Here is a 144,179-nt window from a genome sequence, read left to right on the forward strand (position 1 = left end):
AGGTGTTTTGGGTTGTCACAGCTGGGTGGGGGTAGGGGAAGGTTGCTGTTGGCATCTAGTGGGTAGAGAGACCGAGGGTGCTCTAAACATCTCACAGTGTAGAGTATAGGCCCCACAACGAAGAGTTTTCCAGCCCAAAATGTCAGTAGTGCCGAGATAGGCTACTCCTGGTCTAGAAGGGCAAAGTAAGTTTTATGAGGATTGTTAAGAGCTAAAGGATACAAAACTTAAATTTAGCGATTTTTGTCCCAGTCATCTTTGAAGTTAATACAGTTCTTATGGAGTATGAGATGTGTTTGTTCAGAATTAAATTTCTATCTGTATTCACTTTTATGCCATCTTTTCAAAGGTACAAAATGTGATTATTAAAAATCATAGATGTATTAAGCAACAAGACAGTTTTAAGTCTGTTCATATAACCTTTGAACTAAACAATTGTGTCTATAATAAGGTCTCTCTGAAATTAAAATGTGATCGTAGTTTGTAATTTGTGTAAATATTTAATCTGGCCAAAAGGTGGCACCAGTGTACCTTTTAAAAGTCTATTTTACATTATGCTCAAATTTGGCATCACTGTTTGCTTAATTCACATATATTTAATACTTAGCTATTCCTGAATCTTGCTTCACTTTATAGAGTCATGACTAATGAGAATCTTCCTTGAATCCCATAATATATTAGGTACTGAAATATACTGACATCCCTCTTTGATCAAGATGCTTCCAATTTACCTGTACAGCAGCAGATAACTTTTTAAAATATCACATTTAGTGTGCTTGTTATATCAAGCATTTCTGAGGATTCTTGTAAGTCTTTAACATTAAGTCTTCAGAATTTTAGTCTCAATCACATTTGTTCTTCTAATCAGACATCAGACTCAGTTTTTGGTGTTCTACCTGGTCAAGAGATAAATCCAGGGACATTTGAGTAAATACTCCCTAGTTTCTTACCTCTTGCTTCTTTTCTTCATAGCCACAACCTCGGAGTTTGGCCTGTATATTATTTTCTGAAATTTACTTTCTCTTTCAACTGTGATTCAACAACTGGCTTTCTAAGCTGCTGTTCTTTATCCTTTTCTTCCCTCACTTCCTTCCACCAGTTTCATTCTCCGAGACGGCTGAGACATTCTCTAATAGAGTTCTTGTACCTTCCAATACTGAGTGAATACAGGCTACCCTTTCCTCCCCATAATTTCTGCTTACAATTTACTATTAATATTATCCTAGGACTTTGTACCTCATCACCAAATGCTTCTCTTAAATTTATTTTACAACTGATTAGCCAACTTGGGCTTGGGCAACTTGGGAGAATGAACCTGCTTCCTCCCAGATAAATTCTCTTCCAGTATTTATATAATGTTGAAACTTTTTTCATTGAAACAACTTGGTGATATTGTATCAAAATAATGGAAATAAAGGATCTTCCCTTAAGCTGTTAGAAAACCTTGGTGTCCTTTTATGTCAGAAATCTGAAGGAATAGCAGTGCTCTGGGAGAGCTTCTCTGCACAACTGAACTGGTCCTTGCTCTCTTGGGAGCTGGGGGAGAGGCTTGTGCAGGAAGGAGGCCTGGGAAGGAGGCCTTCATCAGCTGCAGTTGTTATCCATTGTCTGATCTATGCTATTACTGAATTTCAGGAAGGTTCATGTTAGATTTTTGTGGACCAAACAGGCCTTTGAGGAATGAGATCTTGTGAATTTAGCTCTGCCGCATTTTTCTGTAGTGGAAGCCATATGGTACTTAGTCCAAACCATATGTAGGAAAATACCTAATTGAAAAAAAAATTTTTTTTTTGGTTTCTGGCATTTGTACTAAGTGCCTTGTAGGGAGGAAAATCTAAAGAACCTATGGTGGTTCTATAGGAAAAGGATACATTTGCAAAGATAAGGGAAAAGGTTTTAAAATGCAGACCAAAGATTCCAGTGGAGTGAGTCTCAAAAGATTTTTTTACTGGACCAGTTCTCATTTCCCAACATTGCCCTTCTTTCACATATGTGCATAGTCTGCTGTGAGCTCGGTGGTACCTGTCCTCTCTTTCTATCACAACATTTTAAAGTGTGGGAGGAAAGGCATATAAATGGAAGGCTCCTTTTTAAAATTTAAAACATTTCCTGTTTCACTGTTAACATCACCAGTTTTGCAGATCTCTCAAACTGGTGGTTATGTTCAGACCCACCACATAGAGCCATGCAAATTATGCACAATAAACTCTAGGGGGCGTCACTCACCAAATGCGTGCTTCTGGAGTTGGGCTGTATAGTTTGAACAGCTGTGCAAGGCAGCCGTGCCTTTCCTTATCCTGGGTTAAATGTTGAGTCTAAGAAGCCCTTATTTTGAATTTCTGCAGCAAGTAGCAGTTTTCACTGATGCAGCCAGGAAATTATATTAAACTAAAATACACAGGTGGTATAAAGAACAATGAAATCAGAATAAGAAAAAATGAATACTCCTTCGGTGACACAACTATGTGTTTGTCAAAATGTGTAGAACTGTGCACTAAAAAGGGCGTATTTTACTGTATGTAAATTGTACCTTAATGAAAAAAGGTTAAGACCACCCAGATAAATATAGAAAGTCTTGGAGCTTAATGAGCCATGATGATTATCATTCACTTTTAATCCTTCCATAGGTCAGAAAAAAACACCAGCCAGATATTGAGTATAGAGAAGAAAACCCATGAAACTAAAAAGGTAATTCTGAAATTCACTCTGAAATAAGCCAAATTACTGATAAGGCTGTTTGTGGCACATGTGAAAGGTTGACTTTTTTTCACCTGAATTGAATAGTGAGCGACCAATTATTTTGGCATTCCGTGCATGTTAGCCTTCACAGAGTACAAGAAGAGTTCTAACCAGTTATTTTGATCAGGGGGATAGAAATACTCTAGTTAAGTTTTGGGTTTTTTAAAGTAAATTAATTTTATTTATTTTTGGCAGTGTTGGGTCTTCGTTGCTGCATGGGGGCTTTCTCTAGTTGCAGCGAGCGAGGGCTACTCGTTGCAGTGCGCGTGCTTCTCATTGCGGTGGCTTCTCTTGTTGTGGAGCACCGGCTAGGTGTGCGGGCTTCAGTAGTTGTGGCACGAGGGCTCAGTAGTTGTGGCTCGCGGGTTCTAGAGCGCAGGTTTAGCAGTTGTGGCACACGGGCTTAGTTGCTCTGTGGCATGTGGGATCTTCCCGGACCAGGGATTGAACCTGTGTCCCCTGCATTGGCAGGCGGATTCTTAACCACTGCGCCACCAGGGAAGTCCTCTAGTTAAGTTTTTATACCACAAATGGCTATTCCACACGGAACCTCTGCATTGTAATTTATATATGAGGATATTTGATTGGTTTGAGCATGCATGCCTGTAGCTGCATTACTTTTACCTGTGACTGATCACAGATATGGTCCAGAGACCCACTTGTAGCTATACTGACTGGACCTTCCTGTGTTCTGAAGGTACAGATGTCAAAGTAGGGATTTGGGAATAAAAGGTTTGAGTACAAGTGTACAAATGACTGCATCTGCTTTTGTGTCACCCTGTGCTCCCTATCTCCCAGGAATATGGAATTGGAAGGCCTGTTTTTTATGGCAACAAGTATAGCTGTGAAAAGTGTAGGAAAGGCTTAATCTCTGCTCTATAATTGCACTGTCATAAATATCAAGATAAGGCCAAAAGTCCTATTTGAGTCTAGCCACGAAACAAATTGTGAGGAAAGTGCGTCTCGTCTTGCTAACATGCAGAAACTGCTGGACACCACTACCATTGCTATTATGATAGTTTGGAATTTACAGAGACAGTTTTTTTTTTTTTTTTTTTTTTTTTTTTACAGAGACAGTTTTAAGTTTGGGAGTTTCCCAACCTAGGAGCCACCATCCTCCCCTCACGTAGGTTTTCCTTAATTGTTCGTAGTGTCTGTGCCCAGCTTTGCTGAGGATTTTCTGTGAATGTATAGTGTGCTCATGTACATATATACATATACTTGCTTTTTTCCCTAAGTTCAGGAACTTAGCCTCCAGTGATCTCAAGCTTCAGGGAAAAAAAGAAAGGTATGTACTTCTCCAAGGGATTGGGAACTCCAGAATTCAGCGTTAAGGGCAGAATTGCCTGAGAGGACAAGTGTTGCAAAAGGTTATGTACTTTTCTCTTAAATTAGAAAGATGTGATTTAATAAAATTTTTTAAATTCTGCAAAGTGTGAAATATTAAATACCCTATGTACAGTGTACCTTAACAAGACATTTTATTTTGGAACAAAGTTTAGTTTTAGGACTTTTAAGACGCTATCAAGTTTAAATTGGTCCCAAGATTTGGAAAGCACATTCTTTCATAGTGCCTATTTACTGTCAATGGGCTGTGCTTAAGAAAAAAACAGGGTTGCTGATGTTAAGGGAAGAAAATCAGTGTCTTAATAAACACAGAACTTTTGAAACACCCAGCTTTAGCAGGCACCATCTGAATAAGCATTTCCACATAAAGATCGCTTAGTAATTTGGAAAACCATACAGATTATTACCAATTTATAGGTTAATACAGAAAAGACAACTAGTGACAATGGCAAGAGACAATGAAAACAAGTACACTTCTGTCAACTTCATAGATGGCATCAAAGTCAGAATTGCCCTTTAGATGGAATTATTTCAGTGAAATTGAATTCAAGTTCGAGGTGTTTGTGTTTCTCTTTGCTGGAGGTGGGCTCTTTTAGGCATGTCTTGTAAAGTTTGGCCAACACTCAGGAGAATAGAACTTTTGGTGGTACGAACTCAGTAGTTTCAGTGTGATCTTTATGGTTTTAGGAAATTAATGTACTATACCACGTTTCTCTTAAAAGATTTGGATAAATAAAATAAACATGAGCCAATATAACATTTATTTTGTATTAACAGTACATATATTAATTCAGGTTTGAAACCTTTTTTCTACAGAGTATGATTTCTTTAATATTCGCATCTGATCCACAATAATATAGTACTAATTTTAATGAGAAATACAAATTGGAACTTCTGCTTTCATAATAGCTCATCCACTTAACATTTTTACAAAGAACTACTATAAATATGTAACATTATGCAGGCTTTTTTCTGCACCTGTTCACAAATCAGAAGGAATATACTTTTAAGCTATTTAGCAACCGAATGCTATCAAACTGCCCCTGTATTTATATGACCATCTCCTCATACCAGACAAAATGAATCTCTTTCTCTTTAGTCTCCATGCACTCACGATGCTGCATTACTGTGGTTCTTTGCCTTAACCCCTGTCCAAGTTTCAGCTGTTGCGGCTCCCTAGGTTGAGCTCTTCGAGGGCAGGGAGACTGTCCCCTTTATCAGTGTTTGGCATGTGTCATACCCAACACATGTTGAATAAATTGAATTTAATCTAAATTTAAGTAGTTTCTTTCTGTTAAATTTTTGTAACTAAGTAAGGATTACAAAAAAACTTCAAAAATGTGCCATAAAATGTACTACATATTGAAATTTTGAATTCTGTATAATGAGAAACTTCATGTTTGTGAAGCAATAAAACATCACAGGAATTTGAAACTAAGGAACGCTAAACCTTAAATGAGGATGTTTAAAAATGCAGAAAGGGCAGGCAGAAAAGTCCACCCCTAATGTATTGAGTATCAGGTGAAATTAGAAAGCAGACTTCACACATTTGAATAAAGTTGACATTAAAGGGGTGTTTTCAAACAATGGATTCTAAAGCTTAATAATTATGTTAATTCTGCTGTAAATCCCCCCAAATTAATTATTAACTATAAAAAATAAGGCAACTTGAAGTTAGAAACTTATGGATGAAGTTAACTCTGGATTTTTTGCAGAAGCCAGATTCGACTGGTGCCCTCTCATGATCCATTATTTCTAAAAGCCTTTAGCTGGAAGGCTATTCACACATATTGGTGAAATAACGTAATCGCTCAGAAATAAATCAGAGTTTTTAAGACTTCATTAAATAGTAGACCAATTAAAATCACAAACTTCGTGCTGTCAAATGGATTATCTTCAAAGAAAATTATGCTGACAGCTTTTCTGAAGAACTCCATTTGTACCAAATGCTTATTGTTCCTTGAGGTGGAGGAGGTGGCAGGGAACATGATTCCTCTTTGAATGTTCTTCTGTTTTCTGCTACCTTTACTTAAATGTGACCAGGGACTATTTTTATATCCTATAAAGTACTTTGAGAAAATGTTAAGTGAATAGTGCTACACAAAATAGAGGAGGATTTTTGTATTCGCTTGTTGTAAAGCAAACTGAATAATACTTGAATCTTAAAAGGGGGAAGATAATGTGCTGAAGAAGTTACCTGATAAACCAACCAGCCTTGTAAAATCGAGTTCAAAGAGAAACTGAATCCCAGCTACTTAATAAATGTTCACTAAAAGCAGCATTTATACCACAGCAAATTTAAAGGAAAATTAATGTGGTGTTATTAAATTGCCTTTTAAGTGATATTTTAATATTGTCAAATGGATGTGAATTGAATAAGAACCTATTTATATTCATTTAATGTCTTGCATATAAGGTCAAATTGCTTAAAATAAATACCATTAAAATAAAATAAATATGAGAAACTTCTAAGTCATCTGATTCCTAATTATTTCTATAACAACAAAACAATTTAGATCACCTTACAATTCATAGTAGTGGGATTTGGCCATGTAGCAGATATAATCAGATTGAGACCAATTAATTTCTGGAATCCTTTTTCAAACTGGATCCTACTTATTTAATTCACCAGATATTCTCAATAGAAAAGACTGAGGAGAAACCACTTAAGAATGAATGCAAATAGAGTACACATGTCATCACAAAAACTATCAATTATAATACATTCTAACCAAATATGTACCACACCACAGTGGAAAAAAAATAGAAACCTAGGACTACTTAGATAAAATGTTACTTTCTTAGAAGAATTTCATTACACATATTTACCTCACGTTTTTAAAACTCCCAAATAAATATACCTGCACATTTCAAAATATTTTCAATAACTGGTAAATGCTATACTTTTTGCTTATTCATGAGAAATTACTAAAAATTTACAATGAAAGTATATGGCTTGAGCCATCCTTGCAGTAAATGAAGGCAGGATTCTTCGAAACACTGTTAAATGCACCAACTTTAATCAGTCTTTTTAAATTGCTCACTTTTAAATATGTAGTTGCTGGTAGCTGTCCAAGTCCATTAGCACCACATATAGTGAATTAAAAAGAGTTTTTAGGGAGGATGACTTAGCAGTCTTTTTTTAAAAAATGTTTAAAAATTATACAATTAAATGAAATTGATTTCTTGGGTCATGTTTTGAAAGATCCACTTTTCATCTTGTGAAACTGAAGGATTTTGGTAGCTTCCCTCTTCCTCCCACCCCACCCCCCAAGGTTATAAGCATGAAGGTAGGAAAATCTGGGGGAATACGGGGAATACATTTACACTTCAGCAAAGAATCTTGCTAATAATATCCATTATCTGGTTCAGTTCCAAAGTCAGATTAGGTTCTTCTGCCAGAGGTCTCAATATGTACTTACAGGAAGAAACAAAGATTCTATGGGACAAATTAGCACATACTTTCTGTATGCAATCCATAAATAATGCAGGAAGTCACCAGATCATTTGAAATCATCTAATGTACATTCTTTTCTCCAAGAATGTACAAATACCTTACAACTCAAGCAAAAGCTCTTCATTACTTCATCTACTTTCAGAGTGACACTGTCACTCAGTTTAGACAGTGGAGGACTGTACAATAGGAACCCTGACCTGTGAGGTACGGAAGTGGGTTGCAGTATTAGGGTCATTTCACACAAGGAAAGGTTGAAACAATTACTTATTTTTTCAAAAAATATGACAATCATTGAGATCGATGATTTAAATAACTGAATAAAATGCAAACAAGCCCTTCTCATTGTTATATTAAGTTCATTTTTTTTTTTTGTAAGGGACTAGCTGGACTAAAATTACTGATGAAAAAGTTTATTTTCAATATCCGTGTAAAATTTTTACTGGTGTCTCTCAACACATAGGCACAATGAAAGATGTATTTGGCTCATTCTTAGCCAAGCATGAATATTTTCACTAAATTATTATGATTTCCTATGACTTTTACTGCCAGGTTTGCTTTGAGTCCACTCTCCCCTCTTTGAGGAGAGATTGATGAAGACAGTCTCCAGAGATTTAATCTTGCAAGACGAATCGTGTGTTATATGTGGTAATCTGTTACTTGGGAAGTTTGTCTTCTCCTGGATGGAAAATAATCCACTTTTTGTTGTTTTAATTTAAAAAAATTATTTATTTTTTGGCTGAGTTGGGTCTTTGTTGCTGCGTGTGGGCTTTCTCTAGTTGCAGTGAGCGAGTGCTACTCTTTGTTGCGGTGCACGGGCTTCTCATTGCGGTGGCTTCTCTTGTTGCGGAACACAGGCTCTAGCTGCGTAGGCTTCAGTAGTTGTGGCACGCAGGCTCAGTAGTTGTGGCTCACGGGCTCTAGAGCACAGGCTCAGCAGTTGTGCACTGGCTTAGTTGCTCTGCGGCATGTGGGATCTTCCCTGGACCAGAGTTCAAACCCGACGTGTCCCCTGCATTGGCAGGCGGATTCTTAACTACTGCGCCACCAGGGAAACCCTGTTTTTTGTTTTTAGCTTTTCAGCAGATGATCCCATGCGCAAGTGGATTTTTTTTTTTTTTTTTTTTGCAGTGCGCGGGCCTCTCACTGTTGTGGCCTCTCCCGTTGCGGAGCACAGGCTCCGGACGCGCAGGCTCAGCGGCCATGGCTCACGGGCCCAGCCACTCCGCAGTGGCTCTTCCCAGACCGGGGCATGAACCCGTGTCCCCTGCATCGGCAGGCGGACTCTCAACCACTGCGCCACCAGGGAAGCCCGCGTGCGCAAGTGGATTTTTATACAGGTCTGCTTGTGGCAGAAGAAAGATGGAGATGGAAAATGCACTCCCTGTTTCCACACCTTTGCACTTGGTAATTATTTGCCTGTTTGAAGTAATTTGTGAATGGCTTTTGTAAGGAACTTGAGCAAGACTAGAAAACCACTCATGTTTAATCAAACTATTATTTTTTTGGTTTGCAGTATTTTTTTTTTTTTTTTTGCGGTATGCGGGCCTCTCACTGTTGTGGCCTCTTCCGTTGCGGAGCACAGGCTCCGGACGCGCAGGCTCAGCGGCCATGGCTCAAAGGCCCAGCGCTCCGCGGCACGTGGGACCCTCCCGGACCGGGGCACGAACCCGCGTCCCCTGCATCGGCAGGCGGACCCTCAACCACTGTGCCACCAGGGAAGCCCTGCAGTATTTTTTTGAGGTAAGACTACTACCTAGGAGTATAACAGCTATAAGTCACACATTCACAAAAATAGCTCACCTTATCACCATTTTATACAACATAAAAGTGCACTGTAAAAAAAAAGTTGTTGAAAACAGAATGCGATGTTAACCTATACACAGTGTTGAACTTTTAAAAGGAAACCAGGCTTTGTGACATCAGAGGACATTAAAGAGCTTATGGCATACGGCAAGTGCTCAATAAATACATCTTGCTTCTCCCAGGCAGTCTAATCTCCACAAACCATTTTAGCAATTTCCTAGATATTACTTTTCATTGCAATCTGTACTGACTTCCTTCAATCCAGAAGTGGCTACATTTCAGTGGTAAGGGAGGATTTTACAACTTAATTCTTTAGCACTTCTGGGTTTGAACTGTACCTTTAAATTCTACAGATGTTAAATCTCTCATTTGTTACTGAATAAGAAATACCACAAATATGTAAAATAATTTACCATTAAGCATTTTTTCCCTCCCATGATGTGGAAATTAAGTCACTGTAGAAGATTGCTTTTTGCATTATCATCAGAGGCCATTTCATTAACCAGCTGTTCTATAGATAACTGGATAGCATTCTTGACAAGAGAAGAAGCTGTTTCTATTAAGAGTGTTTCATATTGTTCTGAAGTTCTACTCTCAAAACCACTATCATTAGCAAAAACCCCCACTTGCTCATTTTCGATTGAAATTAAGAATTGCTTAGGGACATTTTTAGATTTCTTAACATCAAATTCACTGATTTCAGTGTCTGTGATAATAATAGCAATTGGCTCCATTCTTTTGCTTTCTTCTGGTTTGGGTTTTTCTGCAGTGATTTCATTTACTTGAAAATCTGATTCCTGGCTCAGTTCAGTATCTTTCGGCTTGCTCTCCTCAGCAACAGTCTCTTTACTTTCACGGTCTTTCCAGTCTGGTCCACTTTCTAGGATACTGTTTCTGGCTTCTTCCAGAATTTGTTGATCTGGGACTGCAGGTGAGGGAGGAACATCAGAAACCACTGGGAGCTGGTGTTCTGTGTCTGAAGTTTCCAGTGGGCTTGCTTGCTGAGGTTGAATGCTTTGTTTTTCCTCAAGCGTTTCAATATCTTTTTCAAGGATTAGAGTTCCTGTTTGAATAGCAGAATGCCCTGTATCTAACTCAAGTTCTACTGAAATCACTTTCTCTCCAGGAGAAGTTATGCTGTTGTTCACATTTGGTTCACAGACCTCATCACTCCCTTTCTGTGAGACATCTTCCCTTACATCCTGCTTCGACTTGGTCTTTGCTGCCTGGTCATCTGATTGGGTCAGAGTTTTTGTATCCAAACTTCCAGCCTGTCGTTGGACTTTGATACTGCAGTCTGAGTCTTCTATAATTTTGGAATGATTACTTCTTTTCTCCCCTTTTGAGAATTTTATACAGGGAATCTTGAGTCTGGATTTTGCCTTTTTTTTAGAATTATCATCCTCAGCATTGATTTCAGGTTGCACTTTGGCCTCAAAGGGCTTTGGCTGCTTTGAAGAATCTGACCTTTTGCTGCGTGTTACAAGGCGTTTGATGGAAGCCCAGGCCCCCCCGGGGGGCTCTGGCTGATAAGAAGCTCCTGCTTCTGGGGGACGCTTCCTTGCTGCATCAGCAGCTTCAGAGCCAGCTTTGGGCTTCATTGCTTTGGCTGCTTTCTTTCTTCTCTTGAAGCAAAGCGTCGATGCTTTTTCCTCCTGCCTCTCATTCTGAGGACTAACCTCTGCTGATCTCTTCTCATCCTTGCTTTCTACTTGTATTTCAGGAACTGTGATCTCCATTTTTATATTACACTCTTTCTTTCTCTAGAAATCTGTATCCTCTCTTCCTTAGCAGCCTTTTATGACAAAAAAGTAGGCAAAAATATCACACTAAGTAAAATTTCTTCCCGATGTAATCACTCCTTTCGTCTTACTCCATACAGTTGTTTTAGGTGGTTTTTCCAGTTATAAAAATGCCTTGTTTCACTATTACTTGTAATTTATCTCTTTAATTTCTTCATGAAAGCCCTTTTACTGGATAGATTTTTGTTTTATTTAAGGGTCAACCTGATAAGAGAAAAGAGAGTGGTATTTTATTTCACCATCAGCCTACTGTTTTCTATAGAGACTATTTCAGTTGAATGCATATGGTTCTACTGGGCATGTTTCCCATATAATAACTTACTAAAATGACTGGAGAATAAAAATTGGGGTTTACTTTTGCCCTATCCAAAAGATTTCAGTGTGAATTTCTTTTGCTGTCTGTTTGTTAAAACTTCATTTTGGATTACTCTGCAAATCTGATATTATTTTATCAGTTCTGGAGTTGTGTTGTCTTTACGAATCGTTTATGACTCTGAATTGCAAGTTAACAAACAAAAACCACCACACCACCATGAACAACAAAAAACAATGAAGGGCAGGGTGTAATTTTTATTAATGCAGTAAAGAGCTCTGAAGTTGCAAAGGATCTTAGAGATTATTTGAGATTATTCAAGTCGAGCCAGATGAAGAAACTGAGCTCCAGAGTGGGCAGCTGGCCTGCTAAAAGCCACACAGTTAGATGAGGTCATAGCCAGAGTTAGAACTGAAGACTTTGACTCTCTAATGTTCTTTCCATTATACCATAAGGTTTCTGTTCTAAAAATGTATGTTCCATGAAGGAGGTGCTACTTTTCATACATGCCTTGGGAAATTTTTAACATTACTGTCATTCTCCACTCTTAAATCTGTTTGTGTAATTTTGACTTTTTTTTCTAAGTATCTGCAGTTCAGACATTTTCCATAACGAGCACATAGTTGAAGGTCAGAGTGAATGGTAATAATAGTTGACATTTATTGAGCAACTCCTGTCTATCAGGAAGTGCTAATAAGCACTTTTACATCTCTAATCTTCCCACAACATTACAGAGTAGGTGGTGGTATCACCATCTACAGATGAAGAAATTGAGGCCTAGAGAGGTTAAGTAACTTGCTCTAGATTATACAGCTAATCGATAACAGAGCTCAGATTCAACCCAAGATTGCCTGTTTCTAAAGCCCGTCCTCTGGAACTGGGTTTTAAGAGTTTCATCAGAAAAATGAATTGTTTGGAGATGCTAATCTGCACTAGACTCGCTAGTGAAAAAAATTTAAAAATTGCTTAAATGGTTGTGTTACCATAATGTAGCCCATCAACTGATAACTGAACCAAGACTAGACTGAGTTCTTGCTATTTTAAAATTTAAGCTTTTGCAGTTCTTTATATTTTATTTTTGTGGTTCTGGAACTAATTTGAAAGCCAGAAATAAGTTGATAAGATATGCAATTGGCAAACTGATTAGTTACATATAAATATAAAGGTATATTTTAAATCAATCCACAGAACGGTATGAGGGTACCAATGAATAGAGACGTGAGGTGATCACCTAACAAAAATCCTATGAATTTTAGTTGATGGATGTCCTAAAATAAGCAAAGGGACTCTTTCTTTGTATTTTTTTTTTTTTTTTTTGGTAAATCCTTCACTGTTGAAGGTTTATTTGGGTAGCTCTTGATTCTGTGAACCACAGAAGGAATTGGAACTCTGAAAATCAGTTCATGATCTAAGTAAATATTCTCTTAGGTTGAGTGTTACATACTCCATGCCCCTGACAGAAAGGCAAAGTCATCCTAGAACAATGATGGAACTAAAATATGAACATTTTACAGTGTCCCTCCTCATACGATGTTTCCATAAGCACAAGAACCACAGCTGATTATAGCTCCTTAAGTCTCGTCACCTCTTGTGAGTTCTCAGTGCCTGAGAGTTTTTATTAACCAGAGGCTGTATAGCTAATAGAAATACTGAAATCGGATCATGTTTAGGAATGTATCATTTGAAACTAATCTGGATTGCCCAAAGACAACTGCTTGAGAAGCTCACTTAAATGTATATCATGATGCAGAAATAAATACCCAAACAAAACCTAACTGAAATGGGGAAAATGCAGCCTGTAGATACTAAAACTTTGCAGGACATTAGACTGCAAATGATTCTCCCTTAACCTGCACAAATAGTTTTATCGCCTGGGCAATCTTAAAGTCCCTGTTGTAATTTCCTGATAGAATCGCAAGTCTACTGCCACAAAAAATACCCCTTCCCCTTTTCCCGTGAGCAGAGAAGCACGGAGGCAAAGAGCAGCCACTTCCTGGGGAAAGCAGTGAATCTCTCCCAGCGCCAGGTGTGGACCACGAAGCTTTCTCCTGGAGGAGGGCGTCTCTCCTTCGGCTTGAATCGCCTTATGGCAGGAGCTAGAGCGTAGCAGAAAGTACTCAAAAAGGAAAGTGCTGGGGCGGGCGTGGAAGACATAACCCAGCTTCAAGCTATCTGCACAATTATAATGTCCAGGAACCCGGCACTCTATTTTCCCCCAAAAGGGGAAAGAAGGAAAAAAGCTACCAGCAACACGAGCTGTAACGCGCAGAGGATAGATGTGGGCAGAGCTTGCGAGGGTCGCGCTGGCTGGAGATTTCTGCAGACAAACGACCTTCCCGATTCTCACTCCGGCCACCTCGGGCGGCCCGGATTCCCGGTGTCCAGTGGGCACCTCCCGCCCACTTTGCCGCGCAGGTGCACCGGTCCGCACCCTTTACCTGCAACCTACTCGCCCTCTTCACTTACCGCGGGCGCCGGGGTCCCTGGTCGACGCTGTCGCCGAGGTCGCGGGGGCGCTCGCTGGGCTGGGCGCACGGGTAGGCGGGAAGCCACGGTCGCACCCGGAGCAAGCAGCCCTCTGCAGAGAACGCAGCCCCGCGGCGCCCCCTCCCCCAGAGGGCGGGGACAGACAGCCGGCTGCACCAATGCGCGCGGAGGGTGCGGGCGCGGGACGGGGCCGGGCTAGGGGCGGTGGGCGCGGGGGAGGGTGAGGGGGTGATCGGAAGGTCTTTCCGAGAGCAGTTCGCCCAGCCACGGGCGCTCCCAGCCTGGCGCGAATCCCTGGCGCGCGACCACATCGGGGGCCACCGAGAAAAGAGAGGGCTGGCAGATGGGGAGGGGACCAGGGTCATAAGCCTCCCATTTTCTCAGACGCAAAGTAGCAAAATCCAATTTTAAATTATGGTACTCCCATTATAAATCGCCCCACTGAATATTTAAGTCACAGCAGATACCACATTTTAAAAGTAGGATTCAAAACTGTGCAGTGAATCTCGTTTGGCGAGAAAATTACATGAACTGAGAGAGAAAAACCTCATTACACCCAAACCCACTCCTGGAAAAGTTTTGGGTATCAAAGGGTTCATTGCCAAATCCTCTCAGAGGCCCAAGACACAAACCCGTGTCTTCATAAGTATCTAGAAGGCAGGCAGAGATGATGCAACCTGTGTGCCATCGAGGTCAGAACACAGGAACCCAGCCCCATCCATCCTTTATACCTTATATATATTTCCAAGAATAAGTAGCTTACAAGTTATCCATGTTTCCCTTCAGGATATTCCTAGGTGGCTGCTTAACCTTGTTCCTCTCAAGCGGGGCATGGAGAATAGGAGACAGCTTTCCTCACGATTCCAGTCCTGATCAGAGCAAAGGGCACAGGCAATATCTACCCTCCTGCCTGACTAGGTAGGCTGTGTATTTTCACACATTTTGAGTCTTTAAACAAGTTCCTAGCCTTAGTGAAAAGCACCATAAGCATTTATTTGTACACATAATCCATTGTGTACAATGCATTTAACACTAATGAAAGGTGTTACAATGAGAGTGGGCTTAATGTTACCTACAACGGCATTCCTGGGAGCTCCAGAGGTGAGGTCCCGTGGGATGCACAATTCCTGCCTTCTCCTCTGGCCCCTCCCAGGCAGATGAAGAACCTATTATGATGAAGGGAAGAACTACTGAAAAGTAGTTGTACTTAACTCTTTTCTTCAATAGGATCATGATCTTTGAGAGTAAACCTCAGTTACCCATTTTTGGATGTTTTTCCAAGAATATATTTTACCTCTAAGTTTCTATAGCTTCCACTGAAACTTATTAAGCAAAGCACTATTAGGACACAACAGCAAAGCTGAATCTAAGCTGTCAAGATCTTAGAGACAAGAGCTGTAAAACAGGAAAATCCAGAAGCATCTAATTTATAGTAGTTATAATTAAGAATTCAATTTATCTTTGTTCATTCATTGAATACCAGGCTGTGAAGATGTTTTATATCCCCAGATGAGTTACTAACCCTGCTTACTGTCAGTTTTGAACTTTAAACAAGCCAAAAGAAATCCATGCCACTCATAACCAACTGAGATGCAATTACTTATTGAGATCCAAGTTTTCTCAAATCTAGCAGATCTGGGAGTTTGCAACAATTTCAGGCAAAAATAAGATGAGCTTATCTAGATGAAGACAGGGTAGAATAGCTGTCTTATTAGGAAGTAACTGGAAATGAAATCAGTGATAGGTTAAAAGCAATAAAGGCCATCTTAAGGACTTGTAAGATCTTATCCCAGTTGCTTTTCTTAAAAAAAAAAAACCGACTACTGAAAGGGAACTGAAGAGTGGTTTGAGGTAAGAGGTGAATTGATTTTGTATTTGAAGGGCAGATTTCTGTAAGGTGTATTACATATAACTCATCTCCAACCTCCAACACACACACTCACAGAGTACAGAACTATAAATAAAATACTGCACTGTCGTTTTTCTTTAGAATACAACTAGAACCCGATGCCATATCTGAGTTAAAAAAAAATGTATCCAGTACCTCATACAGGAAAGAAACCTGTCATCCTTGAACTCACTTAAGTGACAGTTAGTAAGTTATTACCCATATCATTGTCTGCTACTCAATTAGTAGCTTTTCATTATATAATGAGAAACAGGCTCTAAATATATCTCCAATCTGATGAGAAATTATCCTACCTACAGCTTATCTTGTTAACATCACCAGATACAGCGTGCCAATAAAATCACTTGCTTATTTATCTGATCTCTACTGATCATACCGTTTCTCCCATCCTGGTCCCTATTCACCCACAGCCTGGGCCTGTAGCTACCAAACCAGGAAACAATGGTTAAGTGTCCATCAGAAGGACTGTTTAAATACTCCACAGCCATATGAAACAAGATGAATCCCAAACTGCTGATGGAGCAAGACCTCCAAGGTATATTGCCAAGTGGAAAGAGCAAATTGTACCATTTGAAATTTTACTGAAGGCATATTTTACTTCTAGGAAAATTCTTGCATTAGTCCATTCACTCCAAGCAATACCTGGTAAAGACAATTTGGCTTATTTATTGTATTAGGGCTGTTTTTTTGCCTTATAAACCTCCACTTACCCTCTCCCACCAACTGTGTTCACTACTTCTATCAATATTAAAGATTTAAACCCACACAGCAGGGACTTCCCTGGTGGTCCAGTGGTTAAGACTCCGGGCTTCCAATGCAGCGGGTGCAGTCGGGGAGCTAGGATCCCACATGCCGTGGGGTGCGACCAGAAAAATTTTTAAATTAAATAAATAAATAAACCCACATGGCTTTTGGTGATATGAGGAAGCCTGAATTCCTTAAGGTGATCTTTAAGTCACCACGTCTGACAATAGACTGCTTTCTTCCCCTGTTTACAAATTGAATTCCCAGAAAGTCCCATCCAGATGAGGTTTTATAGGACATTTTAAAAAACACTAGAAACAATGAACTCTGTGCAGACAGGGCCCAAATGATGCTTTTGAACAGGAAATGACATCACTGAGTGTGTACAATGTGCCAGGCAGTATACAAAGCATGGTGGAGCTGGGGCTCCGTGCTCATGACCCCTTTGCCATATGCCCTCCAAAGCACTGTCATCATTTCTTTAAACTGCAAAACCGACACTATTACAATCACACCTAGGGGATTAAAAATAATAAAACCAAGGACACCAGGAAAAACACTGCTCTGCCCATGCTAGCAGTCTTTTAGCACTGGCACCGGTGGGGATGCAACATCTTCTGGAAGGATCCAATGCAGGAAGAAGAAGGGGAAAAGGGAGGAAAGATGGGAGAGGAAGAACAGAGTTAGAAGATAAAGAACAAGAAGAGAAGGGAAAACATGTGAGGGAAAAAACATCCTGTAGGGAGGGAGACAGAGCTCAGGCACAGGGTAGAAGCTCAATAAATATGTGCTGAACCAACAGAGCAGAAAGAGCTACCCTACAGTTAATGCTGTATGACCATCCTTCCTGAGGACTTATTAAAAATAAATGGTGCTGGGCTTCCCTGGTGGCACAGTGGTTAAGAATCTGTCTGCCAATGCAGGGGATACAGGTTCGAGCCCTGGCCCGGGAAGCTTCCACATGCCGTGGAGCAACTAAGCCCATGTGCCACAACTACTGAGCCTGCGCTCTAGAGCCTGTGAGCCACAACTACTGAAGCCCGCTTGCCTAGAGCCCGTGCTCTGCAACAAGAGAAGGCATCGCAGTGAGAATCCTGTGCACGGCAATGAAGAGTAGCCCCTGCTCTCCGCCACTAGAGAAAGTCCGCACGCAGCAACGGAGACCCAATGCAGCCAAAAAAATATATAAATAAAATAAATTAAAAAAAAAAATGGTGCTAAAGCTGTGACAGAAACGGGAATTCTAAGGAAATTCAGGACAAAAACCTGTGTAAGCAATACTTTCTCGGCGTAAAAAAAAAAGAACAATACAGAAAAGTATATGACAAAAAGGCATGTCCTCTGGATTCTACTTCTCTCTCAGCCCTCTCAGGAGGTCTCCTGTCCTCCCAGAAACACACAAGCCATGCACCTTTCCCCCTTTAAACACAATGTATCATATAGTACACACTACAACTTGCTTCTTCAGTCCAAGGGGTCTCCCAGATCACACAGGACAGCAGAGCTAGGGCAGCAGTCTGTTAATGCTACAATTTATATTTGAACACCGAGATTGCAAAATTATTTACTTTTATTCTACGGATGCAGTAAAGTAATTAGGCATGTGCATGAATGATTTGTGTTGATTTATACACAGTGGTGGGAATTAAGACTGAAGAAAGGCTTCTGGGAAAACTCCCACTACTTATTTTTCAGAAAATCTTCGGGGCCGGGACTGACTTCTCTCAACTTCCACACACTTCCCGATAGGAGGCCTGAATAAACACTGGCCAAACTTTCAAAGTTGCTTCTTGAAGATGGACAATCTGGAAGGAAAATGAAACAAGAAATAGTTTTCTCTAAGCGCTGAAACATCTCCTCTTCCCTTCCACACAGCACCATCACCCTCTCTCACTGTCAAAGTTGTCAACATTTACCTCCCTTCCCACTGCCAGCTCTTCTGGGGTCTGTCCATAGACTTGAAGACAATGGACAGCATTTACATTATGGCTGTGTGAATACTGTTCAAGGGCAGACCAAGCATGAGCCAGGATGACATTTCTGTGTGCTCCCCCAGCATCTAGCACATGGTCTCTCTGCTGTGTAAGCAGAGGTGCTTCTATGAGCAACCACCCTTACAGTTGCCCAGATGATGGCCACGGTTTGCTTCCACCTGGACCTTTACATTCTTAAACAATGTTAGAGCTTTTCTTTTGCATAATTACCCTTCTGACACCCTTGTCTTTCTAGCTCTCTCTACTCTTTCTCAATTCCTCCCTTCTCCTGTTCCATGTGGGATTTGTAACTCTGGGTCACCTGCAGTTGTCAGGACTCCCCTTCTTTACAGTCCAGACCAGGCTTTGGTTTCCTGAAAACCGTGTCTCCCTTTTCTTTGGTCTTCGCTGTGCTGGAGTACACTGCTAAATCCCTTCCTAGGAAGAGGCGTCGGGGTGCCAAACTGTGTGTGTCTGAAAACCTCTGGATAGATTTGGTGGGTGTAAACACAGGTGGAAAGTCATCTTTCCCCGTAGACCTGGAGGGCATTCCTCCACTGTCTAGGAGCCTTTTACTGCTGATAAGAAGACAGAGGTTCAGGCTAATTCTCAGTTTTTTTCATAGGCAAAAGCCATTTCTTCTTCTTTGGAGAGGATTTTTAGGATTTTCATCTTTGATGTTTCTGAAATTTCACCTGGATATGTCCAGGGGTGGCCCATTCATTGTGATGAGTACTTGGGGGCCCTTCATTTAAGACCCAAGAACTCCTGGACTGGTCCTGCTTCCTTCTCTTTTCTACTTTCTGGGACATTTACTCACTCTTGTGTGCCAACTGTCTATTCAGAGTATGCAGACCTTCAGCTGCTCTTGCCCTCCAATGTGCTATCAGCTCCAAGCCCGGAGCCTCCTGGGGCTCCACAGAGGGGGTCTAACCTCCACTGGGGTCCCTCCTTAGTTCACTGGATGGCGCCTTTCCACCCTACGCTGCCAAACTGTGATGAACCCTGCTCTTTTTCCAAAAATGTTGAAATGTAAGTATTTCATTCATTGGTTACACTACTGCCCCCTCTCCTCTCACTGATGTCTGGAAAGAAATCTTTTGAAAGCACTGAATTTGCGCTTTCGTAGCTTTAGCTGGAGTCCTATAATTCATAAACATGCCTCATAAGGAAAAAAGCAGAACTTTCACCAGAAACAACTTACCTGTTTAGAACAGCCCATTCACCTGCTCAGTTTCAGGGTCCAAATCAATATCATAGAAACAGGGCCGGGTAGGGAGTCCAGGCATGGTGCTCATCTAGGAGATGCAAAATAGCATTACAAACAAACTTAATATGATTTTTTTTCACCTTCCCTTCAGCTAGAAAGCTCAAGGCACAAAGACAGAATATTATTTTATAGTTAACCATAAAATGGCACTCTTCATGTTACATATTAAAAACCAAGTCACTGATCCTGTTATGATCTCAGAGAGAAACCCTCGAGTCCTCCAGCAAACCAAACACCAGATTTCCTCATAGGCTCCCACACAGCCTGGTGCAATAAGAGGCTGAGGAGGTGCCTCCACCTTCGTCCCACAATGGCAGGTGCTGGGGGGGCTGAGGAGTCAGTTATTCACCCCCTTGGTCCTCACATCACAAAACCAAAAGGAGGTGCAGGGCTTGTCTGCTGTTTAATTTTGTTTTAATGAGTCTTGTGTAGATACCCATATTATTTTTGCTTCAGCAACACAACATTAGGAATCAGTATCCTTTAACTTGGGCCAAGACATTTCTGTACCTAATCTAGATGGTTTTACAATCACTGTTCTTACTGGTCCAATTTGGCCTTCTAAACCTGAACTTGCGATGCTCATGGATTTTATTTACACTTGCTTCTTTTTCTAAAGAGTTGGCTTTGACAAACATCTACTTAGATATAAATCTGTAAGGCTTGTAAGTGGAAAACTCAGTATATTTTTAACCTGTAACAATGTCCTTTATAATGAATACATACATACAAGTTTCAAATCAGATCTAGACAGGAAAAGAGTTTAAGTGGAACTTCTACAACTTAACTATAAAAATGTCATAGAGGGCTTCCCTGGTGGCGCAGTGGTTGGGAGTCTGCCTGCCGATGCAGGGGACACGGGTTCGTGCCCCGGTCCGGGAAGATCCCACATGCCGCAGAGCGGCTAGGGCGGTGAGCCATGGTGGCTAAGCCAGCGCGTCTGGAGCCTGTGCTCCGCAATGGGAGAGGCCACAACAGTGAGAGGCCTGTGTACCGCAAAAAAAAAACCCAAAAGCTGGTTCTGACATCTGAGCGCCAATCAATACTTCCTAGAACCTACTACAGGTAGCTGTCATGGGTCTCTGTTCTCACATTCTGTAAGAGATAAGCAACTGCTGAGCGTGGGGACAAGGAGGAAAAAGGAAGGGACTGGTCCTCCGCCCTAGCCTAAGAGCCTGAAGATGACACTAAAGATGAAGGACAGGGCTTCCCTGGTGGCACAGTGGTTGAGAGTCTGCCTGCCAACGCAGGGGACACGGGTTCAAGCCCTGCTCTGGGAAGATCCCACATGCCGCGGAGCAACTAGGCCCGTGAGCCACAACTACTGAGCCTGTGCATCTGGAGCCTGTGCTCCGCAACAAGAGAGGCCGCGATAGTTAGAGGCCCGCGTACCGCGATGAAGAGTGGCCCCCACTTGCTGCCAACTAGAGAAAGCCCTCGCACAGAAACGAAGACCCAACACAGCCAAAAATAAAAATAAATTAATTAATTAAATAAAAAAGATGAAGGACAGGTGCCCACTGATGTAGACACGCATGTGCACATGGGCAGAAAATTCTGAAGATAATCCCCAAAATAGCGATTAGTAGAATTATCAGTACTACTCTTTCCCAAAGAGGACTTTTTTCCCCTTAAACATTGGTCATGTTGATAATCAGAAAATGTTTTTAAAAGAAAAGAGTATGTGTACATACATATAGGAACTTAGATATAAAACTCCAAAAAGAAGCCACCACACCTTGAATTAGTACATAAAATGCTCTCAAGGCTTCTGAACCCTGTTCAGGCCCCAACGGCAATCAGAAACCTTGAAGAACAGTAATTGTTAAGGCGTCTAGATTATGTGCGGAAACGTCTTGGTCCAGGTGGGCTTCTAAGGTGAGAGTCTGTTCTGGATGAGAAAATCCCAGCCTGACACTTTCAGCTTTGCTTTCGTCTCTACAGCCACCCCTCTGCACCCACACATCAAAGTAGCAGCGACAATACTGCTCCTTCAGCTGCTAGGTGCTGATAATTTCTCCGGAAACAACACACGTTCTGCAATATTCGAGGTGCTGGGTAAATGGTTTAACGTTCCTACTGAAAGGGAATTTCTACAAACCCCAGGCACTGATGTCTCGGAGCAGAGCGACGCACGCCTTGTGCCTCTGGAGGGAGGGGCTGAGGGGCACTGGTGCACACACCCTGTCTGACCACCACTGTGACGCGATGACGCTGCCCCACAGAGAGCTGACAAGAGCAGGGCTCACACCTTTAATAACCTGCCCAAGGCCAAAACCAGCAGGGGTGAAAGTGGATTCAGTTTTAATGTTCCGTACTTTCAACTATCATATCACCTCCTACTGCTTTCTTACTATACTGAAAGAAGCTCCAAAAGGAGGTCTATTGGTTTCCTTTACTTGTGTATTGGCTTAGTTTATTATTTCGATCCTGTACTGCAGTAAGAACAATCTGCAGATGTAGGACACTGGGCAGATCTGTGGGGGAACCTGGGCACAGGATCAATGCAGACCCTGGGACAAAGTTAGTCCAAACTGCAAGTATGTCCTTAAGCTTTCCTCTACCTCCCTATTAGCAATTTTCCTCCTTAAACATGCATGAAAACTGTAAGATGAGATTTGATAATCAAATCATCTCAAAGTGTAAATAAACCCCCTCCCCTTTCATATCTACAGGGTTCACTCACATTTTAAGGGGAAAATTCTTTACTCAAAAATGATGCATTCCCTGAATTTCAGGCATAAACTCCAGGCCTGTCGAGAAGACCTGGGAGGTGCAGAGCCTCAAAGGGGCTGGTTGGGAGGACCGAGTCAGTCTGTGAAAGGTGCCCAAAAAAGTCAGTTGTGATTATATATAAGCACCACCACAGCCTACGAATCAAGCCCATCCTGGATTCAGTCAAGGTCATACTGCCACTGGGAAACAGTATTATTATTCAGTACAAGCAGTCACAGCATCATCCTTGAACTGAGACCAAGATGGTCCATAGCAAGACGATTCATCGTAACGGGCCCGACTCCAGCTTTCTCCTCAGCAATGAACTCTGCTAATTCGGCATTTGCGTGATGGCTTCAGTAATCAATTTAAGAAGCACGGGTAAACAAGCAGCGCTCTCTGCTTGCAGCGCTCACTCACCGTTCCCACCAGGGGGTACAGAAAGCCAGCCCCAACGCTGGCGCGGATGTCGCGAATGGGGAGGACAAAGCCAGTGGGCACGCCTTTTTGCTCTGGGTTGTGAGACAAGGACAAGTGTGTCTTGGCCATGCAGATGGGCAGATTCCCAAAGCCCTGGGGAAAGACAGGAACAGAAGTGGGACAAATGAAAGGCTGGCAACGCAACGAAGAACACCCGGGCACCTTGCTGATATGGCTTCTGCAATTTATTTGAAACATCCAACTCCCTTTACATACATCTCTACGTCACTGCCCTCCTCCAGCTTAGGTATTACTGATTAGAAAAAAAAAAACCTTTGTTGGGTGAAGGAGGTAAGCACTCACGACCATATCCCACAAGTGAATATTTCACTTTCATTTATATAACCAGTTAAAAATGATAGCTTGGAGCAGACATGAAGGTACGACTAAAGGCTCTCAATAAAGACACCCCATATTTCCTCATGGCTTTCCCACACTCACATACCACCTCTAGGTAGATAAAGAACTTGGGACCAGACCACCTAATCCACGCTCAGTATTTAAGAGGGGAGAAGGCTGCCGCCCAGAGGAGGGGAGCAATGCCCGGTGGGCTGGAAGAATGCAGGGATTCTGGCCCCAAGGCCTGCTGGACAAAGAGCTGAAAGAACCAACCAAACATCTACCTGCTTTGTGTAGACTTCAGCTTTGTGCTGTGCTTCGGGGAGCAATTCAATGTCATCTGCCCCATAGATCTTCTGTGCAATGATCCTGATTTTATCCTCAACTGGGAGCTAACAGACAGGAAAGAGAGGGGAGACCATGACTAGACACCCATGAGGACACGAACCTTTACTTACAGCCATGTTCCAGGTCAGAGTCCCCAAAAGGGCCAGAGAAGTTTTTATACACATACACAAACAGGCAAATAGTTTGAGGTTTATTGGATTAGAACTTTTTTTTTACTACCAAGCCCCAGATTTTATATGTGGAAAATGTCCCACAGGTGTAAAATTACTGTGTGTGTGTGTATTTAAGACCTCACTATCATAAACAATACTGCTCACTACTCAAGAATAACTATTTCTTCATAAATAAAATGTAACGCTCCAATAACGAAGATCAGTCTCCTGTCAAAGCAGACCTGGGATACTGTTTATGAACTAAGGCAACTGATATCCATTCACAGAACCCCTGGTGTGTACAGGAGAGGCAGATGCTATCTTTAACACAACATACCGATCGTTAATTGCTGCTACTTAGAAATTGTTATAAAAACAAGATCATCTACATATATATATATTTCTTTAGATCATCTACATATTTAAACAACCTAGTGACTTACACAACCAACATGCAATGGGTGTGGTGGGAAAGGATATGCTTTCCATGGCACCTGTGCAAACAGTGCAGCAGAGGGAGGCCAGTGGTCCAACCAGTGACCTCTAGGTCTAACAAGGAAGCCCAGGGCTGCTTCCTCCAGGGCAAAGCTTTCGGAAGTGGGGCCTGGCCTCTTAAATGCTCCTGCAGCCTAGCTCAAGGCACTAGGATTCAGAGCAAACAGCACAGGGAGAAACTACCCAAAGGAAATGGGAAGGACAGCTATTCACAGGTAACCTGGGTGAGCAAATCACTGAAATCAGGCAATATCAGACTCTATGCTCCCTAGCAACTAAGGCTAAGAGAACACTGAGTTTTGTTTGGTGAAAGAAATAATTATCTTAAATAATGAAAATAAACATTTTCAACTAAACAGTGATCATTTATGAAGGGGCTTTGTATAATGGATATAAATAAATATAATTGTCTATTCAATTACAGCTTTATAAAGATCCAATAGGAACTACTTTCATATGCCTCTTATAATTGGAGCTCTATAAATGCCAAGGCATATTCAGAACTTCTGAAGCAAAAGTACTTCCGTTGAGGAGTGATTTAAGACCAACAGATGCTTAAGACAAAAAGTGGCAGCCTCCTGTTTGTCAGAACAGAGAAAAGTTCCAAGTAGAAATGGGTCATAAAGTCCTCATTACCCCACTTCTTCCAGGCTTCCTGCTCGCCTTCAAGGACTGGGTTTCCTAATTCAGGTACTGTGGATGCGGCTTAGAAAGGGTGCCTATAAATGCTTTGTATTTGTGTGCAAACTTGTGTTTAGGGCATTTCCTAAAAAGATGGTTGGTTGAACAGGTTCTCAAACCAGTCTATAAAACTAAAGCTCAACAGGAAAATGTCCATGTCAATAGGAGAATGTTAATTAATTGTAACTAAGATATAAGAGTATTATACCTGCAAGGGGCAAAGAAAACGAGATTGTTAAAATTCAAGAGCAATAGGGTTTCTTCCGTCTACCTTTTTATGGCTATTTTTGAAAGTTTATGATTATCTTCTAAAAACCAAGCCAAAAAGCAGCCTAGATAATACAAGCAGAACTAGCTTCAACATCCATCCCATGTTCCTAACAGTTTCCAGTTATTGTGGGCATACTACTTAATGTCTAATCACATCCTGAAATACACAGAGAACTGAAAACAAAATACAACCCTATAATAACAACATTTTTGTGAACTGTCTTTACTGCATCCCAGAATAAGCAGTGCTTCTGCCTGAGCCAGATGTACCATAATTTACTCAGTGATGGAAAGAATGCTGAAGCCTGCCAAGGTGCTTTGGTTTTGCACCTGGGTGCTTCTCTGAACTTGAGGCAGCGCCCGTACCAGGAAGTACACTTCGGACCACACTGCTTTCCCCTATATTGGAGAAAATGTTTCTGAGTTTGATGTAGCCCCTTGCCAATTTGCCATGACTCTTGCTTCTATATGTAACCCTCTCTCTCCTGCCAGCAAAGGGACTGTACTGTGAGTCTTTTCAAAGTTAGGATGTGAGCCAACCTCCTGGGGTGTTCTTGCCTGGACGCCCTCCTCTGCCCGTAAGCAGCAACGTGTGTTGTTAAGAAATCTGTCTGGAGTTGAGAGTCCAGGCTGTGGTCGTGTAACTCACCTACATGGGAATCAAACCCACAGGCTGAAGCTGCTAAACACAGGCTCTAAGCAGAAGCAGCCACACAGAAACTGCACTGTGCTTTTTGTTTTTTTGCATACAGCAGGTAACCCACCTTGAGGTCATAGAGGAGCTGGAAGCTGCTGGGTGCCTGAGCTGCCCTCTGGACGGCCTGAGCCAGCACCAGGGCGCCCTTGCCCCCTTCTGCCCAGTGAGTGCACTTCACAGCATCAAAAGCCCCATGTTCTTTGGCGAGGCGGGTGATGAGGTCCAGCTCGGCCTCCGTATCTGTCCTGTAAAGGCAACGCTTCATGTTAAAGCATTGACGATGGCTGGAGAGGACAGAATCGGTCATATTTTTGCCATTAAAACCCATGTGAATTACCCACTGATAAACAGACACTAATCAAGTAATACTGCCTGGGTTTGAACCCTGGCTCCACAATTTACTAGCTGGGTGACTTTCAGCCAGTTACTTAAACTTTATGTGCCTTGGTGTCCACATGGGTAAAATGGGCATAATCATAGCACTTATTTCATTGGGATGTTATGAGGCTTAGATGGTAAATACATGCAAAGTACTTATAACATTCTAGGCACATCATAAGGGATCGATAAATACTAGCTTTTCAAAAATTTTGCTTCCTATTTTGCTGTGATTAGACCATCAGAACAAAACCAAAACCAGCATTACAATAACTAAACAACCCACACAAGTTCTCTTACAGGAACACTTCCAGCTCAATACGTTTAACAAATTGTCAAGACAACATCCTACCAGGCCTGGTGAACTAATGGAACTGTGTAGGGCTATGACCTTCTCTTAGCACAAAAGGCCTTTAAAGACCAAAAGGAACAGTTAACTTCTGGCCTGTGTGTTACCCACTTCACCTGGTGGAGAAGGGCACCCACAGGAGCCAAATCTGACTCTGGACCCTCAGCAAGTGAGGTGATGAGTCCCCTGTGACATATGCGGTGCCTGTCATATGGCAGGCTCTCATCAACAGCTCCCAAAGCACAGGCTTAATAACCAATAGCAGTAACTGAAGAAGAGAACAAAGCTAAAAGCTGGGCTGCACAATCAGCACCAGGAGATGTTTGCTGGCCGTTTTCCACAGTCCCCCTCGACTCTTACACTTTATACTTACTTGAAGGCGTTCACGGCCACTACCACTGGAACTCCAAACATCCTGGCATTTTCAATTTGTTTCTTCAAGTTACTGAAGCCTTTTTCAACCAGCTCCAGGTTCTGCAGAAACAACAGTGGAAGGTCTGTGAGGTCAGAGAGCAGAACTGAAAACAGTTGCAGGTTTTTCTTAAAAGAGAAACTGTCTCCTTGACCCAGAAGCCACTCACTGTCAGGACAAGCCAATAGAGACATGCTGGAGCCTGCAGCCCTAGGGTGAGCTGTGCTCCTGTCCTGGCTGCCCTGAAAGGGTGAGATTTGCTGGTGCATCTGCCCTCATCGTGCTGTACCTTAATAGCTTATTTGCTGTTTGAACGGAATCAGCTGCCTTTAAATAAATTATATTTACGACCCCTGTTTTATAGATTGTATGTACTTATATGGTACAGCAGTACAAACCGACTCTGTTCAGCATGGCACAGACCCTGCCATCAGAAGACAGGGCCTAGCATACATAGTGTGTGGCATTTGTCAGAAAACATGGAGTCGTCAGTGATGCTTTCACGGGTTTAAATGAACTCAACCATAAACCTTTTTTTTTTTTAAATTAATTTTTATTGGTATATAGTTGCTTTACAATGTTGTGTTAGAACCATAAACCTTCTTGTGTCAGAAATGAGATAAATACCATTTTTAAGAACCAAATACTATGAAATTTAAAGGAAAGTAATTAAGGAAACACATTTTAAAATATTTTAAAATATGCTTCCTGGAGCACTGCTTGCAGCATGGGAAAACTGCAAACAACACAAAGCTCCTTCAGTAGGGGACTGAGCCAGTGAATCACGATATACACACTCGATAAATATGTATCAGGTACATGTTATGAAAAGTGCGAATATCTGTATTAGCATGGAACCTCTCAAAGATGTACTGAAATGGCAAAACTATGAAGAGATTAATTAATCCCATTTTTGGACAAATACAAAAATACACGTGCATATTCATGGAATTTTTTTAAATGTTGAGAGATACGCACCAACTGTTAACTGGGGACTCAAATCATATATATATTATATTCTTGTATTATTTAATTTTTTTTACCAAGGGTATATTATTATATAAGCTTAAAATACATTAAGTATTTTAAAAATGAAAATATCATAGTCTTATATAAAAATAAGTACACTAGATCGTGAGTAAAACCTAGCAGTAATAGCGCTTGGTTTGTGGATTTCATAAAACAGCAGAAAAAAGGTAAGATATAGAAAACAACTGAGATCATTATAAACATGATTTATGCTTTTTTCCCCCTTTAATAATTGAAAACTGAGATTAGAATTTAGTTGACATTCTAAAGAGCACAGCTAATTCCTTACCTCTAGTCACATGAAAACCAATTAATACATAAGATTGATTGAGAACAGTTTTAAATAAGTAGAATTTCTTAAACGAAGACACCAGCTGGGCCAGTGAGGGGCAGTTGCTCTAATTAGATGCAGGAAAGGCTGCGGGGTGGCAGGAGGGCCAGAACTGTGAATTCCCCTCCTACGCATGAATCAGACAAATGACCATAAAAGGCAAATCATAACTCAGAAGACAGGCAAACTGAAGGCACCAGCAATTCTTTGCTAGCTGCTTTTGAATTACTTCATTTGGGGGCTGAAAAGTGACCCTGTACTGCCTGACAATTTAAAAGCTTCCAAAAAAGGCAGAAAAACTTGAATCAACAGTGATAGCAGCCGAGCTTACCATCTCATTCGGGGGCCTAATCTCTCACATGATAACCCCAAACTGGTGCTAGAGATGTTTCTTCGATGGTTAATGATATAAATATGAAAAGGTTTGAGCTCACAATTCCTTGAGCCCCTGCTTAATGCCATAAACCAAATCAGTTTATGAAAACTGCCTAGAAAAATAACCAGGATGCTGACCCTATCTTGGCCCCTTAATATGGATTTAACTCTGCAGAGGAAAAAGCATTTCAAAAAAGGCCTCTACTTGCTTCTGATATGAACGGCATTTGAGAATCAACGAGCTAATGCAGGGAAGACAAGGAAACTTCCATGAGATTAGTGCAGGCTTTCTCAACCTCAGCACTACTGACATTTTGGGCTGAATATTTCTTTATAGTGGAGAGTGTCCTATGCACTGTAGCATCCCTGGCCTCTGCCCACTGAATGCCAGTAGCACTCCCCACCTCAAGTTGCAACAATCAAAAATGTCTCTAGACATTGCAAAATGTGCTGGGGTGAGGGTTGGGATGGGGGGTGTTGCTCCTGGTTGAGAACCAACCACTGGTCTAGGGGAGCGGTTTTACTGACATCCTATGCGGGCAATTGCTTTATGAGGCATTTCTTCCCTGTTTCATTTAGTACAGTTCTTTAGCACACTGCAGGCCTGTTAGCACACCCTGCTCCCAAGAGCAACCCTGGGTCATAGCGACAGCCCAGTCATTTCTAAATGGGCCAGGTTGGGAAATGCTGATCCAGAACGTGGTGCTTTCTAGGCCAAGTAATTAGAAGTGACTGAAGTTACCTCCTCTATGTAAGCCTTGGGCAGAGGAAGTCCAGCAGTAACCTGGAAGGAAAAGAAGCAAAGTCAGAGGCATTTTCTACTTCAATTAGAGTTCGGCTTCAAACAGTGCTTTGCCATGTGTTAAAGGCCAGAAGCTGCATGCTTGTGGGATACACAGCAGTAGAAGGTTGTTTTCTGCCCTAAGGATTTAGAGCTATGACCAAAACTATGGGACAGAACAAAAATGACTGCTTTGAGCAGAGTGGGAGACCTTCGTGGCCTGAATTGAAGAGGTGAGAAGGGATGAATCTATGAAGGCAGGTGAGGGAAGGGACGTGTCCTTGGCAGGGGCAATAACCCCAGCGAGTGAAGCACACAGCAGTGGGGGTGGAGGTAAAGCTCAGTGTAGAGAACAAGGCAGCTGTGAGCCCTGCAAAAGCCACCCTGAGACATCTGCCGTGAAGTCAGATGCCCTGCGACGGGTCCGTGAGCTGGTCCATGGAGCCAGCCCACTCCCTTGCGGGGCTGAATGGGGCACGTGAGCAACAGGAACAACAGGGAAACAACACACAAGGATTTTCTTCCTCTGTGGGTGCTCACTGTTCCAGAGGTACCTGGTGGGTCAGCCCTGCTGCATCCACAGGGAAGTGCAACAGGGGTGAAGGCGCCAGTTCCAGGGACCCCACTGGGCAATGGACAGTGATTAAGAAGCCTTCAGCTTGCTCTGCTCCCTTTCCTCAGAGACACCATGGTGCTCCAACTCCAAAGGGGCCTCAGAGAGGCGGGGCACGAAGCAGGGACCTGAGCCCACGGTCCGGGCCACACGTGGCTCCAGCAGGTAACAGGAGCAGCAGGCGAGGGTCCTGGCAGAGCTGTGCGCAAAGCTCTCCTCTCAGTGCTGCCAGCTTACGCGCCCACAGTGTTTTCCAGACATGAGATCAGGAGAGGAGGTGCAAAGGCGTGAGGGTGAGTGAGGGGGTGCAAGAGAGAGAAATGTTGGTTATGATCAGGAAGGAAAAGGGAGTCCGTCCTGCACGCCTAGCAGAAAGGGGCATCCTGGGTTAGGAGCGCCTCGGGGACGAGTACGACTGCAGAGGTGTGCTGGGGTTGTGAGAGCAGTGGCTCTCCCCTTAGTGGGGACCTAATCCTTTCATGGGGTCCAAGAGTTCAAGACTATTTCCATAATTCTAAGACATTATGGCTCTTTTCACTCTCATTATTTCCTGAGTATACAATGGACTTTTCCAAAGATTATGTAACATGTGATATCACAACAGATCAAATGCCAAAGATGAGACTCCATCAGTCTTCGATTAAGCGAGATACTGAAGAGATCTGAAAAACGTACAATGCCTAAATGTTGTTTTGGAAAATATAGTCACTTTTCACTTAAAAAAATGTTATTTATGTTAATATTTATGTCAATATTTAATTTCTAATATAGTAAATATCACCAGACATAACTCACCTGAACAAAGAGCTCTTTTAGGCCCTTAATAATTTTTAAGAGCGTAAGGAAGTTCTGAGACCAACATTCTTGAGAACTGCTATAACAGGAAAACCCCTGATCACTACACTAAGAAACAGTGAGTTTCTTTTGTAGGTGAGGGAGGTCTTATTTATCAAGTTACTAGACCAGCTCCCAGAGGACAGGAATTTAATACTTCAACTAATTTCTGAAAACGAGCACCATGTCTTCACATGCAGGTGCTGAAGAAAAGGTGTTAAAATAATAGAGCAGAAAGTACAATTTCTAAGCAGTATGAACTCAGGAAAACACAAAGTTCAGGTTGGAGCTGAAGATCAACCATGCTCACCTGTTTCTCCCCATCACCTGGAGGCAGTCTGGAGCTCCTTCTCCCCCGACTCCAAGCTGTTACCGGTCCTGCCCAGCACCCACCTCCCAATAAGGGGCTGACCTCTATCTCAGCTAAATGGTTTGGTTGGCTGGCTGCCAGCATCACCGTTAGAGGGAAAAGGGACTCAGATTTAAAAAGAACAGTCTGAACATAAAGGAGTTTTTTGTAAGTATAGCCAAGCACATGTCCTTGGAGGGGTTTTGATATTATCAGGTGTTTTGCTCCGAAAGGTAGGCCATGAAGACAACCTCGGCCCTCTTAAAATGCCAAGAGCTGGTACTGCCTAGGAGTGATAAGGCGGCCAGCACGAGAGCTGTCTGAACATCCCCTGCTTCTGGCAACCCATTAGTCATGAGGACAAGAGCAGCTTAATGAAGAAACTGGCACAAGTCATCCAGTTTCCCTTTAGCCTTCAGAACATTTCTGAGAACCAGCCTCTTCCAACTCCTGATCCTCACCGTGGGGCCGCCTCCGTGCATTTTCAGAGCCCTGACAGTGGCAACAAGCACCACCACATGCGGGCGGAGACCAGAATACCGGCATTTGATGTTAAAGAACTTTTCCATTCCAATGTCTGCTCCGAATCCCGCTTCAGTCACTGTCACGAGAAAAGCAACTGTAAAAATGCCATCCCAACTCCCTTGATGTTAAAAGAAAAAACAGTCTATCACTGATTTTGCAAAAACACTTGCCTACAAACCCTTCGGGACCAACAAGCTTGAGTGCAATCCGGTCTGCAATGATGGAGGAATTCCCGTGTGCGATGTTGGCAAATGGCCCAGCGTGAACAAATACCGGAGTGCCCTGTGGAAATCAAGACATCGTGAGCGAAGCTGCGCATCCTGCTTCAAAAGGGACCACTCGGTAAGGGGACCAAAATTAGCTGGAATCCGAAAGAAAAAGACTTCCCAAGGGAAAGTATGAAGCCGCCTCTTTTAGATTTCAGTAAAGTCCCAGTCACAACTATGAGAAAGAATGGGAAGAAAGAGATGACCAGGGAGAGAAGGTCTCTGACTCCCCAGGAACAATCTGCTTTACAACCAATCCAGGAAGGCAGGAGTCACTCTGCTCACCTCTAATGTCTGCATGAGATTGGGCTTGATGGCGTCCTTCATGAGTACTGTCAATGCCCCGCTCACTCCCTGCAAAACAAAGGCATGAAGGGTTGATTCCCACCAGCAAAAAACCTACCTTTTGAAGCCAAAATTCAACATTCTTAGGTCTTCCTTTTTTAGCCATCCTGGACCAATGAGTACTTTTACCTAAACTAGACCACCCATTCATTTGTTTATTTATTTTTCAGGATATACAATAAAGTTGCCAATTATCTTAACGGAGAAGAGAGAATGAAAATGACATCCATATGTAAATTCTGGAAAAATACATAAGCCTGGAAACAAGCATCTCAGTGAAGCTCTGTTGCTGATCGATGTGGATAATCCATTTTAGACTCATTTACGGTATGGAAACGCTAGTTCCTAAGAATACTGAATTATAGGTAACTTTGGTGTCTGGGCAGAAATGGCTGTAAACCTGATTTAATATGTGTCTCCTGTACCTTAATCTGAAAATTTACAGAGGAGTTCAACACCAACTCTTACATATCAGGTCCCTCTTTTTAAGCCATCCAGCCACAGATGAACAAACTGGTATCACTGTAAGATAAAGCTATGGATCCCACTTATATTCAGTTTTAATGAGTTTCTAAGTTCCTGGCTTGGTGTAAAAATTTAAAACAATTTCTGTTCTTATACACATTAACTGTGAAAACAGGAAATTAATATCTCCCCCCTTTTCCGGATTCATCTGACAGACCGCTAATCATAGGCCAACCATTTTGGTGTATGTGAACACAAACAGGCTTTTAAAAAAGTAATCTAGGGGACTTCCCTGGTGGCGCAGTGGTTAGGAATCTGCCTGCCAATGCAGGGGATACGGGTTTGATCCCTGGCCCGGGAAGATCCCACATGTCGCAGAGCAACTAAGCTCGTGAGCCGCAACTACTGAGCCTGCACTCTAGAGCCCGTGCTCCGCAACAAGAGCAGCCACCGCAATGAGAAGCCTGCGCACTGCAATGAAGAGTAGCCCCCGCGCGCCACAACTAGAGAAAGCCCACGCACAGCTACGAAGACCCAACGCAGCTAAAAAAAAAAAAAAGTAATCTATAAGATTATCTCATTTCAAACTCCATAATACCATGTAGATAGTTCAGAAATAATCCTGATGTGGACAATGAATATAGCAGGACCATTAGAAGAACCGGCTGAGCTGTTCCCAATGTGGTCATCAGCGTGGATGTGGTGCCGAGCCTCGTGATGAGAGGCCTCTGTGCAGGGAGGCCTGTCATGGGGAGAGGCCGGGGGGTGACTCAAAGCTCAGCTCTAAGGGCCGCACATGGACTCCTGATGCTCTCTGAAACCGAAGTCAGACACCCTCTCTTGGAAATACTCACAGGCTGAAGATATTGCTCAAACCACCTGTGGTCTATTATTGGAGCATACCATCTATCACTCACTATGAAGTACTTTTATAAACTTCATAATTATATAGTGAGTAACAAGATCATATGAATTAGTTAATTGCAGCATCTTAAGTATGCCACAGTTTTTGTCAGTGGTAACTGCTGAGAAATGCTGGGACAACAGACGCAGACGGATTGCCAAGTCTGGAGTGCCCGGCTACCCACCAGATCTTCGGTACTAATGGGCTCCCCTTTCTTGCTGGATGCCACCACCATTTTGCTCAGTCTCTCTCTCATGTCTTCTAGAGAACTGGTGAGAGCCAGGACAGCCATGATTTCACTGGCCACGGAGATATCAAACTGGGCCTGTTGGCAGGGAAAAGACGCATCAGGGAAAACTGTGTTAAACAGAAGCGTGGATTGCAAAAATAATCCTTGTTTGCATCCCAGGCTTAAACAAATAGCTTAAAAGGACAGAATAAAAGAACAGTACAAAAAGAACTTAATGAAAATAACCTTCCAACAGCAAAAATTTGTAATTAATTATTCTAAGACCTTGAGTAGTCGATTTTTACGCATAAATGTTCTAGTAGGACCAACGATCCCTGTGAAGGCAGCTTGTAATCATGTGATCATGGTTTCCCTAACATACAAGGGACTAACTCAAAAGCTCTTACACCGAAGAGACATACTGCAAAATGGCCACAAAAAAGAAGCAATCTTAATCAATTCATGTACAAGGATATTCACTTGGGGCACTCCACCTCCAGGAAAAAATACTGGGGGAAAAATACACAGGTGACACATGGGATTTACTGCAAAAACTGTCAGGAGTGCTCAATACCACACACCTACTCGCTCTCATTTTACAAAGGAGAAGGCAGAACAACAGCTGGCAGTATCAGCTGATCAGGAGGGGATGGAGGAGGATAGAAGCAGCAAGGATCTAGTGCCCATAAACTAATTTACTTAGAAAGGAACAGGCAGTTACCGTCCGTGTGTGCCCCTTCTCCGTGGGAGCCTGTCCAATTGTGATCTTCCTCAGGAATCTGTCATTGGTATCCAGCACTATGGTAGAAAAGGAAGATACAGTAGAGAGGGAAAATAGAGCAGATATAGTAGAGAGGGAAAAGGACCATAAAGTCAAAGGAACCAGCAGAATTTTAAGCAACAAATCTAACTTAATGACTATAATATTTGATTTCAAAATTTATGGTAAAGCTAGAATATGGGTCCAAGTTTAGAAATGATGTTTTCATACCATTAATGTGCAGGAATTAAAGACAAGACGGTAGAGTAGCTTGGTTTATTCTTCCTAGAGAATTCAAACAATTAACTAGAAATCTGGAATCCGTTTCAAAGCATATTCCACACTCCACAAAAAAACAGAGCAGGCCAGTTTTTCAAAAGGCCAAGGTTTATGTTGTTCTGTGGGATGACTCACTGATCTTACATAACCCTGAGACACACAAGGCCCATAAACACAGGGCAAAGGCAATGCCTTTTGAAGCAGGCTGGGTAACAGACCTGCTCTTTCCTTTAGCACACTTAGAAGAAGTAATTTCCATTCTGATGACAGAACATCTTTCCAATTGCATACTCTTGAAAACATGGCAAAGATCAACCTACTAACTAATCTTAATCCCCCCACCTCCTAGGTCTAACTACGGTGAACATTTTAGTGTATTCCCAATTTTGTTTTTTGTATGACATACCAAAAATAACAACAAAACACAAAATGAAAAACAGCAGCAAACCAGTTCACACTCTTTTAGGGTGGGTCAAAGAGGAGAGGCACTTTCAAGGTACTTGATAACATGCCAAAGTACTTTCCTTAAAGACTGTAATAATTTAAACACTAAAAGCAGTGTCTTGTGCAGCACTTGGGGAAACACACACACCACCCCATTTGATAAGTGAAGGATGTAATGAGTTGTTGGAGTGTATCCTTATTTTTTTTTAAAAAAATAGGGTCTAGTTCCTTGCATCTAATTTCTGTGTATAGAACAGCCAGTCAATGGGTATGATCCATGTTTTCCCTTGTCTGCTTCTACTTTCTTAGAAAGCATGAATTACATATAAAGCAAAGGAAAAATGATTGTGATAATAAATTTTCAAAATGGATCTTTAGCTTATTCCTCATAAAATATGATACCATATGTCTAAAGCTATTGAAGCAAAGGAAGAGAAAGATCAGTGTGGTTTTAGATATTAGGAGAGTTGCCTTAAAAATGCCATTAGCTAGCACAGTTACTGAGCCAACGACAGTCACAAAAACAGTCAATAAATTGCCTGTCAGCTGCATTCTGTGCATCTAGATGAAAATTTCTTCTCAGCAGTGACAGAGTTTAGACGCATACACTGTTGGTACAAAATAAAACTCTAAGCCATGCTAGTTGACACAGAGAAAAGCAACATCTGGCAGTGAAACCAGGCAACTCACTCACCAGTCTGCTGGATGTTTAAACCTTGAAGGCTACCTACTTTGTTACAAGAGAGTTTAAGAAAATGAGGTAAAAGTGAGCAGGCAAGCTCCAGACCTACAAGAAAAATCAAGTCACTTATGCCAGACAAGAGTTCTAAGAATAAAGGGCAACATGATTTAAGAAGTGATTAAACATCACTTCTCTACTTAATGACACCAAAACTTCCTGCATAAAATGAAAGTTGCAAAATGTTATTTTTGGTTTATGTATGAACTTCCTTAAAACCCTCCTCACGCCAATGAACACTGAAGAGCCAGCAAAATGTCCAACTAACCGAACAGAAGGAGGTTTGATTACAGCTAATAAGGAGGGAGACTGATGGAGGTGGCCAGGAAAACGAGTGAGTCGCCATCTTAGTCAGGCCTTAACCATGAAAATACCCACACACAAGCTATGGACCTCCCATTTTATCACCTCTAAGGGAGGTCATGGGGCGTGCAGTATAACCAAACCAATGGGGTGTACACCCTGCTCTGGTACCTCTTTGCCAAGTTATAGTTTCTGGATCAATGTCCAATCTTGCAAATCTGTGTATCTCTTCATCTGTCAGTGTGGTAGGGTCAGTCTTTTCAATGCCTAGTCTCTGAAGAGGTAGGAAAATTAAAAAATAAGACAAACCAAACAAAAGCAGATATGATTTAATAAAAATTTTTTTATCCCTATCTCCAGATAGGGGAAATATAAACCATGTTAAATTCAGAAGGGAAAACTACGATCCCTTTGGCTAAATCTTTATTTCCCATTCACACATGTACAAAGGTATTATTAACATGTTTGTCCCTATCACTGAGCACCAGAGGCATTTCCCTAAACCGAAGCCCTACGTAAACATAGTGACCAAAAAGTGTTGTACCTAACTCACCATATGCAAACATATTGAAAGGAAAAGCTTTTTCAATCAAACAGTTGAGAAGCCCAAGTCACATGCAAAATTAGAAGGGCAAAACCAAATATCGATCAATAAAAATCAATGTAAATCACTTTAAATGCTTTTTTAAAAACTAATATGCTGACCTTTTGAGTATATTTAAAGGGATAAATAGTCCTTTCGATGCAGAAGAAAAGAAGAGACATTGCTCTAGCACAGTACATGCTTTTTAAGTAGTACTATCCTTTCACTGCCTTCTTACTATTCCAAAAGGCACAAGGAGGGTTTGTTTCTTCCTCCTCACGGAACTTGGAAATTTATTTATTTACAATGTGTACCACGGTCAAATACTGAAATGGAAAATGCCTTTAAAATGTACTCTCTTTTTCTCTTAACTCCTGGTAGATCTGAGTGGCCCCAGCAAACCCTGCTCTTCCCATAGTTCCCTTCCTGGGTTATGAGGACTTTTTTTAAAAACCTCAGGTGTGTTTTCAGAGCTGGTGCTCACTGGCTTGTCAAATAGCATCACAAGCCTGGAACATGACATTGTTTACAGAAGTCGGCAAAACCCTCAGTCACTAAGCTGAGAATTTGCTGTTGACAACCCTTCTTGACTGAGTACCTGGTGGGTAGACTGTGATAATACAGCACAAGAGAGGATGCCTGGGGACCAGGAAACAGAAGATGGACGTTCTAGTTCCAACCTGGTGAGGGGTGCTGTGGCCATTGACAAGTCCCTTGATCTCAAATCCCAGAGCTTTTTAAAGGATCATTTAAACGTTGAGTCCAGCCCCTCCCCACACCTGACAGAAAGTTCCATGAGCAAAGGTAAGATTAGAAGTTGCCTGCTCTTCTACAGTACTTGCTGCCTTGCAGAACACAATTCTTTTACATAACAAGGTAATAGCTGACTTACCTTATGCAAGGATGTTTTGTGGGGTGTGAGAACAAGAGAAGCTAAAAAATATCAAACTGTGTAAAAGTCACTTTTTCTCAAGTCCAGAGAAAAATGCATATATATAAATAGTGACAGAACTGTAAAGCAAGTAGGGCAAAATGTAAATCATTACTGCATCTGGAGCTTGTGTACTATTCTTACAGCATTAAAATATAAAGTTGCAAAAAATTAAAAATAAGGTGAGTGTAACTACTATTGATAACTAGGTAGCACATACCATTTATTGAATGCTTATATGTGTCAGGCAGTCTAAAGAATATTTACAGATATATAACATTTCTTTCATATGTAAAAGTAACACAAGAATATATTTTGGATTTTATTTTGAAAATTTCCTTGTGCTACCCCTTTATAGCCACACCTTTCCCCGACCAACTCCTGGCACCCACTGATCTATTTTCCATCACTATAGCTCTGTCTTTTGAGAATGTCATATAAATGGAAGCATACAGTTTGCAACCATTTGCGGCTAGCTTCTTTCAAGCAACATAATGCCTCTGAGATTCATTCAAGTTGTTGTGTGTATCAACAGTTCATTCCTTTTTACTGCATAGATGTACCAGTTTGTTTATCCATTTATTACAGAAAGATATTTAGGTTGTTTGTAGATTTTGTTTCTATATGAATACAAGTTTGCATTTCTTTTGAATAAATACCTAGGAGTAGAATTTATGGGTCATATGGTACAGTGTACGTTTAATAACTATATATTTGTAATAGAAGTTCAAATAAAATACAGAAGTAACCACTCTTGCTTAAGGCCCTGATGCTGCAAAGAGCAGGTATTCAAACTCTAGAAGCTGCTGTGTTGCCACGCTGGCATCCTGACTCCTATATCCATGCTATAAAGAAGTGTCATTCTTCTTAGCTGAGAGCAGGTCCTCAGTGCTCTATTGATCCTGGGACTAACCACTAAAAATTCAAAGATAAGTGAGAAACAACCTCTGCCACCCATCTTTATGTATATCATAACCTTATGACTATGGTTATGGACGAACTTGTCCAAAACAGGCTACTCTAAGGAGATTATAACCTCCTTATCAATCACCTAATTTCACACAGTATCAATAATGAACAAGGGAAAAGCTTACCCGTAACCTCCGGATTTGGATATCAGAGAACTTCCTCACTCCATTTACTGATGGTACCAAACGATTAAAGAGGGCCTTAGAGAAAAGGAGGAAGAGGGCTTTTAAGAGAGAGGAATGCCACTGTCTTGCTACCTGCATTATTGGTACCCAAGGGTCCAACATTAATTCGAGTGCTTCAAACCTTCTGAAAGTGCCCGTGGGGGTCTCAGCAGCCTACCTTGTCTGTCTGGGTCTGTTCGTGGAACATCCGGGCATCGATGGCCGCAGCCACGAGGTTATTAGCCGCAGTGATGGCATGGATGTCACCAGTGAGGTGGAGATTAAACTACAAAAGGGTAGAAGCCACATCAGTCTTCCAACTTCTCTGCATCTTTTCACATTCATTCTATTGCAGCCAAACCAATCCCTATGTTAAAGCCAACGGAAAACTGATGGCAGCATAGCTAGTGGACAAACACCAACACAGCTATCTCTTGAAAACAAATTACTATCTGTCCTCAGAAGGAACACTGATTTTCCCTAAGAGACATGGCCAATAACCATAAACGCCACACCCCTGGGATCAGCAGCAACGCTGGATTAGTAAGAACACACGTCCTTTGAACAGTGAGCAAGAAGTACACTGGAGCGACCCAACTCCATGCATATACGCTGCTCCCACTTCTGTGGTTATTACTTTGAATTCACTTCATGTTTGTTCTTCCCTATCTTATGCTTCATTTAATCACTTGCTTATTATTTTCACTGCAAGCCAGGCTTTGAAGTCCTTGTCATGTCAAAAAAGTAAACTGTTGGGCTTCCCTGGTGGCGCAGTGGTTGAGAGTCTGCCTGCCGATGTAGGGGACACGGGTTCGTGCTCCGGTCTGGGAGGATCCCACATGCTGCGGAGCGGCTGGGCCCGTGGGCCATGGCCGCTGAGCCTGCGCGTCCGGAGCCTGTACTCCGCAACGGGAGAGGCCACAACAGTGAGAGGCCTACGTACCACAGAAAAAAAAAAAAAAAAGTAAACTGTTTAAAAGTTGGCAAATTAAGATGTTTTTCTCTGAAGTACTGCTTCTGTTGAGCAAACAAGTCATTTGCCTACTAAGATCTCTACAATAAACTTTAATCCCAGGAAGGAAAAACTATAAAAAAAGGTCTGATCCAACCAAATCCCAGACCACATTACCTCTTCCATAGGAATGACCTGTGAGTAGCCACCGCCTGCAGCACCACCTGGAGGACAGGTCAAGGTTGAAGACTCATGTTAAGCACGTTTCACCATGACTTGCAAATCAAATGAAAGCAAATTGGTTTTTGTAACTGCTCCGCATATTATTTATTTTTTACAACCATTTGGACAGATTTGATCAAGTGCTTTCTAATTTTCTTGACCAAACTAAACCGCTTGATCTTGTTCACTCTGAATAGTCTCTCAACTGAAATCTGAATCTAACTGACAAAACCATAAACACATAACATACCTACTCATTATCTTTAGAAACAGGTTCCCCTTGATTCCTAACATTTGTTAAGAAAAACCCAGCCTACAGTTACATAAAGGCAAACCTGTTCAATTTCCTACCCTCATAAATGCTATTCTGGCATTTTAAAAAAGGAATATTTAAAATAAACACAGCAACACAAACACAGAGACTGCAATTCTTCCTAAATAGGACACATATGGTAGAAAACAGCTTAACTGCTAGATTTTTGCTGGCCCATTTGGATTACTAACCAAAATCCAGTTAAAAATGTCCAGGTTAACAGTGAGATAAATGTCAATCTGAGGTAGAGGTTTTGTGTGGGTTTTTTTTGTGGGGCAGAGATCATGCAATGAAAATGGGGCAATTTGTGATAAGAGGAAAAGGAGCATATTGGGTTCAATGAGGGGGAAAAGGCTCATTCTGAAATAAAAGGGGGTTATTAAGCTCAAAGGCAGAACTAAGTTAACGGACTTATATCAAAACAATAGGCTGAAGAAGGACAAAGGCGTACCCCGTGTCAACATTTGTAGTAATTGTTAGAACAAGCAGGATATGTGATACCCTATCGCCAAGCAAATGATGAAGCTGACTCTGAGAACCTATTTTAATTAATAAAAATAATTTTAATTAAATGAACATGTTTGCAGTACTGCAGCTATCAAAAACTGAAGGTGAAGTACAGTTATTGATGTTGTGTTTTCATCTAATCAGAAGAAACACTGGGTTGATGGTATTATCTTAGAGCTTGAAGTAGACGTGGGGACTCACCCTGGTACTTGATGATACTGCCTTGAATTCAAGCTACCTCTGAATCCCAGTTGCTGCTATTGTAAGTGGAGATAAAACTAACCATCTTAGAAGATAAAGTAATAGGCATAAACTGCTTAGCACAAAACCTGGCACGAAGCCTATACTCAAAAAGCATATGCTTTTCTTCTTCCCTCAGTGTGAAACATCTGTAGGGTTTGTCTTTGTCTCTAGAAAGTCAGCATGGTGATCAGCGGCTGTGATTACCTTTATTGTTACTATGAGAGTCGACTATCGGTCATATAAAAGCACCCCTGGCTACATATTACCCATCCCAGGGAATCCCTGTGCAGTGTCAGACAGTGACAGCAGGAGTTGGGGTGATCCAATGAAAGCCTTCACCAAAAGCACCACGATGCTCTTCTGGGATGTGATGAAGCTGTTTCTAGTGTCTAAATGAGCTGAAGACCCCGCACACATTCATGGGCCAAGTGGGCCAGGAGGACTGAAGGAGGTGCAGGCGCCCTCTGGCCACCCAGGTCTGGTCTCACTAATACCTTTTATTCCGAAGGTGGGGCCCTGAGAAGGCTGTCGCACACACGCGAAGACATTCTGATGGAGATGGGCACTGAGGCCCTGCACCAGCCCAATCGTGGTTGTGCTTTTCCCCTCTCCCAGGGGTGTTGGAGTTATTCTTTAAGATGAAAGCAAAACAGGAAAATTACATTTATGTAAATTAAATTCATGTGTATCACTAAGTCAGCTCTGATCCTAGAGTGACTCTTAATCTGAATAACCAGAAAGATGAAACACATGAAAGGGATCTTTTCCAAGGGTCTTAGTTGTAACTTCCCCCCAGTTTGAAACTAAAAAAGACTTCTGCATTTTAGTTCTTCTGACAGTTAGGGGCAAATATACTCTACTTTGTAAGGGACACTGCTATACTTTTAATTTCTCAATTTAGTCTCAAAAACTAGCTTTTAACTTAGCCAAACAAAAAAATAGATGAATCCTCAACAGATCTACAGAATTAATGATCTGGGGTTTAAAAAAGGCAATTCCATCTGAAGATCAGGTTTTAAGATTCAAACTCTTCCACCTACTAGATGAATAACCTTGACAAATTTTCTCATCTCTATAGAGTTGTCTACTCTTCTTCACAGGCTCGCTCTAAGGATCAAATTAGATAAAATACATATGAAAATGCTAAAACCTGGGCTTCCCTGGTGGCGCAGTGGTTGAGAGTCTGCCTGCCGATGCAGAGGACACAGGTTCGTGCCCCAGTCCGGGAAGATCCCACATGCCGCGGAGCGGCTGGGCCCGTGAGCCATGGCCGCTGAGCCTGCGCGTCCGGAGCCTGTGCTCCGCAGCGGGAGGGGCCACGGCAGTGAGAGGCCCGCGTACCGCAAAAAAAAATTAAAAAAAATAAAAAATAAATAAAAAGCTAAAACCAAATTAAAGGAACCTCCACATATACGTGGCTAAGCGCAAATGCAACCCCTGGTAATAATAATCAGGACTAATATTAAGATTCAACTGGCAAATGGACAAAAACCATACCCGGTCACCACCACGTATTTCCCGTCGGGCTGGTGCTTCAGGCGTTCCAGTACTGACAGCAGGACTTTGGCCTTGGTTTCACCATACAATTCTATCTCTTCAGAGCTCAGACCAATTTCTCGAGCCAGGTTACCAATGGGCTTTGGCTTGCAAGACCGTGATATATCAATGTCACTTAGGAGAAATATAGAAAGTATGTATCAACCTTTATTCACGGGACTCAATCAATGCCATCCTAGTAATGACCCACCTCAACCACGTTCGGAGGGGGCATACACATAACCATGGTATCCATCAGCTAAAACCCCACCATCCACAGTGTGAAAACAGCAAAAGCTTCTTTTACCTTGGCACGGGTGTCTTCAGGTTAAGTTTGTTATACTGAATGATCCACTTCCCTGGCTTAAATTTCTCCAGGAAACGCTTTGCACTCTCTACCGTGCTCTAAACAAAATGACACAAATGGAACTGAGAAGAGGTGATGATTTTAACCTCCACCTCAGTTCCTAGTCCTGGTCACTCAAGTTCAATCACAAAATGAACAGCTTCAGGATCCGCCTGTTAACATGCTTCAATTCGAGGCCGGAGTCTATAGGCAGTAGGATGCCCTGGGCTGCGTGCCTCACCCCCACCAGCTGGTGTGTGTTACAAAGGGCAAGAAGCCAAAACATACTGAGTGAAGCTTGTACTTTTTTCCCCTTAAGTTATCACATTCCAGAGTAAATCAGAATCATGCTACCCCTACTTCCCTCTATTAATACGACTGATTCTACTTCTCTCTACTTCCATTTCCTTTTTTTCTTCAACAGATTCACATCCTTACTTAGATTCTGAGTAGGTTCTATGACATTTCTACTTGGGGAGAAATGCAGTACCTGGAATTCTATCAGTTTCGTAGAACTATTACAGAAACGTCCATTCACACTTACCTGCATTAGCATCACCACCGTCATTGGCCCGACGCCACCAGGAACAGGAGTAATGAAGCTTGCCCTCTCCTTGGCCTCCTTGTATGCCACATCACCCACAATTTTCCTCCCACTTGATTTTGTATCATCTGGTCAAAGAGGTAAAAAAATCAAAGCACAGTCTCAGAATCACAATCTTCATGTTTATTTCTAAGTTATGTGATCAATTACAACAGCTTATTCCAAAAACTAAGTCGAGTTTAGGGTGTGTAGTCCCATCTGGTTCAAGTGCCTACTTTACTTAAAAGCTGTGGGATGTGATAAAAGCTCCCCATTTATGATAAAAACTCTCCAGAAAGTAGGCATAGAGGGAAGTTACCTCAACATAATAAAGGCCAAATGTGACAAACCCACAACCAACATTGTTCTCAATGGTGAAAAACTGAAACCATTCCCACTAAGATCAGGAACAAGACAAGGTTGCCCACTCTCACCACTATTATTCAACAGAGTTTTGGAAGTTTTAGCCACAGCAATCAGAGAAGAAGAAGAAATAAAAGGAATCCAAATTGGAAAAGAAGAAGTAAAACTGTCACTGTTTGCAGATGACATATTATACACAGAGAATCCTAAAGATGCTACCAGAAAACTACTAGAGCTAATCAATGAATTTGGTAAAGTAGCACGATACAAAATTAATGCACAGAAATCTCTGGCATTCCTATACGCTAATGATGAAAAATCTGAAAGAGAAATTAAGGAAACACTCCCATTTACCACTGAAACAAAAAGAATAACATACCTAGGAATAAACCTACCTAAGGAGACAAAAGACCTGTATGCAGAAAACTATAAGACACTGATGAAAGAAATTAAAGATGATACAAACAGATGGAGAGATATAACATGTCCTTGGATTATAAGAATCAACATTGTGAAAACGACTATACTACCCAAAGCAATCTACAGATTCAATGCAAGCCCTATCAAACTACCAATGGCATTTTTCACAGAACTAGAACAAAAAAATTGCACAATTTGGGCTTCCCTGGTGGCGCAGTGGTTGAGAGTCTGCCTGCCGATGCAGAGGACACGGGTTCGTGCCCCGGTCTGGGAAGATCCCACATGCCACGGAGCGGCTGGGCCCGTGAGCCATGGCCACTGAGCCTGCGCGTCCGGAGCCTGTGCTCCTCAACGGGAGAGGCCACAACAGTGAGAGGCCCGTGTACTGGAAAAAAAAAAAAAAAAAAAATTGCACAATTTGTATGGAAACACAGAAGACCCCGAATAGCCAAAGCAATCTTGAGAAAGAAAAATGGATCTGGAGGAATCAGTTTCCCTGACTTCAGACTATACTACAAAGCTACAGTAATCAAGACAGTGTGGTACTAAAAAAAAAACAAAAAACACAACAAGAACAACAAAAAAACCAGTATGGTACTGGCACAAAAACAGAAATATAGATTAATGGAACAGGATAGAAAGCCCAGAGATAAACCCACACACATATGATCACTTTATTTTTGATAAAGGAGGCAAGAATATACAATGGAGAAAAGACAGCCTCTTCAATAAGTGGTGCTGGGAAAACTGCACAGCTACATGTAAAAAAAATGAAATTAGAACACTCCCTAACACCATACACAAAAATACACTCAAAATGGATTTAGACCTAAATGTAAGGCCAGACACCATCAAACTCTTAGAGGAAAACACAGGCAGACACTCTATGACATAAATCACAGCAAGATCCTTTTTGACCCACCTCCTAGAGAAATGGAAATAAAAACAAAAATAAACAAATGGGACCTAATGAAACTTAAAAGCTTTTGCACAGCAAAGGAAACCATAAATGAGACGAAAAGACAACCCTCAGAATGGGAGAAAATATTTGCAAATGAAGCAACTGACAAGAGGATTAATCTCCAAAATATACAAGCAGCTCATGCAGTGCAATAAAAAAAAAAAACCAACAACCCAATCCAAAAATGGGCAGAAGACCTAAATAGACATTTCTCCAAAGAAGATATACAGATTGCCAACAAACACATGAAAGGATGCTCAACATCACTAATCATTAGAGAAATGCAAATCAAAACTACAATGAGGTATCATCTCACACCGGGCAGAATGTCCATCATAAAAAATCTACAAACAATAAATGTTGGAGAGGGTGTTGAGAAAAGGGAACCCTCTTGCACTGTTGGTGGGAATGTAAATTGATACAGCCACTGTGGAGAACAGTATGGAGGTTCCTTAAAAAACTAAAAATAGAACTACCATACAACACAGCAATCCCACTACTGGACATATACCCTGAGAAAACCATAATTCAAAAAGAGTCATGTACCACAATGTTCACTGCAGCACTATTTACAATAGCCAGGACATGGAAGCAACCTAAGGGTCCGTTGATAGATGAGTGGATAAAGAAGACGTGGCACATATATACAGTGGAATATTACTCAGCCATTAAAAGAAACAAAATTGAGTTATTTGTAGTGAGGTGGATGGACCTAGAGTCTGTCACACAGAGTGAAGTAAGTTAGTAAGAGAAAAACAAATACTGAACACTAACACATATATATGGAATCTAAAAAAAAAAAATGGTTCTGATGAACCTAGGGGCAGGACAGGAATAAAGACGCAGACAGAGAGAACGGACTTGAGGACACGGGGAAGGGGGAGGGTAAGCTGGGACAAAGTGAGAGAGTGGCATTGACATATATACACTACCAAACGTAAAATAGATAGCTAGTGGGAAGCAGCCGCATAGCACAGGGAGATCAGCTCGGTGCTTTGTGACCACCTAGAGGGGTGGGAGGGAGACGCAAGAGGGACGGGATATGGGGATATATGTGTACGTATAGCTGATTCACTTTGTTATACAGCAGAAACTAACACAACAATGCAAAGCAATTATACTCCAATAAAGATGTTTAAAAAAAAAAAAAAGGCTGTGGGATGACAGGTGTTTGCTATCTCCTAGGGAGAAACTTACTTTACCTGCAAAATTCCACAAGATGCTTAAGTGGTTTTTCAGAACCAGGAGAATCCTTTTGTCTTCTGTCAGGTGGCAAATAAAATACCAACTGTGTTTTATGCTTAAAGCCAACCACCAAGTATACAATGAGCACCTTTTAAAATGTTAATTTGCCAAGGCCTTCAAAGGAATTTTTTGGGTGCACAAAGCCCCAGCTATATCGCATCTGCCAGATACGGTTTCTACAGCAACTGTCAGCATTTTGTAAGCTCCAGGCATGAGCTGGAGGAACAATTCAACATCCAATTCCAAAGACGAGCAGCTACTTAAATGTATGCAAAAAGGCAAAGAATATAATTACACTCCCGTTAAAAGGATACAAGAACTACAAATCTTAGCAGCAAAGAACAGCTATTCAAGAGAACAAAACCCCATGATGCATCACTGCTCACTCACTCTTACACTTGGCTTCAGTGCACTTCCAGGAGGGGCTGGGGACAGGGCTAGACCTTGTGGTTGGTTCTAAGGCAGGACCTGGTAAGATCTTAGCCATTTCACCTCTTTGATCAGATTGCCACAACTAAGAAAGGAAGCCTCAGGATTCAGCCAAAAAGCCAGAATTAAGCGACTTCAGCTCTAGGATCAGCTCTTTCACTAACCTCGAGTCTCCAGCCCCTGTGGGCTCCTTACTGATCAGAAGTCCAAAGGGGCAAAGAAGGATGAACACTACCTATTTCACAAGCTTGAGGAGAATCACGTAAATTGTGTGTGTTTCTTGAGATTGAAAAAACACTCTCCGGGCTTCCCTGGTGGCGCAGTTGTTAAGAATCCGCCTGCCAATGCAGGGGACATGGGTTTGAGACCTGGTCTGGGAAGATCCCACATGCCGCGGAGCAACTAAGCCCGTGCGCCACAACTACTGAGCCTGTGCTCTAGAGCCCGTGAGCCACAGCTACTGAAGCCCACACACCTAGAGCCCGTGCTCCGCAACAAGAGAAGCCACTGTAATGAGAAGCCTGCGCACCGCAACAAAGAGTAGCCCCCGCTCGCCGCAACTAGAGAAAGCCTGCGCGCAGCAACAAAGACCCAATGCAGCCAAAAATAAATAAATTTAAAAAAAAAAGAAAAAACATTCTCCAAACATAAGGGTTTCTCTTCCTACCCTAGATAACATTAGATATTTTCTATATGTACTCTCAGGAGCTGGTGAACACAACCTCTTGTGATGGTTTCAGGCTTCCAGATTATAAGGCAGCAAGCTACGGCAATGGCAGAACACTTCCTCTCATAATCACTAAGGTCGTTTCAAAATGCCAGGGAAATAACGGTTGAGGGTTGCCCTTGTATGGGTTTCAATTGTCTAACACACTGAAGTCAGCTAAAAATACCCCTGTACCTCCTTCTATTTATGAATGTTAGTCACTTTCTCTGTGTGTTTCTGCACATACAGGAGACACGTCAATTACTGCACAACCTCACGCTGCACTGGGTGAGCTCAGCTCTGCTCCTTAATCAAATGCTATCAGGGCTGGCTTCAGTGCCCTGTGATGTACGTACAGGGTTTCACGGAAGGTGTGATGTGGTCAGTGGAAAAGTGACTCTGTCTCTAAGCACGTGGCTTCAGTAACCATCAAACATTTTGCTTATCTATCCCAGCCCTAGAATTTCTCTTTCATCTGGAACTATTAGTGCAAAACTACTTAAGATCCAGCTGAGGGACTTCCCTGGCGGTCCAATGTTAGGACTCTGCGCTTCCACTCCAGGGGGCATGGGTTTATAATCCCTGGTCGGGGAACTAAGATCCCGCGAGCTGCACGGTAGAGGAAAAAAGAAAACCCAATCCACCTGAGCCTTGAGTCCTTCGCATGTAATTTGGGGGCCCCAATAACAGGCTCCAGTATAGAAGCCACTATGCTGGATAGGTTGAGACTGGATTGAGTGGTGTTAGGAATCTGTTCCCCCCTTTTATAACCCTTCCAAATAAAACACTATTAATCCAGCCCTTTTCAAATTATCTTTAGTAAACCACCAGGAAGAACACTTTTACATGCTTCTCTGGCCAATACTTTCTGCTCTGTACTTGAATCTTAAAAAAATATTCCTCAAAAAAAACCCCAACAAAACAAAAACCCATAATAAAAAAAAACAACAAAAAACTACGTACCTTAATTCATCCTTAATTTGGAAAATAAGATGTCATCCCTGAAAGGACCATGCAAACGATTTAAATCAAAATATGAACCAAGAAGTGGCCCAGTTGTGGAAAGTGGTGTTTCAAGAGTGAACATTTGAACCCTCCTGCACTGTTGGTGGGAATGTGAATTGGTACAGTCACTATAGAGAACAGTATGGAGGCTCCTTAAAAAACTACAAATAGAGCTGCCATACGATCCGGCAATCCCACTCCTGCGCATATATCCAGAGAAAACCACAATTCAAAAAGATACATGCACTCCAATGTTCACTGCAGCCCTGTTTACGATAGCCAGGACATGGAAGCAACCTAAATGCCCATCAACAGAGGAATGGATAAAGAAGATGCGGTACATATATACAATGAAATACTACTCAGCCATAAAAGAGAACGAAATAATGCCATTTGCAGCAACATGGATGGACCCAGAGATTGTCATACTGAGTGAAGTAAGTCAGAGAAAGACAAATATCATGATATCACTTCTATGTGGAATCTAAAAAAAGGGGTACAAATGAACTCACCTACAAAACAGAAATAGAGTTACAGATGTAGAAAACAAACTTTGGGTTACCAGGGGGTAAAAGGGGAAGTGATAAATTCGGAGACTGGGATTGACACATTCACACTATTATATATAAAATAGATAACTAATAAGGACCTACTGTACAGCACAGGGAACTCTACTCAATACTCTGTAATGGCCTATATGGGAAAAGAATCTAAAAAAGAGTGGATATATGTATGCCTGATTCACTTTGCTGTGCACCTGAAACTAACACAACATTGTAAATCAACTATACATCAGTAACAATTAAAAAAAAAAAAAGGAATGAACACTTGCAAAGAGCAGTCTTTAGGTCCTCCCGCTCACCCTCGGGTCTGTAACAGTGATCCTGCCTTCCTTGGGGAACAGTAACGATACTTATTCACCTATATCCCCAGGATCAGAAAAAGTACAGCTGACCAGGAGGAAAGATACTGCTCTGACCTTATTCATACTTTACCTTCTACATGAGGAATAAATGTGAATAGGAGGTTAAGTTTCATGTGTAAGCCATACGAGACTCAAGAGCCCTACCCAGGTTTTTCTTCTTTCCTCTCTCAAATCCAGTCTAAAACAAAAAAAGTCAAAAGCAGAAATATGATATAGAAGATGCAAGGTTTTAAACAGAATGAGCTTGAATGTCACGTTGCAAGTACTGAAAGTGAGGAGTTGTAGGACAGCAATTTCTTTATCACCCATCAGATAATTACACTACAAGAAAAGGAGTGATCAATTATGAGCTACTGTCTTAAAAACATGGTACGGAGAGTGGGAGGGAGGTTAAAAACGGTGAAGGCTTGACAGTGACTCATGTTCCTGGCAGCTTAGTGACTATATTTCAAACTTGAGATGGGAGGGGAGGAAAAAGAATATTCTTGCTATAACTCTTTTTAACATTCCAACAGATATGGCTGCCAGCAGTCAGAAGGCACACGCTGGACACGGCACCTAGAGGCAGACTAGTGGAGAAAAGGCACAGGACACCAAGCATGAGTGACATACAATGAGAGAAACACCAAGTTCTGCGGGAGGGGAGGGAGGGAGAGAAGGAGTTTGAAAGAAGGAGAGATCATCTCTTTTTTTTTTTTTTTTATCATCTCTTGCTGAAGGAAAATCAGACAAGGTTTGGAAGGAAGAATGGACATTTTGGACAGAGAGGAGGTGGGGAGGAAGTCATTGGAAGTGATGTCACGGTTGCGCTTTATTCAGTTGTGTAGCCCAAGGCCTGGAGTGGTGCCTGATGCACAGAAACAGTCGCTTGATTAAAAATTGTTCCTTTTTTGAACCCACGAGGTATGTATACAAGTATTCACTGAATTGTCCTTTCAGATTTTACATTTGAAAACTTCATGAGGAAAAGAACAGCCTGCCCCACTAAAGATGCAGGCAGAGGGGCAGCAAAGTACAAACAGGCATGTGCAGGAGAGCATGTGGTCCATTTTACAACAGTTTAAGACAGGTAATCAAAAAGTGTGTGTGAGAAAGAAGGCCACAGAGGTGGCTGAAACTAGTATGGGGCTAAGGAGTCTGGCAGGTAACACGGAAGAAAGAGGCTCACAGGTCCACATCAAGACCCATAAACATGGCAAGAGTGCACAGATGGATCTGAGTGGGAGTCAGCTGGCGGTAGGGAGACCAGGGAGAAATTTATAGCAGTGCATCCAGCAGAGAGGGTGACTCTCAGTGGTGACACTGAGAACAGAGAAGAAAGGGAAAAAACTCATAAAATTTAAAAACGGATCCATACATGGAACGATTGGGAGGGAAACTAAAAGGTTTCAGACTTGTGGGAAGGAAGAATGGTGATGATATCACTAACCAAAACGGCGCAGTGAGGAGTAACTTAGGGACGAGGATACAAGGACAGTTTTGGACATGACTATAATGTTGGCTTTATCCTTGACCTAGAAACAGCCCAGGCCAAACATCTTTGCAAAGCCCTAACTAGAGGACTCTTGACACAATGTGTCCCTCTCCTGGAGTCTCACAGCACTTTGCAAAGATCACACTATATTTTAACCATCCTTTGTTAAAATCCATCTCTACGTGATGATGAAGCGAGAAATCATCTTGCCTCCTCTCCCACCCTCTCCCTGGACAAGGTCATCTTGGACTGCACGGCACGGCACAGTGGCTAAAATCACAGGCTCTTCCTGCAAGGGGCAACTATGCCGTCTACTAACTTCATGCCCCCATGGGTAGGCTGATCACTCTAAACCTTAGCACTTCAAGCCTAAAATGGGACAAGGGGTTCTCGCTTGGGCTTCATCTTCCTCTGCCCAGCCCGCCTCCAGAAACCACCTTTTTCCCCCAGCAACACTCACCTGGGACATAATTGATTCCACAGTCGATGACTATTGCCCCAGGTTTGATCCATTCCCCTTTCACCATTTCAGGCTGACCAGTTGCAACTACCAGGATGTCACCTTTACTTACCTAGGGAAAGACAGTTCTGACTTCAGAAACTGAACAGTGAAACATAAAAAAAATCCAGAAGTGGAAAGGACATCCGTAAGCTTTGTATGAAATTCTTCATTGTCGTCAGCTATTTTATGCAGGCCACACACCGTCTGACAGCTCTTCATATACTGTGCTCATTCCTACACACGTCAAAACCTCCCCTTTCACTACATATTTTACTGAATGGGGAACCTGATGAGAACCTTTGAGACAGGGAGGAGTACAGGCTTGGAGCCACAGGCCTGGGACAACGTCCCTGAATTACATGACACCTGGAGACTGCCCCCTCTTCCCCAGAATGTGGGGACCACCACCTTCAGCAGAGCATTGCTTGGGGAGGATTAAAGAGGTGCTGGGCCTCTCTTCTGGTCTGTCGCCACATTTAAGAGACTGCACTGTCAATGGGATGATTCCTGGGAATCATTCCTGGGAATTCCTGGGCTCAGGAATCTGATGCAGGGGTCAAGAACAAGCTGTGACCGAGGTCACAAGACCACTGTCCATAACCTGCTCTGGACACCTCCACCTCTGAGACCACCCACTGTCGCATACGTGGGATCTGGCTGCCATGGGTCAATCCCAGTTCCTATACTGCTAACCCCTATCTACCACCAGATGGACTGGCACAGAAAGAATACAGTCCAAACAAAAATCTGCATAGACTTGGACAAGTTTTAAATTTGAATTTGTTTCTTCATCTTCTAAAACAGACAAGAATCACAGAATTGTTAGAGGGGTTAAACACGGTAATGAGGTAATAAAGTACATGGCAGCTTCTGGCACTTAAATATGAACCATCCTCATTAGGCAAGAACCCCTGCCACACGCAGGAACGGGCATGCAAACGCGCGCGCGCGACCCCTTACCTCCTCGCCTAGGTGGGCAGTCTTGGAGTGGCAGGTGGTCACTGTGGCGTGGCTCCACAGAAGCAGGTCATGCATTGGGGCACCAACTATTTTACTGCGCCCGACCACCACAGCGTGCCTTCCAGCGATCTGCACCCCTGAAAGAAAAGCCAGCGTGCATCAGAGAACTGGGGGAAGCTGCCCTCCTTCGCATGCCACCTAAATGGGAGAACTCAGGACAAGTGCACAAAAGCAGGTTCTTAGCATCAAAAAGCAATCTTCCTAAAACCATCCCTTTGTTGGCTACTCAGGGTTTCAGCTACAAGTTGGGACTTGTACATGTGTCCTTCTTGCTGTGGGTTTCTGAGAGGAGCTTAAGCCAAGATCCATTCATCGAGTCATAGGAGAGTGGGGAGAAAACCTACACTCAAATCAGAAAGAAACCCTGACATACAGCTAAACAGCCATATGGAAGAAGAGGACATATTACATTACATGGGAAAAACAGTTATAGGAAACAGGGTGAACGTAATGGGGTGGAGGGAAATTAGATTAGTATCAGTAACCCTTTAGTTCCTCATCCAAATTTCTCTTTTGGCTTAGGGCCTGAGCCACAGGATTATTTGCAGGGAAGTGATAAAGGGGAACTTAACTGTAGTAAAAAATTTTCTTTTTGTTTACTGAGCACCCATTCTTCTGGCATTATCCCAATGTCCTTTTCAGGACTGACATACTCTCCTCAGTAGAGATGGTGTGGGTGAACACCCAAGAGTGAACAAGTGACCATATTTCATCCCCTGGACAATGAGATCCATCCCATGACTCTTAGGCACAAGGATGCAACAGGCTGGAGCTGCTCGGGGCCACCAAGTAGAGCTCAGAACGAGCCACCACGCAAAGGGGAGCGGAAATAAGGTCCTGAGGACTCTACTGAGCCCTTCTATCCAGCCCCACTGAAGCGGACTCTTCCTTAAGGCAGTTTATGTTTAAACTGTGCTTCTTGTTTAACATTAACTCTATCCAAAAAAGGTAAGTTTCTATATAATGCTAACATCATGAACATCTAGAAGTAAAGGCCTCAAAGTGTGAAGTGTTTAGAAGGTAACTTTCTATACTTTTTAGGGTACAGTAAAGGACCTGAAGCTGCATTAGGGCAAATGGTCGCTTCAATATCAACAAGAGGAGGTGGGGAGCCTACAGCTGCCACGGCTCATGGGATTTTTTCTATCAAGTTGGAACACACTGTGTGCTAAACATGCCGTAGAGTATAAATTTTGCTGTAGGACTGAACAATGATAGCTGTCCCAAGGCTTACAGATTGACCTTTCCTTGCCAGCCACAGAAAATTTTTCATTTACGTTAGCTAAAACTTTCCACTTTAAATTTCTGATCCACTTCCTTTAAACAGGGTGCACTTCCTTGTAAAAAATAACCTCTGCTAAAAAGTATTCATGATGAAATTAAAATACCAAGAGGCTGACTAGGTAACGGGGTAATACGGCCAATTATCCAAGGAATCCATTTCCCAGATCTACAGCGGTGACTCGGGGCCCATTCTGGGATTCAGACTTTTCACTTTGCACCCTACGGACTATCTGAATCTTTATTATCACATAGGTTACTTTTTCACACAAAATAAATTGCTTTGAACTCAAATAACTCTGAGTTCAAATCTTGGCTCTGCTGCCTCTTGGACAAATTACTCAATCTCTCTGAGAATGTCTTCTCAGCTATTAAACAATAAGAATACCTACCTACTTCATAGGGCTGTTGAGAAAATGAGAATTTAGGTAAAGAAGCCCCTAGCACACAGGTCCTGTGCCAATCAAGCCCACTTATTTAGGGCTCACAGTGTATCTCCCCTATACCTCTGAAGGTCAAGACCAGGCTCCATGAAATGGTGCTTTGTTTTTGTCTGTTTGTTTTTACCTGTCTCCTTGATGAGTTCCAAGCATCCTTTGGGTGTACAAGGGATGAAACAGTCATTTAGGTCACCTCTAGCAAGTTTTCCAGCACTGATGCTAGTCAATCTAAAACAAGGAAAGTGATCGGCGTCTTTACTCTTTAGAACCAAAATGATGTGTTCCTGAAGTAGAAATACATTATAGTCGCAATCATGCAATATGGTACAGAAAGCCAAGTCACACTCACCCGTCCACATCCTTTTCGGGTGCAATAGCGTTGAGCAATGCTTCAGTGTTAATGGGATTCTCTGAATCTAAAGGTAGCTGCACTATGAAACCATGCACATTGAGGTCTTCATTCAAAGATGTAATGCACTTTAACACCTAAAAATAATACCACATACAACTTATATACCACATAGAAATCAACAGGGTGGAGAAACACTTTCCAGGTCAGAAGTCCCATTTTCCCCCCGAGAGTTTAACTGTAGTCCTCTCAGAATGTACCTTGCCTTGGATCCTGAGAGCAACTCTACCTTAACACAGAATGTAACCTTCAGGTGTCTTGCAAGAAATCCAACAAACAAAAGAGCTAAGAACTTTAATAAACTATTACTGCAACAGTAAAATCCATGGTACCATCACCCAAATCAAGATTTCTGTGATGACAGAAATGTTCTGTAATTTGTACCTTACAATAGTGGCTACTAAAATACTTGAAATGTGGCTTGGTTCAACCGAGGAACGGAATTTTAAACTTTATTTCATTTTAATTAAATGACCACATGGGGTTAGTGGCTATCCTGCTGGACAATGCAGATGTAGAACATTTCCACGACCTCAGGAAGTCCCTTTTCCCTCCTGCCGCTTCCCAGTTAATCCCCCACAGTTCTGACTTTACTAACCCATGATCTGTTCTGCCTATTCTTGAACATCACAGAAATGAAATATACATTTCATTTTTCAAGTGCAGGTAACAACAGGACAGTGATCAGTTTTCAATGAACATCGCAGGTGATTTGCAAACAAATGATGCAGCAATCACACTGTGAGTACCAAACATTCATACCTAGCACTGCCCCATTTACTCTGTGGGTATTTTCAAAGATTTCTGAAGGCTGAGTCTGTGAAGAAAGAATTACCTGGAGGTTTCATGTATGCTGAATGCATCAGCCCCTAAAGTTGCACTAAACTAAAACCAGAGAGGAAAGCATTTCAGCTGCCCTCTTAACAGTTGATTCTTAACAGCTCACCTCAGATTCTGTGGCCGTTCGCGGTAACTTAATGTGCGTGGCTTTGATCCCGATCTGCAAGAATGAACATTTAAAACAGGTGCATGGCAAAAGGACTTGAGACATGGGCCCATTTCTTCTACAGATGTGACTAAGACAAACCAGGAGGTGGCAGGCATCATTTCACCCTCATATATCCTGAAGAACAAGTCTCTCACTTTGACCCATCCATCGTTTACTTGTTAACTGTCACCACAGCACTTAAGCAGTTTTATGTCCACTATTCCTGCTCTTTGTTTTTTGTTTTGTTTTGTTTTTGCGGTATGCGGGCCTCTCACTGCTGTGGCCTCTCCCGCCGCGGAGCACAGGCTCCGGACGCGCAGGATCAGCGGCCATGGCTCACAGGCCCAGCCGCTCCGTGGCATGTGGGATCTTCCCGGACCGGGGCACGAACCCGTGTCCCCTGCATCGGCAGGCGGACTCTCAACCACTGTCCCACCAGGGAAGCCCTATTCCTGCTCTTTAGAAGCAAGCAGATCACTGATTAGAAAACATTCCAGGGCAAACCAGAGGCTGAAGCTCTGTCACCCATTTCTAACTTGCGAAATACATAAACTGAAGCATGCTGTGGGTGATAAAAGTTTTTGTGGGGGGAGCACAAAGGGGAAGGGGTGGCAGACAGGACCTGCGGAGGGGGAGGGGTAAGAGTGGAGGGCGGGGGCGTTGGCGCCGCTGTTCTGGGCTTTACCTCTTCAGCAGCCTTCAGCTTCACATTTATATAAAGATTAGAATCATCTCTGTTGCCGACCTAGAAAAATAAAGACATGCAAATCAGACGATTAGGGAAAGGCAAAGTGTATGGAAAAGCTTCTAAAATTTTAGTTTTGACAAAAGGAATATTTAATCACGAGACTCCTGTTAGGGTGGACCTAATCCTAGCTCTCACGGAAGAGACGCCCACGCCAGGCAAAGGGCAGTCTGCTGCCTCAAGACAGAGGAAGAAGCATGCAGAAGCCAAATCCCCTGCCCCACCATGCTAGGTCTCACTATGTTCCCTGTTTCTTTAATCACGGACATATTTAGTTTTCCACTGTAATCATTTATCTAAAATTTTCCTTTACAAATATTTTTCCACGTTTCGGTGGTTGACATTTGTCCTTTTCAAAGTTGAAACGTCCTCTCGGGGTGATATGCCACAATAAGTTTAGTTTCTCCCAAAACTGCAGAGGGAAAAACGGTACGTCCTTGACACCAAAGGTAACTGATGCATGGTTGCTTTAAACAGGACAACTGTGGAGAAAGAAGCTGGCCCTAGGAACAGAGTATCTCCAGGTCTGGTCACGCTGATGCAGTTACTGGAAGCTCCCCTCAGGCTCACAGAGCACGGCCTTACTCTTAGCTGCAGGTGTCCTTTATAGAGAAGTCTCAGTTTTGCCAGTGCTAATTTGAATTTCAAGAGCCAGATGAATGCGGTGAGGGGAATTTGATTTTTCTATGGGTTATTTGCACCTAAGTGCATTAGGTGCTTCCTGTGGGGCTTCCCTAGAATTTTAGTGCCTCTCATGTTTCATTTTTGTCATTTTATATATATGACCTTTGCCCCTATCATCCAACCTTCATTGATTCAGTTACCAGATTTAATACACTCTGGGATTTTTAGAACAAAGTAGGAAACAGAGTACTGTTTTTTCATTTTTATTAATATTGTAAACAAAGAATTTTGCCTGCCATTTCAGTTCTATAAGGATCAAGTCATTAGCCCCTTCAGTTGCTGACCTGCAAGTACACCCTGAAAGGAATTCAGGGTGCAGCATTCCATGTTTTGGAATATACGGGCCCCTTAGATAGTTCAAATGCATGTCTTAGGAAGAATTTCAATGACCCCAGATTCTTGCATCTTCCCACACATAGAAAAGCCCTAAAAGTATTAACTGAGGGGACTTCCCTGGTGGTGCAGTGGTTAAGAATCCACCTGCCAATGCAGGGGACATGGGTTTGAGCCCTGGTCTGGGAAGATTCCACATGCGGCAGAGCAGCTAAGCCCGTGAGCCACAACTACTGAGCCTGCGCTCTAGAGCCAGCGAGCCACAACTACTAAGCCCGTGTGCCACTACTGAAGCCCACACACCTAGAGCCCATGCTCCGCAACAAGAGAAGCCACTGCAATGAGAAGCCCGTGCACCGCAACGAAGAGTAGCCCCCGCTCACCACAACTAAAGAAAGCCCGCGTGCAGCAGCGAAGCCCGACACAGCCAAAATTTAAACAAATGAATAAATAAATTTATTTTTTTAAAGAAGTATTAACTGAGATAGCTGATCCTGTGACCAGCAGTAGCCTTTCACTGAGATCTTGACTGCCTGTATCTCCCAGCCCAAATTCACACACACACACATTATCTATATACTGGCTCCTCCCCTACCTCTTTGGAACAGTTTCTCTGAGCAATTAGAGACTGTCACTGTCTCCTAGGCTATAGCACTCAGTAAGACACTGAATAAATTCAACTCACAGCTCTCACGTGGTACGTTTTTTAAGTTGACAATATTTATAACTACAATTAGTTATTACGACTTAACTCGGAGATTAAATGGTTTTATCACTCACTGCCGGTTTTTTTTTTTTTATAAATTATAACTTGTCTGTTCTATACTTTATCTTCACCTCTCATGTAGCTAAATGCAACTGTAAGTCACTTTTCCAGGAATGGCGTGTGGGCATTTTCCTGAGTCTGTGTGCACCTGAAAATATTTCTCTGCTGTCTTTGCACTTGAAGGCACTGAGTTTGTTTGGCTGAGTTTGGAGTCATGACATTTTCCTTCAGAGTTGCTGTCTTTGGCATCTAGTGTGACAGAAGTCTGAAGTCTTTTGTTGTTGTTCCTTTATAGGTAACTTTTCTGTCTGAATGTTTCTGAAGGAATTTTTCTGAAACTCCAAAACTACCACCAGTTTTTTAACAGAAAGCTTAACAGTTATGAGCATATGTCAAAATCTTACTGTAATCCTAATGCAAAGAAAAAGACCTCTTAAGATCCAGTTCAAATATTCTCATCCAGGCATTTCATAGGGAAAAATGGTTATATAATCATTGATAGACTGGATGCAAAAAGAATGTTTAGTTGAAGAACAGTAGATTCTTGACTGACAGGCAAGTGGGTGGATGGCCTACTGGTTTCCCAGAACAAATCTTAATCCCATTATAGTTTATTAAAAAAAAATCACTTAAGCATTTTATCAGAAATACCAATTTCTTCCTTGAAGGACGTGAATTACATCATCCAAAAAACGTCCTATTGAGACAGAAAAGGAAGTGGGCAGGGCACAACCATTACAAGAATGACACAACCATTAAGAACAGGATACCACAAAAATTGGTTAGAACACATTAGGTCCAAGATGGCGGAAGAGTCTACTTCCAGTGGACCTTGAGCCTCATTATACACTCATTGTAATACATCAGCATATGCTAAATGACACACCCATGGGTGCCATGACAGTTCCGAGGCTGACCATAAAAGGCCCAATTCCTGGAAGTCCCTGCCCTTCCTCCAAAATACCTGGACTAATCCTCCCACGTGTTAGCCTATGAAATTACCCAGCCCATAAAAACTAGCCACCCCCACACCACGGAACCACTCTCTCCTTTTAAGATGGCCTACGCTGTCTATGGAACGTGTATCTCTCTAAATAAACTTGCTTTCACTTCACTATGGCTCACTCTTGAATTCTTTCCTATGCAAGGCCAAGGACCCTCACCTGGCGGCCTGTCTGAGGGACTCACCCGAGACCTGGGATATGACCATCCTCTTGTGCCCCATTTTTCCTACAACACTATCGTAGAACAAGTTAGGGATTTTTTTTTTTTTTTTTACACCAGGAATCTACAAACTGTTTCTGTAAAGGGCCAGGCAGCACATATTTTAGGTTTTTCAGGCCACATACTCTGTCATACCTTCTTTTTTAACCATTTACAACCTGAGCAGTTTTGGACATGGGCCACAGTTTACCAATCCCTGTTTTACACCATAAAATATCTTGGGCATTGGTCTACTGATTAATTTTTCTTCTGCTCCAGGAGCCTTTTGTAAACATTCAGTCCAATTGAGTTTATTTTTTTTTGTTTTGTCCATGTCTTTTGTGAGGACTGAATAATTTACTATCTATAAAGCGCTTTAGGGTTTCCCTGGTGGTGCAGTGGTTAAGAATCTGCCCGCCAATGCCCGCAAGCCACAACTACTGAGCCTGTGCTCTGCAACAAGAGAAGCCACCGCAATCGCACACCGCCAAGGAAGAGTAGCCCCTGCTCGCTGCAACTAGAGAAAAGCCCATGCGCAGCAACGAAGACCCAACACAGCCAAAAATAAAATAAATAAATTTATAAAAAGCACTTTAAATAATACCTGGTTGGAAGCAAATGTTATTATATTATTAGTAACTATTTTATGGAAATACAGCCTCATTTGTATCTCTCTTTTTTTAAAAAATTTTTATTCATTTTTGGGCTGCGTTGGGTCTTCGTTGTGGTGCATGGGCTTCTCATTGTGGTGGCTTCTCTTGTTGCAGAGCATGGGCTCTAGGTGTGTGGGCTTCAATAGTTGTGGCTCGTGGGCTCCAGAGCACAGGCTCAGTAGTTGTGGCACACAGGCTTAGTTGCTCCGCAGCATGTGGGATCTTCCCAGTCCAGGGCTCAAACCCATGTTCCCTGCATTAGCAGGCGGATTCTTAACCACTGCGCCACCAGGGAAGTCCATCATTTGTATCTCTTGTGATGAAAAGCCAAGTCTTAATTTCCATTAAATATTTAACTATTTGTAAGTTATCAGTCCGCTGTTTTAAAAGAAATTCCAACTTGTAGGTATATATGCCTGGACCAGATCCTGAATATCCTTAATACAATGCTAATGAATTAGAAAAACGAATGGGAAAAGCAAATTGATTTTGGAGACAGATAGAGCTGGGTTCGTATCCAGACTCAGTACCTTCATGTCTGTGGCTTTGGGCAAGCCACCCAAGATCTCTGACCACCAGTTACTGTTACTGAACACAAGTTAGGGTGCTCCAGGCACAGTGAGGCCAAACAAACTGAAATGTCGGAGTTTGGAGCAAAGAAAGGTTTATTGCAGGGCCAAGCAAGGAGAATGGGTGGCTTGTACTCTAAAACCCCAAACTCCCTGATGGTTTTGAGGGAAATGCTTTTATAGGCAAAATTTGGGTTGAGGGCTACAGGGTATATGACTTTCTTTTGATTGGTTGATGGTGAGGTAACAGGGCTGTATTCCAGGAATCTTATGCTCAGCCTGTAGTTGCCATCCTCCACCTGGGGGTCTCAGTTCTGCAGAAGAACTCAAAAGATATTGTTATGTATATTCCCTGAGGAGGAACTAGGACCCTGCCCCAAGGCTGTGCTACACCACTATTTCTAGACTGTTCCTCCCATGTTTCTGCATCCCCTCCCTTCCCTGATTAGCAACTGTTTGAATCTGTCCTATGGAACTCAGGGAAGGTCAAGGAGGCTGAATGAAGCCTATTTCCAACAAACAAGATATGGGGGACACAGGAAGGATTTGTACCAGGGAGGGTCCTGCTCGGTTTCATACAGCTCCCATCTTGCAGGGGTAGTATAAAAATCAGAACCACTAGTAATATATACAAATCATTTGAACTACAGCAGTCACTCTACATAAGCAGTACTGTTGTTCCCTCTGTAAAGGATGGGGAGAGTGGGTGTAGCTGGATGGATTGTGATCAGATTTGCATTTTGACAAGGGCTACATTTGCAGTTAAAAGGACTGAAAGCATCCAGATCAGAAGCCTGTAAGCAGCTGACCAGTGGCCCAGAGGGAGGGAGCAGTAGAAATCAAAAGAAGGGACGATATCCCAAGAGCTTATGAGAGGCATTACCAATAGTACCTTAGTCCCTAAGGGGATGTAGAGAGCAGGGAGATGCCCAAAAGAGACGGCTCAGGTTTCTAGTTTGAGTGTGTGGGAAAATGGTGGTGCCTGTCACCAGGATGGAAAAAAAACAAGAGGTCTGAGGTGGCACAGATGTGATTACAACATAATCTGTGAGCCTTGCATCATAGAAAGATGTTGATTCTGGTGCTAAAGTACAAGATTAATATATTCTACCACTGTTTTATTGCAAGGACATAAGAGACAAGCTGCAGAACAGTGTTTATGTAACAAAAACACTTTGCAATCAATAAATTTAAAATAGGAGTTTGGAAGTCAATTTTTAAAAAGCAGGAAAAAAAAACCCCTCGATATTGCTACAAAAAGGTTTACAGAAACAGATTTCTTGTCTACGACATTTACTCATCCTACAACAAACAATTCACAAGAATAAGCCAAGAAATAACTGGTCCCACAAAAGTACCAAGTGGACACCCACAACATATACCTTCGATTCTTAGTAATTTGCAAAAATGGAAAATCCACCACAGCACAGGACATACCAGGCAGAACAACAGGCCTTCTGTGCTTTTCTTCTCAACTAAGGCCTCTCGGATGATGAATAGCAATGGGGGAAAATATTTAAGTACTATTCACTCTGAAATTCTTGATGAACATGGAACAGAAACTTAGCAAGGGATTAAATGATATACATGGAGACATACATACAGAGAGAAATGTGAAGTGAGGAAGCAGGTGTTTCTGAAGGGAATTTCAAATGCAAGCTATCAGTTTCCTGTCATCCCAATCAACCCTTCAAACATTCATTTGTACATCTGGCCATATGACACATATTTATTAAATACCTCCTGCCTATTTATTGAAGGCCTCTTACTGGATGAATCTGGAGCTCTTGAAAGAAACCTCAGATAGGAAGTATTCTCCCATGTAGCTATGGGACTGGGGGAGCTCGCTTAGGGAAAAAATAAGGTAGAAAAGAAGTCTGAGGGCTGAGCGTTGAGGTATTCGAGTGGTCTAGGTATCAGGAAGGTATCAGGAACAACAAGCAAAAAAGATTAGAGAAGGAGTGATGTCCTAGAAGCCAAGAGCCTAGAACCAGAAGAGATCCAGGTTTACAAGTTCCTGACCTACAGCTGATATCTGGGGTCAGATAAAACTGCGTAAGGCAATGGTTCCCAAAGTGCGGTTCACACACTTTTGCCGGAACCCCAACACCCTTTCAGAAGATTTGCGAGTGCCATAATACTATGATGTCATTTGCCTTTTTCACTGTATTGACATCTGTATTGAGGCTGCACAAGTTCGACTGTGTAAGACTGCTGATGACTTAGCACTAAATCAAGACAATGGCACCAACCTGTACTAGTCACACAGTCTCAGTAAAAAAAAAAGACACCAATTTCACTTAGAAGTGCTCTTGATGAAGCAGTAAAAATTATTTTTATTAAACACTGACCCTTGAGTACATGTCTTTTTAATATTCTGCATAAAGAGTGGGGAAGCAATCACAAAGCACTTCTGCCACATACAGAAGTGGTTGTCACCAGGAAAGGCACTTGAGCGTTCTTGCCTTGCAAGCAGAGCTAGCAGATTTTTACATGGAACACCATCTTTCCTTAAAAGAACAACTGACAAATAATGATTATTTGAGCTTGAATATTTGGCAAATATTTTCTCAAAATTGGATAAAGTGAGCCTGCTACTTCAAGGAAAATAAGTAATAGTATTAATTACCAATGACAAAATTTGAGCTTTCAAGCAAAAATTGGTATTTACGTACTCCTGTGAGCTTGACAACTTCTCAACACTTAAAGACTTTTCTGATAAGTTTGTTGGTGATATTAATGATTATGATTTTTAAATATTGCATAATGAAACGTGTTAACATTTGGAAGACCTGCACAATTCAGTGAACCATTATTTCCCAAATGGGGAATGAAGGACATAACAAAACCAGACACAGGTAAATAGCCATTCAAACTGCAACATGAAACAAGATTTTGATTTAACAAAGTATGAAAGTTCACTGATAACAGTTTCAGAGTCCACACTGCAACTACCTTTTAAAAACTTTACTTACTGAGTCCTTATAGTATTAAAGAAAAATATCCACAACTATCTGGGAAGACTATTAAAAGAACTCTTCCTTTTACAACCATACATCTGTATAAGGTCAGATGTTCTCCATATATTTCAATCAAACCAGCATAGCAAGAGACTGAATATAGAAGTAGATGGGAATCCAGCTGTCTTCGATTAAGCCAGACAGTACAGGGTTTTGCAAAAATGTAAAACAATGCCCCTCTTCTCACTCAATTTTGTTTCTAAAAGTTACTTTGTCATAAAAATGTTACTTATGCTAACACACAGTGAGCTTACTCTTGGCATTTTAAAATATACAAATGTCTTTAAAACTCTTAGTTTTAATTTCTAAATAGTATATATCAATGGATAAATCCATATAAACGAAAGTTTACGGGTGTAAAGCGGTCCTAAGACCAAAGGTCAAGAGATACTGGATTAGGGAAAGGTACCCACAGAGAACAGCAAAGGGCCAGGACAGGCCAACACATAGAAGTTGAGCTGAAGAGGAGGAGCCTGCAAAGAGACACTGAAAAGGTCTGAGGTTTCACAGAAGCCAAAAAAAAAGAGGAAGCGCTTTGATGTGCCTGTTGTCTTAAATGCTATCGAGAGATTGAGAAAGGAAGAAAGATATTAGTAGAAATACACTATCACAATACCTGTAAAATTGCCAGACCTGGTGTGAAACCAGGTGCTTGCTCCTTCATCTGAATGACTTGGTTCTTCAGTCTCTCCCTTATTTGCCTAGAGAAACAGGAAAAAATTGGAGTTAACATTTAATGTTTCAAGCCACAAATAAGCAATGTGTATTACTGGACGTATTTCTCTTTTAAATTAAAAACACCTTAATTAACAGACATTATCTGATATAATATGTACCCTGTACCACCCATCAATTTTCCAGGCCTCAAGTAGACATGGAACTTTTCTAACTCTTATTGACACTGACTGGGCCATGGGGTATGGGCCAGTTTAAAACATACTAGTTGAATATATAAAATAGACAATCAACAAGGACCTACTGTATAATACAGGGAACTCTACTCAATATTCTGTAATAACCTAAATGGGAAAAGAATCTGAAGAATAGATACACGTATATGTATAACTGAATCACTCTGCTGTACACCTGAAACTGAAACATTGTAAATCAATTAACTCCAATATAATATTAAAAATAATTTAAAAAAATACTAGTTGATGCCATTCAAAATCATACAGTGAACAAATAAAAACTTGGACCAGCACTTCTGGAAGGCTGCTAATCCTCATCTTTTTCAGCCTTTCCACTCTTCAGGTGCTGTAGCAAAAACGTTTGCGGGAAAGAACTCAAGCTCACACCTTCTGCTCAACCTACCCTACCTAGTAAGATGATCACAGGGTATCCACATAAGGCTGAATGATAAATCAATGAATCCCACTCTGAATTCAATATGAATTTACAAATTATATCCTAATTCACAAAAGAATTTTCCTTACTCAAGGTTGAAAGTATAACCTCTTGTGAAACAAAGATACATCAACTTACTAACACACAACTCTCAACAATACAATAAGACATCAATTAATTATATTACATCTATAAGTAAACATTCAAAGTAGTCCAACCTTGTCCAGTTACGATACAGTTATTAACTTGAACAGGATCTGTCTCTCCTGAAGAACCAGTTTTGTCATTTATCTTTTTTCATCCTAACCACACTTGACAAACAAATATACCCGGACATTAGCAAGCATCTCTTCCCTCATCCTAATTTGGTTACTCCCTTCCCCAGTTCTCCACACTTGACAAATATCTGGCATAAAAAGGCACAGGAGTCACAAAAACAGATTATGTGTATTAGCCTAGTAAACGGTAAGAATGTTGAACGATACAAGAAGTCATACCGAAGACTTCAAAATCTTCTAAGCTAATAGACTTGTTTTTTCAAATCAGTATTCTATAAATCGTATCGTTCAAAAGAAGTATTAATGGACTGTTGGATTTCCTTTTACTGGGCTCTGACCTGAACAGAGGCCACAATTCTGCCCTGACACAAGATAACAGGAGATACTATAGCTGCCAAGTTTTCCCTAGGCTGCCACTGAAACTCCCCAGCAGTTCCAGCCACAGCTGTTTCTCCTGCATGATGATCAAAAGTGCTGCCCGGGGAGCTGCAGAAGGTCTGTCTCTCCCAGGGGCCAAGTTTCCAGACTCCACTCTCTCCTCTCCCCTTCCTTCCCCCAACCACTGTATGATCACAAAGTGCTAAGCAAAGGTTTCCACTGCTTCTCCTTAACCCTCTAGACCCAAACAAAACCCACGGTTTGGGGTGGGGGTGGGGGTAAAGAGCCCACCATTCCTGGCACAATGTGAAACAGTAAGGAGACAGAACAGTGAGAAGAACTGAACACGTCTGAGACTCTCAATAACCCTCTGAAGTACGTGAGGGAGAAAAAGCTTTCTTATCCCTGCTCACAGATGTAGACACAGGCTCTAAGCAGTCAGGTCGGGTGGCTTTCCCAGGGCCAATTTACAGAAAGAACAGCAAGTGCAAAGGCTCTGAGTGGGTAATTGAGGCCCAAGGGGAAGCAGTAATCAAATGAGGTTTACAGTCATTTATTTGAAATGTGATGGGAAGCCATTAGAGGGTTTTCAACAGGGCTGACATGATTGGACTTACATTTTTTTTAAAATAGATCTTTATTGGAGTATAATTGCTTCACAATACTGTGTTAGTTTCTGTTGCGCAACAAAGCGAATCAGCCATATGCATACACATGTCCCCACATCCCCTCCCTCTTGAGCCTCCCTCCCACCCTCCCTATCCCACCCCTCTAGGTCATCGCAAAGCACCGAGCCGATCTCCCCGTGCTATGCTGCTGCTGCCCACCACCCATGTATTTCACATTTGGTACTGTATGTATGTCGATGCTACTCTCACTTCACCCCAGCTTCACCCTCCCACCCCATGTCCTCAAGTCCATTCTCTACGTCTACCTCTTTATTCCTGCCCTGCAACTAGGTTCATCAGCACCAAGAATATGGAACACTTCATGAATTTGCATGTCATCCTTGCACAGGGGCCATGCTAATCTTCTCTGTATCGTTCCAATTTTAGTATATGTGCTGCCAAAGTGAGCCCTGGACTTACATTTTTAAAGGATTATTCTGGCTGCTGAATTGGGAACAGACCCGAGAGGGAATGGTGAGAATCAGGGACAGCAGCAAGAAGTCACTGCAATTGCAAAATCCAGGCCAGAGGTGATGGTGGCTTGGATTAAGGTATCAGTGGTAAGCTGGCAAGAAGCAGATGTATTCTAGATATACTAAACATGAAACACAGAGGAAATGCCAGGGCTACAGATGACTCTCAGGTTTTGGGGTGTGTGAAATGGAGCTGGGAAGACGGACAACTACAAATACTTTAAGAACAGAGCAGACTTCATACTGATACAGTGAATTTATTTACCAAATCTTATAAGGATTGTAGAATAAGTAAGCATTTGAGACCCAAGGAAGGAATCTAGGGACAAATAAAAATAATACTTACACCCAGCAGGTAGCAAGCTACAGGAACTCAGTACTACAAGGTGGTATAGGTGGAAAATGTTGTTTCAGCCCAGTAGGTTAAGAGCAAAGAACAAAATGTTCTGTATTTTCTATGCTATAATTTAAATGGGTCTAAGTATGCATTTTTTTCCCCTAAAAAAGATTATAGCTTGAGATCAGTTATACTGACTCCCTTAAACTTTTTCTAAGAAGCAGGACTGTTTTAAAAGTTGCATTAGCAGGGATATTCTTCCAACTACAAAGATTTGTTTAAAAGCTAACACTTGGGCCTCTGAGACATGACCAGAATAGCAATGAGACATTTTTAAGTCTCATTTTAAGCCACAATCAGCAAGAACTAGACAGCCCAGAACACTAAAGCAACCAGTGGAAAATTTTCTGCCCTGGTGAGGAAAAAAGAAAAAAAATCAAGACAATTGTAATTACGTCTCTGTTAAGTCCCTTAAAATTTTTTTCCTGCCCGGTTTTCTTGGTTGGCCACTAACTGAAGCACCTTAAAACAAAAAGTGGAATAACAAAAGCCAAGTGTCAGGTGTGTCTGAAGTTGAAGAAACTACAGAAGAAGAACATGGAGAGAAAAATTAATACTCCCTCCCTCGTCTATGTTTATTTTAGGGTCATAGAGCTGTGATGAATTAAATGGTGGGAACCCCTTTAATTTTTATAGCTCATTTCCAGAAAGTATAAATGCTATAATGGAACAACTTTCGAATCACTGAAACCTCCTAAATAAACAGAAACTTCCTTGAATTGCAGATGCCTCCCATTTCTATCCTCGGCCCCATGAGTTATACCATCCTGGTAAAGATTCTGGGGGCAAAGTGAGGCAGAAGTGGGCATGTGGAGAAACACCCCTGATCCCTGAATAGAACTACACATGCCAGTCACACCATCTTCCATCAACATTCTCTAAAATCTAAGGGAAGACATATCTCAATCTTGATGTAGGAGAAATCAGTACAAGAGTGCCAATGAAGGTAGCAGGACCAAGTAGCAGTAAACCATTGAAGTCTCTCTGGTCCTGATGGACAGATACTAGTAAAATAGTCATAGCTAATTAAACATGAACAGACACAGATGCAGTTTTAACTAAGTTGCTACTGGTATCTAGTGGGTAGAGGCTAGGGATACAATCACATATCCTACAATGCACGGGACAAAGAACAACAAAGAATTGTCCAGCCCAAATGTTAATAGTGCCCAAGGATGAGAAACCCTGCTACTGGCCAATAAAATGCAATGTTTGCGGTTATCTTTTCTAAGGTGCAAAAATCACAGTGGAAATCATTTATAGTTCAACCTGTCAAAATTTGTTTGAATCTCTATGGATAAGAGTTATTTGCGTGACTATCAGTTTTCTCCAAGTTGACTTCTCCCACATATAGTTGTCAAAGAGCCTAGTCAACAAAAGTCAAAGGTGTACATCCCTACAGAATCGCATCACCCTTGAAGAGTCCTAGTCAGAGCCTAGTATCTCTAACAGTCACCCAGATCTCTTGCCTCAAGTCTTGTACAATTATTCCTCAAAAAGTCCACTATAAATTCCAACTCATTCTGTTTTACATAATGGCCTATTTTCAAATTTTGGACATTTTATGATTGAGAAAAAAAAAGTATTGCTAAAATAAAATGTAACAAGGACATTTCAACAGAAGCTACAGGTAGGAAAAGGAGGCAGTAATGGGTATTTAGCTACATGGCTAAGAAATCTACATGACGGGAAAAAAGTTGCCCAGTCAACAAACACTGAAATGTAGCACAGGCTTAGAGGAATTTGCAAGTGATCTTCAAAAGGTCCACAGAGGGGACTTCCCTGGTGGCGCAGTGGTTAAGAATCCGCCTGCCAATGCGGGGGACATGGGTTCGAGCCCTGGTCCAGGAAGATCCCACATGCCGCGGAGCAACTAAGCCCGTGTGCCACAACTACTGAGCCTGTGCTTTAGAGCCCGCGTGCCACAACTGCTGAGGTGCGCACGCCTAGAGCCTGTGCTCCCCAACAAGAGAAGCCACTGCAATGAGAGGCCAGCGCACGGCAACGAAGAGTAGCCCCCGCTCACTGCAACTAGAGAAAGCCCGCGCACAGCAACGAAGACCCAATGCAGCCAATAAATAAATTAATTAAAAAAAAAAAAAGGTCCACAGAATAGGCCTTTAAGTAACTAATCAGAGAAAAATCAAGAACATTCATCTTCAACATGCAGGGCTATTCTAAACAAGGACAGACATTTCTCACCCTCCCCCACCCCCACAAGGAGACTGTTGTTATAAGATTTTACAATGCAGTACAACACAAATGTCTGATTTCATCTGCTTTATTTTCATTTTGTTCATTTGCTGTTTTATGTTTCATTACAACTGTTACACTGCTAAAAAATTCTTCAAATTTTCTGAAAAACTTAACATGTAGTTCCTTGTAAAAAGAATTGAGGCCACCTAGTGTTCCAAGAAAGGCATATATTTCAAATTCCTAGTTAGTTAAGTCAAATTAAAAGATTAGGGCTTCCCTGGTGGCGCAGTGGTTGGGAGTCCACCTGCCGATGCTGGGGACACGGGTTCGTGCCCCGGTCCGGGAGGATCCCACATGCCGCGGAGCGGCTGGGCCCATAAGCCATGGCCACTGAGCCAGCACATCCGGAGCCTGTGCTCCGCAGCGAGAGAGGCCACGACAGTGAGAGGCCCACATAACGCAAAAAAAAAAAAAAAAAAAAGATTAAATTACGTCCTTGTTGAAGAACATATTTGCAAATGATGCAACCAACAAGGGCTTAATTTCCAAAATATATAAACAACTCACATAACTCAATAAAAAACAAGCAACCCAATCAAAAAAACGGTCAGAAGATCTAAACAGACATTTCTCCAAAGAAGACATACAGATGACCAACAGGCACATGAAAAGATGCTCAACATGATTAATTAGAGAAATGCAAATCAAACCTACAATGAGGTACCACCTCACACTAGTCAGAATAGTCATCATCAAAAAATCTACAAACAATAAGTGCTGGAGAGGGTGTGGAGAAAAGGGAACCCTCTTGCACTATTGGTGGGAATGTAAATTGGTGCAGCCACTATGGAAAACAGCATGGAGGTTCCTCAAAAAACTAAAAATAGAGTTGCCAAATGATCCAGCAATCCCACTCCTGGGCATATATCTGGACAAAACTATAATTCAAAAAGATACATGCACCCTTATGTTCATAGCAGCACTATTCACAATAGCAACACATCCAATAGCCTGGCTGGGTGGCCAGCAGAAGGTCCCACTCTCAGGAACTCTCACTTGCTCTCCTGCACAGGCTCCCAGAGTGAAGCCAGCTTTGACAGTCAAGGTTCCATGGACCTTCAGAAAGGCCCACACTTTGGAGCTCATTACAGGCAAATCGTTTTAAGCACAAAAAGGCCTTCAGGTACTTTGTCTACAGGACAAAATGAAAAGCTTATCAACTTCACTGTGGTGAGCAAACTCTTTTTACAGAAAATAGTTCTTCTAACCCTGTAGCTAAACATATAGTCATGGTTCCATTTTTATCTTTGAACAATAGGATACATTCTAATTTTAAGGCTCAAGATAATAAGCCAGCTGCCGCAGATAAAGCTTGGATAAACACAAACATCACTTGCTTATTCAGCAGGTACTCTCTAAGTACCAATTTATTACAACTTAACTATGTGCCAGAGACTGCTCTAAATGCTTTACAAGTCATGACTCATTCAATTTTAACAACCTTGTGAATTAGGTGGCCAACATATAGATGAGGAAGCTAAGGCACAAGTAGGTAAACTAAGTCACCCCCTGATTCTGGAGGAGGGAGCAGCACTGTGACTAGCTCTGGGGATACCACCCACAGGGAGCTGTGTTACAAACACACCAGCCCGCTCTGCTCAACCCACAACTCAGAGCACCTTCTCTCAGTGGCCTGACAAGTGGCAAACCATCTGTCTCTTCAGTCTTTCTAAAAGACTTAATCAAGAAAAATGCCACCCATGGAGGGAGCAGGCTCAACTATAGCAAACAAACAGAAGGAAAGGTCAAACAAATCACATAACACTTAGCAGGCCCCACTCTGAAAAGCACACGTATATAAGAATTGTGGTTTCTGGTTTAAAAGCCAAATCAGGGCAGTTCTTCTGACACTATTTTCTACCCCTGCCTTTGTATAATCTCTTTAGGAGGTCCTCCCTTAAGCCAGGGTAGGCTCTCACCACCATCGGTGCTCTTTCCCTCAGCCCTTCTACTCACCTTCAGCTTCTCGGAGGCCATCACTGCTGACCCCAAAGCAGTCATTTAATAACTGGTGAGGTCAAAGGTCCATGGCACAGGCTGTGTTTTTGGTCAGGAACCCTCTTACATTGGCAGGCTCACGGCCCCGCCTCCTTCAAATCTTCGCCCAGAAGTTCCTTTCACAATGAGTATGAGCTTAATTCCCATATTCAAAATTATAACCCCCATGCCTCAGAAATCTGTCCCTCTTCCCTGCTCTGGTTTTCTCTTTGGCATTTCTCACTACCTTACATTCTGTTTTACCAATTTTACCATCTGTCTCTACGTATCAGGACAAGAGACTCCACGAGGGTAGGGATGTGGGCTGTTTTGTTGACTGTTATAGTCTCGTGGCTTTGAAGAGTGCCCGGCATATAGGAGGCACACAGATATTTATTAAGTGAATAAATATCCAAAAACAGATATTTGTCCCTAACCCTCAGATCTCCCCCAATTTTCAAATCCAGGCTATAACCTTGGAACTCCCCTAAGGAAGAAATGGAAGTGTTCCTTCCAAAGGGACACAATTGGCAACTAGATCCAGGTTTCCCATAGGCAGAGAAGGAATCTGGAATGATGAATTTTGTCCAGTCCTGGCTACCAGAAAGATATAAAGGGAGAATAAATAAAAGTAGAGAAAAGTCAGGGATGGCCTTCTCAGCAGAATGGGAAGCACGGCAAGAGGAAGACTGCTATAAAGAAAAAAAAATTAGTTTATGAAATTCCTTTTAGCAAAAGTAGTAAGTGCCTGACAAAGTAAGAAGCACCATGTACTGGGTTAAGACCTTGGTTCTAATTGAGCCTCTGCCATTAACCAGCCAAGTAACCTTTGGCCAAATCACAACACTTTTCTTGCCTCAACTATTTCCTCAGCTTGCAGGATAGGATGGGCAGTGAACTAGATTTTAGAGAAATTCTGACTGTGGAATTCTTGACTTGCCCCATCCTTCCTCCCTCAAGGAAGAAATTTTACAATTCATATACTACATCAGACAAGAAACTGCCCAGGGAGCTTGAAGGCTTGCAAATTGGTCCCCAGAGAGGCCCAACAGTGGTGGCAAACAACGAAGCTGACCTGCAAATCTGGGGAATGAGGGACCCTTCCCTTTGACTCCAGGATCCCTGGCTGCAATGCAAGAAGTTCACTTACCTTTCCTCTCAAGAGTGTCCCTGGCCTAGTAAAAGAGGAAGGTAGGGACACCCTGCCCAGACCTTCTACCTGCAGCCCAACCTGCTCAAGCTCTAAGAACCACCTTCTTGTTCAGGATTCCCCCAGGGCCATGGCCAAGGGTCAGCTGCCTGCTGCAGCCTCAGCATGGGGAGCTGAGGGACTGCACTACTTCATCAACCAAGCAGGCCGTCTCCCGTTCCAGAGCTCCTCTTCTCTGAGGAATTGTGAGCTCTACCTGCTCCTGGAGTCAAGCTCTCCATGAAGGTCAAGGTGCCAAGCTGTGGCAGCATCTGAAAGAGCCATTTTATAAGCACATTAAAGAAAAATCTTCGGTAAGCACAAAATCCTTAGTCTTGGTGCTTGTTTATGAATTGTGTTAGTAGGAACTAGTATCAATTAGTTCAATTGATTGCTCAACCACAGGGCACTGTAAAAGGTTAGCTATGTTACTTCTGAGCCAACAAGGGAGAGGAACAGTACCTGGAACAGTCATTTCCAGAGAATGCTTTCAGTACCTGCCACCAAATCACTGCCCTATTCCTCCTCATTGATGAAACTTGGACTTAAGCATTAAGGCTTTAGGGACTTCCCTGGTGGCACAGTGGTTGAGACTCTGTGGCCCCAATGCAGGAGGCCTGGGTTCAATCCCTGGTCAGGGAACTAGATGCCACATGCATGCCGCAACTAAGTTCGCATGCCACAGCTGAGGAGCCCGTGTGCCGCAACTAAGACCCAGCGCAACCAAGTAAATAAAAAAATAATATTAAAAAAAAAAGAGTTAAGGCTTTAGATACGTGGTTCTCAACCTTCAAGATGCATTAGAATCAAACAATGAGCTTTTAAAAGATTTTTAAAATATTGAGTCCAGTGGCTTATTGCTAGAAATTCCAATTAAATCAGTCTGTGTGGTACCAAGCATTGACGCTTCCTATGAATATAATTTAGTAAAACTACCTTGGAAAAGATTGGCAATTTCTACTTATATAAAACTGCTCATATATATGTCCTATTACTCCACAATTCTACTCTTAGGGATGTAACCAACAGAAAGGTATATATTATATGTTCCATGAAAAGACATATGAAAGAATGCTCATAGCACTATTCATAATCACCCAAAACTAGAAACCAAAATGTCCATGGATAAGCAAATAGTGGCATATTCACATAGAATACAAAACAGCCATGAGAGTAAATGAACTACAACTACCTGCAACATGAAATAATTTAAGAAACACAACATTGACTGAAAGAAGCCAGACACAGAAGACTTTATACTGTATGATGTCATTTATATAAAGTTCAAAACCAGGCAATACTAATCTGCAGTGTTGGAAGTCAGGATAGTGATTACCTTTGTTGGGGATGGTGATGGGATGGGAGTGAGAGAGGGGCTTCTGGAATGCCAACAATGTCATTTCTTACTGGGTGCTACTCAAGTTCAGTAATGAAAAACTCATTGAGCTCTACACTGACGACAGTTGCACTTTTCTGTATGTATTCATATGTAAATAAAAAGAAATATCAAAAACAAAAAGCTCCCAAGGTGATTTTAATCTGTAGCTAATGTTGAGAACCATTGAAATAGATCTCAAGGCCAGACTTCCCTGGTGGTCCAGTGGCTAAGACTCCACGTTCCCAATGCAGGGGACCTGGGTTCGATCCCTGGTCAGGCAACTAGATCCCACATGCTGCAACTAAAGATCCTGCATGCCGCAACGAAGACCCCGCAGGTGGCAATGAAGATCCTGGCGCAGCCAAATAAATAAATAAATATTTTTTTTAAAAAAACGGAATGAATCTAAGCAACTATCACTGTCAAAGAGATAATGAATCAATCATCTCTGTATACATTAACTAATTACTAATCTTTAACAGCTAACTTGTACTGAACACTTATTATGTACCAGGAACAATTCTAAATGCTCTTCAGTTAGGAACTCATTTAATTCTCCTAACAATTCAATGGCCTAGATATTATCTTTATTTTACATTTGAGAATATTTTGGCACAGAGGATAGCTAATTTGCTTAATGCCACAAAACTAGTAAGGAGTGAAAGAAGGTTTCTAGGTGTTTTGGATATAGACACAAATAAGACAATGCATGTATTTGCCCTTATGGAGCTTACAAGTATATTTAACTTGCTCCCCACTCAACCAAAACATATCCAGTAAGCACCTATTCTCAGTAGCCTGCCAAGAAGCAAACCTAAACTATCTCTTCACAACCAGTCTTTCTAAAAAGAAGATTTTACCAAGAAAAGCCACTGATTAAGTGACTGGGTTTGAAATATAAGCAAACAAAAAACGAAGGTCAAGCACAAACAATGCAGTTTAGCAAACCACATGCAGAAAAGCACTCAGATGTACGTATTGTGATTTCTAATGTAAACGTTTGGGGTTCCTCCTCACCAATGTGAAAGATTCACCATCATCTAATTTACATCTCACCTTCTTTGTCCACCATCTCTATCTTCCAGGAAACTCAAGGTGGGTTTCACTGCCAATGACTCTATAATTCACTAAAAAACCTCTGCTCACAAAATTAGGGCTTCATGGGGCAATCATTGTTGCCAGCTACAGTTGTTACCAAATAACTGGTGAGGTCCAAGGTCCCAAGAGCAACCTCCAGGTGGATCACACAAAATATATCCTTTCCCCTTCTACTTTCATCTTTCCCCACCAGTCACCTCCCAGACAAAAAACAGCCAGGTGTTACTCCCAGGGAATTAAGTCTGGCAATCATATACACTAGCGAAGCATTCAGACTTCCCATAGGGTAGAAATGGCAGAGGTCAAAAGGAATAGAAAATACCGTCAGGACTCAAGAGCCAAACTAGAAAGTAAATCTAGGACCAGGACACAGGAGATAGCTGTTAGAGGGGCATGAAATTGACGGAAAAAGAAAACGTTTAGTGGGTTCCACTTAGCAAATGATGACTCTGGTGCAGTGGGTAAAGCTATGGTCTGGAAGGAGACTCTCTGCCACTAATCAGCCTTGTAACCTTGTTACCTCACTAATCTCAGTCTCCTCACCTCCAAATTACAGGGCAAGGGAATTAACTGGATTTCTGAGTTCTGACTGGGATGCTGCAGACAACCCAAACTACTCTCTCGTCTGGCAGCTGCACTTCTGGGAGCACAGTCGTCGGGGTGAGTAAGAGGACTTGTCCCAGAAGCATAGGAGCCAGCGGGCACAGCCACCAGGCCCCTTTCTTTGGTTGTAGGGAACCGGACTTCAGGTGTGAAGGGCTCAGGACAATGTCCCCCCTCTCCACCCGGCTGGCCAGACTCTTAGGCTCCAAGTCTCCCTCCCGCAAAAAAAAAAAAAAAAAAAAAAGGGTCCTTAGGGACCTGCACACCCTGCTCACAGCCCTTGCCGGCAGCCCAACACGCCCTAACAACGACAGGTCCTTACGCAGAGATGACCTTCCCGTTCAGGATTTCCGCCGGCGCCATGACCTCTATATAAGTCCGCTGCCCACAGTGGACACCGACAAAATCGAGGCTCGACTCGCTGCACTGCGGCGCGGGATTGCCCAACACACGCGCTTAGCGACTGCCCAGGCCGACCCTGGTACTGCGCGTGCGCCCCCGGTCATGGATGCGCGCGTGCGCAGTCCAGACGGACGTAGGCCCCTTAGCGAAAAGCTGAAGAGTAGAGGGTCTGAAATGCCACGGGAAGATGAGGGAACTCTGTGGAAGGCTGGATGGAGGAAATAATTGGCTGGTGGAAGGACCCTTGCGAGAATGCGCCATCGTGTGGGCAGGGAAGCAGCTGAAGAGGGAATCACCCCCGATTCCAGCCTTTAGGTGGCGGGGCAGTGGGCGGAGCCAAGGGGCGGTCTCGCGGGAGACCAGTTTGGCGGGCGCCGGAGGCCTGCGTGGGCTGAGGGGGCGGGGCTTCTACTGGAGTGTTGTGCTCCGGCTCCCGCGTGGGGAGCTTAGGTGGGCCCAGGGCTGGCCGGCAGGGGGTATGCCTGCGGAGTGTGGGGCAGCGTCCGGCGTTCTCGCTCCCAGGCTCCGTCAGACTGGTGTCGAAACTGAATCGGACAGTCTGGGTGGCGCCTCTGACTGCTTTAAAAATGTCCTCAGGTGAAACTGATACTCCGCCATGGTTGAAACCCAGCCCGCTGTTTCAGGCCAGTGGAGCTGGAGCGCCGCGTGGCTACCTCAGGGTGTGGATAACCCCAAGTTGGCCAGTACGGGGAGGTCGTCAGCTTTGCGAGTCTAGATTTTGCCAGATTCCCCCACGCAGATCTGGGGTTGGAGAAAGGACGCGGGCCTTACATAAACTGGATGCCTAGTGACTGACAGGGGCAGGCACCCCTCCCTCTTGGAAGGCTGCCGGGGTGTTTGCTAGGACAGGGCCTGCAAGTTTCTGATTGGTTCCAGGACCGACACACAGATACTAAAATCCTCAAATGCTGAAGTCCGTTATAAACAATGGCGTAGTTTTTACATATAACCTAAGCACATACTCCCATGCATACTCCTGAGATTACTCTAGATAAGTAATCTCTAGATGACTGATGCAGGGTAAATGCTATATAAATAGGTGCTGGTATGCTGCAAATTCAAGTTTTGCTTTTTGGAACTTTCTGGAACTTTTTTTAACTTTTATTTATTTATTTTTTTATCTTTTTGCGGTACGCGGGCCTCTCACTGTTGTGGCCTCTCCCGTTGCGGAGCAACAGGCTCTGGACGCGCAGGCTCAGCGGCCATGGCTCACGAGCACAGTCGCTCAGCGGCATGTGGGATCTTCTCGGACCAGGGCACGAACTCGTGTCCCCTGCATCGGCAGGCGGACTCTCAACCACTGCGCCACCAGGGAAGCCCCTGGAACTTTTTTAAAAAAAATAATTTTTGACCCAGGATTGGGTGAATCTGAGGATGTGGAACCCAAAAATACTGAGGGCCAACTGTATAATAACTTTAAAATGTTAAGGACTTCTGAATACATACCGTAACATTATGTTATACCTGGACAACTGAAATTAAGACGAAAACTGAATCAGATGTTCCTGGAAAATTACAGGTAGTGAAACTTTTGTGATTGTAATATTAAATAGATATTGACTACAGCTTCTTGTTTGCTGAGGAAGATGACATAAACCCCGATTTACAGATGGAGAAATAGACTTTGAAGGATAACTTAGTCAAAGATACGTAGCTGTGCCTAAAATTAGGACCAAAACTGGATGTTTCAAATACGTTGCCTTTGCAACTTAAAGGCCTGGTTTTCAACTATAATATCTCTATGTGACCTGTACAATTCATTCATTCATTCATTGAGCAGATAGTTATTGAGTAGCTACTGTGTCAACAACACAAGACACTGCTCTAGGTGCTAGACATACCACGGTGAACCAATAAAGTTGCCCCCCCCACATCAGCTAATGATCAATTAAAGAAATATGTACTCTAATTTTAGATATTGAGACCTAGCATTTTTTAAAAATAGGCAAGCTAAGAGGATAGGGAATGGTGGTGGAAGGCAGGAGAGTGCTGTTTTAGAAATGTGCTAAGAGAGGCTTCTCTGGGGAATCTGACTTGAGCAGAAACCTCAATAAAGAGAGGAAGGTAGGGTGTAAGAAAAAAAAAAGCAAGGAATTGGTTTGAGCAACTGGTAGATGGAGTTGCCATTACAGAGATGAAATAAGTTTTTAGATGTTTTTAGATGCCTCTTAGACATCCAGATGTCTTAGTGATATTCATATAAACGAGAGATACGATAGTTAAATCCATGAGATTGGATGAGCGCCCAGGAAGAGAATGAGTGTAGGTAGAGAGAGGACCTAGGACTGATTCCTATGACACTTCAATGTTTAGAATTCAAAGAGATGAGGAGGAACCAGGAAGGAAGATTGAAGAGTCCAGCGTGTTATGAGAAAAAACTCCAAGAGCATGCAGCCTTAGACGACAAGTGAAGAAGAGTTTCACAGGAGTAAGAGGTAACTAATTCTGCCAAGTATATTGCACATTGGTCTAATAAGATAAAGACTGAGAACCGATCATTTCACAGAGAATAGAAAGATAAAATATTTTTATTCAAATCCTGTTAATGGTAATTGCTTGAAAAACTGTGTATCCTTTCTGCAGAAGTTCCATTTTTACAAAAATTTTGAGGGTTATTTGATAACATCTATCAAAATTTTAATGTGTGCTTTCTTTGATCTTGTAATTCCACTTTTACGAATTCATCCTATAGTAATAATTACACGTATATACAAACATATATGTATAAAAGTGTTCCTCACAGCATCAATTTACATAGTAAAAAACAATAAAATCTCCATCAGGATGGATGAAGTTGTTAAAGGAACAATGGATATGGGCTTCCCTGGTGGCGCGGTGGTTGAGAGTCTGCCTGCCGATGCAGGGGACACAGGTTCGTGCCCCGGTCTGGGAAGATCCCACATGCTGCGGAGCAGCTGGGCCCGTGAGCCATGGCCGATGAGCCTGCGCGTCCGGAGCCTGTGCTCTGCAACGGGAGAGGCCACAACAGTGAGAGGCCCGTGTACCACCAAAAAAAAAAAATGAACAATGGATATATACTATAGATGCACTGTAAGGCAACTTTCACAAATTGTTAAATGATCAAGGCAGGTTATCCAGTAAAATGTATAATATGATTTATGTTAATATATTCAAACCAGGCCTTCTTTGATTACATTATCAAAAACTGCCCCCTCACTTACCTCCTTGTTACTATACATTAGCTTATTTTACTCACAGCACTGAACACTATCTAAAATGATTTTATCTATTTATATACTTGTTTACTATCTTTTTCTTTTTCCACCAGAATTTCAGCTTTATAAGAAATTTCCTGTCTTGTTCATAGTTATGTTTCTGCTGCTTGGGGATGTAATTTTTAAAATCTAGTTTTAGAGGGAAAAAAAACGGATATTTCTTATTTTCCTTGTTTAGTTATTAAACTATTACTCTCATTCCTATTAATACTAATTTTATCCCTGCCTCATTTTTATCATATGTAAATAAAGATAGGGGGACAGTCGTTCTTAACCCTAAAGTCACACTAGAATTACCTGTGTAGATTTTTAAAAATATCTGTGCTTAGGCTCTCCACTGCAGACCAATTAAGTCAGAACTTGGGGTAGTGTCAGAGTATCAGTATTTTCTTTTTCCCTTTTTTTTTTTTTTGGCTGCGTTGGGTCTTCATTGCTGCACGCAGGCTTTCTCTAGTTGTGGCAAGCGGGGGCTACTCTTCGTTGCAGTGAGTGTGCTTCTCATTGCGGTGGCTTCTCTCATTGTGGAGCACGTGCTCTAGGCATGTGGGCTTCAGTAGTTGCGGCACGTGGGCTTAGTAGTTGTGGCTCACGGACTCTAGAGCGCAGGCTCAGTAGTTGTGGTGCACGAGCTTAGTTGCTCCACTGCATGTGGGATCTTCCCGGACCAGGGATCGAACCCGTGTCCCCTGCATTGGCAGGCGTATTCTCAACCACTGCACCACCAGGGAAGCCCAGTATCAGTATTTTTTGAAGTTATCTTTGAGATTCTAATGGGTGGGCAGGGTTGAGAACCACTAGATTAGATGATATTTGAAGTGTAATTCCAGTGATTCTGGTATCAAGAATACATAATAGGGACATAATTTCTAAGAATTAGAATACCAGTTTTTCAGACAAACCATCTTATGCTTTAGGAATTGTAGATGGAATCATCATTTTTCTCCTCCTTTCAAAATACTTCTTTCTTGATAAGCTGTAGGTATTGAAGTACAAAAATTTGACCTATTCCAAGAATTTCACAAAAGAAAGCTCCAAAATATAAGTTTTACCTTTGCTGGAATGTTTACTTTCAGTGGGATCACCTTCCTAAGAGTTGTTAAGTTCGCTCATGCTTGATGAAGCCAATTTATGTTTTCACTTCATTAATTAGGGAAATAAAGAACCACAGGCCTTACTTTATCACTTTAGGAGGTCTCTGCCCTTCCCTGGACCTCTGTGATGCGTTCACCTAGCAACAGCTCCTTTGATGTGCAAACGTTCTTTTGGTAAATAGTGCAGGGCAGCCACTCATACTGGACAATTCAGGTTTCTTCTAGAATTGACCTTGGATTTGAAATTTTCTCTTGTGCCTGATATGGTAAAAATTTATGGTTTTTACTTTCCACTAAATGAAGCGTAGCATACTGTATCTTTCTAATGTGAGTATTGATGAATCTTATGACTGTGTAAAAAATAAAGTTATGTACAAACCTAAATTCACAGAATAATTGTGTCATATTGCTGTATTTTATTTTTTACTTCAGACTCCTATTATATTTTTATCGTATTTCTATAAGGTAAGTTTGGGAGAACAGTACTATCACCTATATAAGTTAACTTTGTATATAAGGGTGGTTTTTTTGAAAGAACTGTTGGGTTCTTTAGTTGTTCAATCTGTAGTTTTTGTTCCTCGTATGGAATGATAGAGATAAACCAGAAATAGATTCTGCTCTTAATGTACCTTTAATTTAGTAGGAGACATAAGATTTTTTACATAATACAATATATATATATTTTTAATAAATTTATTTAGTTTTGGCTGCGTTGGTACTTCGTTGCTGGGCACGGGCTTTCTCTAGTTGCAGTGAGTGGGGGCTACTCTTCGCTGCAGTGTGCAGGCTTCTCATTGCGGTGGCCTCTCCTGTTGCGGAGCACGGGCTCTAGGCACACGGGCTCCAGCAGCTGTGGCGCGCGGGCTCAGTAGTTGTGGTGCACGGGCTTAGTTGCTCCGCAGCATGCAGGATCCTCCTGGACCAGGGCTTGAATCTGTGTCCCCTGCATTGGCAGGCGGACTCTCAACCACTCTGCCACCAGGGAAGTCCCCATGATACAATATTGAATGAGATAACAATCAAAGGAAAAGTATAGATCATATACTATAAGAGTCAGGAGGAGAGAGAGATTACCCTCACCTTGTGTGAACCAAGGAAGGAGGTGGTACTTGAGATACTGCAGGATCAGTTCATGCTTCTGGGGATATATTTTGGCCCACATAGTAGCTTTTTTCTTAGAGGCAATATGAGTGAAACTAATAAGTTGTTTTTAATAGAGCATAAGATTCATAAAATGGTAAGGAAATAAAAATAAAAGCAGAGGATAGGATTCTTAAGAAAACCTTTGTCTCCAGTATGATTCTTGTGCCAGGACTGAGGAGCAGTTCATTCTCCGTTTTCAATTCACCAAAATTTTAGTTGTTCTTTTAAGTCTCTTCTCTGGTTCTTAGAAAAGGAATTGATATAGTAATGATTTTAAGTATCAAATAATTAAAATGGGGACGAGACTAAAGTTTCATTAAAGATAATTGTTCTTTAATAAGTGTCTTCAGTATCAATAAATCTAAATCCACTGGGGTGGTGAGAGATGAGGGTGTTAGGGCAGCTGCTATTACAGGTCTATGTGAAAGTACTACTGGACCATCCTGTACCTTTTTTTTTTTTTTTTTTTTTTTGCGGTACGCGGTCCTCTCACTGTTGTGGCCTCTCGCGTTGCGGAGCACAGGCTCCGGCTGCACAGGCTCAGCGGCCATGGCTCACGGGCCTAGCCGCTCTGCGACATGTGGGATCTTCCCAGACCGGGGCACGCACCCATGTCCCCTGCATCGGCAGGCAGACTGTCAACCACTGCGCCACCAGGGTAGCCCTTATTTCCTTTTCAGAGATAACTTCTGAACTAAGTGTATAGCCTTTATGTCCATGTTTTTAGATATATGTGAATGCTTCTTATGTTGTTTTGGGGATTTAAAAAATTACATAAATGATATTCTACTAGACATAACTTTCTACCTTGCTATTTGCACTCAATCATGTTTTTGAGAGTAGTTCTTTTTGATTCACATAAATTTAGTCTGGGCATGTTAACTGCTGCATAGAATTCCATTACAAATTATAGTAATATATCAGTTTTTATACATTTTAGTTTTTTTCTTATATAAACAAGCTACAGTGAGTATTCTTGTACAGCATGTCTCCTTGTTCATATCTTCTAAACTATGAAATAAGAAAAGTTTTCAAGCTGTATTTGAAAGAACTTGACTACAAAATTAATTGCTGGTTGAATATTTCTTACTTTTATAAATTAAAAACCTAATTGAACATAGTATTATTTTTTTCTTTTTATTATTGGTGTTTGAAATCTTAGTGATATTGTGGTGTACTAAAAATAAGACATTTAGCACATTTTAATCAATTTGCCCTTTTGTTTTAGATCTCAGATACACAGTCAAGTTAATCATGCTTAGTTCATGGTACAGTATCATCTTTCTGTGCAAGACCCCTCTCACTTTATTTTTTCTCCATCTCTGTTTCTATCTCATCTCAGTTTAATATGTTTGACATGTCTTTGGATATATATGCATCCTAAAAAATATGTAGTTTTGTTTTGTGAATGGATTTTTTTAAAACATAGAATAAAAAAATAGAATAAAAGAATAAAGAAAAAATAGAATAAAAAATAGAAAAGAACTGTAAAATGTATACACACAGATTAGGTAATAAAACAAATACCTATGAACCTATCATCTAGTTTCATAAAACACTGCCAGTACCTTAGAACCTTCCTGTGTGCCCCTTACTAACTGAATCCCTTTACTCCCACCTAAACTTAAAAATAGTGGATATTTGAGTTTTGTGTCTATCATTCCCTTGCTTCTCTTCCTAGTCTTATCACTCATATATGTATCCCTAATAAATATTAATTTTATCTGTTTTAAAAGTTTGTTTAACGGAATTATACTGCTTTTGTGTTTTTGTCACTTCTTTTACTTCATGAGATTTGTGTTGATCTATGTACAATTATTCAATAATTATTCTATTGTACAAATATACCATAAGTTACTTATCCATTAAACTCTTATTTAACATGTGGGTTGTTTTCAGTTTTTTGCTTTTTTGAATAACATTGTTAATCTTTGCTTTTAACTGGAAAGTTTAGTTCATTTGCATTTATTGATATTACTGGTTATTTGGGTGTATTTCTATCATCATATGTGTAATCTATTTGTCCCATTATTTTTGTTTCCTCTTCCCTCCTTCTTTCATACCAAAAACTGATTGTTTTTGTTTTGTTGTGTTGCATTTATTTCTTTTTTCTCATTCTATTTTTTCCTTTTCTACTAGTTTATAAGTTATATGCTGTATGACTATTGTTTAACTAGTTATATTAGTTGTTTTAACATATATACTTAGCAAAGTTAACTGAAATCTGTATGATTACTCTTGAGAAATATGAATATTTTATAGTGCTTTAAACTGTTTTTCTCCTCTCAGTGTATATGCTTTTTTTTGTCCTGCATTGGTTCTATTCCTTATTTTCAATCCCATAAATCACACTTTTTAAATTAATTAACGCTTATGTAAATATACCCACATAATATTTACTGTTTGTTCTTTTTTTTTAACTAGTCTTTCTTGTATCTCAGACTTTGTGAGTTCATTTTCTTTCTATGTGAAATGCATCCTTTAGAATTCTCTTAAGTGAGGACCTATTGGTGGTAAATTCAATTTTTGTTTGTTTAAAATATCTTTATTTTACTCTTAATCTTAAAACATAATTAAGTATAAAATTCTGGTTGGCAGTTACCTTATATCCTTGATTTGAAGAAATACTACTATTTTATCCACTATTTTGAAATTCAAAAGTATGTTTTCAGCTAACCTATCCATATATGAATTAGCATCAACTTTAAGCTGCAGCCCAGTTGCAGAGATGTGAAAATTTGTGCATCTTAGACTCAATAAAAGATGATATATTTTTCTTAGTACATTACAGATATCATTTTGCTGTTTCTCAGCCTCTGTTACTATTGAGAAGTCACTCACCAGTCTAACTGCTATTTCTTTGTAATTATCTGTCCTTTCTATTATCTGCTTTTTAGATCTTTCTTTATGTTCTACAGTTTCATTATGAGTGTGGAGGTAAAGAAATTTTTTTTAGTCACTTTTCTTGGTATTTGCTAGACCACTTAGATTGGAATCTTTCAACAATTCTGTAAAATTATCAAAACATTATTTCTTCACATAGTGTCTCTTCCCCCTTCTCTAGAATGTAGCCTTCTTGGACTCCAAATAGACGTATGATAGGCCTTCTCATTTCAATCTCTCTGCCTTTAAACTCTCTTTCACCATTTATTTTTTTTCCTATATGCTTGATAATTTCCTTCATATTTGAGTTCACTCATTCCTCAGCTATGTCTAAGTTGCTTTTTAATGTGTCCATTCAGTTTTCAAATTAAAACGATTACACTTTTTATTTCTAAGAGTCTTATTTGGTTGTTTTTCCAACATGTTTTCTAATATGTTAATTCTTTGTGGTCTCTTGTGACTTAATCACATTTTCAAAAGTTCTCTATTTTTTTAAACATTTAAACATAGTTATTTTGTATTCTCTTATGCAGGCCTATGTTCCTAGTATCTTGGTAAGCATAAAATTCTAAAACCTGATAACTTTAGAAAAATGTATTTTGTTCCTTTAATACGTTAAGCACCATGTGATATATTTATACTTTTTAGAGATTTAGATTAACACATTTTTCTTGGCTTCATTTGAATCATATAAACTTTGTTCTTAACCAGTTATGCTAATTAAAATTTAGAACATTATACACTCTTTTGACAATAGGAGGAGATATTGCAATACAGGTAAATCTCCCTAATTTTTACCCTCAGTAAGGTGTGAAAGAAACACAAAATTGATGTTGATTTACTGAAATCAGATTTTTTTAAAAAATCAATTTGTATAATTATAGAAGCATAGGAATGATTTATAATCAAAAATAAAACAAATACTGGTAAATCTTTCATCAGTGACCTTATAATAGTTCAAGTTTCTGTAAAGGTTTTACTAGATGTGAATTAAAATTTCCCCAGACATTTTATATGTGTTTTCTCGATTCCTACACTCTCAGAAATTATGTTTATTAGATATGCTGCATTTACTTATCACTGGTGTTGTAAATTGTCAGGTAAGAATTTTTAGAAAAATGTAAAGTTGCCTTTTAGGTTAACATGTTACTTGCTGCTTTCTTGAGACCTATTTCATTTGTTAGGATAGCACCTCAAAATCAATATTTTAAAGTTGTATTTTATTTAGAGTTACTTACTTGAGTTTGTGTGGGCTAAAACATTGCGGTTTTTGATCTATAGTTACATGTTTAATTAATTAATTTGAAATTTCTTTTTGTAGGCTTGTTTTGATCCACCTCTTGAAGTGGTTCCCACCAGGAACCCAATCACGTGCAACAAAAGAGCAGCTGACCCAGTCCATCCTGACCTTGCTGGTTTGTTGGTGAAATACAAGAATCTTTTAGCTGAGGTATACGGATTACCTGAAAATAAAACACCATGGGAAATTATATCCTCTGTAGGGAGAGAAACATTCTGATAAAAAGCTCAAAGTATTATCTGAACTCAGTTTTGCTGTTTTCTCAATATTGAAGCCTCTTATCACCGAGGAGCACTAATGTAGACCCAAATCTGTCTTTTGCCAGAGAAGTCCCTTTGAAGATGGTATAATATGTAGTGCCGCTTTTGAGTTACTGCTGAATGCTGTAGTATTAGAACATTGCTTAGGAACTGCCATGCTCAAAATGTATATAATAATAATAGTTACATGTATTAAGCATTTTTCAATGGAAAGGGTGAGTTCCCACTTTCCAATATAGCACCAAATGGCAAATACCCACTGCTCTTATTAAATACTTAATGAAACATCTGAGTAATATCAACAGATGAAAAAGAAACCACATTTGTAGGAAATGCCTTGACACCCTGTGATGAACTAGAGAGTGCCTATAGGAATTCTTTAGTTGAACTCAAGCACCCTTAAACATTTGTTGCAAGAGATAGGTAACCAAGTTTGGAATCCCAAAGGCCATTGTCATTGTTAAAGGTAACATGATGTGGCTGCTTATGTCTGTATTGCCTCTATGGTTACCTTTAAGTAAAATGTTCTAAATGCTTTTATTGGGACATTGACCACCCTTTTGAATAAGTAGTTATCTATGGTGTCTGTATTGGTTTGCTTGGGCTGCCATAATAAAGTGCCATGGACTGGGTGGCTTAAATAACAGAAATTTATTTTTTCACAGTTCTGGAGGCTAGAAGTCCAACATAAGGTGTCAGCAGGGCTAGTTTCTTCTTTTTAATGTTTTCGCCAGCTTTATTGCCATATAACTGACATAACATTGTGTAAATTTAAGATGTACAATGTGGTGATTTGATATACACACGTATTGCAAAATATTACCACAATAAGGTTGGTTAATACGTCCACCACCTCACATAATTACCTTTTTTTTTTTCATGATGAGACAGTTGGTTTCTTCTGAGGCCTATCTCCTTGGCTTGTAGATGGCCATCTGTTCTCTGTGTCTTCGCTTGGTCACTGTGTCCAAATTTCTTCCTCTCATTAAGAACATCAGTCATGTTGAATTAGGGCTCACCCTAAAGATCTCATTTTAACATAGTTACTTCTTTAAACACCCTATCCTCAAATACAGTCACATTCTGGGGTACTAGGGGCTAGGACTTCAACATATGAATTTTGAGGGGACACACTCAGCCCATAAGAGTGGCTTTATTCCTTGAGACCTCTTTTCTGCTCAGGACCTCATTAAAGTTCTTTTCTGCTATCTTATCTATCAATAGCCTGACTCCAGGTTTCATGTAGATAGATAGATAGATAATTTCTTTCAATTTTTTATGCTAACATTTTCCCTCTTTTAGCATAGAGAGGTGAATAGAAATTAAATTTAAACATAATTTACATAGATACAATAAATCTTATTACACTTTGGAGACATTTCTTAGTTTTTTCTTTCAGGAAAAAAATGTGATGCAAATCCCTGAAAATTGTAGCAGTTTTACTATGGGTAGCATTGTTCTTCTTCTCCACAGAATAACTTACTACTAATACTTCTGAAGTTTGGGATTTTTGATAATTTGGATTTGGATTCAATTAGGGTTTATGTCTATGCCTAATTCATAAAAAAACTTTTAAACCAAATTGTCAAAAAAGACAGGTTTTAAACCTTGTTTAAAGAAAATATGTAAGCTATTTTCAAGAATTTCCAAGTACTTTTTAAAAGCAATTTTCTACATGTACATAAAGCATTTGGTACCTATACATATTTTTCATCTATTTGTCAAAACATATCTAAAAGGCTCTACAAGGTCTCATTTTGACTTGATTTTAGATACTATATACGTTAAAAAGTATTCCATAGCTCATATTGGCATTTTCTGAATTTAATAAAAATTAGTGACAGTTTAACTGTGTCAAACTTACTTAAAAAAAAAAAAGTCTAGTGATTTCAGTAGAGTACCTTCAGCATGAGTCATCTTTCCCTTTTCCAATAACCTATTATTTAATCCTACAGGAACACAATTGTCTTGATGAGACAGTTTTTCTCTTCACTGCATACATTTAAATCTTTTGTTATAATTAACTTTATCTCTTTGTGGGACATACAAAAATAATTATCATGTGTTTCTGTCCAATAATGGAGAAACAGGTGCAAGAGAGCTATATTTAGGAAAAGCCAGGTATAGAAGGGATAAATATTAAAGTATTCAGTTGGTGATTGTGTTGTCTAGTTTAGGCAATATGATATTTAGCTAAAACTCTTGCATAGTGCTAGGTGGGCTGCTGTAGTAGTAAAAGTTAAACAGGGAATTCCCTGGTGGTCCAGTGGTTAGGACTTGGCACTTCCACTGAAGGGGGCCCGGGTTCGATCCCTAGTTGGGGAACTAAGATCCCACAAGCCATGAGGCACGGCCAAGAAAAAATTAAAAAAAAAAAAAAGTTAAACAACTTGTAAAAAAAATTACTGATAATATGTACAATAAGGCCTAGTGTCTTAAATTGAAGATAAATTTAATGTGTTTTGCCAGTATTTTTAATTTGATTTTCATGGAAACTTTTATTTGTGAGGGCAATATGACAGTGTTTTTTGCAGATAAGATGTTTTCTTCCCTTAGTGTAGTAAAAAGGCAAACAGTAGAAAGCTGGTAGATGCAGCCAGCTCTGGAGGGGAGAATGGAGGCAATATAAATTTTGCAGCTAAAGAAAAATATATGAGAACCAGTTATTATTAATTTTAATTGAAATTTTAATTGAGGTAATTGTAGATTCATTTGCAGTTTTAAGAAATAATACAGAGAGATCCACTGTAGATTTTGCAAAGTTTCTCCCAAATTTTTCAAAACTATGGTATAATGTAACAGCCTAAATATTGACATTGATACAATACAATCCACTAATATTATTCAAGTTCCCCCAGTTTTACTTGTACTCATTTGTGTGTTTGTGTGTATCAAGTTCTAAACAGTCAGTCAAAATACTGAACAGTTAGTTTTAACAGCACAAAGATCCTTCCCATTGCCATTTGTTATCCACACCCACTTCCTTCCCATCCCCAAATCCTGGCAACCACTAATGTCTTCTCCATTTCTAAAATGTTGTCATTTCAAGAATGTTATATACTGAAAAAAAAAAGTCATGTACTCAAAAAGCTAAACATAGAGTTATCACATGACCCAACAATACCACTCCTGGATATATAGACAAGAGAATTAGAAATATATTCACAAAAAAACTTGTAAATGAATGTTCACTGTAGCATTTTTCATAAAGCCAAAAAGTGGACACAACCCAAATATCCATCAGCTGATGAGTAGATATGCAATATGTGGTATATCCATATAGTAGAATGTTATTTAGCCATAAAAATGAATGAAGTCCTGATTCATGCTCCAACATGGTTGAACCTTGAAAACATTATGCTAAATGAAAAGAAGCCAGTCACAAGAGGCAACATATTGTACAATTCCATTTATATAAAATGTACAGAATAGGCAAATCCATAGAAACAGAACAGATTAGTGGTTGCCAGGAGCTAGGAGGAGGGGGGAATGGGGAGTGACTACTAACAAGTATGGGGTTTCTTTAGGGGATAATGAAAATGTTCTGGAATTAGATCATGGTGTTGGTTGCACAACTACAAATATACTAAAAACTGAATTGTACACTTTAAAGGGTGAATTTTATGGTATGTGGATTATATCTCAATTTAAAAAGTAAAAAATTGTTCAATATGGCTGCACAAGTCTATGAATATACTAAAAACCACTCAACTGTATACTTTAAATGGATGAATCCATGAATTATATCCTAATAAAGCTGCTTTTTTGTGTGTGTGTGGTACGCGGGCCTCTCACTGTTGTGGCCTCTCCCGTTGCGGAGCACAGGCTCCGGACGCGCAGGCTCAGCTGCCCTGGCTCATGGGCCCAGCCGCTCCGCGGCACGTGGGATCTTCCCGGTCCGGGGCATGAACCCGTGTCCCCTGCATTGGCAGGCGGACTCTCAACCACTGCGCCACCAGGGAAGCCCCAATAAAGCTGTTTTTTAAATGTTATACAAAAGAATCATGCATATGTTACCATTTGAGATTGGCTTTTTCATTCAGCATAATTTCCTGGAGATTTCTTCAAGCTCTTGTATCAATAGTTTGGTCCTTTTTATTGCTGAGATTGTGGTATGTATATACCACAGTTTGTTTAACCATTCATTTGTTGACTTGTTGGTTTTTTAGCTATCACATATAAAATTGCTATGAACATGCATGTACAGGTTTTTGTGTGAACATAATTTTTCATTTCTCTGGGATAAGTGCCCCAAAATACAATAGCTGGGTCATATGGTATTTGCATATTTAGTTTTAAAAGCAACTGCCAAACTATTTTCCAGAGTAGCTGGACCATTTTATCCTCCTACCAGCAACATATAAGTGATCTGGTTTCTCTGCATCCTCACCGGCGTCTGGTGTTGTCATTATTTTGTATTTTAGATATTTTAATATATGTGTAGTGCTATCAAATTTTGGCTTTAAGTTGCGTATCCTTAATGGCTGGTGATGTTGAATGTATTTTTTTTAACTATTTATTTATTTAGGCTGGACCGGGTCTTAGCTGTGACATGTGGGATCTTTTTTTTTAGTTGCATCATGAGGGCTTCTTAGTTGCGGCATGCATGTGGGATCTAGTTCCCCAACCAGGGATCGAAACCAGGCCCCCTGCATTGGGAGCACAGAGTCTTACCCACTGGACCACCAGGGAAGTCCCTGAACCTATTTTTATGTGCTTATTTGCCATCCACATATCCTTTCCGGTAAAGTTTCTGTTCAAGTCTTTTGCCCATTTTTTAATCAGATTGTTTTCTGAGAGTCTAGAGTCCTTTATATATTCTAGACATAAGTCTTTTGTTGACAATTTTTATCAACAAGCTGTATCTGAGTTTGGGGGTTACCTAAATTTAGCTAAGTTCTGAATATATTTCTGGTTCGTTATATCCAAATCCAACATCAAACTATTCAAAAATTTGGATTCTTTAATATAAAAGATAACAGGCATACCTCTTTTATTGTGTTTCACTTTATTGCACTTCGCCGATATTGTGTTTTTCACAAATTGAAGGTCTGTGGCAGCCCTGCTTTGAGAAAGTCTATTGGCGCTATTTTTCCAATAGCGTCTGCTCACTTCATGCCTCTGTGTCACATTTTGGTAGCTTTCACAATATTTCAGACTTTTTCATTATTATATTTGTTGTGGTGATCAGTGATCTCTGATGTTACTAATGTAATTGTTTTGGGGACCACAAACTGTGCCCATATAAGATAGCGAGCTTAATTGATAAATGTTGTGAGTTCTGACTACTCCACCTACTGCTATTCCCCATCTCTCTCCCTCTCCTCAGGCCTCCCTATTCCCTGAGACACAACAATATTAAAATTAGGCCAATTTATAACTCGACAATGACCTCTAAGTGTTAAAGTGGAAGAATGAGTTGCTCATCTCTTGCTTTAAATCAAAAGCTAGGAATGATTAAGCTTAGTGAGGAAGGCGTATCAAGAGCTGAGATAGGATGAAAGCTAGGCCTTTTGCCCCAAACTGTTAGCCAAGTTGTGAAAGCAAAGGAAAAGTTCTTGAAAGAAATTAAAAGTGCTACTCCAGTGAACACACAAGTGATAAGAAAGTGAAACAGCCTTATTGCTGATATGGAGAAAAGTTCTTGTGATCTGGATAGAGATCAAACCAGCCACAGCATTCCCTTAAGCCAAAGCCTAATCCAGAGCAAAGCCCTAACTCTCTTCAATTCTAGGAAGGCTGAGAGAGGTGAGGAAGCTGCAGAAACAAGTTTTGAGGCTAGCAGAGGTTGGGTCATGAGGTTTGAGGGAAAAGCTGTTTCCATAACATAAAAGGTGAAGCAGCAAATGCTGATGTAGAAGCTGCAGCAAGTTATCCAGAAGAACTAGCTAAGATCAAGATGAAGGTGGCCACACTAACCAACAAATTTTCGGTGCAGCCTCCTCTTGGAAGAAGATGCCATCTAGGACTTCCATAGCTAGAAAGAAGTCAATGCCTGGCTTCAGAGCTTCCAAGGACAGGCTGACTCTCTTGTTAGAGGCTGATGCAGCTGGTGACTTTCAGCTGAAGCCAGTGATCATTTACCATTCCCCAAGTCCTAGAGCCCTTGAGAATTATGCTAAATCTGTTTTGCCTGTGCTCTGTAAATTGAACAACAAAGCCTGGATGACAGCCCATTTTTTTACAACATGGTTTACTGAGTATTTTAAACTTGCTGTTGAGGCCTACTTCTCAGAAAAAAAGATTTCTTTCAAAATATTACTGCTCTTGGTCACCCAAGAGCTCTGATGGAGATATACAATGAGGTTAATATTATTTTCATGCCTGCTAATACAACATCCATTCTGAAGCCCATGGATCAGGTAGTAATTTCAACATGTTTCTTTAGAGATTTTATTTATTTATTTATTTTGGCTGCTCCAGGTCTTAGTTGCAACACACGGGATCTTTTAGTTGCAGCATGTGGACTTCTTAGTTGCATCATGTGGACTCTTGGTTGCGGCATGTATGTGGGATCTAGTTCCCTGACCAGGGATAGAACCCGGGTCCCCCACGTTGGGAGTGCTGAGTCTTACCTACTGGACCACCAGGGAAGTCCCTAATTTCGACTTTCAAGTCTTATTATTTATGAAATACATTTCGTAAGGCTATTGTTGCCATAGTGATTCCTCTGATGCATCTGGGCAAAGGAAATTGAAAAACTTCTGGAAAGGATTCACCATTCTAGATGCCATTAAGAACATTTGTAATTCATGGAAAGAGTTCAAAATATCAACATTAACAGAAACTTGTAAGAAGTTGATTCTAACTCTCATGGATGACTTTGAGGGGTTCAAGACTTCAGTGGAGGAAGTCGCTGCAGATGTGGTGGAAATAGCAAGAGAACTAGAATTAGAAGTGGAGCCTGAAGATATGACTGAATTGCTGCTATCTCATGATAAAACTTGAACAGATGAGGAGTTGCTTCTTATGGATGAGCAAATAAAGTGGTTTCTTGAGATAGAATCTACTCCTGGTGAAGATGCTATGAAGATGCTTGAAAGGACAGCAAAGGATTTAGAATATTACATAAACTTAGTTGATAAAGCAGGGACAGGGTTTGAGAGGATTTACTCCAATTTTTAAAAAGATTTCTATGGGTAAAACTCTTTCAAAAAGTTTTACGTGCTGAGAGAAATTGTTTGTGAAAGGACGAGTCAATTGATGTGGCAAACTTCATTGTTGTCTTATGTTAGGAAATTGCCTCAGCCATCCTAACCTTCAGCAACCACCACCTGCTTAAGTCAGCAGCCATCAGCATGGAGGCAATTTCAATTGCCTCCATCAGCAAAAAGATTATGACTCACTGAAGGCTCAGATGATGGTTAGCATTTTTTAGCAATGAAGTATTTTTAAATTATGGTATGTATATTGTTTTTTTAGAGACAATGCTATTGCACATTTTATAGTATAGTGTAAACATAACATTTATATGCACTGGGAAACCAAAAAATTCATGTGGTTCGCTTTATTGTGATACTTGCTTTATTGCAGTATCTCTGAAGTATGCCTGTAATGCAAGAGTGGTGGTTTTTTGTTGTTGTTGTTGTTTTTTGGGTTTTTTTTGTAATTCATAAAGTCATGACTTTTTAATCACAATAAAATATTGCTCGATGCCAGTTTTTCGTTACATAGCTGTAATTTTTTGGACTTTCCTAAATATTCCACTACATGTGTCAGACTTTTTTTAAATTTTTATTGGAGTATAGTTGATTTACAATGTTGTGTTAGTTTCAGGTGTACAGCAAAGTGAATCAGTTATACATATACACGTATCCATCCTTTTTTAGATTCTTTTCCCACATAGGTCATTATGGAGTATTGAGTAGGGTTCCCTGCGCTATACAGCAGGGCCTTATTAGTTATCTATTTTATATATAGCAGTGTGTATATGTCAATCCCAATCTCCCAATTTATTCCTCTCCCCCTTAACCCCTGGTAATTGTAAATTTGTTTTCTACATGTGTAACTCGATTTCTGTTTTGTAGATAAGTTCATTTGTACCCTTTTTTAAGATTCCACATATATGCGTTATCATATGATATTTGTCTTTCTCATGAAGGAGTGTTTTTAACTCTTAGAGTTTGCAAATCACTGTTTATCTGGAGGAAGTAAAAACTAGAACTGTCAAGTCCTCTGGAGGACTAATTGACAAGGTTTGGTCATTAAAAGGAAAATTAAACTAGATCTAGAATCAATGTTGTGTGAGTCTGAGACTCATGCTACCTTAAGTACTTTTCAAGAAACCTGTTACCTAACATTATCTTAAAAATACCCTAACAATAAGATAACTAAAAATAAGATCTTAAAACATAGTTCTTACATCCTAGTATAGCGAAATGGGACCACTGCATTACACAACTCCAGGGGACATTCATTATTTACATGGTATCGCTGAACCACTGCAGTTCAGAGAACCCCCGACTTACTGGTTAAAATAATGAAGATAATGCTGACAGACTTGAGCAATTATTGTGATTACCAGAAATTGGGATCATTTGATAGGAATCAAGTTTCAGCTCAGCATTTGTTTAGGTTCTGCCATGTGAAAATTACTAAAATAAGGCACTTGGGTGGTGAGGATATAAAAATAAATTAACCATGATTCTCATCCACAAAAAAATTAGAAGGTGGGGAGTTAGGCATATACAATGAAAGGAAATACCAGGTAAACTCTGAGCATAGGCTTCTTGGAGGTAGGGGCAGTTAAGGTGAAACTTGAAGGGCATAGAAGTTGAAGATAGGGGTGTAGGAGGACTCCTCTGGTGGTCCAGTGGTTGAGACTCTGCGCTTCCACTTCAGGGGGCATAGGTTCGATCCCCGGTTGGGGAACTAGGATCCCACATGCCGTGCGACATGGCCAAAAAAATAAATAAAATAAATAACTGAAGATAGGGGTGTAGAACTGTAAAAGTAGGTTGGAGTCAATGAAGTAGCCAGAATAACATGCTATAATGAGTTTGAGGTTGATGGGGAATCATCACAGTGTTTTGTTGTGTTTTTTTAATTAATTAATTATTTAATTTTATTTTTAAAATTTTTGGCTGCACTGGGTCTTCGTTGTTGCACGTGGGCTTTTCTCTAGTTGTGGCGAGCAGGGGCCACTCTACGTTGCGGTGTGCGGGCTTATTGCTGTGGCTTCTCTTGTTGCGGAGCACAGGCTCTAGGCGCGCAGGCTGCAGCAGTTGTGGCACGTGGGCTCAGTAGTTGTGGTGCATGGGCCTAGTTGCTCTGCAGCATGTGGGATCCTCCAGGGCCAGGGATCGAACCCGTGTCCCCTGCAGGCGGATTCTTAACCACTGCCCCACCAGCGAAGTCCCCAACACAGGGTTTTGAGGAGAAGTGATATTATACGATCTGAAACAGCTAAGGGTAGAATAGATATTCTTTACTTGTGTTCTTGGAACGTTTTGCTCATACCACTGTTATTGCACCTGTTATGGTATATTCTAGTTGTTTCAAAATTGGTCTCCCTAGTGAGCTGGGAAATTTTTGAGAGTTCTTAATCTTCTCAGGATCCCCAGAGCCTAGCACATGCCTGAAACACAGAAGACACTAAGCCTTGTCTGTTGAATAAAGAATGGCTCAGAGGGTTGCTAGATTGGAGGTGGGAAGACCAAGTACGATGTCTTACAACAAACAGTGCATGAGATAGACAATGAAGCCCTGAAACAAGACAAAGATAAATGGGAAGAAAGGGGTAGATATGAAAGACATTAGAAGTACAATGAACAGACCAAATGACTTGAGGGGGAGAGTTAAAAACAAAAGGGTGAGTAAAAAATGACTCTGATCTAATTAACATATTTTTAAATGAATCAATTTACATATAAATGAATTTTAAACTTTTTTTTTCCCCCACACTGCACTGTTTGCGGGATCTCAGTTCCCTGACCAGGGATTGAACCCAGGCCACAGCAGTGAAAGCTCAGAATCCTAACCACTAGGCCACCAGGGGGCTCCCACTTTCCATTTTTTAAACATTTGAACTTGCTATTAAGAGGTATTTTCTAAATAGATCTTTCATAGAATATCTAACCCATTATTTTAAGTAAATTAATTTGTGATTAAATAAATAGGTCTTAAGACAGGATCTGAGTTGTAATACATAGACTCAGAGGTGAAGCAAATCACATATTTTGATAATAAATAGAAACTGACGAATGAAGAGTGGAAGTGCTCAAGAAATGCCATAAAAGAATAATTCCTTTACACAAGGAGTAAAAGTTTCACTTGTGTGAAAAGTAAGAAGGGGGTAAAAAATCTGATCCTAGAGTTTAGTACAAGGTAAAAAGACTTAAAACATTTCGTTATCAACCAGACTGTAAGCCATTTCCATTTCCTCTATGGTAGGAAGGTTATATTTATTCTATGAGGATTGCTCAAGGATCAAAACTATAGAACATCTTTTAATATGCATATTTTGGGGGAAATGGAACAATATTTTATAAAGAAGATTGGCCATGTGCTGGAAATGGCATTAAAAAGCAATCTAAATGATGAAGTCAGTGCAACCCTGGAGGCTATGGTGCTGACCATGAAGAGTTTATTGAATTCTGAAGATTCTACTTCACGCTGAGAAGCTTTATCTGGCTTCTAAATTGTAAAATTCATTTCAAAAATTTACCTCTCTTATGGTCATTTAAAGGAAAACAAAACACAACATAGAATTTGTCACATCCAGGTTTGCATTGTTCTTTGATACCGGCACTAATGGAAAGAAAATCAGGGACGGAGATAAAAAGGAGATAGATGGTTTCATGAAAGCCAAGGATCAGTCATGGAGTCACTGCAGAAAACAGAAACCACTCTGACTTTTCCAAAAAAAATTATTTAATACAGAGAATTACATGTATACAAAATGATTGGGAAGTCTTTGTGTGGGAGCTGGGGCCAGCGTTGGATGAATGTGTTCAAAGACACACCACTGTAGATGAGATCTGAAGGTCCAGAATTTGCTGCTACTGCCATTGAGCATTTCTTGCACAGCCACAGCTGTCTCTCAACTTCCACAAAACTGGTAAACAGGTCAGGGAATGTTTTTTTGTCCATTCTCCAAGGAGAATGTTTTTTCTCCTTGAACTTGGTTACCAGCAGAAATAGCAGTGGGAAGATGGTCTTTTCTCCTTTAATTTAAATTTAATGAGAATGCATCTCTCTTTGGTGCAGCCCACTTTACATAAAGCATGGGTCTCAAAGTGTACTTACTCTCCAACATTAAAAAAAGTGTACTTACTCTCCAACATTAACATCACCTGGAAGCTTGGTAAAAATACAAATTCTTGGGCTTCCCTGGTGGCGCAGTGGTTGAGAGTCCGCCTGCCGATGCAGGGGACACGGGTTCGTGCCCCGGTCCGGGAGGATCCCACATGCTGCGGGAGCGGCTGGGCCCGTGAGCCATGGCCGCTGAGCCTGCGCGTCCGGAGCCTGTGCTCCGCAACGGGAGAGGCCACAACAGTGAGAGGCCCGCGTACCGCAAAAAAAACAAAAAACAAAAAAACCAAATTCTTAGTCCCAGGCCAAACTAGAAACTCTGGGGGTAGGTCTAGCAATCTGTTTTTAAAGAAGACTTCCAGGGCACTCTGAAGCATGCTAAAGTTTGAGAACCATTGACCTAGAGAATCCCAGCCTCCAAAAACGAGTCTGGAAAATAACAGTTTTATTTCTAGTTCTATGGAACAAGGAGACATCAGGAACGGGAATGGATACCAAGTGCCAATGACTGTACCCAGCAAAAGAGCATGGCCAATGGTGTCAAAAGCTTCAGTGACATGTGGAATATGATGACAACTGAAAAGAAGTGTTGAATCTGACATAAGAGAAGAGTTTCCATGGTGAGGCATAAAGGATGAGAGATGGAATGATATAAAAATTGATTAATAGTAGATAAAGAATGAGCACAGAGAGTTCTTACTGTCAGTGTGGCTGGGCAATGAAGAGGAGAAATGGGTTTTAGCCTGAGCTCAAATCTTTCACTTCATCTTCACGACCTTATTTGAGCACCACCCTGCTCCATTTCAGATACTTTAGTTGCTTCTGCAGCTAATTAGCAAAGTTTGTGGAGTGCTTTTTTGGATGACTTAATTTCAAGTTCCAAGGGAGCACAAACTGCAATTTAGTGTACATCTGCAATTTAGCATATGCTTATAATTTAGTGTATAGTTATATTCTAATATGTGCCAGACACTATGCTAGGCCCTTGATATATGTTATTTTTATTTCTTACAACCAGAATGTAAGGCAGTTAAGAAAATTTAACTTATTTGTCTTGGCCACAATCTGTCTTGTTCCTCCAGATTTTGAGGTCTTTCCACTCTTCCATATTTTCTTTCTCTATAAAATTACTGGCTTCATGGGGATGTGTTTTTTAAATAGCAGTATGATTAGAAAATACATAAAGGTATGTTTTGAGAACATATAAGGTTTATTTCATTGAATTCCACAGAATGATTTAGACACCGACGTATACACATACTGTATTAAAAATTTAATTTTAAATGCTTGATCTTCGTACCTCCTTTGCTGCTGGGAATTATAGCATTTCTAATTAATGTAATTTTATTCAGTAACAGAGTATTCTTGAACTTTTTTCTGGTTATAAAGCATATGCTGTTTTACAAAGTCAAATGAAAGCATTTCCTCTAAAATCAGGAACAAGACAAGGGTGCCCACTCTTGCTACTATTATTCAACATACTTTTGGAAGTCAAGAAAAAGAAATAAAAGGAATCCAAACTGGCAAAGAAGAAGTAAAACTGAAACTGTTTACAGATGACATGATACTATACATAGAAAATCCTAAAGATGCCACCAGAAAACTACTAGAGCTAAACAATGAATTTAGTAAAGTTGCAGGATACAAAATTAATACACAGAAATCTCTTGCATTCCTATACACTAACAAAGAAAGATCAGAAGGAGAAATTAAGGAAACAATCCAATTTACCATTGCAACAAAAGGAATAAAATACCTAGGAATAAGCCTAAGGAGGCAGAAGACCTGTACGCAGAAAACTATGAGACTCTGATGAAAGAAATCAAAGATGACACAACCAGATAGAGAGATATGTCATGTTCTTGGATTGGAAGAATCAATATTGTGAAAATGACTAGACTACCCAAAGCAATCTACAGATTCAGTGCAATCCCTATCAAATTACCAATGACATTTTTCACAACACTAGAACAAAAACTTTTACTTGTATGAAAACACAGAAGACCTCAAATAGCAAAAGCAATTCTGAGGAAAAAAAAAACGGAGCTGGAGGAATCAGCCTCCATGACTGTATACTACAGGGCTACAGTAATCAAGACAGTATGGTACTGGCACAAAAACAGAAATATAGATCAATGGAACAAGATAGAAAGCCCAGAGATAAACCCACGCACCTATGGTCAACTAATTTATGACAAAGGAGGCCAAAATATACAATGGAGCAAAGACAGCCTCTTCAATAGTGGTGCTGGGAAAACTGGACAGCTACATGTAAAAGAATGAAATTAGAACACTCCCTAACACCATACACAAAAATAAACCCAAAATGGATTAAAGACCTAAATGTAAGGCCAGACACTATAAAACTCTTAGAGGAAAACATAGGCAGAACACTCTAGCCACCTCCTAGAGTAATGAGAATAAAAACAGAACTAAACAAATAGGACCTAATTAAACTTAAAAGCTTTTGCACAGCAACGGAAACCATAAACAAGATGAAAAGACAACCCTCATCTTGGAAGAAAATGTTTGCAAATGAAGTAACTGACAAAGGATTAATCTCCAAAATATACAAACAGCTCATGCAGCTCAATATCAAAAAAACAAACAACCCAATCAAAAAATAGACGGAAGACCTGAATAGACATTTGTCCGAAGAAAATATACAGGTGGCCGACAAACACATGAAAAAATGCTCAACATTACTAATTATTAGAGAAATGCAAATCAAAACTACAATGAAATATCATCTCACACCGGTCAGAATGGCCATCATCAAAAAATCTACAAACAATAAATGCTGGCGATGGTGTGGAAAAAAGGGAACCCTCTTGCACTGTTGGTGGGAATGTAAATTGATACAGCCACTATGGAGAACAGTATGGAGGTTCCTTAAAAAAACTAAAAATAGAACTACCATGTGACCAAGCAACCCCACTACTGGGCATATACCCAGAGAAAATCTTAATTCAGAAAGACACATGCAGGCTTCTCTGGTGGCGCAGTGGTTAAGAATCTGCCTGCCAGTGCAGGGGACACAGGTTCGAGCCCTGGTCTGGGAAGATGCCACATGCCGCGGAGCAACTAAGCCTGTGTGCCACAACAACTGAGCCTGTGCTCTAGAGCCTGTGAGCCACAACTGCTGAGCCTGCACGCCACAACTACTGAAGCCTGCACTCCTAGAGCCCGTGCTCCACAACAAGAAAAGCCACTGCAATGAAAAGCCTGCACACTGCAAAGAAGAGTAGCCTCCACTCGCCACAACTAGATAAAAAGACTGCATGCAGCAACGAAGACCCAACACAGCCAAAAATAAATAAATAAATTTATATTAAAAAAAAGAAGACACATGCACCCCAATGTTCATTGCAGCACTATTTACAATAGCCAGGACATGGAAACAATCTAAATGTCCATCAACAGAGGAATGGATAAAGAAGATGTGGTACATATATACAATGGAATATTATTCAGCCATAAAAAAGAACAAAATTGAGTCATTTGTGGAGACGTGAATGGACTTAAATACTGTCATACAGAGTGAAGTAAAGTCAGAAAGAGAAAAACAAATATTGTATATTAATGCATACATGTGGAATCTGAAAAAATTGGTATAGATGATCTTATTTACAAAGCAGAAATAGAGACACAGACGTAGAGAACAAATGTATGGGTACCAAGGGGGAAGGGGCGGGTGGGATTAATTGGGAGATTGGGATTGACATATATACACTATTGATACTATGTATAAAATAGATAACTAATGAGGACCTACTGTACAGCACAGGGAACTCTCCAACTATACTGCAATAAAAATTTTTTTAAATAACAATAAAAAGAAGAAATTTGGCTTTACTTTCTTACTAGTTCATCAGGTTTACACACAGCCTATTAAGAAATTTGAACAAATTAGATTAAATTAAAAGATAATTGACCCTTGAATGTCAGCAGTGCCTCAATTTTCTTCATCTAGTGAACTTTCTTCACTTATCAGGTAGAAGAGCAGAGACTTTTTTTTTTTTTTTTTTTTTTTTTTTTTTGTGGTACGTGGGCCTCTCACTGTCGTGGCCTCTCCCGTTGCGGAGCACAGGCTCCGGACGCGCAGGCTTAGCGGCCATGGCTCACAGGCCTAGCCGCTCCGCGGCATGTGGGATCTTCCCGACCGGGGCACGAACCCGTGTCCCCTGCATCGGCAGGCGGACTCTCAACCACTGCGCCACCAGGGAAGCCCAGCAGAGACTTTTTACATGGCTACCAAGAGATAAATAACTTACCTCACAGCAGCTGTGCCCCTTGCCTCTCCGATCCTTTTTGGACTCTTCCCCCAGTGGCAGCCATTGGTGGCTCTTTTATGTCATGTGATGTCTCATATCATTCTTGTTTCTCTTTATAGCTTTATGAGCTCTTCTTTCCTTTAGTTGCCTTAAAATATATATATAATCAATTTAAGCCTGGCTCTTTCTCTTGACTCTTCCCTCTACCCATTTCTCTGATCAGCACAAATAAGGCCAGGAACCAAGTGGTATAAACATAGGCTGCTCTTTAGAAGAGCGGCCTGTGACCACATTCCCTTTTACAACCCATCATAAAACAAAACATCCACAGCCAAAGCATAAAGTGTTTCTTTTCTGCTAGAAATTATAAAATTAATTATTTGTCTAATTTACTTTTATAACAAGATTTAAACAAAGTTAATGTTGATGAGAATAAAATCACTTATTCCAAACCCTATGTGTCAATTTGACATGATTTTTTAAATGTATTTAACATTGGAATTTACTGTTAGGAGATTCAGAAGTCTTCATTTTATTGTATAATAATGTATAATTTAAATACTCATAATAATCCCACTACTGGGCATATACCCTGAGAAAACCATAATTCAAAAAGAGTCATGTACCAAAATGTTCATTGCAGCTCTATTTACAATAGTCAGGACATGGAAGCAACCTAAGTGTCCATCAACAAATGAATGGATAAAGAAGATGTGGCACATATATACAATGGAATATTACTCAGCCATAAAACAAAACGAAATTGAGTTAATTGTAGTGAGGTGGATGGACCTAGAGTCTGTCATACAGAGTGAAGTAAGTCAGAAAGAAAAAAACAAATACCGTATGCTAACACATATATATGGAATCTAAAAAAAAAAAAAAATGGTCATGAAGAACCTAGGGGCAAGACGGGAATAAAGACGCAGACCTACTAGAGAATGGACTTGAGACTACGGGGAAGGGATAGGGTAAGCTGGGACAAAGTGAGAGAGCGGCATGGACATATATACACTACCAAACGTAAAATAGTTGGCTAGTGGGAAGCAGCCGCATAGCACAGGGAGATCAGCTAGGTGCTTTGTGACCACCTAGACAGGTGGGGTAGGGAGGGTGGGAGGGAGGGAGATGCAAGAGGGAAGAGATATGGGGACATACGTATACGTATAACTGATTCACTTTGTTATAAAGCAGAAACTAACACACACACAAATACTCATAATGATTTAAAATCATGAAGTTTCTAAAACCAAATTTATAAATGATTTTTAAATAACATTTTTCCTTTCTCATTAGCTAAGAAATCTTCGAAACAAACTTTTCATAAAAGAAACTTCATTGCAAGAGATGAAGAATGAGCTAGAAAGTTACAAAGAAAAGAATGTGCAACAGTCATTCCACATAATGTCCCTGAAAGATGATATCAAGGACCTAGAAGAACTTGTTGCTTCTCTCACCAGAATTAAATCTTTGAAAAACATCAATATTCAGAGTCTTGAAAGAGGCAACTGGGATCTAACTAGAAGAATTATAGAACTAGAAAACCTTCTAAGGTAGGGAATTTTCTAGTTTGTTTTCAAAAATGTCATTTGTCATAAGCTTGCAAATAATATATGAACCTCATATCCTGATTGATCACAGAATTTAAATCTAATGGAATTTTAAATACAGACTCAAAATTATATTAAAAAAACATTTTTTACTGAGGTATAATTTTCATTTCATTAAAATTCACCCTTTTGCAATATACAATTCAGTAGTTTTTAGTATATTCACAAGGTTGTGCAAGCATCACCGCTCTCTAATTTCAGAATGTTTCCATCAACCCCTAAAGAAACCCCATGTCTGTTAGGAGTTACTCCCCATTCCACTTTCTCCAGTCTCTGGCAATCTACTTTCTTTCTCTGTGGACTTGCCTTTTCTGGACATTTCATATGAATGAAATGATACATACAATATACGGCCTCTGTGTCTGACTTCTTTCATTTAGCGCAATGATTTCAAGATTCATCACTGTTTAGCATGAATCAGTACTTCATTTTTTGTATTGCTGAATAATATTCCATCATAAGGATACACCACATTTTATTTATCCATTCATCAGTTGATGAACATTGGGTTGTTTCCTTTGCAGGGGACTTTATGAATAAGCTGCTATGAGCATTCTTATATGAGTTTTTATATGACTGTATGTTTTATTTCTCTTAGGTATATGCCTTAGGAGTAGAATTGCTGGGTCGTAAAGTAACTCTATGTTTAACTTTTTGAAGTTACTTCTGAGCAACTTCCAGGCTGGTTTCCAAAATCTTTTAATTTTGATGAAGTTTATCTTATTTTTGTTGTTGTCATTTGTGTCTTTGGTGTTATATCAAAGAAACCATTGCCTAATCCAGTATCACAAAGATTTACACGTATGTTTTCTTTTAATAGTTATTGTTTTAGTACTTAAATTTTTGTCTTTGATCCATTTTGACTAATTAAAAAAAATTTTATTTTATTGAAGTATAGTTGATTTACAATGTTGTGTTAATTTTTCTGTACAGCAAATTAAGTTATACATATACATACATTCTATTTTATATAGTTTTCTATTATGGTTTATCACAGGATATTGAATATAGTTCCCTGTGCTATACAGTAGGGCCTTGTTTATCCATTCTATGTATAATAGTTTGCATCTGCTAATCAAAAACTCCCAATCCATTCCTCCCCCACACTCCCTTCCCCTTGGCAACCACAAGTCTCTTCTCTATGTCTGTGAATCTGTTTCTGTTTTGTAGATAAGTTCATTTGTACCCTTTTTTTAGATTCTACATATAAATGATATCATATGGTAATTGACTTTCTCTTTCTGACTTACTTAGTATGATAATCTCTAAGTCCATTCATGTTGCTACAAATGGCATTATTTCATTCTTTTTTATAGTTTTGTCCAGATATATGCCCAGGAATGGGATTGCTGGATTATATGGGCAACTCTATTTTTAGTTTTTAGAGGAACCTCCATACTGTTTTACATAGTGGCTGCAGCAATTTACATTCCCACCAACAGTGTAGGAGGGTTCCCTTTTCTCCACACCCTCTCCAGCATTTGTTATTTGTAGACTTTTTAAAAAACTTTTTATTGGAGACAAATATACATGTAATAGTTTTTCATATCTTAAGTATAAATCCTAATGAATTGTGGACTTTTTAATGATGGCCATTCTGAGCCATGTGAGATGATACCTCATTGTACTTTTGATTTGCATTTCTCTAATAATTAGTGATGTTAAGCATATTTTCATGTGCTTTTTGGCCATCTATATGTCTTCTTTGGAGAGATGTATTTAGGTCTTCTGCCCATTTTTCGATTGGATTGTTTGTTTTTTGGTTGTTGAGTTCTGTGAGCTGTTTGTATATTTTGTAAATTAAGCCCTTGTCGGTCACGTCATTTACAAATATTTTCTCCCATCCTGTAGGTTGTCTTTTCATTTTGTTTATGGTTTCCTTTGCTGTACGAGAGCTTGTTAGTTTCATCAGGTCCCATTTGTTTATTTTTGCTTTTATTTTTATTGCCGTGGGAGACTGACCTAAGAAAACATTGGTACGATTTATGCATTTTGACTAATTTTTCTGTAAGTGTGAGTTAGGGGGTCCCAATTCATTCTGTTTTTAAAAAATTTTATTGGAGTATAGTTGATTTACAATGTTGTGTTAGTTTCTGCTGTACAGTGAAGTGAATCAGTTATACATATACACACTTTTTTAGATTCTTTTCCCATATAGGTCATTACAGAGTATTGAGTAGAGTTCCCTGTACTATACTATATATATAATAAGTAAGTCCTTATTAGTTATCTATTTTATGTATAGTAGTCAAATTCATTCTTTTTCATATGAAGATCCACTTGTTGTCCCAGCACCACATGTTGAAAAGATTATTCTTTCTCCCATTGAGTTGTCTTGACAATTTTGCAAAAAAAATCAATTGACCATAAATGTATTCATTTAATTCTGGACTCTCAATTCTGTTTCACTGGTCTATATGTCTATTCTCATACCAGTACCACACTGTCCTAATTACTGTAGCTTTGTAGTAAGTTTTGAAATGTGAGTCCTCAAACTTTCTTTTTATTTTCAAGACTGTTTTGGCTACTCTGGGTCCCTTACTTTTCGATATGAATTTTAAGATTGGTTTGTTGGTTTCTGTAAAAAAGGGAGCTGAGATTTTGATAGGGATTATGTTGAATCTGTAGATCAATTTGGGGAATACTGTCATATTAAGTCTTTAATCCATGAATATGGGGCATCTTTCCATTTATTTAGGTCTTTAATTTCTTTCAAAAAATATTTTGCAGTTTTTAGTGAATGTCTTACATTTTTTTGTTAAATTTATTTCTTCATTTCTAAGTATTTTATTCTTATTTATGCATTGGAAAGAGAACTGTTTCCTCATTTTGTTTTTGGATTGTTCATTTTCAGAGAATAGAAATATAGTGGATTTTTCTATGTCAATCTTGTGTCCTGCTAACCTTGCTGAACTTGTTTATTAGCTCCTATAGGTTTTCCTGTGTGTGTGTGTTTGTGTGTGTATTCCATAAGATTTTCTCTATACAAGACCATGTTATTGGCAAAGAGATTTACTTCTTCCTTTCTATTTATTTATTTATTGAAGTATAGTTGATTTACAATGTTGTATTCATTTCAGGTGTACAGCAAAGTGATATATAGATATAGGTATATATATATATTCTTTTTCAGATTCTTTTCCCATATAAGTTATTACAAAATATTACTATAGTTTCCTGTACTATACAGTAGGTCCTTGTTGTGTATTTTATATACAGTGGTGTGCATCAGTGAATCCCAAACTCATAATTAATCCTCCCTCCTCCACCCTTTGGTAACCATAAGTTTGTTTTCTATGGCTCTGAGTTTTTAAAATAAGTTCATTTGTATCATTTTTTTTAGATTCCACATATAAGTGATATCATATGGCATTTGTCTTTCTCTTTCTGACTTACTTCACTTGGCATGATAATCTCTATGTCCATACATGTTGCTGCAAATGGCATTATTTCATTCTTTTTTATGGCTGAGTAATATTCCACTGTATATATATACCACATCTTCTTTATCCATTCATCTGTTGATGGACGTTTAAGTTGTCCATGTCCTGGCTATTGTAAATAGTGCTGCTATGAACATTGGGGTACATGTATCTCTTCCAATTAGAGTTTTCATCTTTTCCAGATATATGCCCAGGCGTGGGATTGCTGGATCATATGGTAACTTTATTTTCAGTTTTTTAAAGAGCCTCCATACTGTTCTCTTTAGTGGCTGCACCAATTTACGTTCCCACAGTGTAGGAGGGTTCCTTTTTCTCCACACCCTCTCCAGCGTTTATAATTTGTAGACTTTTTGATGATGGCCATTCTAACCTGTGAGAGGTGATACCTCACTGTAGTTTTGGTTTGCATTTCTCTAATAATTAGAGATATTGAGCACCTTTTCATGTGCCTTTTGGCCATCTGTATGTCTTCTTTGGAGAAATGTCTATTTAGCCCTTCTGCCCATTTTTTTAAATTGGGTTTTTTGTTTTTTTGATATTGAGCTATATGAGCTGTTTGTATATTTTGGAAATTAAACCCTTGTCAGTCACATCATTTGCAAATACTTTTTCCCAATCTGTAGGTTGTCTTTTCGTTTTGTTTATGGTTTCATTTGCTGTGCAAAAGATTTTAAGTTTAATTAGGTACCATTTGCTTATTTTTGCTTTTATTTCCATTACTGTAGGAGACCCATCCAAAAAATTATTGCTGTGATTTATGACAAAGAGCATTCTGCCTATGTTTTCCTCTAGGGATTTTATGGTATCTGGTGTTACATTTAGGTCTTTAATCCATTTCGAGTTTATTTTTATATATGGTATTAGAGGATGTTCTAATTTCATTCTTTTACATGTAGCTGTCCAGTTTTCCCAGCACCACTTATTGAAGAGACTGTCTTTTCTCCACTGTATATTCTTTCCTCCTCTGTAGTAGATTAATAGACCATAAGTGCATGGGTTTATTTCTGGGCTTGCTATCCTATTCCATTGGTCTACATGTCTGTTTTTGTGCCAGTACCATACTGTTTGGATTACTGTAGCTTTGTAGTATAGTCTGAAGTCAGGGCACATGATTCCTCCAGCTCTGTTCTTCTTTCCCAAGATCATTTTGGCTATTTGGGGTCTTTTGTGTTTACATACAAATTTTAAAATTATTTGTTCTAGTTCTGTGAATAATGCCATTGGTAATTTGATAGAGATTGCATTGAATCTGTAGACTGCCTTGGTTAGTATGCTCATGTTAAATAATATTAATTCTTTTGATCCAAGAACATGGGATATCTTTCCATCTGTTGTGTTGTCTTCAATTTCTTTCATCGGTGTCTCATAATTTTTGGTAGGTTTATTTCTAGGCATTTTTTTCTTTTTGATGTGGTGGTAATGGGATTGTTTCCTTAATTTCTCTTTCTGATAGTTTATTTAGTGTATAGAAATGCAACAGATTTCTTTATTTTAATTTTTATCTTACATCTTTACCAAATTCATTGATGAGCTCTAGTAGTTTTCTGGTGGTGTTTTTAGGATTTTGTATGTATAGTATCATGTCATCTGCAAACAGTGACAGTTTTGTTTCTTCCTTTTGAATTTGGATTCCTTTTATTTCTTTATCTTCTCTGATTTCTGTGTCTAGGATTTCCAAACCTATGTTGAATAAAAGTGGCAAGAGTGGGCATACTTATCTTGTTCCTGATCTTAGAAGGAATGCTTTCAGCTTTTCACCATTGAGTATGATGTTGTGTGTAGCTGTGGGTTTGTCATATACAGCCTTTATTATGTTGAGGTATTACTTCTTCCTTTCTAATCTGGATGCTTTTAAGTTATTTTTCTTGTCTATTGCCTTGACTCAAACTTCCAGTGCAGTATTGAAAGAAAGTCGTGAGAAACAGACATCCTTCTTTTGTTCTTGATCTTAGGTGGTGGTGGTGGGGGGTTCAGTCTTTTACCATTAAATACGTTTTCAGTTATGGGTTTTTTGTAGATGTCCTTTATCAGGTTGAGGAAATTCGCTTCTACGTTTGTTGAGTGTTTTTATCATTAAAATGTGTTGGATTTTGTCAAATGATTTTTCTGCATTTATTGGGATGATTGTGTGGTTTTGTCCTTTATACAATGCGTTATTCTTAGACCCGTGGTTACTTAATTGGTTTACAGACAGAGGAGATATTTGATCATGTGCCCTTGGTTGATAGGAGGAGAAACAAAGTCATTAATTTTCCCTCTTATAATATGAATAATATTTAAGTTAGTCATACAATATGAAAAGCTGTTGTATTCAGATGTGAATGTGTATTCAGATGTGAAGCTGTTTCTATTCTACATTAGTTAGTATATATTGCCTCAATGAATAGGTTGAAGTTTCTTCTGGGTCTTGCATTTCCAAAATCTCTTTTAAAAAGAAACTATATAGGATCTTAAAACTAAGTGATAAAACAAACCTTTACTCAGGCTAAGAAATTATTAAAATTAAAGGCTAGCAAGAGGGAGAGTAGGATTTCCTTTCTTTCTGGTTGTGCAGTGTATGAAAAAAGAAGACTGACAAAGTTCAAATGAAGAACTGTTTAAAAGAAATTCATCATTCCAATAATTATCTTCTCAGTGATAAGCTACCACCTGAAGTTGGTCTATAGTTTAACTCCTAACAGCTGACCAAGCATTGCAGATTCTTCAGCACAATTTTTAATACGGCTGTAGAGTGAGTCACTCAGGACTTTTTGTTTTGTCTTTGATGCCAACAAGGAAGATGGCTATGTAGCATACCATACACATTTTTTTTCATATTTATGTTCATGTTGAAGAGGAGGAGAATTGGGAGCTGTTCCTATGGAGTGAACTCTGGAGGAAACTTGGGACAAAGGATTGTTCTTAGGCCGTATCTGGTCCTCAGCCCCTTTAGCTGTCCTCTCTTTGCATTTAGTGCAGTTGGGAATAAATTTTCAGACCCAGCACATTTTGCTTTTGTTCTATTGGTTACTGAAAGAGGTATGTTGAAATCTCCAATTATGATTGTGGATTTGTGCCTCTCACTTTTTGTTCAACTTTTGCTTTATGTATTTTGAAACTATTTGCATTCTAATATAGGATGTCTATATCTTTCTGTTGAATTGTCACATTTATTAATATAAAATGTCCCTTTTATTTATTTATTTATTTATTTATTTATTTGTATCTATCCTGCTTAGGATTTGCAGAACTTACTGAATCTATCAATTGATATCTTTCATCAGGTTTCGAAAATTCTTGGGAATTATTATTTTTTAAATATTGTTTCTGTCCCATTCTGTGTCTACTCTCATTCTAAGACTACAGTTGCAGGTGTTAGACATTTTGAGTGTGACCTACATGTTTCTAATATAATTTTTTTAATTAAAATTTTCTCTTTAGATAATTCAGATAATTTCTTTGATCTGACTCAAATTCACTAATTCTGTAGGATGCAAATCTTAGATAGAAGAGAACATAAAAAGCATGGAAGATGAACTGAAACTTTAACCTAGCCTCAAGGTAGAAAACGTTACCGATACCTACCAATGGTTAATCAAAACAAGAAGCAAATAATTAACTGTTTGTATATTTGATAATAAAACAAGTTTTTACATATTCTATTCTCTATTGCTGTATTATTATTTCTAATTCCTTTACCCCTCGTGCAACCCCATTCAGGGATTCAGTTGAAGAACCCATGCAAGTGTTACTAGAATGGGAGTACATTTCTCCCTCATCCCTTGTCCCTCGGTGTCTACAGGAGATGGTTCCAGGACCCCTGAGGGTACCAAAATCTGCAGATGCTAAATCCCTTATATAAAATAGTATAGTATTTGCATATAACCTATGCACATCTCCTGTGTATTTTAAATCATCTCTAGATTACTTCTAATACCTAATACTATGTAAATGCTATGTAAATGGTTGCTGGTGTGAGGCAAATTTAAGTTTTGCTTTTTGGAACCTTCTGAAAAGAATCTTTGTGAATATTTTCAATCCATGGTTGGTTGAATCCATGGATGTGGAACCCTCGAATACAGAGGCCCACTGTGCTTGTACACATGTGGAACCTCCTGATCATCACAATATTACCATAGTAGCAGACAGATATTCATACTCAAATTTCCTCTTGAAAAGGATGGTTTCAAAATTGACCTCCCCCAGGGGAACGACTACAGTACTTAACACTGGATTGTTGTTCTCTTCATTTCTCTACCATTTCTTGTCTCTCCCTAGAAATAGTTGGGTAACTGCACAGCTCTTTTCATAAGAAATACATTTTTACTTGATACACATGTTTAATATACTTTAAATGGGGGATATTTCTTTTTATTATTTTAATTGAAATTTGAAAATTGGTTTCAAGATATCATTACCTGCCAATATCTTACACAGAGTACATTTGATTGAAAGAAAAAAAGCAGAGGGAAAAGTAGACCTTTTGGAGAAAAAGTTAGCAGGTGTTAACAGATTCACCCCTTATATGAGTATGAAAGAACAAGAAGACAGTTTCATGATGAAGGTGAGAACAAATTTTGATTGATTTTTGAAGAAACAGGATTTTTTATTACCTTGTGTTACTCCAGATGATAATTGGCAAATGTTGAGTGGTTTATTGGTCCTCTTCTTATGGAGGATAAAAGGAAGCAGTACAGCATGGCAGACTGGAAGAGTTTCTGAGGTATGGAGAAAAAGTGCAAGGCAGATCTGAAGGTCTCTGTGATACTAAAGAAAAGGTTAGAGGGAATGGAGCTTTGAGAGAAATGGGAGGAGGTGGTGGTTAGAGAGTGAAATATTCAAGTTTTAAATTTCTGGTATGGGTTAGTTCCCGCTGCTGACAACATCTGGGTTTTTGGAGTTGGGTATAAGGATTGAATAGGGGTGTAGGTGAAAGTCATTGAAACTGAAGCACAGGAGTCACAAAACTAAACTGGTGGATCATCTACATGGACATTGAAATCTAGAATTATGGCATGAGTTGGGTTTAGAAGGAAGAGGTTATCCTGCTCCCTAGTAGATAGCAATTCACAGGATGAATGGAAGTTTTATGGAAGAATGTTGGAGGAGGATGGGAGATGGACTACTGTCAAGGAAGTGGTAAAAGTTTATTTTGAAATCCATGGACCCAAACTGTTTATTATATATTCTGAATGTAAAATAAGGCCCATCATGATCCCCTTACTGTGAGGAGTTCTACTTAAAAAAATTCAGCAACTACTTTCAGAGTTTAAAGTAATTCCAATTTTTAATCACCTCTTTCAAGTAATTCACAGTAACACTTTCCATGTTTTTGACTTCTCTGACTTATCTGTCACATCTCCGAAAACCTCTCCCACACCAGAGTCCATGTAGCTCTGACCTTTTCTTCCACTGCTCTTTTATTCTACCTCTTTTTTCTGGGCTTTTAGTGAGACAAACCCATCATTACTTCAACAACTCTAGCTCCCCTTCTATTTCCCAGTTTCACATGACAAAAAGCCCAGAAACTAAACTTGTTACAGTTTTCAGAATAGAAGGTGGCAAGAGGTGAAAAGAAGACTCGAATTTATAAAGGCAGAATATTCCTGGGAGAAGTCGGGGGAAGGATAAGTACAAGCATTATCTTTTATTTTTTTCCTGTTTACAGTGGAAGCAGGGTGCTTAAAAGGGAAAGGTTGGGGGAAAGAAATGTGAGTTATTTATGCTTTTACATTATCAAAGCTGTTACTATTAAATGATGTTCTATAATCATAATTAAATCGTTATGAAAATATCCATTTCCCTGCCAGCTTTTCACTTAATAGTCGTAGCATTCATTGACAATCCTTGCCTGAATCAGTTATTTTTTTAGGAGAAGTAAAATGCTGAGTTTTAAAATTCTGTCATTATTCCTACATTTATTAGCTCAAAATATTCTGTAAACAGTTCCTCCATAAACTGGAGCAGTTCGGTTAGCTGCTTCTCTAAGCTAAATTTCCTATGTTCTCAAAGTACTTTCTCTATGACATCATTTTTTTTTTGCCCTCCCCACCTGCCCCCACATAATATTTTAATACCTCTTGATGTTCTAGTTTACCCTTTTGAGTATGTCCTTGTCTCTCTTATGACTCTGTAACTCTTTATTTCTATTGAGATCCTTTTCTCCTGAAGCTTTGTATTATGACTATACTTATATTTCAAAAGGAGGGAAGTAGATGTCTCAATATTAAATTCCATATGGGAAGTTTAACATGTGTGTCGGCATATTTAGGACAAAGATGAAGCTATCCTGGTCAAGAACTTTGAGAGAGACAACATTTTTCACTCTGAAGGACCAAAAGATGGACAGAAAATTTGGGATAAATGTCAATAAGATTTGATCCATAAGGAAAAACAATTACCTGAGTTAGACAGACCTCCGTATTCATTCAGATGGGAAACTAAAACTGTGCCATCCCTCTATTGGAAATTCCTCAGTCAGTTGTCTACTCTTCCCAGCAACAGTGTTGAACCCATACCAGCCACAGAGGAAGGTGTGAAAGGGAGCATTCAGGAGACTGGTGCAAATGAGCAATCTTGGAAGTCCGTAAGTGTATTGACAGATGAGTTACTCTTTCAAATTAGTTTTAAGGTGTGGGTTTTGATGTTAGCTGATTTAGTAAACTCTGTGGCTCTGAGTTTATTTTTATTACTATAGTGATAAAAGGGAAGAGGATGTCCATTATCACAGTAGAGGTAGTATAGTGTGTTTGTTAAGAGCCAAGAGGACTGGTATGAATCCCAGCTCTGCCATTAGCAACTGTGTGCTCTTGGGCAGGTTACTTATGCTCTCTGTGCCTCAGTTTCATTTGTAAATTTTGGCAGGAGTGGGGGTAGGGTTGGGGTAGGTTTAGTTCCTGTCCCACAGAATGGTTGTAAGGATTAAATGGATTAATACATGATAAATGCTTCAGTTCAGTAAGCTCAATGAATGCTAGCTTAAAAATAGTGGTGTGATGAAGATAATGTTTCCATCATGATCAAACACTGGTCAGTTCAGTCAGTGCAGTTAAATAAATTATTAAGTCAGTCATTTGTTTGAATTTACTGGTCAAGTCTATGGGAAGATTGATCCAGCAAGTTTAAGTGGATGTATCTCCTTGTTATGTTCAAATCATTTTAGTAAAATTTCATGACTCTTCACCCTAAAATTCAGATGAAAATAGGTATTGCTTAAATTCAATGTGTTAGTAAAACCTATTACACAGTAGTCTGTTTATTGTACAGTTACAAATTTTTTATGCTCTGCTCTCTTAAAATTCATTATATAGTTTTATTTCTCAGTACTCACTAAAATGTCTTATTTTTATATATCAAACCTTTCTGTTTCTTTTTTAAAAACTAGCTTATACATGTCAAATCTTCTTAAATGTCTTCCCCATTCATCTATTTTAGTAACTTAATGTCACTGCAATGTCAATATAAGTAGAACTTGCAAATAATTTTGAAAAATACAAATCATGGACCATCAGGATGTTTTATCTATTTTTTTTCCCTGCAGAGAGCTGAAGGCCACCAGCAGGAAGTTCAGATGCTCACTAAGCAATTGGAGAAGCAGTATCATCACTGTGAAGAAACTGCTGGAGAATCATCCGACACTGAGGAAAAGTATAAGGAACAAAAAAGACCCTTGAAAAGTCTGAAAGGAAAAATTGCTATTAATGATCTTTTTCCAGGGAGATTAGACTTGGACATGAACAAAGTAAGAATTTCCTGAAGTATAAGGCATTTCTTTGACAATGAAAATGATCATCTTTTATTATACTATCTAATGTTCAAAGCTGTTAATGCTATTTGTACTTTTCTTAGTATTAAGAAAGGGAGGAAAATTTGCTACAAACTTTTGAACATTCTGATTGTATCAAAAAGCCTTTCCTTACTCCATATCTCCCATTTCTCTACTGTACATATTTGATATTTATTGTAAGTATTATTAACATATTTCTTAATGTACTTTTAAAAGAGGATTAGAGGGAAAGGAGCTCAAAGGAATGACTCTCTAAAGGGGGAATTTCAGGTGTACTGTGTCAGCTAGATATGATGGACATTGGGAACGGGCTGTTGGTGAAATTCCTCAATAATTACCTTGTAGAAAATTTCCTTCTCTATTTTCTGCTTCTCTGCATCTATAAGGAAAAGGTCAATCCTAAAAGTGGAATGGGAATAGGTAGGATGATTTTCAGGAGATTTTGATTCTATTTCACTACCTCTTCACAGAATTGCTTGTCATACCCATACCTATATTATACTATTTCTATAATTACTGTGCCCCAAAGCATAAACTTACTCACTCACTACTCACTCATTTAGTCTCTTATTCCATTCATTCATTCATTGATCCAATATATTTTGATCCCTGAGTTTTTTTTTTAATATAGAACATTAAAAAAATTTTTTTTTTAATTTTATTTTTGGCTGCATTGGGTCTTCGTTGTTGCACGTGGGCTGTCTCTAGTTGCGGCGAGCAGGTCTTCGTTGTGGTGCGCGGGCTTCTCATTGCGGTGTCTTCTCTTGTTGCAGAGCATGGGATCTAGACGCACGGGCTTCAGTAGTTGTGGCACACGGGCTCAATAGTTGTGTCTCGCAGAGTGGAGGCTCTAGAGTGGCCCTAGAGTGGAGGCTCAGTAGTTGTGGCACACAGGCTTAGTTGCTTCGTGGCATGTGGGATCTTCCTGGATCAGGGATCGAACCCGTGTCCCCTGCATTGGCAGGAGGATTCTTAACCACTGCACCACCAGGGAAATCCTGATCACTTGGTTTTTAAAAACTTCCAGCACCTGGTGAAGTGGTATCGACAATGTATACTCCACAGAGTCCAAAGATGAATCCAGCTTCTACCTCTGCTCTTGAATCTGTAATTGATGATGATTCATTTCCATGCAAATTTTAAAAATACCATATTAAATTTTAAGAATATACAAATAGCGCGTGCTTTCCGCAACCCTTGAAACCATGTTAAAAGGTTTGAAGGAAACAATAATAATCTTCTCTAACCCCCTTTCTGCCTATTTCATGTTGGTAACCAATGTGTCTATATCTTTTACAACTATTGCAATGATTATGGAAATATATGAATATATATATGTAGGTGTTGGTATTTTTACAAAACTGGGACTGTACCAGTCAAATACTCTTCTTACTTGGTAAGAAGTAGGTACCTCATGGTCTTTCCTTAGGTCAAAAGATATAGATTTAACTTATTCCCTTAACAGCTGTACAGTATTCCATACTGTGTATATAACTTATTTATTCAACCAATTCCCTATTAAGAATTATTGATGGTCCTTCTCTTATTTCCACTTTTTATGCCACTACAAATAATGCTGAAATAAGTATGTATATACATATATCTTTCCACACTGGTGCTTCCTCCCCCTATGGGGTTGAGTTCTAAATGTGGAAATATAGGATCACAGTGTATGAGTATTTTCTTTTTAAATTTTTTTTTGGCTGTGCCGCACGGCTTGTGGGATTTTAGTTCCCCAACCAGGTATCGAACCCGGAGCCCCAGCAGTGAGAGCTTTGAGTCCTAACCACTGGATCGCCAGGGAATATCCTAAGTATTTTTTTTTTTAATTTATTTATTTTTGGCTGCTTTGGGTGTTTGTTGCTGCGCATGGACTTTCTCTAGTTGTGGCGAGCGGGGGCTACTCTTCGTGGCTTCTCTTGTTGCGAAGCACAGGCTCTAGGCGCACGAGCTTCAGTAGTTGTGGCTCGCGGGCTCTAGAGCGCAGGCTCAGTAGTTGTGGCGCACGGGCTTAGTTGCTCCGCGGCATGTGGGATCTTCCGGCACCAGGGCTCGAACCCGTGTCCCCTGCATTGGTAGGCGGATTCTTAACCACTGCGTCACCAGGGAAGTCCCTATCCTAAGTATTTTAAAGTTTAATAGCCATTGCCAGAACACTACCTTGCAAAAGACAGTTCACTTTCCAAATAGCAATACATGAATGTTTCCTCTTCACATCCTAGCCAGCATTGGATGCTGTCATCCTTTTAGAGTGTGTGTTTGTGCGAGTTAGGTTAAAATGGTACAGTTTTTACATTTACTTTACTACTAGTAAGGTTGAGTAACTTTCTTTTTTAATGCTGTTGACCACTTGGATTCCCTTGCCTCCCCATTCCTCACAATTGGACCTCAGATACAGAAGGTTGAGTTAATCAAAGTCCATGGTTTTTAATGCATTAATTTGGGCCATGGAAAGTGTCTCTCTTATTTATTTATTCTTTCCTTGGATCTTGTCCATTGCCTCCCCAAAAGGAAGTCAATCTAATATGTTTAATGTGTATTTCTTTGTTTATATGTGTTTCTTTAAATGTAATTTTTGTGCAAGTATTTTAAATTTGCATAAGTGGTATCGTGTTAAAAAATCTCATTCTAGGGCTTCCCTGGTGGTGCAGTGGTTGAGAGTCCACCTGCCGATGCAGGGGACACGGGTTCGTGCCCCGGCCCGGGAAGATCCCACATACCGTGGAGCGGCTGGGCCCGTGAGCCATGGCCGTTGAGCCTGCGCGTCTGGAGCCTGTGCTCCGCAGCGGGAGAGGCCACAACAATGAGAGACCCACATACCGCAAAAAAAAAAAAAAAAAAAAAAAAATCTCATTCTATTACTCAGCACTGTATTTTTAAGAGCCACTTAATATTGCTATTTGTTCATCTAATTCATTGCTTCTGTCTACTGCATGGAGTACTACAGTGTTCATACCTGCCATGGTTTTAATTTTTTATTTTTATTTATTTATTTATTTTACCTGTCTCTTCTTCTAGTGGTAAATAGCCTTGTTACCTCTATTTTTATGCTACCACAAACAACATCACTGATAGCATCCTGGTACAAGTCCCCTTTATGGACTCCAGAGAGAATTGCTTAGGGGTGTTAAGTCAGGATTTGAATTGGTGGCTCATAGTGTATACATACACTTAATATGACTAAGTACTGCCAGTCAGCTCTCACAGAACAATAAATCGTCCCACCAGAGATACAGGAGGGTTTTTGAATCTCCACATTCTTGTCATTTCCTGACACTAGCAGCTTGCTAATTTTTGCCATTCCATCAGGTATAAAATTATTGTTAATTTAATTTGCATTTCTCTAATTATTAATGAGTTTCGCATTTCCTTAATGTTTTTCATCTTTTGGTTTTTTAGTTTCTGCCCGTTTGTTTCCTTTACCCATCTTCTTATTTGGGTTCCTGTCTTGTTCTTGTTGATTTCCAGAACGGTATACACATCTTCCTTGCCCTGTTCAGGCTCCAACACTCCATGACAGGTCACCTCTCCATATGTGATCAGGCTCTGAGTCCCTCTGCAGGGCAGCCCTCTTCTGCAGACACTTTTGTCACCTTGCTTGGGTTCTGTAGGCCTGCTATGAGCCTCAGCATTTCCCTTCTCATTCTGTGCAGATGCCTATGGCTTTAGGACTGAATTGTTTAGAAGGGGAAAGAAGGAAAGGAAGAAGAATAGGAGGAAGAAAAATAAGAGCAACTGGTTTATGATTAACCTTTCGAATATTCTGATAAATGCACTCATTTAAACCATAATTTTTCTGTCAAGGACTACTTTTGCTTTGTTCCACAAATATTGACATGTACCGTTTCCCTTATCTTTTATTTTAAATATAGCAATACATTTTTATGTTTCCAAATGTATAGGATTTTTAAAAACTTTGTATTTTATTACAGCATGGTAGAAGTATGACATGATCCCTGGGAATTTATTGAGGCTTCCTACATGGCCAGTGATTGGTCTGTTTTGGTAGCTGTGCCATGTGTGCTTATAAAGAATGTGTTCTTTCTTGGTTGGGTATAAAGCACTATAAATAGCTAATGCTCAAGCATATTATTCGTATGGTTCAGATTGTCTGTACCTCTGATTATTTTTGTTTACTTGATTCTGGAAAAGATATGCTACATTCTTCAAGTATAGTTTTTGCTTTTAAATTTATTTTTGGCTGCACTGGGTCTTAATAGCTGTGCGTGGGCTTCCTCTAGTTGTGGTGAGCAGGGGCTACTCTTCGTTGAGGTGCTCGGGCTTCTTATTGCAGTGGCTTCTCTTGTTTTGGAGCATGAGCTCTAGGCGCTCGGGTTACAGTGGTTGCAGCATGTGAGCTCAGTAGTTGCAGCTCACAGGCTCTAGAGCATGGGCTCAGTAGCTGTGGCACACAGGCTTAGTTGCTCCGCAGCATGTGGGATCTTCCCAGACTAGGGCTCAAACCCATATCCCCTGCATTGGCAGGTAGATTCTTAACAACTGGACCACCAGGGAACTCCTCCAAGTATAATTTTTGATTCATCCATTTGTCTGTGCTGTTCTATCAGTTTTTGTTTTATAGATTACTGGAGCATATGCGCTCACAATGATTTTGCTATCCTGTTCTTTTAAGCACTATAAAACATTCTCTTATTTGTCCTTTATAAAATATTGCCTTAAATTCTGTTTTCAGAAATTATGATCACTAATGCAATTTTTGGGGGGTTCATTGTTGCATGATATATCTTTTATTTGGTTTCTTTTACTTGGTCCTAATTATTTAGACAACCACCAAATTTGACCAACATGTTTGATTTCTCTTAGTTGCATATTTCTTGAAGCCTCCTCCTGGATTTTTCTCCTAATTTGAGTGTTTCCACAAGAGAGTTTTAAAAAATTGGATCTTTGTGTGGCAAACTTTCTGACATCACGTGTGCCTGATAACATTTTTAGTATGCCCTCATATTTGAATGACAATTTGGCTGGATATAAACTTCTAGGTTCAAAGTTCCTTCATTAAATTCTTTAAAATTATCTCCTTGCATCCTCTGTTACTGTTGAAAAGTCTAACAAAAATGTGATTCTTATTCCTTTGTAGGTGATCTGTTCTTTCTCTCAGGAAACTTTAAAATTTTTCTCATTTGCTTTAATATTCTTAAATTTCCCTATAATGTGCTTAGGTATATTGTTTTACCTTATCTCTCTTATTTGGCACTCCATGAATTTTTAAATCTAAGTCTTTCATCTGTCAATTTTACCATTATTTATTTAAACATTTTCCTCTCTTTATTTTCTTTTGATTTCTTTCTTTTGTTTTTTTTTTTTTTTTTTTTACTTTTCTTCTTTTTCTACTCTTTCTCCTCCTGTGACTCTTAACAGAACGTTGGCAATTCTAATTCTATCCTTCATTTCTTTGCATGATGGTTAATTTTATGTGTCAACTTGACCAAGATATGGTGCCCTGATGCTTGATCAAACATCAGTCTAGATGTTGCATGTTAGATGTGATTAACATAACAAGAAGGCTTTGAGTAAAGCAGATTACTCTCCATAATGAGTGAGCCTCATCCAAGCAGTTGAAGCCCTTAAAAGAAAAGACTGAGGTCCCCTCTAGAGGAGGAATTCTACCTCTAGATTGCCTTCAGACCTGAGCTGCAACATCAGCTCTTCCCTGGGACTCCAACCTGCCAGCCTGCCCTGAAGATTTTGGACTTGCCAGACCCCACAGTTGTGTTAGCCAAATCTTCCTCTCTTTATACAGACACACACACACACACACACACACCCCTATTGGTACTGCCTTTCTTGCCACCTTCTCAGAGAGTTTCTCAGTCTGATTTTCCAACTCACTCAATTTGTTCTCAGCTTTATCCATCCTATTTATCTCATCTATTGTGTTGTTCATTTCAGCTATTATGTTTGTCATGTCTAATATTACTATTTGGTTGTTTTTACTTTATAATTTCTTGACCTGTTGTTGTAAAGGTACCTTTTAGTAAAGGCAATGTTATAAGTTTTACATTAAACTGAAAGTGATCAGGAAAAACATGGCCTTGCCCTAAGTTTCACTTAATGGCAAATGAAGAATTAACTCCACAGAATACATTTAAAGGAACAACAGAGGACAAAAATAAAAGTAGGTTAATGATTACACTGTATGAGTTGAATATTCAATGTAAATTTTATACCTGTCAAAGTAGCAATTTGTAAATATTGTTTGTAGTTTACTCAGTTGGCTTTGTAATGGTATGATTTTTGAAAATTGATAATTTTTGATAATTTGGTACATGTCCTCCTTCCCTTTAGCAGATCTTATTTTGTGTACTGTAATAGGATTTTATAATGTTCTTTCATATAAGTCCTATAAAAGTCCTTCATGTAATTTTTTCTTGTAAAGTTTACTCCTAGGTCAGGAAGGAAAATAGATTTCCTGCCCATTACGAGGGGCATATTTTCCCTATTTCTATTTGAAATGATTATTACTAATATAGATAAAAGCCTTTGATATGTTTATATCTTTAAAAATTATATACCACCTTACTGAATTTACTTATTAAGTCCAATAGTTTTCTTTACTAGAATTCTTGGATTTTCTGGACACAGTTGAATATTATATTGTTTTCTAGGAAACAATGTATTTCTTTTAGGTTTTCAACTTATTGCCACTGAGTTACAAAGTAGTGTTTAGAATTATTTTCATCTTTTCTATATCTATGCATTCTGTATGTTTCTCCTTTCTAATATTTTACTTTCTCTCTTTCCTCCTTAACCAGGCTTACCTGGGGCATCTATTTTTTTTTTTTTTTTAACATTTATTTATTTATTTATTTTTTGGCTGTATTGGGTCTTCGTTTCTGTGCGAGGGCTTTCTCTAGTTGCAGCAAGCAGGGACCACTCTTCATCGCGGTGCGCGGGCCTCTCACTATCGTGGCCTCTCTTGTTGCGGAGCACAGGCTCCAGACGCGCAGGCTCAGTAGCTGTGGCTCACGGGCCTAGTTGCTCTGCGGCATGTGGGATCTTCCCAGACCAGGGCTCGAACCCGTGTCCCCTGCATTGGCAGGCAGATTCTCAACCACTGCGCCACCAGGGAAGCCCTGGGGCATTTATTTTATCTTTCCAGAGAACTAATGGTTCTTTTCCCTATACATTTTACCATTTATTTTTTATGTATAAGTAATGAAAATATATGGTATCTTTATTAAATCTACACCCCTAATTTCTCTTTTTCTTTATGTAAATATGCTTTTCTTTGGTCCTTTGTTTTAAATCATAAAAGCACCAAAGACTATAAATATTCCTCTGTGGCTTGTCCAATACATTTTAATAAGAAGTGTCCTTTTACTATGTTTTATATGTTTACACTTTTACTATTGGTTTCCATTTCTTCTTTGAGCTGAAGTTATTTAAGAGATTTTTTTTTACCTTTTACACTTATATGTATATATTATACATATGTACATTAAAAAAATTAAATATAACAAGAGTCTTCTATTGAAAAGCAGCAGCCCACTTCTGTACCTCCATCTATCCTATTTCCCAGAGGGAACTACTTTTAACTCCTTTAGCTGTTGCTTCTTGTAGTTAATTCCATTTTTTAAAATAATTTGCTTATATTGCTATATCTTGAGTTATTTATTTTAGACATTATCTGTTGACTTCCTATTATATGACAGATGAAGGTTTATCTTTTTCCCAACTCCCCCTTCCATCTTCCCAGTATTGTTATATCAATATTTTTAGCTAAATCCATAATCAGCATTTACTTCACTATGACATTAAATAGTGTTTACAAAATGCCAAGTATTATACTCTTGTGACCTTTCCTTTCTTGTAGTGCATGTTATTTATCCTAGAGTTAATACTTTCCTTGTGTTTCATATGTATAATTTTCAACATTCACTTATTAATTTTTTCCCCAAATACTGCATCGGAGGATCTTCTAATCTATAAAAATCTCCCATTCTTTCTCATCCAAAGTCCTTAATTCTCTTGTGTCGGTCTGGACTTGTGTCTGCTCTGTCAGCCTGGGCACAGCTATAATCCTGTGATTTTTCTTCTCCAATCTCCTGGTTAGGTTGCACTGTTTCATGAATCTCTTGTCTTCCTCTCTTTTGGTTTACTTTCTTATTTTGCTGGGTTATATCCTCTAATAGATTCCTAAGAAATGGTGTCTTGGAGAGAAAAAATTTTTTGAATACTTGCATAAATGACAAGTATTTTTTCACATCTTTATTGGAGTATAATTGCTTTACAATGCTGTGTTAGTTTCTGCTTTATAACAAAGTGAATCAGTTATACATATACATATGTCCCCATATCTCTTGCGTCTCCCTCCCTCCCACCCTCCCTATCCCACCCCTCCAGGTGGTCACAAAGCACCAAGCTGATCTCCCTGTGCTATGCGGCTGCTTCCCACTAGCTATCTACCTTACGTTTGGTAGTGTATATATGTCCATGCCACTCTCTCGCTTTGTCACAGGTTACCCTTCCCCCTCCCCATATCCTCAAGTCCATTCTCTAGTAGGTCTGTGTCTTTATTCCTGTCTTACCCCTAGGTTCTTCATGACATTTTTTTTTCTTGAATTCCATATATATGTTAGCATACGGTATTTGTCTCTCTCTTTCTGACTTACTTCACTCTGTATGACAGACTCTAGGTCTATCCACCTCATTACAAATAGCTCAATTTTGTTTCTTTTTATGGCTGAGTAATATTTCATTGTATATACGTGCCACATCTTCTTTATCCATTCATCCGATGATGGACACTTAGGTTGTTTCCATCTCCGGGCTATTGTAAATGGAGCTGCAATGAACATTTTGGTACATGACTCTTTTTGAATTATGGTTTTCTCAGGGTATATGCCCAGTAGTGGGATTGCTGGGTCATATGGTAGTTCTATTTGTAGTTTTTTAAGGAATCTCCATACTGTTCTCCATACTGAATGTACCAATTCACATTCCCACCAGCAGTGCAAGAGTGTTCCCTTTTCTCCACACCCTCTCCAGCATTTATCGTTTCTAGATTTTTGGATGAGGGCCGTTCTGACTGGTGTGAGATGATATCTCATTGTAGTTTTGATTTGCATTTCTCTAATGATTAAAGATTTGAGCATTCTTTCATGTGTTTGTTGGCAGTCTGTATATCTTCTTTGGAGAAATGTCTATTTAGGTCTTCTGCCCATTTTTGGATTGGGTTGTTTGTTTTTTTGTTATTGAGCTGCATGAGCTGCTTGTAAATTTTGGAGATTAATCCTTTGTCAGTTGCTTCATTTGCAAATATTTTCTCCCATTCTGAGGGTTGTCTTTGGTTTTTTTATGGTTTCCTTTGCTGTGCAAAAGCTTTGAAGTTTCATTAGGTCCCATTTGTTTATTTTTGTTTTTATTTCCATTTCTCTGGGAGGTGGGTCAAAAAGGATCTTGCTGTGATTTATGTCATAGAGTGTTCTGCTTATGTTTTCCTCTAAGAGTTTGATAGTTTCTGGTCTTACATTTAGGTCTTTAATCCATTTTGAGCTTATTTTTGTGTATGGTGTTAGGGAGTGTTCTAATTTCATACTTTTACACGTAGCTGTGCAGTTTTCCCAGGACCACTTATTGAAGAGGCTGTCCTTTCTCCACTGTACATTCCTGCCTCCTTTATGAAAAATAAGGTGACCATATGTGTGTGGCTTTATCTCTGGGCTTTCTATCCTGTTCCCTTGATCTATCTTTCTGTTTTTGTGCCAGTACCATACTGTCTTGATTACTGTAGCTTTGTAGTATAGTCTGAAGTCAGGGAGCCTGATTCCTCCAGCTCCGTTTTTCATTCTCAAGATTGCTTTGGCTATTCGGGGTCTTTTGTGTTTCCATACAGATTGTGAAATTTTTTGTTCTAGTTCTGTGAAAAATGCCAGTGGTAGTTTGATAGGGATTACATTGAATCTGTAGATTGCTTTGGGTAGTAGAGTCATTTTCACAATGTTGATTCTTCCAATCCAAGAACATGATATATCTCTCCATCTATTTGTATCATCTTTAATTTTTTCATCAGTGTCTTATAATTTTCTGCATACAGGTCTTTTGTCTCCTTAGGTAGGTTTATTCTTAGATATTTTATTCTTTTTGTCGCAATGGTAAGTGGGAGTGTTTTCTTGATTTCACTTTCTGATTTTTCATCATTAGTGTATAAGAATGCCAGAGATTTCTGTGCATTAATTTTGTATCCTGCTACTTTACCAAATTCATTGATTAGCTCTAGTAGTTTTCTGGTAGCATCTTTAGGATTCTCTGTGTAGAGTATCATGTCATCTACAAACAGTGACAGCTTTACTTCTTTTCTGATTTGGATTCCTTTTATTTCCTTTTCTTCTCTGATTGCTGTGGCTAAAACTTCCAAAACTATGCTGAATAAGAGTGGTGAGAGTGGGCAACCTTGTCTTGTTCCTGATCTTAGTGGAAATGCTTTCAGTTTTTCACCATTGAGGACAATGTTGGCTGTGGGTTTGTCATATATGGCCTTTATTATGTTGAGGAAAGTTCCCTCTATGCCTACTTTCTGCAGGGTTTTTATCATAAATGGGTGTTGAATTTTGTCAAAAGCTAATTTTTTTTTTAAACTTCAGGCTCAATTTATAACTGAATTTAGACTTTATTTTCACACAGAGATTTGAAGGCATTACTCTATTGTCTTCTAGTAACTTTTTTCTCTTAATAAAATTAATTTATGTACATTAGTTTTGTATATATCTCCTTCGTAATACTGTGTATTTTCACTTTCTCTTCCTTCTTTAACCAGTCTTGCCTGGAGTATCTGTTTCCTGTTTTGAAAGAACTAGTGGTTCTTTTCAATATATTTTACTAATTTTTAGTTTATATATAATGAAAATATGTGGTATCTTCATTAAATCTACACCTCTTCTCTCTCTCTCTTTTTTTTTTCTGGTAGTAACTTTATAAAGTACAGAATAGTAGAAAGAATACAATTAAAACAATCAGTATTTCTACCCCTTTGAGATAACCAGTGTTAACATATAGGTATATCTTCCTATGATTATTTTCCAAGAATATTTTAACATAATTGAGATAGCGTATTTTTTCTTCATCCTGCTTCTGTCATTTAACTATATCATTTGTACTTTCTCTTAGTAAATATTTTTGAAAACTTTATTTATAATGAATGTATAATCAATCACATGTAATTTATTTTAACTATTTTTTGACATTTGCATTGTTTTTATTTCTTCATGTTATGAATAATGTTGTATAGAATATCTTTGTGCTTGAGTCTTTATCTAAATATTTTATTATTTCCTTATAATACATTCTTAGAATAGTTGAACTAATCTCTACTATCACCTGGTGTTTATAACATTGTATACTTAACTGTACCCTTGTTAGCCTTAAGCCATCACTTTTATTGTCATATTTTATTTTCTGGATTAGTTTAATGCATATTTGTGGTGAAAACTATTCTACTTATGTAAGAATTAAGTCTACAGTTTGTCAGTGTAGAGTAGATCTGGTATGCTACTGTAGAACACCATCTTAAAGCATAACTTCTTAATTCTAATACTGTTGATTTCTGTAAAGGAAAACTCCCAGACTAAGATTTCCCAGATGGAGAATGGCAAAACATTCAAGCAGCTAGAGAAAGACAACAAGCAAGAAACATTACTGAAAATTCAGCAGAATTTGAAGGTTGTTACAACTCAAAGATTAGAGGAGAAAATTCATAAACTTCAGAAACAGCTCAGTGACTTTAAATTGTCAAATAAAACTATGAAAACTCAACTGACAAGAGTAAATGTCCTTAAAGTAAGTAAAAAAATGAGACTTTCAAAAATTCACTTAAGCTTTGGTCTGTTTCTATTTTTGCTGCATGTTTCTCCTTGAACTTGAAAAATTAACATTAAAATTATTTTACATACATATAAAGGAATATATATATAATATTAAAGCATATAGAATAATAAAATTAGATGCTACAAATCTACCACTCATGTTAAGAATCAGAGTATTATCAATCCCACTGAAGCCCCCAGGTATCCTCCTCAAAGGTAACCGGTATTCTAAATGTTAGGTATCTAGATCCCTTGCTTTTTGTTTCAGTCATACTTTTGTCTTTCTTATTGGGTTAATGGTTAAAAGTTTTAGTGATTTTTGGGGGGATGCTCTTTGGATCTTCTCTATATCAAGCTCCAGTTGTAGTATTTCAAACATACATTTTATGCCTGAAACCAAATATACACTAGATACTTACTGATCAACTTTTTTTTTGCCAGTTGATTATCAAGAATATTTCTCTTATTGCAGCCAGTTATTTTCTCTATTTCTGTGTTTGATTAGCACAGACTATAAGACTTTTGAGGACATGGAACATGTGTTAAACCTCTTTAAATCCCAAGTGCCTAGTTTATAAAAGTGCTCAGTAACTGTTGGTTATTGATGAGCATGATGGTGGAGAAATGTCCTCTTAATTCATAAGTTGTGGAATTTTCTTTCTTTTCCATTATCTAGCTCTTCCAAAAAAAAAGAAAGAAAGAAAAAAGAAAAAGAAGAAAAAAAAAGCATGAGTTATTATGTATCATGCCTGTTATTTAGAGGAGTTTTAATCACAGTCATCTCCCTTTCCCCCAACCTTATACCCTCACAGGACAAAACAATTGAGAAGCTCAGGCAATCTTTAAAAAAAGTTGAAGCAATGAAAGGGAAGGCAGTTATGGAAACAGACTTGGAAACTACAGTAGACTCTGCTGAGCAAGATGCAAGGTGGGACAAAGAGAGGGCCCATCAAATGTTAGAAACTGTCACTCCTGAGCTCTGCACAGCAAAGAGCACACTTGAAGAAGTACCGGGACAACAAGAAGAGGTTTGTTTTTTTTAAATTACTATATTAAGATTATTTAAGTTGAAGTGATAAACACCCACCTCAATTTAGACTACCTTAGACAAAAGAGAATTGATAGGCTTGTGGAATCAAAGGCAGTTAAACAACCAGAGCTCTGAGAAGGCAGGGATGCACCTGGGCCACAGATTAGCACCTGGAGTCTTCAATATAAGGCCTTTCTTACATTCTTCTTGGCAGCTGTCTGTCAGCTTGTCTGTCTGGCTGACAGCCACAGAATTTTACAGTTAGATTTTCTGTGACAGGAGAGAGAATCCCAAGAAAGGGTCTTACAAGCCCAGCTTAGGTCAAATGCCTATCCTTAGTAAATTCACAGTGGCAAGGAATGGGATATATGATTATCATAGCTTAGGTTTGTGTACACGTCCTCTGACTAACCAAAGACAAGCAGGGTAGGGATGAGAGAAAATGAAAGTTAAGGGGAAACCATTTTTGTGGGGCTGGATCACTTTCTTGGACAAGAGGGTAGTGCTTCTAAACTTGCTTAGATTCTCACTAGATTTATAAAGCAGATATTTTAAGAGAATTTTCTAAAGCCTAAATGATAATTTGGGGCTATTGTGGGATTACATGTCACACCGCCATACATGTTTCTTAAGAAACATGAAACTTTTTTGGGGGGGTGGTACGCGGGCCTCTCCCTGTTGTGGCCTCTCCCGTTGCGGAGCACAGGCTCGGGACGTGCAGGCTCAGCGGCCATGGCTCACGGGCCCAGCCGCTCCACGGCATCTGGGATCTTCCCGGACCGGGGCACGAACCCGTGTCCCCTGCATCGGCAGGAGGACTCTCAACCACTGGGCCACCAGGGAAGCCCAAGAAACATGAAACTTTAACGAATTTCCTTAAGAGATTCTTAAAACCAAAAGTCATGATATTACCATTTTCTTTTTTTCCTCTTTTTTAACTTCTGCATATTCATTTTCTTAATTGTTTTTATTCTCTCAGTGTCCCTCCCTTATTATATTTTCATTCTGATCTCTTCTTTGGGCATTCTGTAGTTTACTCTTCATTTCTGAGATGTCTTGTTCTTGCTTGTGTTTAATCATCACATCTTTCTTATCCATTAGGCATCTAGATATTATTTTTGTCCATTTCTATTCCAAATTATTGTTTTTTTTTTTTTTTTTTTGGCTGCGGCAGCATGCTGGATCTTAGTTCCCCGACCAGGGATCGAACCCCTGTCCCCTGCAGTGGAAGTGCAGAGTCTTAACCACTAGACAGCCAGGGAAGTCCCTCCAAATTATTGCATTTCTGATTCAAAAGGTGTTTTTTCCCCATGTCTGCAAATCCTTGTTTAATTGATATTTAATTCATATCAGGTGTTGTCAAACATGTTGCCTCTGCTTCATGGCAGTTTTTCTGGGGGTAGTATTTTCACCACCTTAACAGTTTGGATGACACTGCTTTTCTGTTTTCTTCTCATAACAATTTAAAATGGATATTTGCCATTTATCTATTCACTTTAAAATCCCTTTGACTGCCCTGCCCTCTCAATTTCAGGTGTTTCTACCTCAGGGTACTTAGGGGGCAGGGTATACTTACTAGGCTTCTTAACTCAGTACCACCCTCTTCTGTTGACACGGTGAGTGCAGTTGCTAAAGTTTACTTAGGAAGTAAAGCCTTTTATTTTGGGGTGGGGGTTTATGTGATGTCTGTTTTTGCAATACTCTCTTGTTTATATAGGTCCCTTAATTTCCAGTGCTTGCTTTTTTTCTTTTCCTTTGGCACGAAGCCTCTAGGGAACACCTCACCCTTCCAAGTAGCTCCCTCTCTGCTCAGAAACCTTGCCCTCTAGATCGGTCATTTCTGCTCTCACATGCTTCTAAGCCCCTTTCTTTTCCTTCCCCAGTTGCCGGTATTCTGATTCATCAGGTCTCAGACTTGTTCTTCGTATTTCCGCCTTTATGAACTGTCCCTTTTCCGGGACACCAGAGGAAACTAACTGCATACTCCAGTGTGGGCTCTGGAGCTGCCCCTGTTGGTTTAGAATATTTATTTCCCCACTTATATGAAAACTGAAGTCTGTGGTATTCTTTACTTACGCTTTAGGCATGATTTATGGAGAGTTTTATCTGCTCTCCTTGTTGATCACTACAGTTTTTAGAGAATGGGTGGAGAGATATGTATTTAGGGGACAGCTATTACCTACAGCAAATCAGAAGTCCAAAAAATAATTACCTCATGGATGAAAAACAAGCAGCAATAAAATTAGGTTTAGTCTATAAGATTGTAAAAATAAAAACAAATCTTAAAATGCAAAGGTAATTTTAGATTTCTTGTAATTTTTTTTGCTTAAAAATACATTTGAATGTAGAATAATGTACACTTCATAAAGAAATGTTTAATAAAACTAAATTTCTAATAAAAATTTCATTGTACATAGTTAAGTAGGTGAGCAAAACTAATGACATGTCTTGATTTTTGTGGTTCTTTGTAGCTTGTTGACTTTTGAGAAACTATTAAGAAGATGTTGGGATTTAACATGAAAACAGCAGATAAGAAAATCATCAATCACCTAAGGCTTATTATACAAGTATATAAAGCCTCTGACAAATCAAAGATTGCTTCTGCGTGTGAGACTGGATAGGATAATGAATAAAGAATTTCTGCCAACCAGAACTCAGCAGACATGGACATTTCCTCCAGCATCTTGAATATGGCTACGTTATGAATAAAACACATTTGAAACTTTTCACTTAAATCTCTTCTCTCCTTTGATATTTGGCAATTAACTTTTCTTTGTTGTAATTTTGTTTTGTACATTTACTTGTGGTCTAGTCTGGATTGTTAATTGTAATATATAGTATCTAATTATATTTATTAACTGTATTTTAAGCAGGATATTAATCAAAACTTGTTCTTAGTTGGAATATTTATATCTATAGTTAATGGCCTGTTTCTAGAATGAGTAGTTTTTTGGTTATACCCCCTTATGAATCTAGGTAAAGTTATATTCTATAATTTGAATCTATCTTATCTATTTGATTAACTGAGAGTTTGAAAATCAGATATGAAATGTTGAAGGGTAGGAAAGTCATTAAGAATTCTTAAAAATGTGCAATAGACTATATTGTGTTTTAAATTTTCTTAGTATTTATAGTGTCTGCCAGTTTTCCTAGATGTAGGCCGATATCTAAGTTAATGGACTGTTTTTAAATATATAATCTCTAATTTTTTTCATTTAGAATAGGAAACTGCTCATCTTCCAAGGTAGTTTTAGATTTATCCAAGATGTTCTCTGTAGGAACAGGTCAGAATCTGAACAGGCCAGAGTGGGCACTCAGCGCCTGCTGCGGTCAATTGAAAAGGACTCCTGTGGGGCTTAGTTTTAGAGGGATCTTCAGGGTGGAAGGTGTGAAGTTACACTGGACCTTATAAAAGTAACACTTTGGAAGAAAATGGTTATCTTGAATACTCATTCAAGGAAAAGATGAGAACAACTTCTAAACTGACAGCCATGGGTCTCAAATGTGTGCCAAGGCACTCTGGAGCTCAGCATGCCATGGAGTATTTCAAATTTTAAAGGGAAACTGACATTTGACACTAGTCAGGAAAGTACTTGAACTGTTAGCTCCTACTAGTTTATAGTTTGAACACTGGCTCACTCTTCATTCCTTTTGATGACATATATATATATATATATATATAACATTTTTATTGGAGTATAATTGCTTTACAATGTTGTGTTAGCTTCTGCTGTATAACAAAGTGAATCAGCTATAAATATACATATATACCCATATCCCCTCCCTCTTGCATCTCCCACCCACCCTCCCTATCCCACCCCTCTAGGTGGTCACAAAGCACGGAGCTGATCTCCCTGTGCTATGTGGCTGCTTCCCACTAGCTATCTATTTTACATTTGGTAGTGTAGATATGTCCATGCCACTCTCTCACTTCATCCCAGCTTACCCTTCCCCCTCCCCGTGTCCTCAAGTCCATTCTCTACGTCTGCATCTTTATTCCTGTCCTGCCCCTAGGTTCTTCGTAACCTTTGTTTTTTTAGATTCCATATATATGTTAGCATACGGTATTTGTTTTTCTCTTTCTGACTTACTTCACTCTGTGTGACAGCCTCTAAGTCCATCCACCTCACTACAAGTAACTCAATTTCGTTTCTTTTTAGATGACATATTTTTAATGAAAACTGCCCAGGGCTTCTCAGGACTTTTGAATTTGTTGCCAAGGGGGGCCTGACTCCAGGATCCCTGGATGCAATGTAAGAAGTTCACTTACCTTTCTTCTGAAGAATATCCTTGAGGAAATGAAGGGACACCCTGTCCAGAGCCTCCACCTGCAACCCAACCTCTAAGAAAACCACCTTCTTGTTCAGGATTCCCCAGGGTCATGGCCCAAGGGTCAGCTGCCTGCTGCGGCCTCAGCACAAAGAGCTGGAAGGACTGCACAACTCAACGAGCCAGGCTAGCTGTTTCCCCACTTCTCCAACTCCTTCTTTTTGAGGAATTGCAAGTACTGTCAGCTCTTGGGGTCAAGTTCTCCATGAAGGTGAACGTGCCAAGATGCGGCAGTGTCTCAAGGAGCCACTTCATAAGCATGTTAAAGAAAAATCTTCTGCAAGTACAGAGTCCTTAGTCTTAAGGCTCCTTTATGAATTGTATTAGTAGAAACTGATTGTTCAACGAGTTAACTGTAAAAGATTAGCTATGTTAACTCTGAGCAGACAAGGGAGAGGAACCATTCCACTACCTGGAACAAATCTTTTCTAGAACTGCTTTTATCTTGTGGCCAAATCACTGCCACTCTGTTCTTCAATGATGAGAAATGAACTTAGATTTAAGGATTTAGACAAATAGTTCTCAACCTTCAAGATGCAGCAGAATCACCTAATTAAAAAATCATTTCTTTTTCTGGGCTTATCCAGAGATTCCAGTTCAGTGAGTGTGGTGTGAGGGTAAAGTATGGACATTTTTTTTCAAAGCTCTCAAAGTGTATGAATTGATAAAATTACTTTGGAAAAGTTTGGCAGTGTTATCAGTTTCCTGCTGCTGTAACAAATTATCACAAACTTTGTGGCTGAAACAAATATTTATTATCCTACATTTCTGCAGGTCTCAGAGCTAAGTTCCTTCTGGGGAGGGGAGAATCCATTTCCTTGTCTTTTCCATCTTCTAGAAGATGCCCACTTTCTTGGCGCATTGCCTCCTTCTTCCACCTTCAAAGCCAGGGTCATGAAGTCCGCCCAGGCTTTTTCGTACGACTATTTCTGTCATTCTCCTCCTCCTGCCTCCCTCCTCTTTTAAGGATCGTTGTGATTACATTAGGCCCACTTGGACAATCCAGAATAATCTCCCTATTTTAAGGTCAGCTGATTAGCAACCTTAATTCTCTTTTGCCATGTGGCCCAATATACTCACAGGTTCCGGAGAGTAGGACAAGCACACTTTTAGGGAGCCATTATTCTAGAAACCTCCCACAGTTTGCATCTAAAATTGAACACAGGCATGCCTTATGAACCAGCAGCTCCACTCCTACATATATAGGTAACAGAAATATGTATGTATATTCTACAAAAAGACATTTACAAAATTATTCATGGCAGCATTGTTCATAATTGCCCCAAACTGGAAACTAGCCAAATGACCAAAAGTAAACATGACAACCAGATCCACTAGTTTAAGCATTTAGATCTCCTTCAGGTGTGGGACAGGCAGAGGTCAACTGGAATGCTGAATTTTCTAAGGGGCCATACAAGAAACTGACCCTAGGTCCAAGACTGGGGAGACGACATATGGAGGACAGCAAGAGTTTGAGGAGAAATGGTAAATTTATGGAGCTCCATTTAGCATGTGTTCCACTCAGCACGGTGGAAAATAGCAATGGCGTGCAAGAAGACTTCAGCTCTTGTTGAACATCTGTCTCTAACCTGCCATGTAACCCTTGATCTTGTCCTGGGCTGAACTCGAATTTTCTTAGAGGAAATAAGGTTTGGGTTTCTGAGTTCGACTCTAGATTCCAGGCATCCCCAACTATCCTGGCAGAAACATCTTCGCGTCAGATTAATGTGGCTTGCTGCCACATAAGTACAGGAGCCAGCAGGCAGCCACCAGGTACTTTCTTGCCCGGCGACTCTTTCCTCAGGGGCAAGGCGCCTGTGTGCAGGTCTGACAAGGTGGGAACAACCCCTCCTCCCCAGTCTACCAGACTCGGAACTTCCAACTACAGAAGTCTCCTTCCGCGAAACAAAGGCTATTAGGGACCCTTCCCTACCCTGAACCTTTGCCTGCGCTCCAACACACCCTAGCGACAAGTGCGGCTGCAGAGGCGAACTCCACCTTCCTGTGCAGCACTCCTACTCAAGCTTCCGCTGAGGACTTAGCCAAACTGGAGGAGCCACTCCCTCCAAGGACGCGCGGAACCACCCGTTCCTCTGCCTTACAGCCGTTCGCAAGTTTGCGCCTGCGCTCCGCTAAACCAGGTTGCGCCTGCGCAGCCCACTGAGGCGGGAACGTGGGTAACCCTTGGCTGTAGGGCGAGTGCCGTGTGACACTGCGGACGGATGAGGGCGAAGGAGATGCGGAGGAACTGGTGGTGACTGGCTGACGGAAATGATTGGCTGGTGGAAAAAGCCGTTCCAGATCTCGCCTTCGTGTGGGCGGGGAACCAGCTGAAGAGGGAATCAGCCTTTCGGTGGCGAGGCAGGGGGCGGAGCCGAGGGGCGGTCTCGCGGGAGACCGTTTTGGCGGGCGCGGGAGGCGGGCGCGGGAGGCGGGCGCGGGGCCTGTGCTGGAGCGTTCTGGCCCGTGTCCCGCGTGGGGAGCTTGGCGGGCGTCGGGCTGGCCGGCAGTGGGTAGAGCTGCAGAGTGTGGGGCGGCGTCCGGCGTTGTTGCTCCCCGGCTCCGTCAGACTGGTGTCAGGGCCCCCACCCCGAAACTGAATCGGAGCGACTGGGTGATGCCCCTGACAGTTTTGAAAGCCTTCTCAGGCAAATCTGATGCTCGGCCAAGGTTGAAGCCCAGCCCGCGTGGTTCCCTCAGCGTCCGGGGTAACCCCAGGTTGGCCAGTGCGGGGAGGGTCGTCAGCTTTGCGAGTCTAGGCTTTGTCCGATCCCCCACTCACATCTGGGGTTAGATGCCAAGTGACCAACGAGGGCGGACACTCCTCGTAGACGTCCACTCTGGAGAAGTGAGATTGGGCGTTTGCTTGGGGAGCGGGACTGCAGGACTGGGGAGCAATCCTCTGGTCCTGCAAGTTGAGTCCGTTGAGTGCTGTCTGTGCTCGAGGAACTTGGCTGGTTCTTAGGCACTCAGCTTACAGTTATCCCGATGCAGTTCTCTAATTTATCTGTTACTCAAGTAGCACTAAATATCTGGGTTTCTTTTACAGACCATTTCTTAGGATGGTGTAAGTCAATGGCAGAGCTCATCTATTGAACTTTATTCATTTTCCGTTTTGGGGTTTTGGTAGATGACTTTTACCTTATTCTTAAATTCTGATGATATCTTACGGGAGCCACATATATGGAATTAGAGAATCTCTAATTTCTTATTAACAGTTTTCTTGAGATATAATTTACATACCATGAAATTAACCTGTTTTGAGTGTACAATTCAATGATTTTTAACATATTTAAAGAGCTCTGCAACCATCATCATAATGGAATTAGGCGATTTTTTTTTTTTCCTGATAATTGCCTTTACAAGTCTCAAAAGTTTGTCTAGGTGGGCATTTTGGAAATACAACCTAAGAGCCTGTGAAAATCTACGCTCAAGTCGTGTTATACCTGAGCAGGTGAAATTAAGAGAAGAATTGAAGCAAATGTGCCTAGAAGTTGCAGGTAGTGAAACTTTTGTGTATTGTCCAAGTAGATAGTGACCATTCCAAGTGTCTTTGTTTTCTGAAGAATATGGCATAAACCCCATTTTACAGATGAAAAAAGACTGAAGGATAAGTTGCTTAAAGCTCCATATTAGTGCCTAGGCTAGGCCCGAACCTTGGATGCTTTATCTGCCTTTGCCACCTCATCGGCCTGGTTTCCAATTATATTATCTATGTATGACCTGTACAATTCATTCATTTATTGAACAAATAATTATATAGAGTGGCCACTATGCCAACAACAACCAAAAACACTGCTCTAAGTGCTGGAGATACCATAGAGACCCAGCTAAGTTTCTACCTTCAGCTAATATTCTGATGAGGAGACAATGATCCACTGAAAAAATATATACTCTAATTTTACATATTGAGACATGCTTTTGTTGTTGTTTTGGCCACACCACGCGTCTTGCAGGATCTTAGTTCCCGGACCAGGGATTGAACCTGGGCCCTCTGCAGTGGAAATGCGAATCCCTAACCACCGGCCTGCCAGGGAATTCCCAAGACATGCTATTTTTTTAAAAAATAGGTAAATTAAGAGTGTAGGGAACGGTGATGGGAGGCAGGATCTGATTTGAGCAGAAATCTGAAAGAAGAGAGGAAGTTGGGGCATAAGAAAAAGAAACCAAGGATTTGGCTTGAGCAACTGAAAAGATGGAGTTGCCATTTACTGAGTTGAAATATATTAGGTGACACTGTGGAAGGACCAGGTTTTAGGGTTAAGATGATAAATTCAGCTTTAGATATATTTAGATGCCTCTTAGTCATCCAAGTGGAGATGTGGTATTTAAATCCATGAGATTGGATGTGATCTGACCAAGGGAATGGGTGTAGGTAGAGAGAGGACTGAGAACTGATCCCTATGACACTTCAATGTCTAGAATTCAAGGAGATGAGGAGGAACCAGGAAGGAAGATCAAAAAGACGAGTCCATTGTGTTAGGAGGAAAACAGGTGAGGATTCAGCCTTAGAAGACAAGTGAAGAAAGTGTTTTGTAGAAGAAAGGGTAATTAACTATGTCACATGTTACATATTTATCAAATAAAATGAAGACCAAGAATGGCCCATTTGTAAGAGATAAGTAAAATCTTTTGATGTACATGTTCACACTAGCAGTAACTACAGAAACTTTCTTCCATTTTGAGGAGGTGTACATTTTTACAACCTTTTTGAAGGGCAGTTTGATATTATCTAAAATTTAAATATGTGTTTACTTTGACCAAATAATTTCACTTCTAGGAGTTCATCCTACAGAAATATTTATACATGTACACAAAGATATATGTATAAAGGTGTTTATCACAGCATTATTTACAATTGTAAAAAAAAAGATACAGATTTCCATCAAGATGGATGTAGTTTTAAAGGAAATATTGAAATGTATAGATATGAAAGATAGCTGCTATAGACTGAATTTTTTTATTTTTATTTTTATTGGAGTATAGTTGATTTACAATGTTGTGTTAGTTCCAGGTGTACAGCAAAGTGAATCAGCTATACGTATACATACATCCACTCTTATTTAGATTCTTTTCCCATATAGGCCATTACAGATTATTGAGTAGAGTTTCCTGTGCTATACCGGAGGTTCTTATTAGTTATCTATTTTATATATAGTAGTATGTATATTAGACTGAATTTTGTCTGCCCCAAGTTCATATATTGAAGCCCTAACTAACCCTCGATGTGATGTTATTTGAAGGTGAACCTTTGGGAGATCATTAGGTTTAGATGATGTCATGAGAGTGGGGCCCTATGTTGGGATTATTGTTCTTACAGGAAGAAGAAAAGAGATCTGAGTGAAGACACTGCAAGCAAAGAAGTGGGGGCTTACTAGGAACTGAATTGACTGGTACCTTGATCTTGGACTTCCCAGTCTCCAGAACTGTGAGAAATAAATGTTTGTTGTTTAAGTCATCCAATCTATGGTATTTTGTTAGCAGCCCTCACCTTGTTAGATGATAAAGTCAGGTTTTCTAATAGAATGTATAGTATGATCTGTTATCTTAATATATCCATAGGAGGCCTGTCTAATCACACTATCAAGAGTTACTTCCTCATTTCCCTTCCCTGATCACGGTTACATTATTCTTTTCTATCTGCAGCACTTATGACTATCTAAAAGTATTTTATTAATTTTTATACTTATTTACTGTCCTTCTTGTCATAGGAGGTAAGTTCTATAAGGTTTTTGCCTCTGTCTCTTTTCTTTGTATCCCCAGTGCAGGAGTATATAGTTTTTAAATACATTGTTTTACGTGAAAAACCCAAACAGACAGTATTCCTGTAGTGGTTTTAAAATGAGACCATAAATTCTTTGATACTCTTTCCTTCAAAGCGTGGTGGCTAATTCCCCTCCTTTTGAGTGTGGGCTGGATTTAGTAACTAGCTTCTAATGAGTAGAATATGGCAGCAGTGGAGGCATGTCTGTAGGTCATAAAAGGCATCATGACTTCCTCCTTGCTCCCTCTCTTGGATCATTCATTCTGGTAAACCAGCTGCCCTATCCTGAGGACATATCAAACAGTGCTTTGGAGAGGCCCTTGTGGCAAGAAACTGAGGCCTGCTCCCAATAGCCAGGGAAGAACTGAAACATCCTGCCAACAGTCATGTGAATGAGCTACCTTAGAAGCATTTTTTTCCAGCCCCAGTCATACCTTCAGATGTTTGCATCTCCACGTGACAACTTGACAGCAATGTCACAGGAGACCCTGAACCAGATCACTCAAGTAAGCCACTCTCAAAATCTTGTTAGATAATACATTTTTGTTGTTTTAAGGCACTGTGTTTTGGGGGTAGTATCGTTATCACCAATAAATAACTAATAACAATTTTTGGTAAATATTATATTCTATTGTTTTAGTTAATACTTATTAGTTCCGTTCCTGAGAAAGTCAATTTCTCCCTGCCTTAGTTTTATCATATATAAAAGAAAATATAAATAGTTGGACAGTCCTTCTCTATCATCACATTAGAATTATCTGGGCAGCTTTTACAATATATATGCCTAGTCTCCATCCTAGATCAGTTAAGATCAATCAGAACTCATGGTAGGGCCCAGGCATACATATTTTTTAAACTCCTCTTTGAGATTCTAATATGTCACCTGGGTTGAGAACTTCTAGGTGATCTCTGAGCTTTCTCCTATTGATTCTGTTATGACTAATACATAATTGGGATATACTTTCACTGCTGTAAGAGCATTTCCCTGGAATTAGAGTCCCAATTTTTGAGATATCTAATCTTTGTTTTAGGAATAGACAATGGAATTATTATTTATGCTTCTTCCCTGAAGGGGTAAGTATGTATTGAAGAACAAAAATTTGGGCTATTTTAAGAATTTCACAGAAGAATTACCCAAAATTTGATTTTCACATTTTGGAATTTTTGCTTTTGGTGAAGCATTTTCTTTTTCTTTCTTTCTTTTTTTTTTTTAAACATCTTTATTGTAGTATAATTGCTTTACAATGTTGTGTTAGTTTCTGCTGTATAACAAAGTGAATCAACTATACATATACATATATCCCCATATCCCCTCCCTCTTGCGTCTCCCTCCCACCCTCCCTATCCCACCCTTCTAGGTAGTCACAAAGCACCAAGCTGATCTCCCTGTGCTATGCGGCTGCTTCCCACTAGCTATCTGTTTTACATTTGGTAGTGTATATATGTCAGTGCCACTCTCTCGCTTCATCCCAGCTTACCCTTCCCCCTCCACGTGTCCTCAAATCCATTCTCTACGCCTGCATGGTGAAGCATTTTCTTAATGCTTTTCTAGTGCTTGATGAAATCCCCTTTGTGTTTTCATTTTATTAATCAGGAAAGTAAAGAGTTACACTACTGTTTTTCCATTTTTACTTCAGGGTGCCAAATAATTTTCATTTTACTTTTATAAAGTTTGTTTGGGAGAAGAGTACTATCATCATCTATAAGAATGACAAGCTGATTGTAAAATTCATATGCAAATGCAAAGGACCTAGAATAGCCAAACACTGTTGAAATTCTTTGAAAAAGAGTAGCAAAGTTGAAGGGTTAACACTATCTGATTTCAAGATTTATTAAAAAAAAAGATTTATTTAAAGCTACAGTAATCAGTACAGTGTGATATTAGTGTAAAGATAAATGTAAAGATAAATAAAAAGATAAATGGGATGAATAGAAAGTTCAGAGAGAACCACACATATATGGACATCTGTTGTGTTGTTATTTTAAATAAAGATAGAGGGACAATCTAGTGATGAAAGGGGAGTCTTTTCAACAAATGATTCTGAAACAATTGGATCCATATGCCAAAAAGAAAAAAAAGAAAGAGAGCAAGCAAAAACTTTGATTCATGTCTTGTGCCATATACAAAAATGAACTAAAAATGAATCATAGACCTAAATATAAGAGTTAATATTGGGGGCATACAATTATATCTGAATCCAGGTATGGGTTCAGATATAATTGACATTCATGTTTGCAAGAGTGAATGGAGGAGAGCTGGTGTATTAGTTCCTACTGCTGCTCTAACAGATTACCACAGGGACTTCCCTGGTGGTCCAGTGTGTAGGACTCCACACTCCCAAAGCAGGGGCCCTGGGTTTGATTCCTGGTTGGGGAACTAGATCCCGCATGCATGCCGCAACTAAGAGTTCGCATACTGCAGCTAAAAGTCCACATGCCGCAACTAAGAAACCTGTGTGCCGCAACTAAGACACCTGCTTGCCACAACTAAGAGTCCACATGCCACAACTAAGAGATCCCACATGCGACAACGAAGCTCCCATATGCCGCAACTAAGACCTGGCAAAGCCTAAATAAATAAATAAATTGCCACAAACCCAGTGCTTAAAACAACACACATGTATTATCTTACAGTTATGTAGGTTAGAAGTCCTACACAGGTCCAGCAAACTAAAATCAAGGTGGTGGCAGAGGTGCATTCCTTCTGGAGGTTCTAGGGGATAATGTGTTTGCCTTTTCCAGCTTCTACGTGATGCCATGGTATCTTCTTGTCCTTTCATATTCACATAGGGCCTGGTTTCTTTTTACTCTGACTTTTCTCTTTCTTTTCACTCTGGAATGGTCTCTTCACTCTGCCTTTTCTCTTTCAACCAAATGTACCCTGTGTCAGTAGACTAAAAGAATTCAAAGAATTTTCAAATGTCAATTAAAATAATAAAAAGAAACATATCCTTGTATATATATAATATTAAATATTCTCTTTCTCATCAAACTTTCCTCCATGTATCTATTTCCTAACTCCATCATTACTTCTGTATTACTGGCATTCTGCCGCAAGGAAGAGCTTTCTCCTTTCTGAATTCAACTTTAGAAATTGTCTCTTGAATTCCACCTACGGTGGAAGATTTAGATAACTGGCACTAGTTCTTCATTGCCTTTCTCTCATCTTCACAGTAGAATTATATTATTTTTAGTTCTTCCATAGGTTATCTTTGTGATTTAAATTAATATACTGACACTTTTTTTTCTTGTTGTTTCAACTCTTTATGATACCTCTTGATCTTTAATTTAGTAAAGTGAAGATTTTTGTTGTCCTTGCTCTTTCCTTTCATTCTCTTTCCCTGTTCTATTTCCTGACTTCTCTCACTTAAACTTTTACTTTTACACCATTGAGGTTGTTATTTACATGATGTCTTGTAACCATTATTAAGTCACTGTGAGATTATCTAGTTTCCCATCAATTTTTCACTTAATGGCTTTAGAGCTCATTGATGAGCCTTACCTGAATTAATTATTTCACTAGGAATGACAAAATATTGATATTTTAAAATATAGTATTTTTGCTATACAGTACGTCCTTATTATCTATTTTATATAGTAGTAGTATACGAATATAGTAGTGTGTATATAGTAGTGTGTATATGTATATAGTAGTGTGTATATAGTAGTGTGTATATGTCAATCCCAGTCTCCTAATTTATCCCTCACCCCCACCTTACCCCCTGGTAACCATAAGTTTGTAATGACCTATATGGGGAAAGAATCTAAAAAAAGAGTTGATATATGTGTATGTATAATTGACTCACTTTGCTGTGCAGCAGAAACTAACACAACACTGTTAATCAACTATACTCCAATAAAATTTTTAAAAAAATTATAGTATTTGTTCTGCATTTATTAGCTGCCTGTTATTAGACTCTGTTATTCTAACCATCCTAATTGTTGTAAAGTACAGCTTCAGTGTTTTCACTCATGCTTTTAATACTTTCCCATTGACTCAGAAATTAAATTCCAATGCTTCTGTGCTATATCTAGGCCTTTTCTATTATATTTTCCACCCTTATTTATCTCCCTTACTCCTCTAGATACTATGATCCTGGAAAGAGTTCTTGTGCTCCTCAAAATTTCCCCCCTTCCCCTTGCTTCTCCATCTTTGTTCTTGCTTTTCCCTCTACCTAGATTACTCTCACTCCTGTGGAATTTTTTTTTTTTTTTTTTTTTTTTTTGCGGTACACGGGCCTCTCACCACTGTGGCCTCTCCTGTTGCGGAGCACAGGCTCCGGACGCGCAGGCCCAGCGGCCATTGGCTCACGGACTCAGCCGCTCTGCGGCACGTGGGATCTGCCCGGACCAAGGCACGAACCCGTGTCCCCTGCATCAGCGGGCGGACTCTCAACCACTGCGCCACCAGGGAAGCCCTCCTATGGAAATTTTATCCAAAGTCTTTACAGTAGCCTCAGACTGACCTACAAGGTCTTACCACAGTAGAGTTCCTATCACCTTGGACCTTATTCCTCTCTGCTTTCTCTCTCTCTCGTTCTAGTTGCACTGGTCCTCAAACACACCATTCTCACTTCCACATCAAGCCTTCGCATTTACTCTTCCTACTTCCTATAGCTCTCCCTCCTGATATCTGCAGAGCTCACTCTGTCATCAGCTCTTTCATGTATTTGCTCCAATATCACCTTCTTGGTGAGGCCTTCCCTGACCACTCACTTTGAAATTGCAACACCTCCCTCACCCTTCCTACACTGTCCCCCTTCCCTATTTTATCTTTCTCCATAGTACTTATCTCTGTCGAATATATATAAGTTATTGGTTTAACTTATTTTCTCTTCCACCCTTACTCCCTGCTGGGTATAAGTTCTTTGAGGACAGAGATTTTTATCTATTTTGTTCACTGCTGAATACTTACCATGTTTGAAATTTAGCAGAATTCAATAAATATGTCTAAAATACTTAAATTTATGGAATGAATGAATGACCAAACCTGCAATGTGGTGAATTTTTTGGTTGTTGAATGAGTGAATCCACTTCTCAAGAACCATCTCAAATACCATCTCTTTTTGGAAATTTATTTTTGTTCCTTGGGTCATCTCTATTCCAGATGATCTCTTTATTCTCCAGTTCATATAGAAAATGTTTATACTTTGTTATGGCACTTATATTTTGTCTTATTATTGTACTTATTAACATAGTGAGTAGATACTATCTAATTTATTTCTGTCCTCAGGAATATGTAGCACTACCTTATGTATACAGAGCACACCAAATAAATATATGTGAAATTAAAATACAAGTATAACGATAAATTCTTTTGCTTTGTTCGTTTTTATTCTTTGGACATTTCCTCTCATACCCTGTTCTTGCTTTAGAGGACTTTTATTCCTCTCTCATTTATTCACTTAATACAGACCTGAAAAACCCTTTTGCTTCCTTGGCACACTTTTGCTAAGCTACATGACATTCATCAAACTCTGGTTCAGAGCATTATGTCAGGATTTAGAAGTCTTAGTCAGGATTAGTACTCTAATCCTCAACTCTATCATGAACTGTGATTGTGATCCTGAACTTGTATTTTTTTTTCATCTGTAGCACAGAAATACAAAATCTTAGAAGTGGATGCAATATTAAAGTTCATATACCAAGTTTTCAGTCAACATTCTTTACAGGTATTTATCTATGTCTATTTCAATATTTCCAGTGACAAGGACTTACTGCCCACCCCCTCCAAAAGCCATTACATTTTCAGACAGCCCTAATTTTAAGAAAATTCTTATTTTTTTAAGCTAAAACCTACTGTCTTCTAACTTTCATCTTTTTGATCTCCTTTAAAATTTTCCTTCTCTATACTCAGTTACTGAATTCTAGAAATGATTTCCCAGTACCATCATTTCAACCCCTGTTACCATTCTCATTTGATGACTCATAAGTCTTTCTTTCTATGTGGGGTTTTCTGTCCTAAGGTTTCATACTATGACTGTATTTATATTTCAAAAGGAGGGAAATAGATGTCTTCATATTAAATTCGAAATGGGAGTTTAACATGTATGTCAGTATATTTAGGATAAAGATGAAGCTATCCTGGCCAAGAACTTTGAAAGATACAACATTTTTCACTTTGAAGGACCAAAAGACAGGCAGAAAATTTGGGATAAATGTTGAAAAGATTTGATCCATAAGGAAAAACAGACACACCTCTGTGTTCATTCCACTGGAAAACTAAAACTGTGATTCCACTATCAGAAATTCCTTAGTCAGTTGTTTACTCTTCCCAGCAACAGTGTTGT

General features: G+C 39.9%; 2 protein-coding genes across 8 annotated transcripts; both read right to left on the minus strand.

Annotated features, from left to right (window-relative positions):
• Window positions 1–9,512: 9,512 nt before the first annotated feature.
• AKAP5 (A-kinase anchoring protein 5) lies at window positions 9,513–11,097 on the minus strand. Its single transcript, XM_082649651.1, has one exon. The coding sequence runs from the start codon at window positions 11,083–11,085 to the stop codon at window positions 9,799–9,801; it is 1,287 nt and encodes a 428-aa protein (XP_082505777.1). The 5' UTR covers window positions 11,086–11,097; the 3' UTR covers window positions 9,513–9,798.
• A 7,054-nt stretch (window positions 11,098–18,151) lies between these two features.
• MTHFD1 (methylenetetrahydrofolate dehydrogenase, cyclohydrolase and formyltetrahydrofolate synthetase 1) lies at window positions 18,152–76,730 on the minus strand. 7 transcript variants are annotated; one of them, XM_082649646.1, is made up of 30 exons: window positions 76,586–76,682; window positions 73,402–73,456; window positions 64,838–64,922; window positions 56,934–56,993; window positions 56,207–56,260; window positions 55,201–55,337; window positions 54,979–55,079; window positions 53,071–53,207; window positions 52,069–52,180; window positions 44,042–44,169; window positions 43,459–43,556; window positions 43,113–43,286; window positions 42,110–42,246; window positions 40,508–40,554; window positions 39,557–39,664; window positions 39,340–39,414; window positions 36,903–37,005; window positions 36,384–36,476; window positions 34,928–35,004; window positions 34,162–34,302; window positions 32,549–32,617; window positions 32,168–32,279; window positions 31,934–32,073; window positions 29,638–29,679; window positions 27,122–27,222; window positions 26,089–26,266; window positions 23,663–23,770; window positions 22,980–23,132; window positions 19,779–19,872; window positions 18,152–18,406 (listed from the first exon to the last, which is right to left on the minus strand). In XM_082649646.1, exons 3-29 carry the CDS (start codon window positions 64,883–64,885, stop codon window positions 19,783–19,785), a joined length of 2,823 nt encoding a protein of 940 aa, XP_082505772.1. In that variant the 5' UTR covers window positions 64,886–64,922; window positions 73,402–73,456; window positions 76,586–76,682; the 3' UTR covers window positions 18,152–18,406; window positions 19,779–19,782. The 7 variants fall into 7 exon arrangements, with proteins under 7 accessions (XP_082505772.1, XP_082505770.1, XP_082505768.1 ...); XM_082649644.1 differs by lacking the exon at window positions 76,586–76,682 and adding an exon at window positions 75,619–76,511 and having other exon boundaries at window positions 36,384–36,419; XM_082649642.1 differs by lacking the exon at window positions 76,586–76,682 and adding an exon at window positions 75,619–76,511.
• Window positions 76,731–144,179: the final 67,449 nt, after the last annotated feature.

This window comes from Grampus griseus (assembly GCF_964374135.1).
Source record: "Grampus griseus genome assembly, chromosome: 2".
Classification (NCBI taxonomy): Eukaryota; Metazoa; Chordata; class Mammalia; order Artiodactyla; family Delphinidae; genus Grampus; species Grampus griseus.

Coding starts and splice junctions, on each gene's coding strand:
- AKAP5 (XM_082649651.1), bottom strand. CDS start 11,085: ATGGAGATCACAGTTCCTGAAATACAAGTAGAAAGCAAGGATGAGAAG.
- MTHFD1 (XM_082649642.1), bottom strand. Junction 44,170..52,068: donor TGGAATCAATTATGTCCCAG/GTGAGTGTTGCT, acceptor CTCTTTGACCAG/ATGATACAAAATCAAGTGGG. Junction 36,477..36,902: donor AACTATAACTTGGCAAAGAG/GTACCAGAGCAG, acceptor TTTTTCTTGTAG/GTCTGGAGCTTGCCTGCTCA.